The sequence below is a fragment of the Acomys russatus genome, chromosome 29 (assembly GCF_903995435.1).
Source record: "Acomys russatus chromosome 29, mAcoRus1.1, whole genome shotgun sequence".
NCBI classification, from domain to species: Eukaryota; Metazoa; Chordata; class Mammalia; order Rodentia; family Muridae; genus Acomys; species Acomys russatus.
The window spans coordinates 11,578,220-11,700,997 of record NC_067165.1 but is presented as its reverse complement, the minus strand read 5'-3'; the positions used below and the strand labels follow the sequence as shown (position 1 = coordinate 11,700,997).

At 43.6% G+C, this 122,778-nt stretch overlaps 4 protein-coding genes and 1 non-coding gene across 5 annotated transcripts; 1 reads left to right on the top strand and 4 right to left on the bottom strand.

Annotated features, from left to right (window-relative positions):
• Positions 1-16,811: 16,811 nt before the first annotated feature.
• Atpaf1 (ATP synthase mitochondrial F1 complex assembly factor 1) lies at positions 16,812-37,761 on the bottom strand. Its single transcript, XM_051171213.1, has 9 exons — positions 37,255-37,761; positions 34,716-34,824; positions 33,948-33,998; positions 33,261-33,323; positions 27,968-28,018; positions 26,613-26,660; positions 25,375-25,470; positions 23,434-23,541; positions 16,812-17,272 (listed from the first exon to the last, which is right to left on the bottom strand). The coding sequence occupies exons 1-9, from the start codon at positions 37,578-37,580 to the stop codon at positions 17,078-17,080; spliced, it is 1,047 nt and encodes a 348-aa protein (XP_051027170.1). The 5' UTR covers positions 37,581-37,761; the 3' UTR covers positions 16,812-17,077.
• Positions 37,762-41,854: 4,093 nt separating this feature from the next.
• Positions 41,855-43,566, top strand: Tex38 (testis expressed 38). Its single transcript, XM_051171954.1, has 2 exons — positions 41,855-42,352; positions 42,908-43,566. Coding segments are annotated over exons 1-2 (606 nt in total). The 5' UTR covers positions 41,855-42,351; the 3' UTR covers positions 43,513-43,566.
• Positions 43,567-48,453: 4,887 nt separating this feature from the next.
• Efcab14 (EF-hand calcium binding domain 14) lies at positions 48,454-89,853 on the bottom strand. Its single transcript, XM_051172221.1, has 12 exons — positions 89,164-89,853; positions 87,364-87,512; positions 81,972-82,117; positions 74,342-74,440; positions 70,231-70,341; positions 67,665-67,751; positions 65,806-65,997; positions 63,710-63,790; positions 61,377-61,488; positions 59,896-60,015; positions 50,037-50,204; positions 48,454-48,992 (listed from the first exon to the last, which is right to left on the bottom strand). Exons 1-12 carry the CDS (start codon positions 89,346-89,348, stop codon positions 48,883-48,885), a joined length of 1,560 nt encoding a protein of 519 aa, XP_051028178.1. The 5' UTR covers positions 89,349-89,853; the 3' UTR covers positions 48,454-48,882.
• LOC127212127 (U6 spliceosomal RNA) lies at positions 86,811-86,915 on the bottom strand. Its single transcript, XR_007833509.1, has one exon. It is a non-coding gene; the product is annotated as a U6 spliceosomal RNA (small nuclear RNA).
• A 25,773-nt stretch (positions 89,854-115,626) lies between the features above and the next one.
• Positions 115,627-116,044, bottom strand: LOC127211536 (40S ribosomal protein S15a-like). Its single transcript, XM_051171440.1, has one exon. The coding sequence runs from the start codon at positions 116,042-116,044 to the stop codon at positions 115,652-115,654; it is 393 nt and encodes a 130-aa protein (XP_051027397.1). The 3' UTR covers positions 115,627-115,651.
• Between the last annotated feature and the right edge of the window lie 6,734 nt (positions 116,045-122,778).

Here is a 122,778-nt window from a genome sequence, read left to right as displayed (position 1 = left end):
ATCTAGCTCAGTGCAATCAAGGGAAAGACTACCGGGCCAATAAGGGCCTCATTTCCTTCAGATTTTCTTTTCATCTTTGGCCAAGTTCCCCATGGCCGAGTCCCATTAAAAGCCAAGGACACGGGAACCTGTTGCCACAGCCCAGAGGTCAGGCCCCTGGACACAGAGCTGGAGGAACCGTGTTGGGTCAGGGGTGACTTCACCCAAGAAGTGACTTAGAAACTGTTTGTGCTTTTATCATTCTGTCCTAAATATTCTACCAATGCCCTTTATAATCCCTCTAACTCCTGGATGACTTGAAAGTAAGCCTTTTAGTTCCCCAACCCAGGAAGGCTTATGTATTTCTTGTTTACTTCTACTTACATTGCCTTGTGGTTGGAGATCTTGGTCTATGAGATTCTCTGGAATTGGATATGGCTTCCGCTGTGGCTTTGCACATGGTCATTTTCTGTGCCTCTGAGCTAGGTTTCATAGGGAAGGCAGGGGATTCAGTGGAAAACAGGAAACACAGACTCCTCACTCTGGGAAATGTAGGTGATCCATGCTGAAGAAATCTTAGAAACTCCAGGCTCATCTGCAGAGGCTTGGATGTCTGTAGGGCAGGAGGTAGGAAGAGTTGGGCTGGGGGCAACACAGAAGTGGTCCAGATTTCTTAGTGCCTGTACCCCTTCCTGCCACTCTCAGTCTGGACTAGAAAGACTGTGCTCTTTCAGGAGGCCCTTCTGGGCTGAGAAGACCCAGACCATGTGGACGAGTTCCAGCTTTACTGAGCATTTATTGTGTGACCATGGGTTGGTACCACCCTCTCTGGTGGTATACTACAACTGTCCAGCTCTCACTGTACACCTATACAGGTAAGTCACCGTTCTTCCTACTGTGTCTTAAATGTGGTGAGGGCCCATCTCTTCAGCTTGATGGGAGCCAGCGAGGATCTAGGAGAGTATGTGCCCTCTTCCATTACACAGCCCGGGCACCTACCTCCATGATGGCAGTTCCAAGTGACTGCACTGGTGTGTTCATGAGATCTGGACTCCTGTCCACTACACCCTCCTGACTCCCTCCATACACGCTGTGGTGCCCTGGGAAAGCCCTAGCCCCTCCTTGGGACCCCGTTTCCTCACTTATACCACCAAAGTAGCTACACCAAGTGCCTTATGAGAACTAGCTCTCAGCTGCATCCCTTCAGATAAAGAATAGCCACTTCCTGGGGACACGCAGCCACTCCCATGCTAGGAAAGGCCCCCATCTCCTTCCTGAGATGAGCTACCACATTCCCACTTCACTTTACCAAGCATTTGGCATCTATTAGAACCTTTTTAGGGTCAAGCCTCTCCCCATTCATTGTAGTGTCTAAATTAAATTCTGCCCTTCCCAGCAGGCAGGATCGCTCATCCTAGTCTATCGAGTGGAAGCCTGGCAACCAGAGGAATTGAGGTGAGGCTTCCTTTAGCTCAAAGAAGACAAAGTTCAGTGAAACATGACCAGAGACGACAGGATTGACAAGGATATATATTAACGTTTAGTGTGACCTTGAACAAGGCACACATTCTTGCTGAGCCTATTTCCCCTTCTCTAAAATAGAAACAACATCTGCTCCGCTGAGGAGCTGTTAGGATTAGATGCGACAGCTCCTGTAAACAGCAAAAGGCGGTGGCCAGTATGTTTCAGGCTTCTGTCTTCAAAGCATTTGCGTAGAAGAGCTGAATTGTTCTAGGGTAATGGGGGGGGGGGGGGGTCAGTAGCAAAGGCTTGGGACAATATGAGAAGACTCTGGCTCATTAGAGCTGCCCGGTCGCGACACCCCCTTGGTTGTGCTCCTTTTTCGAAGAGAGATGTGGCAGCAGAAGTGAACCAGCCCCCTGTGATATCATATTCAGGGTCTTACTTCCTCTCAGGACTTCAGCCTGCTGTGTTCTTTGCTCCAAAGTCCTCCTCCCTTCCAACTCCCCCTCATTGCACTGAGCTGCGTCCACAGAGCTGGGGAATCTCTGTAGTTTTTGATAGGAGCCCTGTTTTCATAAATGAGATAAATTCTTAGTCCCCTGGACATCAGCATGGCTCTGGTAGACACTGTTTCCTCCCATCCCTTGGGTTAGTCGGGAAGGAGTTTTCACCAGTGTCCCAGGTTCAGCTTTCCTTGGCACCTACAAGCTACACAAACTGTCCAATCCCATCTCCCCCTATGCTGCTGTGGCCCCCCAATTCCAGCCTCTAGGGCCACCTGCCTAAAGCACTGAGCTCAAAGCCCTTCTTCCCAAACCTCTTTAGATGTCCCCTGTCCCCACTATACATGCTGGGGGCCTTATGGTTACCACTGGTCCAGCTGTAGGAAATCAGTGCAGTTTTACAACATCTAGAGACAGTATGACGGAATGCAAGCTACAATCCACTTTTCACCCGTCACTCACTCATTTATTCATTCAGTAAGTGTTCACCAAGGGCCTATTAAAGGTCATAACTTGTAGTGGACTAGGAGCAGACTGGTCCTTACCTGGTGGGACTCAGTCTTCTGAGGAACTTATCATTGCTCTAGTCATCCCACTGCCTAGTTCAAAAGGCTGAGACCAGAGTGGAACATTAGGGACCATTCTTAGGGAAGTGAGTAGCTCTTACAGAAGGGCCCTTGGACATCACTTAGCCCCATATCCTTGGAGGAATTGAGGAAACTGAGGCACAGGGAAATATGGATTGTCCCAATGCTAAATCATAAAAAAAAAAAAAAAAACCTCCTTCAGTAAAACGTCTATATACTGAAGGATTGCCAGGAGCCACCCAAGGGATAGGAGGAGACAGTGTCTACCAGGGTTAAGTGAGCTCACTAGGCATGTGGGCTGTCTAGGAGGTGATCTGGTGTTTGCAAGTCTTGTACCATGATGCACCTCCAAACTGCTTCCAGCCTCAGACATGCTGTCAGGAGCCACTGATTTGGGGAAGTTCAGTAGGCATGAGAGATCTCTGGAGGTGATCTAGTATTTGCAAGGTCTGTATCGTGATGTACCCCAGAATTGCTTCCAACCTCTGACTATCCTGTCAATTGTGCTTTGCTGCATCGCTCTAAAATCTGGCATTAGAGCCAGGCATGGTGGCGCATGCCTTTAATCCCAGCACCCAGGGAGGCAGAAGCAGGTGGATCACTGTGAGTCTAAGGCCAGCTTCGTCTACAAAGCGAGTCCAGGACAGTCAAGATTATATAGAGAAACTTTGTCTCAAATAACCAAAAAGTAAAAACATCTGGCATTGGTGTGAACTGTTACTTTCTGGGTACTCACCAGCTCTGATTGAGCAAACTTCCTATAGGATTTTGTTGAAGATGCACTGTTTGTTATTCAGATGAATTAATCCCTGGTTATGGAATTCCTGATTTGATTCAAATAGTTTTAAAAGTTAAAGTTAGTTTATGGGAGCTGGAGAGATGGTTCCGCAGTTAGGAGCACTGGCTGCTCTTCCAGAGGTCCTGAGTTCAAGTCCCAGCAACCACATGGTGGCTCACAACCATCTATAATGTGATCTGATGCCCTCTTCTGGTGTGCAGGTGTATATGTAAGCCACTGTATAAATAATAAATAAGTCTTTTTTAAAAAGTTAGTTTATGGATGTAATAAATACCTTTGTGGACCTCCAGATGCCTCACTAAGGGTAGCCTTGTAGCAGATTTGTGGTTTCAGATATGCCTCCACTCCAGATGGCACCACGAATCCTGGTATTTCACCATAAATATAGGCAAGTTTGTTTAAACTTCCTATGACCCCTAAGTTGGAATGAAGTTACCTAGAGATGTCTGAATTTACTCTGTTTCTGAGAATGCAAGACAGATAAAATTATTGTCCTGAACTCATTATGGACTAAGAGATAGCTGGATAATGTATAGTTAGGTTAGTCCTAATTGTTAAGTTGTAAAATTCTTGTAACTTTTAGGCCTTGTCACTCTGAACTCACTGTGAACTTATGTAATGGATACTTAGATAAGAAATGTTTAGATTTAAAATATGTAACCTGTTGTATTTTAGAATTCATCTGTTTTCCTGATTAATTGCCTTTTTTCGAGTATGAGGTAAGACCCTTTTCTCGGAAGTATAAGTATGGTCATCTACAATAAACGGTGCTGAAGTTGGGAAGCTTAACTTCAGTTGAAGTTAAGATGACTGACTCATCCACCTTTTCTCTTGAATCTTTTCTCTTCGATGTACGTGTGGAGATTGGGAAACCTGACTTCAGTTGAAGTCGAGATGCCTAATTTCATCCACCTCTTCTCTTGAATGCATGTGTGTGAGTGGTTTATTTTCTATCTCTTCCTTATTTCTTATTTCCCTGTAGATTCACAAAACAAGTTAGCAGACTCAGGGCCATCAGCCTTCTATGGCTAATAAGCCTAAGTTTACATTGGCTTACTGGAGATCTCCACAAGGAGGCCTAGCTACAGATCAAAGAGCCTCCTTTTACGACAGCCTCAGCCATAGGAAACTTGTGGTCAGTTTAAGTTTTTCTCCTCAGCAGCAGTACAGCCAGTCCCTAGAGAAGAAACCCTGAGCTCCACTTTCCTCTTTCTTTTTTCAATCCTGATCAGTTGCCTGAGCCATCAGCTCTGGCGACCTAAGAGATGAAGTGAACTGGAAGGGCATCCGCATCCAGCCCCAGAGACCCCACCCTGGACCTCTTCAGAGCAGCAGCTGGGCATTAACAGAGATGCCTGAGATGCATTTTCTCATTTCTTCCTTTCAGCAACTTGGGGTTTGTCTTCGCTTTAGAGGGAGAGATGAAGGAATGAGAAAGATAAGTTTCCCCAGCAGAGGATGGACACTTGGATAAGGTCCCAAACTCTGTCCTGCAATTCCGTGTCCCCTCCTGCTGTCAATTTCCTGGAGATGGGAAAATTGGTTCTGCTGCAGCAATTCAGACAGTGGTGGGGTTCACTTCTTGGTGGAGATCCAACTGTATCCCATGAGATTTGGGTTCTATGCCAAGAGTAGCCTGTGACTTCCTGCGGGTGTTATCTGGCGTGTCACAGGGCTGCATGTAAGGCTCTGTGAGAAAGAGTTAGAGGAGTGGTCAAGTGTGTGTTCTCTTCCACGAATTTTCCTGAATAGCCTCCATTTCCTGAAACAGCCTCTTCTGCAGATATGTCCCCCATTGTTTGCCCTTTTGTTCTGTAAACCCTTAAAAGTGGGGTTTTCTTGTTTTGTTTTTCGAGACAGGGTTACTCTCTGTAGCCTTGAGTGTCCTGGACTCACTTTTGTAGACCAGGCTGGCCTCAAACTCACCTGCCTCTATCTCTGCCTCCTAGAGTGCTGGTGTTACAGGTGTACGCCACCACACCAGGCTAAAAGTGGGGTCTTATTTATTTAACTTCCCATGGAATCTTGTAGCAACATTAAGGGCTGTAAGGAACTTTCTGTCTTATGGAGTGCTTTTGAGGTTCTGGTCACTTCGGAATTTGTCTACAACCTAGAGAAGTGAACACTGTCTTCAAAAGAGGAAATGATTTGGCCAAGAAGCACAGCCCAAAAATGGCAGATCTGGGACTCAAGGTCAGGCCCAGTCACAGGGCCTGCATGTGTCCCTTCCCACCCAAGCACTGAGCAAATGCATTCATTGCCTAGGGAGCTATCTCACATGACACACCAGGAGGTTGGGAAGGGAGCTAGACACTCCAGATATGTTCTCCTGAAAAAGCAGATAACAGTCATTTGAGCCTAGGTCCATGTTAAAGCAATTAACAGAATTAAGTACGTCAATCATCTTCAGTAACTTTGACTCCACCGAGATTCCCTGTAAATGGAACTTATTTGCCTGTTGTAAGTTGATGTCTCGGAGGCTTATTGCCTCTGTCTGCTAACCTAGACCTAGTCCTCGAAGCTTCTAGCCTCCAAACAATCTAATCTAGGCCTAGAATGTTTTCAGCCTCTCAGGCTTACTGCTTAGGAACCTCACCTTTTCTTGTTCTTACTGAGCTCTGGGCTGGCTGGTTCAACTCAGCTGTTCTGGTTCAAATTCCTCTCCCAGCTGACTTATTCAGTCTGGCTTCTATCTTGGCCCCTGAATTGCTCTGCACAGCCTCAAACTAACTCCAGCAATCTGCTCTAATCTCCTGGCTCCTTTGGATTCTTTGGCTCATTCAGTTTTCTCCTGAGTCTAGTTTGTTTTTTCTCTGCAACTTGTCTTTCTACTACTGTCTAGGTAAAACTGTCTCCTTTCTCTCTGCATTGCACCATAAGTAGCTTCCCTTTCCTCTCGCTTGAGAGTTGGACATATCCTATCCTGTCAAATCTTCTCTGATTTGTCACTTTCTTTTCCTGTCACTCAATTAGACATCACTTTCAAACATGGGTGCTTCCTTCTGCAAACTAACTTTACTTTCATTTGGGATTAAAGGCATGTACCACCACGCCTGAACTTAAGCTTTCCTTTAACTGAAACTTGCTCTACACCAGGCTGGCCTTAAACTCAGATCTGCTTGCTTCTGTCTCCTGGATTAAAAGCATGTTTGTATTCCAGCCAGATCACATAGACCTAGAAGGTCTTTGGAGGTGATCTCTTGCCAAAGCAGCTGTGTTCTGATTTAAAATTCCTCTACAATTCCCTACTCTTTTGATATCATAAAATCTTCTGGGACAGATCATATTCACACAATGTACAAATAGCATTCATGAGAGAAAGCCATTTAGTGTGAGCTGAGGTAGAAATAAGATAGAAACAGGAAGGAGGACACATACAGAAAGAAGGAAAAGGAAAAGCCTATAGAAGGCTGCCTGAGGGTCACTTGTTTTCCAGAGGCAGGCTGCTCGCTTCTGGAAAGAAGGCCTCAAGTGAACCACCAAGATCTTCTCTGCCCCGGTGAGCAATTTCCTCCCTGTAGGAGCACCCAGAGAACACAGCAGGCTGCTGCTGAGACAAACTGAAAACAAGAGATTTCAGCCGACCAATCCAGCTCCAATAGGGTGTGAGCTTTCCCAGTGAGCTCTGAAGCTGAGTTCCCATCAATCCAGAGCTGCCTGCCTGGCTTTCCACATTTCATCACCCTCTGCTTGCTCACCACAGGCCAGGACAAATGCATACTGGATGGGTGGAGGGCAGCAGCCTTCACAGGCAATATCCAATTCACATTGCCACAGGGGTCAGGTCCGAATCATCAGGAGCTCCAGCTAACCCAGCATTTGCCTTCAGGGATCAGGAGCCAAGGGATGTCCCTGCTCTCAAAGTCAAACAAGGAAAACATTTGGGCCCCATGGGTCTGGAAAGGCCTCTGCTTTCCTCTCATGCCACATTGAGGTCCTCACCCAAGATATCCTGCCAACAGTGTTCTAATCGCTGGAAAACTTTCCTAAAAGCAGACAATGATCAAATCTTTGTTTTCTTTCTCTCTCTCTCTTTTTAAAATTTTTATTACTTCTCTGAAAAATCTGTACAAGATATTTTGATCAAGCTGGGTGTGGTGGTGCATGCCTGTTATCCCAGCACTCGGGGAGGACAGTCAAGGCTACTCGGAGAAACCCTGTCTTGAACCAACCAACCAAACCAACCAAAAAACCCAACCAATCAACCAAAAACATATTTTGATCATAGTCATCTCCTTCCCTCAATTCCTCCCAGATCTACCTCTCCTTTCCTACCTACTCAACATGGTGTCTTCCTGGTTTTTAACCTATCCACTCCAGTTTGTGTTGCCCATATACTCTTGGTTATGTAGCCTTCCACTGGAGAGTAGCTGACCTACCAGGAGCCACACCCTTAAAGAAAAGTGACTCCCCCTCTCCCAACAACTATCAACTGCCAAGAGTACCTGGGCCAGGCATGGGCCTTGTGTCCACTTCCTGACTCCATGTGCTGGTCTTGTCTGGTTTGAGTCTGGTCTTGTGCATGCTGTAACAGCTGCCGGGGAAGAATGATTGCTCCCCCCCGCCCCCAATACTATGCATTCACCTTCCAACATTGTGAAAGCTAGCCAACAAGGATAATGTTTCCAGGTGAATGCCAGCTTCATTTCTCCATATTCTATGACTCAAATCTGTGGTGTCTTCAGCAATAGAATCTTGATGTCAAGCCCTGGAAGGTAACCAAGAGCACTGGCTATAACTTGTAATTTTTGGGGGCTGTTTATGCCATTAGCCAACGACTCCAAAGGAAGCAATCTGTACCTGACACTGGGGTTTTTAAATGGGATTTCTAGACTTCTGATAGGGGCGTGGCCGTCATCCCATTATAGTGTTTCCACAGGAGGGAAATATATGTACAAGTATATATAAATAAATTATACAGTGAAATCATCGTATGTTAAATAGTTACAACACTTGTCTCACACCGAAGAGGCTGAGAACCTGGTTGTTGCTGGGTCCTATACAGCAGCTGGAGTAGTCCCATAGTGGCTTTTCTCACTGGGGAGACTGACAACTCAGTAGTTGCTCAGTCCACTAAGATGTGTGCCTCAGCAGTCCCAACACAGCACAGAAAATCTGGAAGGTCCCTGGAGAGCCATTGGCTCTCAGTTAATGGCAGAACCTGGAAATGGTGGTTCTTCATCACAGCAGCAAGAGAGTTAACCGACTTGACAGCAAGAGGGGAGGCCAAGCCAGCAAAAGGTGAACCATCTTCCTTCTGCCCATGCCCCCTTCTACAAATCTGCCTGCTACCAGAAGGAAGCCTACAGAGCTGGCGTGATCTTCTCATATCAACTGAGGCATTCAGCACAGCTCTGCAGGTGCAGCTACTCACGTGATTCTAATTTGCAGCAAGGTGACATTAAAAGCCATCCGTAACAAAGCAAGTGTGGTGGCACACATCTTTAATCCCAGCACTGAGGCAGAGGCAGAACGATCTCGGTAAGTTCAAAGGCAGCCTGGTATGCATGGTGAGTTCCAGAACAGCCAGGGCTACATAGATTCTGTCTCATAACAACAACAACAACAAAAACAACAACAACAACAACAATGACGAAGACAATGACGACAACAATGATGACGATGACAACGGGGACAACAACGATGACGATGACAATGACAACAACAACAAGAAGCAACTGCCACACTCTTTATGAATTTGACACACAAACAGCTTACTTTAAAACCCATAACTTTTTTGAGGGTGCACACACACATGCATATTTTTGTAAAAAAATAATTCTCAGATAAGCCATATATAAAGAATGATACATGCTTATATATACCTTGGCCTCAAATACCAGGTGTTAACTAGCTGTCCAGATGTTAGCTTGCTGGCTGTAGGGCTGCCTGCCTGTGTCTTACTCCCTACCTTCTTGTTGTCTTTGCCTGAGTGTGGGCACTGGGCCCAGCAGACTGGTGACTAATGAGTGCTAAAGCATTACCACAACCTGCATGATCTGGCCTGAGTGTAGCCTCTCTCTCTCTTCTTGTTCTTATCCTCCAGCTTCTGAATCCAGCCTCAAGACTCCCCAAAATTTTAACATCTGCTCCTTTATCTGATCAGGGCTCAAGCGTCTCAAAATTCCTGGCTGAGGTTTTCTGAAAACGGCACCGCTGTATGGGAAATGGCATAACAGAAATAGAAGATATACATTCTAAAAGAAAATTTACATTTCAGAAGTCCCACTCCTCCACAAAGACATGCACCTTGAGCAGGTCAGAGACTCAGTCTAGCAGCTACCATTCTGCACTTTCATTAGAGCATTAGGGATGATATATACGGACCCTATTGTTTTATTATCTTTAACTTTGGAGACAGGACTATTGTTTCACTTACAGATGAGAACTCAAAGGCTCAGAGTGCATGGTTAGACAACTAATAAGGGACAAAGCTGGGGTTTTAATTTAGATCTGACTCTAAATTTACAGTGTGGTCTTCCCAGTGTTCCCATCTGTAAAATGAGATTTTAATAGTATTCTTATTGTATTGCAGCAAAGAGCAAACGAAAGGAAACAAGTTGTGGAAGCAAACATATCCGGAGCCTGTTGAGACTTGTATATGAAGAGTCTCAGCAAACACCTACACTCTCCATGTAATACCAGGGCAAAAATTAAGACACATCTGCTAACCCCATCTAACCAAAGAAATGGTTGAGGAAATAAGAATGCAAGATGGTCATGATGTTACATTGTGAAAGATCTGGTACCACAGGGAACCACAAGAGTGACCAGGTAGTAATGTTTTTTTTTAAAGTTAACTAATTCTTTTTTTAAATTTTTATTTTTTACATCCACATTTATATTATTACACACATATACAATAGATTAACTATAACAAGAAGAACCATGACATAATAAACATTAATCCTCTGGGTGAGTTGCAGGTAAGGACCAGACTCTCAGGTTGTTTTCCTTTAAGGAGCTCTTGGAGTTTCATGAAGGACAACCTCTATGGACTCCTGTAATGCTGAAACGTAGTGAGCAAGCCAGGCTGCTACTCTAAAATCAGTCTTGTTGCAAAAGCTCAGTCATTATCTTCCCATTCTTTCTGCTTATTGGCTTTATCTAGACGTGGCTGCTTCTTAGGGCAACCCTTTGCCTTTCCCACCACCGTCCCCCAACATGAGCTTCTAGAAAGAGTAAGCAAAATAGCTACTGTCTGAGAGTGGGACACAATCACATTGTTTGTCAGGCCTGGGCCTCAGGGATGCTTATACTCAGGCCGTTTGAGTTTAATGGTCACCTAAGAAGAATTTACTCAGAGTCCTCAGGGTCTGTAGGATTTCATGCTGGAACACAGGAATGTAATTCTGTCTCTAAAGAGTGTTATCTTTGTAAAGGCTGAGGAAGAAATGTTGGGGAAACAGAGCACATGACCCAGGCAGAGCAACATGGGGACAGCAGGACTTGGGGAAATAGAGACGCTTTAGTGGCGGTTTGAAAGACAATTAGAAAATAATCTGATGAAGGGTATAGGCATTTCAATCAGACAAAAATAGTTAAAAAGACCAGGACAGATGTAGGAAGTCAGAGCATGGTAATCAGGATTGTCAGTAAGATGGCTGTAGCTAAGGGGCCCAGCAAGAGATGAAAGGCTGGAGAAGTCAGGGGGCACCAGATTCTGAAGCCTTTGTGAGTTGATACAAAGGCAGTTGGTCTTGAATGCTCTGAGGATCCTAGGAGACTTGTTTGTTTGGGAACCATTTTTTTTCTTTCTTTTTTTTTCTTTTTAATTTTTTATTTATTCTTGTTACATCTCAATGGTTATCCTATCCCTTGTATCCTCTCATTTTTCCCTCCCTCCCATTTCCCCCTTATTCCCCTCTCCTATGACTGTTCCTGAGGGGGATTACCTCCCCCTGTATATGCTCATAGGGTATTAAGTCTCTTCTTGGTATCCTTGCTATCCTTCCTCTGAGTGCCACCAGGTCTCCCCCTCCAGGAGACATGGTCAAATGTGAGGCACCAGAGTTCGTGTGAAAGTCATACCCCACTCTCCACTCAACTGTGGAGAATGTTCTGTCCATTGGCTACATCTGGGTAGGGGTTTAAAGTTTACCGCCTGTATTGACCTTGGCTGGTGCCTTAGTTTGAGTGGGACCCCTGGGCCCAAATCTGCCTATCAAAATGTTCTTCTTGTAGGCCATTTTTTTTCTTACAGATATCCCAAGGTTGCTTTTTTTTTTTTTTTAAACTACAAGAATACATGAGGCTCTATATCCCAGCTACATCCCTGTGTAAATAGATGTAAGAAATGAGTCTTCTCAGCACACGGCCAAGAAAAGCCTTAAGTCTGGAGCATGGGCAGCTGCTTCTTTTCTGGGTGTGGCTCTTGATGCAGGCAGGTGCTTTGAAGTCACCTCTCCCCAGTGCCCGAAGTCTCGGGTAGCAGGCAGGAATAAGAATGCTGCTGCCAAGCCCCGTGAGCACAAAGCTGAGCACCAGAAGGGTCTCTCTAGTTAGAGCAGGGTGTCTTCCAAATGCTCACATTGCTCTTTCATCAGCAGGAGAGCTGGCAGCCACGTTTCTGTGCACTGTAGCTGCTACTACCCATGTCTTTCTGGAGACCTGAGCTTACAAATGAGGCTGGAGTTTGAGGTTGCTCTCTTCTGAGCTGGAGGTGGGGAAGGGTAGGAGAGGATAAGGAGAGAGGGCAGTACAACTCCCCACTGAGCAGGGCCTGCTGGTCTCATAGGTGGGACTAAGATAACCCATGTAAAGGAAGTGCCTGGCATGTGATAAGGCCTCAGAAAATGTTAGCATCTATAGTTAATGTGTACACACTGTGAAGCAGCTGCCAGCTTTGGGCTCACAGGATCTTCTGTTTTCTGCATGAAAAGTTCCTCTCCCTCACTCTATTCCTTTGTATGTCCATACGCACATGTGGATACATGTAAAATACATCTTTTGAGGCTTTAACAATATTTACCTGTTATTTTCTATTTTGCCATTAACTACCACTTTCTCAGATACAAAGTTTGCTCTGCAAGGGCAGGGGCTAAACATATACCCAGAAACAGGCATGCATATGTTTCCAAATCTTCACACCTGCTTTACTTTCCCTGGTACTCTCTCCTCAACTATTGTATCAATGGTCACCTCTGCAGAGATGGTTTTCTTGGCCAGCCAGCCATTGCCTTCACTCAACAGTCCATCACCTTATGTTTCATAGCTGGTATTTTAGTTGACATAATTTTACTAGTTTACTTACTTGTGTTTTTTTTTCTTTTTTAAAACATTTGTTTATTATGTATACAGTACACATAAGATCACATTATAGATGGTTGTGAGCCACCATGTGGTTTCTGGGAGTTGAACTCAGGACCTCTGGAAGAGCAGCCAGTGCTCTTACCCGCTGAGCCATCTCTCCAGCCTTTTTTTTTTTTTTTTTTTTTAAAGATTTATTTATTTACTATTTATTGTATATGAGTGTTTTTATCTGCAGAAGAGGGCATCAGATCACACTATAGATGGTTGTGAACCACCATGGTTGCTGGGAATTGAACTCAGGACCTCCGGGAAGAGCAGACGGTGCTCTAAACCACTGAGCCATCTCTCCAGCCCCTTACTTGTCTTTGTTATGGGAATATAAGCTACTGAGAGCAGAGGCCCTGTTTGTCCTGTCCACTGCTATATTCTCACTTTAAATGCTCAGTATGTAAACATGCACTTGTTGAGCGTAACTGCTGAGACAAGGCTTTATCAAGTGCACGGGGGAGTGGGCACCTGTGCCTCTTCTCCCAGACTGAACAAAAGGCCACAATTGTAGAGAACGGCTCTACCTTCCAAGTGAGCTGGAGGAGAAACAAGTATGAATATTCTGAGAGCAAGGCAAAGCAAGACTAGGTTCTAGATATAAGGCTCAGATTCCGAGGCAAGAAACAGGCAGTGGATACACAGCCTGGGAGCATGGATCGCACCCTCATCCTCCCACAGGCAGCACGTAACACAGCAGTAGGTGCGGTGTGAGCAGCTGCTGAGCTGTAACAGCTGGGGGTATAGTTCACTGGTGGAGTGCTTTCCTGGCATGTGTCAAGTCCCTAGCACCAAAACACTACCTCAAGGGAGAGAAGCCAGGGATAGTGGTGCATGCCTGTAACTCGAACACTTAGTAGGTGGAGGCAGGCAGGAGATTAAGGCCAGCCTGGGCTACAAGAGACCCTGTCTCAAACATCTGAGAGGCACTGGGGTTGGGGAGATGGCTTGATCAGTAGTTAAAGAGCACTGGATGCTCTTCTAAAGGAACTGGGGGTTTGATTCCTAGCACCCACATGGTGGCTCACAGCCATCTGGAACTCTAGTTCCAGAGGATTGAACATCCTATCTGGCCTTCATAGGCACCAGGCATACATGTGGTGTGCAGCACACATAAAAACAAAAACAAAAAACAAAACAAAACAACAAAATAAAACAAAAATCTTGGTGGGAGGGGTGAGTGGGAGAATGAGATTAAGTGTGTGTGTGAGTGTGTGCGGGGGGGGGGGGGGGGGTGTGTGGGTGTGGTCTAAAATTCAAATGTCTCCCTAGTTACTTTTGTGTCACTGTGACCATACACCTGACAGAGAGCGGAAGCAAGGAAGGATTTATTTGGGTTTGTGCTTTCAGGTGTAGCCCATGATGGCTGGCAAGTTCATGGCAGTGGGAGGTGGTAGCCCAGGCTTGTTCACATTGAGGCCATGGGTCAGGAAGTAGTCATCTTGAGCCCTGACCTCCATTTGCTAGCGAGGGCCCACAACCTCCCCAAATAGTGCCCAGTGGTCTGTGTCAATGTGTTCAAACACAGGAGCCTGTGGGGAAATTTACACCCAAACCACAACACTATAGGATTTAAACAGAAATGCAGACGTCAATAAGAGCTTTTGGCTGAAATCTGTATCATTTATTTGTTCAGCAGTGGAGTTTCTTCTGTGGTTCAGGTCATGCCCCTGGCGCTGAGGTTAAAGGTCAATCCTGGCTCTCAAGGAGCTCACAGTCTAGTGGGGCAAACACACAAATATAAATATAGTGTGATGATACTAGAGTACACAAAGGAACTACCAGGGAGGCGAAGGCCAGAGGAGTTTAAGCCCTATGTGGATGTCTGCAGGTGAGAAAAGACGACATTTTCATAAGGAATAGATGAGGCATGGTTTGCACAGGCTCACTACTTACCCAGAATACATAGGGCATTGTAGGCTCCCAGTGCTTTGTGCAGACTTTGATTTAGCAGGTCAGGGTCCAGGAACTGCATTTTAAAGTGCTTGTATCTTAAGTTGAGAATCAGTGAGGTTTGTTGCTTAAACTAAAACGAAGAGCGATCTGTACATCTGAAATGCTGACTTAACTTTCTTTCTGTCTGGTGCTGGGAACTCAGGGCCTGACATGTGCTAGGCAAGTGCTCCACCACTAGGCTATATTCCTAGCCCCTGGGTTGGTCTTAAGAAATGGAAAGAAGAGGGAGGGCCCCAGCATGTACTAAATTCTACTGTAGTCTACATGTAAGCTAACTGAAGTCCCACAATAATCCTATGAGGTAGACAACATCCCTATGTTCAGAAGAAAGAGAAGAATTAAGAGGTTTAAGTAATTTACTATTGATAAGCAAGCCTATTAATACCATGCTGGAGTCAGCAAACAAGTTTACAGACTAACTGCTATGGTTTTAATTTATTATTTGCTAGATCTCTTTGGTAAAATAAATATTAACAACAGTCAGATGGTACTTTAATCACATCCAATATAGTTACCCATGGATGCATCATCCTTCTTTGGTAAGATGGGACTGAGGGTAAAGCTGGGAGGAACTATGAAATGGATGGCTTATTCTTTTTTTCCCCATTGTCTTTCTGCCCTCTAGTAGAGGTGCCATGAAAATGTTCTATGGCTAAGAACTGGGTCTATCTCGAGAGAAAAACAAACATAGCTGGATACCCACAAAAGCAACCACACCCAGTGGCTAAAGAGTCTTGGGACATATATTATCCAGAAGCTTGGAAGGCAGTTAAGGAAAACTGCAGGGTTGATAGGACTCAAGTTTCTCAAAATGTGTACTGCATTAGAAATCAACTCAACCTTTAGAGAAACCAAAAGCACAGCTTCTCCACTGGGGATAAACACTGTTTCTTTATCCTGAAAATAATGGGATGGCCAACCATTCTGACTTAGTCACTGTTCTATTGTGAAGAGACACTATGACAAAAGTCACTTATAAAAGAAAACATTTAATTGGGGGCTTGCATACAGTTTCAGAGGCTTAGTCCATTGTCATCATGGCGGAGAGCATGGCAGCTGGCAGGGATGACACTGGAGAAGTAGCTGAGACTACATTATGACCCACAAGCACCCCCTCTCCCCCGCTCCCCACTGGGCCTGGCATGGGCTTTTAAAACCTCAAGCCTACCCCCAGTGACATACTTCTTCCAACAAGCCACCTAATCTTTCTTATCTCTTTAAGTGGTTCAACTAAGCATTCAAATGTATGAGACTATGGGGGCCATTCTTATTCAAACCAACACACCCACTTAAAAAGCTTTGGGTGAGGCCTACCCTTAAAAAAAAAAACACAAACCTGTAATGAAGAACATCCTTGGCCTGGAAATACTCCTTAAATTTCTACTCACCGGATTTGGTGGCATCCAACAAGATTAGGCAGGGGTGGCAGATTAACGTGGGGCATGTCAGACCCTAATACTAGGGGACACCTGGGGTTTGAGGTCATGAGGTTGGTATGGACCCACCATTCTTTTCCATCAGTGAACTTGGAGCCACGTGCTTCTGGTGCTGGAGAATAACTTGCTTGTTTCTGGAGTTTCAAGAAATCACTGAGCCCCAAGATGAGCTCTGATAAGATCAGCCACAGCACTGATGCCGCTAACAGCACAAAGCTTAGTTTTCACTATTTGTGTAACAAAGACTGAAAACCAGACTTATTTTATTGCTACATTCCCCACACTCAATCTGGGAACATCTGCTTCCACCCACATTTTCATATCACGCTTTTTTTTTTTTTTTAAATCAAATCATGCGAATCTGGAAAGCTCTCCTTAGAAAAAGGTTTTATTTACACTGTGGTGAATCATGAGCTTCTCACTGGCAAAGGTCAGGGAACAGGGCCATAAGCAACAGCTTAATAGTATGCAGGCATTGTACCTGTTTATTTAACTATACCCAGAATTCATTGAGTTACACTGAAGGCAACTCTGGAGGGGCATCTAGAAGTCTTTATTCTGATGAGAATAGCTGGTTGTATTAGAGTCTGGCCAGGATTTTAGAGTTATGTTTTTAGCCAGCTCACTGGTGCATGGAAAGAGTACATAAAGCCAACATCTCTAAGAAGATCTTCAAGCTTATTGCTACAGTTTATGAAGACATAGAACTGGGAGCTATGAGGTCAAAATGCCCAGAACGCAACTGCACTGATACACTGAATAAAACCCAGAAAATATTGCAGGATTGCAGATCCTTGAATATTTCTTGTTCAAATGGCCAATAACACTTAAAAGGAACCCTTATGCTGAGAGGTAATTATCAGAATATTATATACCTTTGTTCCTGAATATCAAGTATTAGGGCTCATGTCCACAGTCACTTCTTGCAATAAGCAATCACGGTAACTCTTTACAGACTGACAGTTGCAGATGTTGAGCTCTGGAGTTCAAGGGTGTGGGTGAGCTTCAGGCTATCCAGGACTGAGCCAACTCTGTGACGGGCCAATTCAGATATCTCTAAGTCTTATCCTGGTTCTGGGCACATTTCAGTTCTGCTCCAAGTCCACTTTGCTCCAATTCAGCGATGACAGACATATATTTGAACTCATTTGGTCTGAAGTTAAAGGTCTCTACTAGCCCATAGATCTCCTTCCGATCAGTGGCGTAGAAGAGCTGAACCTGATTAGCGATGCACTGTGCCTCTGCAACATTCTGCAAGGCAATGAGAGTAGTGAGGCACCTTCTGCCCAGGGCTGGAGCTCTGTGCCTGGGTTCTATGGTTCACTGTCCCTGGAGAGCTTCTTTGACTCCCTGACCTCTCGCATCTTGGTTAGATGGTCCTTCTCCACATAACCAAGGCATCTTATTTACCACTCTTATCACTTTCTCTTATATTTGGGTTTGTTTGTTTGTTTTTTCGAGACAGGGTCTCTCTGTGTAGCCTTGGTTGTCTCGGACTCCCTTTGTAGACCAGGCTGGCTTTGAACTCACAGTGATCTGCCTGCTTCTGCTTCCCAAGTGCTGGGATTAAAGGCATGCGCCACCACACCTGGCCTTTCTCTTATATTTATTTGTTGCAGGATATTTGATCCCATTGTGAACCCCAAGACTGTAAACTGTAAAAACCTGTCTTTTGTTTGGTGTGGTCGAGCCTTTAATCCAAGAACTTTCTGTTTATTGTAAACAGGTTATTATGGTGTGCCAGCCCTAGCACACACCTTTAATCCAAGGGCTTTCTGTACATAGGATTTAATAAAGTTAACCCTAGGTCAAGAGGGGGAGCAAGCAACCAGCTGATAGGGATTAAGGAGTAGGAGGGGCTTTGAGCTGAAGGGTATTTAAGACAGCCTGGATAAGAAGGGGCTTTTGAGCTTTGAGTGAACAAGCTCTTTGGCTTTTAGTTTTTTGGCTTTTCCTCCTGGGTTGTCAGCTGAACTAGTGAGCTTTTGGGGCTTTTTCCTCTGAGATGCAAGCTGAGTAGGAAGGTCAGCTGGGTGCTTTCTTTGCCTCTCTGAGGCAAAGACTCTGGCTCCGGAGTCTTTATTGGTGAATCTGAATGGCTGGGCTTTCCATTTTTCATAACAACATACATTTGTCATTTTTTGGTCTCCATTCTCTAGTGTAACTTCCTCAAAGACACAGACGTCATGGATAGCCTGTATGTTCCTATACATAGCGGTATACTCCTTACTAAGTAAGTTCATATGTTCATAATTTCTCTCTTTAGTTCTTAGATAACCATGACATAAATCACAGGGAAAGGGGCAGGAGTTACCCAGCTCTAAGAATCAGTTCGCAAGCTCTAAGTTCTTGACTAACTAGACACTCGAATACAACCTGTTATTTTGTTATTGATAGCACCCCAGCCAGGAAAACAGTGGCAAAGCCAGTTGTGATGATTATAAAATGTCCACAGTTTTCATGGTCTTCCTTTCTTTGGTAGAGTCCAATCTCCATTGCTAATGTGAGGCTCTACTTAATGGGTTGCTTCTAGCAACCAGACTATGGTGACATGATTGGGAAGAACTTTTGCCACTGGGATATAAAAGAGTGTGTCTGGAGTCACTTGCTCTGGGGAAAGCTGTCATATTATAAAGACATCCAAGTAGCCTGAAAGAAGAGCCAATGTGTTCAGAAAACAAGTGGATCATTAAGTCCAGTCAATCTTCAGATGACTGCAGTCCTAGCAACATCGTGACAGTAACCTCATGAGGCTGAGCCAGGACCACCCAGCTGAGCTGCTTTTTGTCCTACAGAAATTGTGAGGTAATGTTTGTCATTTTAATCCACTACAATGTTATGCAGTCATTCATAACCAACTCTAAGGTACAGAAAATGCATTGTCAGGAAATGGTGAACTCATGACAGGACAGTATATAGGGGAATGCATGGGACACATCCTCAAAGCCTAATGGAAGAATTAACTGAGGCCGGTGATGGCTTAGTTGGTAAAGACACTTGCCTTAGACCTGAACTTGATCCCTGGAGCCCAAATAATGATGGGTAGAGAGAACTGACTGCACAAAGTTGTCCTCTGATCTCCACACATGTGTGCTGTGGTTACAACCCCTCCCCAGTATATACATATATATACATACAATAATAGTAAATTAAATGAAAGAAAAAACAACTGAAATAACTAGCTTTTCTATGTATTTTATAGTTCTAGCTGACCAGAAATATCTATCCATTATTCCCACGCTTATACAGACAAACCACCTCATTCAATTACGGATAAAAACCACTGCCAAAAGTGTGCAATGTGGGCCAGGACTTAACACAGTGGTAGAGCACTTGCCTTAACAAATGCAATGTCTAAGTTCAATTCTTAGCACTGGAATAAAAGAAGTATGCAATGTCTAGCTATAAAGTGATGAAGATAAGTTTATAAAAACCATGGGCTGTGCTTTTTATCTCTGTATGCTGTACTTCTTTGTAGAAAGCATTTATTTAAGTATTTTATTTTTTAAACTGGGGCTGGAGATGTTGCTCAGTGGTTAACAGCATGTGTTACTCTTGCAGAGGACTTGAGTTCAATTTCTAGCATCCATGTTAAAGTGGCTCAAAGCACCTCTAACCCCAGCTCTTGGGATATCCAATGCCTCTGATGTCTGAGGGCACTCACACTCACATGTACACACTCACACTCAGACCTACATATATACACAGGAATAAAAATAATAAAGTAAATCTTTAAAGTTATATTTTTATAATCATATTAATTTACTGTGTGTGCATGTAAGCAGGTGTGCCGTGGCTCACCCAATGAAGATCAGAGAACAAGTGCCAAGAGTCTGTTCTTTTCTTCTACCATTTGAGTCTGAACTCAGGTCATTGGGCTTGGTGATGAGTATGTTTATCTGCTGAGCCAAGTATAGTGGGTTCTCAGAGTCAACGTGGCTTATACAAGGTAAAGGAGTACTGTCTGATATGTATGTCATCAAATGTTATAAAGTCAAACAAAACAGCAAAAACAAAACCCCAAAACCAACCAACCAACCAAATCCTCCAAAACCTTAATGATGTTAAAAATGCATCAGTTTGAGACTTACCACAGTGAAGTGATAAAATAGAATAAACCAAGGAAAAGTTTCCTCTGACTTTTAGGACTCACTTAAGCATAGCCAGACACTGTGTTTTGTTGAAGACCGAAAAACATAGTACAGTTTCTATGTCGTATTTTCATGTGACATAGAGATCAGACTTTTGCCCTCAGTAACGATGTCCACTCCAAATCTCATCTGATACATCTGTACTGTATCCATTACTTTACCTTCCTACTTCACTCCATACTTTAACAATCTACAACAGAAGCCCACACCTCTATCTTTTCACTTCCCTTTCCACCCAGCTTTATTCTCTGGCCTGTAAGTGTAATCATCCCTTTGCATTCCCCTTGAGCTTCTTGGACCCCCAGTTATATCCTTATACCACATGGCTGAACTACAGTTAAATATGACACCCTCTCTGCGCTTGTGTCTACACAACATTTCTCTTTTCCATTCCCTAGACTGGGCTTTGCAAACACTTTAGGCTCTGGGGACCATAGAGCCTCAAACTAGTCAACTGTTACAGAACTAAAGCAGACATAAGCAATATGTAAATAAAACTTCATTTATAGACACTAAAATTTGAATTTAATACCTTTCACATCCCATGAAATATTATTTTTCTTGGTTCCTTTCCTCTTAATCATTTATAACTTATGGGTCTTAAAAAAACAAGAAGTGGGTTGGATTCAGCCCCCAGGATATGCTTCTAGACAACAATCTCACATTTTCTCTCTTTTCTGTGAAGTCCTTGGATGTCCTGGATCTTGCTATTTAGATCCACCTGCTTCTGCTTCCCAAGTGCTGGGATTAAAGGTGAGCATTATCATGCCTGGCAGACTATTTCCTTTTAACTCAAATATCTAACCCTATGCATTCATGTTTCCTCTAAGTTGATGACCTTTCTTTTCATTAAAAAACAAATAAAACCAAAACCATGGCAAGAACTTCTACAAGCTGCCACTAACTTTATTCATCTAACTATACGTTACCTATGCCCACATGTCTTGACTTTCCTCAGCTAATATACCCCTGGCAAACATCAAGCCCTCGGTTCCAGACTGACTGACCTGTCCTGCTTCTTTCCTCCATCTAACACTCTACTCTTTCTTTTCTTTCGAAGAGTTACTGTTTACCTGTCATAACTTCTTTCCTATCTTTCTTTCTTTTTGGTTTTTCAAGACAGGGTTTCTCTGGGTAGCCTTGGCTGTCCTAGGCTCACTCTGTAGACCAAGCTGGCCTCAAACTCACAGAGATCCACCTGTCTCTGCCTCCCGAGTGCTGGGATTAAAGGCGTGTGCCATCATGCCCACTCATCTTTCTTAAATTTAATCATGCTTATAATAATACTTTGAAACTGTTCTTATAAAAGTTCCCAAATGGTTCCATGTCTATAAAATCTAGTCAACCTTCAATCTTTATTTCATTTGCTCTATAAGCAAGTTAGAGTTGTCCAACCAAACACTCCCTATTGCTTAGAACATTTTATCTTTATTTCCTGGCATTCTACCATCTTAATCCACCCTGCCCCCTAATATCAAAATTATTTTTCTGTTCTTTCTTTTGGTTTTTTGAGACAAGGTTTCTCTGTATGGCCCTGACTGTCCTGGACTCACACTGTAAGCCAGGCTAGCCTTAACCTCAGAGACAACTATTTTTCTTAATTTTCTTTGCTGATGTTTCATCTCTCTAGGACTTAGTTCTTTTCTGCATCCTCATTTACTTTCTTGGTATTTCATTCAATCCATGGTTTTAAATACAATTCATATACTACACCTGGACCACTTTTCTGAACACCAGGTTTATATATCTAACTAACTACATAACATGGATAGCTAGTGGCATCTCAGATTTAGCAGTCCAAAAGTGAGGTCTTGATTTTCTTCCCAAAACTATTCTCTTTGCAGCCTTTAGCTCAATTAATTTATAAATAGGATTTGGATCATTGACTTGCGGCTGAGTGTCATACAGAAATAGTTTAGGAGGAAGGAAAAAACAGGAGAAACAAGACCAGGCAGTCAGAGAAGTAACATCCCTACTGTGTAGCAGGTCTGGAGTCTACTGTTACTCTGAGACAGTAGCTTTGTGAAATCACTTCTTCCTCTCTCTGCAGCTGGTAAATGATGAAGAGGAAACATAAGTGGGTGTTGTAATGGAGGAAGAGACTTTAAAGTGCCCAGTCTTCTGAGGGCATCCTAAACAATCTCTGTCAGACAAATGAAACCGAAATAAACAAGCATTAGACAGACATAAAGCTGTCTCTGGTACTTGGATGCACAGGAAAATGATGGGCATCATCAATTATGGGGATGTGGTTAATGTTTTATCCTGGTGAGTCAACTGGGAATGGAAAAGGAGGAAAGGAAACCCCATGGTGGCTGTTACACAGCCATGAACAGTGAGGAGGAAGATAAAGACACAACTATTAGTCTAGACTTTGAGCTCATCTCACACTTTATAAGTCGCCTATGTGTCCATAGTTTTACTTGAAATATCCAGGGCCAGATGCTTCTTGGTTCTAGTATTACTAGGTTAAAAAAAGGTATAGGTGAAGATAATATGTTATACCCCATAGTCAAATACATTAATACTTCTTAATAAAATGCATAGTATTTTGTATCAAGTGAGAATGACTATAAATGACTTCATATCAGCTTAAATGAAAAATTTAACTCCAAAAGAGTTTAAGAAAGGTAAAAATTTGTGATCAAATGAGAAATGAGAAAGAAACTATTCTCAGCATTAGGCATGGTGGTGTACTCCTTTAATCCTAGCACTTGGTAGGAAGAGGCAAGTAGTCTCTGTGAGTTTGAGGCCAGCCTAATCTACTTAGTGAGTTCAGGATACTTAGGGCTACATAGTGAGTCTCAGTCTCAAATGAAATAGAATAACCTGTCTTCAGGGCCAGTGAGATGGTGGGGTCAGGTGCTTGCTGCACGCCTGATTACCTGAGTTTGAGCCCTGTCAGCTAGATGGTGGAAGGTGAGAATGGACTTCCAGAAGTTGTCCTCTGACTTTTACACATGCATTTTGGCATGTGCCCCATTGTTTCCTCCCCCAAACATTTGTGCGTGCGCACACACACACACACACACACACACACACACACTATTAGAAAATAAAACGAAACAAACCACCACTACCAACAGAAACATCTATTTGTCTATGGATACTGTACTTCAACTTGAATGCATATGAACAAGACAAAATCATTTCAACCATGAGAAACAAAATACATACAGGTATCTTTCCCTAAAGGCACTGGCAAGAGTAATACCTGCAGGTCTACTAGGTAAAGCCAGAGAGACCAACATAGATTCTTACCAGGAATGTGGAATCCATTTCTGCTGTCATCAGCACTATGCCCTTTTCTTCCTTCAGTTCAGGGTAGTGATATAAAACCAGCTGGCTGGTTGCTGCATCCCCTCGGGTCTGCACAGAGGAACACTTATCAAAGCTCAATAAGGTACCACCACAACAAATTGCAATTTCAAAGCAACAGAGTCTGGAGGAAATTCTAGCTCTTAACAGCCCCTTGGGTGGCTAGTGAGTTAGAGGACTGGTGTGTAGGGGAAGGTCAGGGCTGCACAGGCACAGTGAACTGACAGTTTTCATGGTGTTATTTGTGTCTTCAATTGGAAAAGATTTGGCTTTTTTCCAGACAGTGTTTACAAAGGCAGTGAATCCTTCATTGTGGTCATACATTTAAAAACAAAATGGTACAGGCAGCTACCAAGCCAAGTTCTAAAGAGAGCCATGTGTCCATGTAATTGCCACTTCTATGGACTGTGGTAGTTCAGAGGACTGAGCTCTTTTAAGCTATAGCAAGCACTGGAGAGTTTGTGCAGGAGCCGGATTTCTAATGTGCTGCTTTAATATCTGGTTGGGGCAGGAAGGAGAGAAAAATGGGAATTCGGAATGCTTCATGAAAAATGATCAGTGAGGTCACTAGACCTCAAGTCTAGACTGGGAAGAGAAGTTGAATTTAAGAACAATGCCTTTACATAATATGGAAGAAAACAACTACAAAACAAAACAAACCCTAAAGCTTCAGCAGGCATCCTTGCTTTCATGCCTCCCCAGCCATTATTCGCGGCCCCCTGTGTGTGGCCTGTGAACTGTCAGTCCACACAAACTCTCCATAAGCTGCCCCTGGATGGTGTTGTATCATAGCAACAGAAAGCGAAGGACAGAGGTACAGTTTGAAGCTCCCCTTGTACCTCTTTCCAGTCGCATCTAGAGTTAACGTCTACTCTGAATTGGTATGTCACTTCCTTCTGTGCTGTAACACTTTTACTCTCCTCTTGTACTTGGCTATGAACCCCATCAGGGCAGTCCTTTTTTCATAGATCTGCAGGACCCAAGAGGGTTCTCAAGACAACGGTACAGTGTTTAAGGTCCACAGATAAGCTGGACTCAAGGTGGCTCATTACTTAGTAACACAAACAAACTTCCCTAAGCTCAGTTTCTTCTCTATAAACAGGTATCACAACAGTAACCACTTCATGGCATATTTGAGAAGATTAAATGACAAGTATAAAACACCCATTGCATAATATCTATCAAATTTTAATATAGCATATACTCAACAAATTATGAAACAATAATGCAAAAGCTTGCTCCTTTATTTTATTTTGTGCCATCTGCCTCAACTTTAAAGCCAAAAATTTACATGCCTTTTTTTGGGCTATTTTTGGTTTTTTAAAATCAGATGTGAGCTTCAAAAAATAGAATGTCAATCCTAGCTTTAATGAACTAAAATACTGACTTCTTTTCTCAAGAGCTTTAAATATATTTTGAGCTATATTTTTTACTCTAATATTTGAGAATAGAACAAAGAAAAAAGAAAACAAACTAATATTTATGAAATGAAAACTATTCATCTAGCACTTTGGAAAGGCAATCTTGGATAACAAAACGCAGGTAAGACAAGGGCCTCCCTTGGTGGGCTCATAATTTGGGATAAGAAGATAAATCTTGACTGATGCATTTGTGTTAAGTAGGTGCATACAATAGATGCCACAGAGGTTCAGGAGGAGACAAAAGAACGACAGTGAGTTAGAGAAAGGTATTCTGATTTTAAATTTCTAGTATTGAGGCCTAGAAAACTAACCTAATATTCAACATACGACAAGTCGTCAGTGCCATAGGAAGTACTGTTGGAGTCAGCAAATATTCTGTACCCCAACCCTAGGAAGGTTCTAGTCTTACCAAAGGATAGGCTTCTTTTCCTACCCTGTGTTTTGTAGGGCATATGTCACCTACCTGAATATTTATCAGTGCAGTGAAGTGGAGTTCTGTACCTGTCCATTGTCCTACAAAGAACTCATAACCATCCCTTCTTGGCAATGCACAAAGAAACTATGGGAAACAGAAAAACAAACAGACAGGTGAATAAATGAAGTCATGTTTTCAATGTCTAATCACTTGTACCACATTCTATTTCTTCAATGCTTGGATATTTAATTTTCCCTTCCTTCCTTCCTTCTTTCCTTCCTTCCTCTCCTTCCTTTTGTCTCTCTCTCTCTGTTTCTTTCTTTCTTTCTTTTTCTTTCTGTAAGACAATGCATCCCAGGTTGGCCTCAAACTTGTATGCAGAAAGCATGACCTAACTTCTGATTCTCCTGCCTCTACCTCTCAAGTACTTGGACTAAGCATATGCCAGCACACCTTGTCTATGAGACGCTGGGGACTGAACCTGGGGTTTTGTGCATGCTAGGTAGAGCAATCTACCAACTGAGTTATATCTCCATCACATAGTACATGACTTTAAAAATATTTTTTAATTATGAAATTAATTATATGATAGTTTAACAAACATATGTACATTTCTCAACCCATCTAAGAAGGAAAGCATCAGAGATGAAATTTGAGGAGAGCTGACATTTAAGCAATATTGCTAATCACCCCACAAACATGATTTATGTCTCCAATTTGCTATGGTATTCTTTATTTTCTGCAAGCAACGTTTGAAAAAAACCATTGCAGACAAGCTGGCTGTTGCACCAGCTCCATTCTCTTTTCTGGTGGGTCACTACTTCAGCAACAAAATACTGATTTATTTCTGGCACATATTATCAGAATAGCATGCACAAAACTGTGAAGAAAATTCTAATACAGGAACCTGAAGGAGGCTATGAAGATTAAGGTCTTCAGGTATCATTCATTCATTTATTATTTTGGCAGGGTCTCTCTATGTAGCCCTGTTGTCCTGAAACTTGCTACGTTTAACAGCTGAACAGGATTAAAGCCATGTATCACTACACCAGGTTCTTAGGTGCTTTTTCATATGTACATATACTGATAGATTGAGACCCATATTAGAAAGGCCCAATATGTGGTAGAGAGCCTACAGACATTTATAAGAATGAAAATATCACGCATCAGTATAATTAGCATGTGAGTCCCTTTGATAACAGAGCATTAAATTATGAGAAGAACTGGTTTGAAATCATCAGTTGGTAGCATTTATAAGCAATTCTACATGGTCATCACAGACTTACTGTTGGGCAGGACTGAGCCCGGCTCCAGATCAAATCAAACTTCTCTTTCTGTAAATTAGAAAAGAATAAAATAAACTCACAAATAGGAAAACATGAAAAGTCACAATCACAACTGGGTATCCCAAGATTGAATTCCAGAACTGTATTATGGCTGCAACATGCTTTTAAGTTCCATCTTTTACAAATCATTTTTATGATAAAAAGACAGGAAAACAGATGCATGCTTTGTTGCTCATTGCTACAAACTATGTGCGAAGATTAAGTGCTCCAATGCCTCAAAGTCTCTATGAACCAGATGAATCCAAGGGAGGCTTGGGAAGACATGTTCATGAGCTATATGACAGATCTAAAACACAGCAAGGACAGACTGCTAAGTGTGGAGCACATGAAGGTCAGAATATATGTGTAAGAAGTTAACAAATGCGGGGCGTGGTGGGGCGCGCCTTTAATCCCAGCACTTAGGAGGCAGAGTTGGTGGATCTCAGTGAGTTAGAGGCCAGCCTGGTCCACAAAGAGAGTCCCAGGACAGCCGGGGCTTTTACAGAGAAACCTGGCTTGGAAAACAAAACAAAACAAAAAAGAAGTTAACAAAGGATAGGGATTTCTTCATTACAAAGGCCTGGCTTTCCTTCTGTACGCATTTTTGTCTTTGATCTTAGATTTGTGTAAGCTGAGGCTATAACTGTGCTCTTCAGTGTACTCTAAGGTAAGGCATAATCTTTTTCTTTTCTTTTTCTTACTTGCTATCTAGACAAGGCTGGCCTCTAACTCACAGACCTGTCTGCCTCTGTTTCTACCTCTTGTGCACTGGGATTAGAGGTCTGAACCACCATGCCTGGTCTAGAGTGAGATGTAACCTGAACTAGAGAAGACAGCCACGCCTTTCTCAGTCACAGGCCTTAATGATATGGCTAGACATTACCTCTAAAACAAATTCAAGAAGGCAAAACCAAGAACACGCCACTTGCTAAGGCCAGGAGGGAGCTCCAGGTCAGCTCAGGCAGCTGCCATTTACAGACAAGAAGGGAAGACAGCTCTGCTGGGGCAGTGTCTTGAATCCCAACAGTTTGGTTGGAAAATGAAAAGGAAATAAAATGCACCTGGAAATCACTCAGAAACATGCACTTACATCAGCCTCTCTGGTTAGAGACTCAGAGACATTTCTAAACCAGAAAGAGGGAAAGCAAAAGTCATAAATATACCATATGGAGCTTCGAATCTCTGGTGCTTAGGGCATAATAAAACTCTTAGAGCTGTAAAGGGTGAGTTCTCAAGATGTCGTAAAGACACTGCCTGAGAGGGTTAGAGCGCTGACCTTCACGCTGCAATGCTTCACTTCCCCTCCAATTACTTACAGGAATCACTGCGTAGACTGTGTCTTTCGCTGAAAAATATTGCTGCCAAATCTGTAATAAATAAATAGGTAAATAAATCTGTAACAATGTGGGTAGTCTTTTTAATGTATACCAAGAAATATTGATAGCTTTCATTCTCAGAGTATTATTCTATCTGATAACAGAGAGGAAAATTGCACTGTAATGCTTTCACAACTAGTATATGACTTAAAATTTTCAAGACACATGCTTTCTGAATGATTAAACTATAACTTTAAATTTTCTAAGATTCTTTTTTTAAATGTATATGCCTTTGTATGTATAGATCACATAAGTCGATGCCCTTAGACGCCAGAATAGGTGTTGGGTCCCCTACAGCCAGAATTAAAGGCAATTGTGAGCCACCTAATATGGGTGCTGAAAACTGTACTCTTTACTCCTGAGTCATCTCTCCAAGCCCCAAACTATTTCTCTCCCTCTCTCTCCTTTTTTTTTTTTTTTTTTTTGAGACAGGGTTTCTCTGTGTAGCCTTGGCTATTCTGTACTCTCTTTGTAGAACAGGCTGGCCCCGAACTCACAAAGATCTGCCTGCCTCTGTCTCTCGAGTGCTGGGATTTAAGGCATGCGCCACCATGCCCAGCAACTGTTTATCTCTTAATAATAAACTCTGGGGGCTGGAGAGACAGCTCAGTGGTTAACAGTATTATTGCTCTTGAAGAGGACCTGAGTTTGGATCCTAGCATCCATGTCAGGTATCTCATGGCTGCCTATAACTCCAGTGCCAGGGGACCAATGGGATCTGACATCTCTGGCTTCTGTAGGCTCCTGTACTCATCTGTATATACCTCTATACAAACAGACAGTTGAAAATAATAAAGAGACTGGAGAGATGGCTTAGTAGTTAAGAGTATTGGCTGCTCTTGCAGAGGACCCAGGTTCAATTCCTACTGCCTACATAGCAGCTCACAACCACCTGTAACTTCAGTTCCAGGGGATCTAACATTCTTTCTTGGCTTCCACAGATGGTGCATAGACATATATGCAGGCAAAATACCTGTACACATAAAATAAAAATAATAACATTAAAAAACAAACTCTATCAAAGAAGTTGCTTCTATGACCTCTGAAATAACTGTTCTCAAGATTCATCTTGTTTGTTGTGATAGGCTTTTCATAGGTGCTCCCCCACCCCAGAACCCATACCTCCCCAGCCAACTATGGACCTTCTCAGAGAGCAAGAATACGAGCCAATCAGAGTTTGGAGTCATGGCCTGGGATGCAAATCCTAGCCCTGATCGTTTACTAGCTAGTCTACCTTGGGCAAATCACGGGAACTTCTTAAACAGAATCAATAAAGCAGCAGTAACGCCAACCCCATAGGACTGCTACGAAGACTAACTGAACTAATAGAACTCTGAGGCTGGCAGAGGAGACACTAAAAATGTTAGCTTTTAGTGCTATATTACAGGCAGCTCTTAAGGTCTGCTTCCAGAAAGCCCTACACAGAAGGGGCAGCTAGGGTCTGACTAGGATACAGAGCAGTCACAAGTCCTTTCTCTCTGTCTCGTATCAAAGAACGTAGAGGGTTTAGTTGACTTTCATGATGCAAATACCCCAAAAGTAGTGAATAGTTTACATAGTATGAAATTAGGAAACAGGGAAGAGAAAAACATCCATAATTGTATTACCCTAAAATAATTATTTTGGTGTCTTTCTAACCTTTCTTAGAAATGTTTTAAAAATGTGTTATATATAGTACATATGCATAGCACGTCTCCTAGCACATAATGTATGTTCTATATTCATATTTTCTACTCCTTTTTTCATTGTTCTCTGTGGCTTTTCACATTATTGGTTTTTACTGGAATTTTCTTTTTCCCATCTCTGACCTCTTTCCCCACCAATTCTTCCTCATTCAAGACTAAGTTTTCTCCTCCTAAGTGGTTTTCCCTTATCAATGCGGTCAGAGGTTTTCATAGGAACAGTCTTTGCACTTTGTCTCTTGCTAAAGATTGTGCTGGCTAGGTTTATGTCAACTCGACAGAATATAGAGTCATCTGGGAAGAGGAAGCCTCAGTTGAGAAACTGTTCCCACCAGATTGGCCTGTGGGCAAGAATATGGTACATTTTCTATTTAAAAGACACATTTAAATTTTTTTATTTTACTATGTGTATAACTGTAAGGCTTGCTTGTATATATGTGTCCCATGTTTGTGCCTACTTCTCGGGAGGTCAGAAGAGGTTTTGGATCCCTGAGACTGGATTTACAGATGGCTGTGAGCCATTATGTTGATGTTGGAAATCAAACCTGGAGTCTCTGCAAGAGCAGTAAGTGCTCTTAAAGTGCTGAACCAACCTTCCAGTATTTTCTTAATTAGTGATTGGTGTGGAAGGGCCCAGCCTACTGTGGATGATGCCACCCTCAGCAGGGGGTCCTAAGCCATATAAAAAAGCAGGCTGAGCAAGGCAGTAAGCAGCACTTCCCCATGGCCAATGCACCAGCTCCTGCCTCTATATTCCTGCTATTTTGAGTTCCCTCCCTCACCTCCCTGGATGACAGACTACAGACAGTAAGCTGAAATAAATACTTTACTCCTCAAGTTGCTTTCGGTCATGGTGTGTTACTGCAGTAATAGAAAACTAAGACAAATATGCTAATTTATAATATGGTTATTGACATATGAATACACCCCCTTCACTAGTTTGCAAGTCCTGTTACAGGGAGGATATCTGTCACCAATGTCCTGCAATCCAACAGTACCAGATGTCTGTGATGCTGGGGATACAGTCCAGTGGCAGAACATTGGTTTAGCATGCTTGAGGTCCTGGTTCAATTCCCAGCCCTGCTGGGGGGTGGGAGGCAAGCAAGGGGAGGGAATTTGGCTTATACTAGGGCTTTTTAAAGCTTTTCCACTTGTGACTTACCTTTTGCCCAAGAAAGTTGATTATGGTTATATGCAATATAGAATAGGCATACAAATCAAACATTTACTGATAGTAAGTCATAAAGAAATATTCTGAAAAGATTCTTTCACACACATATAATTTTATCATTTATTAAAGACAAAAATAAATTTGTATGCTATTGAGAGGGATGTGCTTATTTCTAAACAAAGAACTAAATCTTGGCTGAAATTTGGTATTGTAAGATGCAAATAATCTTCAATATATTTCAGAGGTGATTGATTTTTTTTTTAAAAAAAGTTATAATTGCCAATGTTTAGAACATTGTTTTGCACAAATATTTATAGTTTAAGGCATGCCTTTAAAGTGGGTATAACAGCATCTACTTCCAAGGGTGGACATTAGAAATTAATGAAGAAATACCTATGAAGCAGCAAGCATGATGCCTTCTTGTTTTTATTATTCCTTTTATTACTATGTTGTTAATTAGCACCTATGCCTAAAATGTAACTCCTGGAAATATAAAGGATGCCCAAGTAGTTTCATATAGGCTAGAGAGAAAAAAATTATAGTCATAAAAAAGTAATGAGCAATGCAAATCAAGGTCCATAGAATGACCAACAAGGCAGAACAGCTCATGAATGCTTTTAAGAGATGTTGAGGAAGTGCATACAGAAGGTCCTTAGGTCACAAGTGCCAAGGAAATGAATATGGGGGCTGGGGTAGGAGTTGTCACTGGATACCTGCAAACAAGTTCCTAACAGTATTTTATTTATTTATTTTAAAACATAGCTATAGCACTTACTCTGTGCCAGAATAAGTTTATTCTAAGTGTTTTACAAATGTTAACTCACTTAATTCTCAAGTAGCTTAAGAAGTAGGTGTACAGTTGTTATCACTTTATAGTGGGGAAACTGAAGCTCTGAGAAAGGAGCTTGTCAGGGCAAATAAGTGGCAGAGCTAGGACTTAAAATTGGCAGAGCTGGGCGTGGTGGTGCACCCTTTTAATCCCAGCACTGGGGAGGCAGGGCCAGGTGGATCTTTGTGAATTCAAGGCCAGCCTGGTCTACAAAGCAAGTCCAGGACACCCAAGGCTACACGGAGAAACTCTGTCTTGAAAAACGAAAACCAAACCAAAATAAAAAGTAGCTTGTGAGATTCACAGCCAAACATTGGGGGGAGTGCAGAGAATCTTGTGGAAGAATGGGATAGAAGGACCTGGGGGTGACAGGAGCTCCACAAGAAGACCAACAGAGCCAACTAACCTGGGCCCAGGAGGGGCTTGTGGAGACTGAAACACCAACCAAGGACCATGCATGGACTAGACCTAGGCCCCCTACACATATGTATTCTATGGGAAACTTGGTCTTCATGTGGGCCCTTTAGTAAGGGGAGCAGGGGCTGTCTCTGACAAGGACTTTCTTGCATGCTTTTTGATCACTTTGCCCTGGTGGGGATGTCTTGCCAGGCCACTGTGGTAGAGGATGCACTTAGTCCTGATGTGACTTCATGTGCTGAGATGGGTGGGGCGGGGGTGGGGCTCATCTTTTTTGAGGGGTAGGGGAGGAAGAATATGGGGAAAAGGGAGGGATGTGGGACAGGGAGGAGGGGAGGGAGGGGGCTACAATTGGGATGTAAAGTGAATAAATAAATACATTTTTTAAATGGCAGCTTGTTTCTAAATTCTCTGTCTCCTTTCTTTCTCTATCTTTTTTTTGGGGGGGGGGTGCTTTTTGAGACAGAGTTTCTCTGTGTATCCTTCGCTGACCTAGAACCTGCTCTATAGAGCAGGCTAGCCTTGAGCTCACAAAGATCCATCTGCTTCTGCCTCCCGAGTGCTAAGATTAAAGGTGTGACCCCACCGTGGGGCTTGTCCTAGACACATTTAACACAGAACAGTCTCAAAAGGGAAGGCTAGAGATACAGAGTGCTGGGATTAAAGGTGTATGCTGCTTTCAAGTCTCTGCTTTAACTAGCACACTCTTCTCCACAAGGCAAGCAGCACCTTAAGCACACTCAGCTAAGACAAAGTGAACTGGGAGCAGGAAGAGCTGCTTGGAGGGCAGCTGTGCTCACCACTTTCCCCACCAGCACCGCACCAGGACAGCCTATTTGGAAAGGTGGTATAGTGACCAGGTACAGAGTTCTGACAACTTAAAATAATATATGGGCAACAGGAATGAAAAAGAAAGGTGAACCCAAGTTCATTAGACATATAAAAGGAAGACAAAGCAAGACATGTTTCTCATGTCACTGTTATTTACATGGCTCATTTCTTTTGTACCTTATGACTACTTTTCATTTGAGAGAGAAAAAGGTGTAAGAAAAACATGTAACCTTTTCTGTTCTCATTTTTGGTTTACAGAGCAAATACTTTTAGAGAGTGTGCCTACTTGTTTTTACTCATTACCTGTCTTATTTCCTCTGCAGTTTTGTCTTTCACCATCTCAATGTTGAAGATTGAACTGAGAGTCTTAAAAGAAGAAATAGCAATTAACATCTACAATTAGCATCATCATCATCATCAACAACTTACTTCTGTCTAAAGCCTTGTGGAAAAGAATGTCGGCAGAGTGAAGCAGACCTTCAGTAAGTAGGTACAAAGTGAACATTAAACACTCACATGCTCAGAGACTGTGAGCCTCTGCTCCTACACAGACCTTCACAGTCTATTCCTGGGGAGTATCTATTAGGTCATCAAGCACTCCCCAAACGCTTCAGGCTTGCCAGTGAATCCTGCAGCATACTGCAGCTGGCAAAAAAGGAGAAACACTGGCGGCAGTTCTGACAGGGAGCTCCTTATTTGCACAATCAGGTATAGGCTACGTCTGGTGTTTTGATTTAGAAAATTATTCTATAGAAAGTAGTGTACTCCATTTTCTTCAAATTTCTTGTAGTATTCTTGGACCCATACTTAAGCTAGAGGTCATGTCAAGGACACAAAAATCCAGACAAATATTATTCATTTCTACTGTTGGAAAAAAAGATAACCTTATACCAAACCACTGTGCACAATAAATGTGTTCAAGTCTGTAGCCTCTTAGAGAGGTCCCCTGTGACTTCAGACCTGGGTTTCTATATTTAGTTAGATATCTACCTTGTCCTTAGTGAATCCTTTGCTCACAGGCTGTTTCCCCAAGGCATCAGTCTGAAATACATGATGAGACAGATTATTGAACTATACTTTCTTCATTAAAAAAGAAAAAACAAAACAAAACACCAAATCACTGATGTAGCCAATCTCATTAGTAATTCTGTGCCCGTGAACTCACTCCTATCCACTCTCTATAACACTGTGCATACTATTCTAAGAGTTACTGTTATGAGCAGTTTTCCTTCCCCTAAGATCCTGAGATGTGGAGATGAGCACTGACTCCCAGTATGAGAAGTTCATTCTACACCTGCCACTATGAAGGACTGTTAAAGTACATAAAGGATTCTTTCCAATTTGTTCTTTCTGTGCTTGGCCATTGTAGATATATTTTTAAAAACTGGTTATTTCTGATAGCATTTCTAGTGGGAGGTGTCCTCAGTGCTGAGTTTCTCTACTAATGAGATTTTTTTTTTTGTGAGAGTTAATAATCCATGTTATCCTGACTGGACTGAGAGGTACCTAGGGGATTTTTACTATACCTCTGGGTAAGTCTGTGATGGATGGCACTTCCAGAGATGACTAGGTCATGAGGGCTCTGATCTAATGAATGGATCTTGCCCAGAAAGAACAGGGTACACATTTATTGATGGAGAATGAGATGTTCAGGTCACCTATTAATCCATCAAGGAGACCACTTCAAGGGTAAGAGCTAGTGGAACTGCTAGTAAACTTATAACATACAACAAACAAACACACACCAGGTAGCCTTACCTTCTGCTCCATGCATTGGATAAAATCACTTTGTTTGGAGTGCCCCACTGGTTGCTTCCGAAACTCACTGCGCTTCTCCAGGCGGGACTCGAAGGCAGCTGGGTCAGACCTGATTAAAGGTAAATCAAAGGGTAAAGTGCTTAGGCCTTCCTGGATTTTGAAGTAATGAGGCATCATATTCCACCTCCATAGATAAGGGACATGGACACTTAAGGGTGAAGGGTTTGCTTTCAGTTAAGAACTGGGTCTGAAGTCAAGACTGTGGAAAGCAAAGCCAGGTATTAAGCCTTAAGTGATCAGCAGCACAACATTTTTTTCTCTTGTAGGCTATTTTCTCAGGTGATGCAGGGCTTTGCTTCTCTTTAAACATTATAGGTACTTAGGCTACTCAAGACAGAGAATGCTGGGTCACCTCTGCAGGCAGGAATCCTATAGCATGCCTACACACACACACACACACACGTTTTCAAGACAGGGTTTCTTTCTCTATGTGCAGCCCTGGCTGTCCTGGACTCACTTTGTAGACCAGGCTAGCCTCAAACTCAGAGATCCATCTGTCTGCCTTGCCTCTGGAGTGCTGGATTAAAGACATGCCCCCCCACCACCACAGATCTCCACTCCCTGCCCACATGGCAAAGTCTCGTATTTTCTGGCATGTAAGACGATCCCCCCCCCCCCCAACTTTAACTTTTCCAGTTAAAAGATAGAGTTTGCAGCCCGAGTCTGCTGCACAGGGTGTGTGTTGGGAGAGGGGTAGTCTAATATGGTGAGTATATTCCAAACTCTGTGTTTTAACTGGAAAAGTTAAAGTTAAAATAGGGGATCATCTTATATGCCAGAAAATATGGTATATCAAATTTTTGATGTCTCCCTCTATCCCCACCCTCAGCTCCTGTGCTTCCAAGCAGGTGTTTGGAAGACGAGTTGGTACCTGAGTGTCTCCCTGGCCTATCAGACAGAACATCAGCATTCATCTTTTACGTTAAAATGGGGGTGGTCTTCAGGCTTGGAGGCCAGCCGGGGCTGCCATCATTCCTAGGAATACTTTAGAATGTGTGGGATGTTTGGCTTTGTGATGGAAACACCATCCAAGCACTCTAGCTACTTGGTTAGGAGACACACAACAGCATGGGTGATCAGCCTAGGACATCGTGTTTAACCCTTTGGTAGACCTTCATAGTCAAAAGACATCATAGGATACCCCCCCTATTCCATAAAAACTTTTTTGGAGTGACACCAAATGTCACTGTTTTCATTACTATGAAGATGAGCTGATCTTTTTCTGTCCATCTGGAAGGGCTCAGTCAGCCTGGCTAGCATCACAAACATACCCAAGCTTGCCATGGTGAGCATACAGAGAATACAGGGGCATACTGGGGAGCAGAGCTTTTGAGGCATATAAAACAATTAGGACACTGTCCTTACTTGAAGAAAGTCACTATCTAGTTGGAGAAACAGATACCTAAATATGAATACAAGCGCCACTGATAATTATAACTGTGACAAAAAGTTTGCTCAAACGTCCCTAAATGACTGAGGTGGTTTCACGACTGTGCTTCTGACTGTGTTGTTCCATCATTGCTTCGAAAAGTATGAAAGATCAGCTGTGTTCATGGTAAAAGCAGACAGCAGCAAGGTTCCAAGACTAGAAGTGGTGCATGCTGCTGCCCATGTGAAGATAAAGAAATTAAGGGAGTGGAATTAAAATGATACAAAGTGCAGAGAATTTACAGCCCTTAACATCTGGCTTCCTCTTATAACTGCCTCCCTATACCACCAAACTCTCTCTCTCTCTCAAACCTCCTTTCCATTTTTGACCGTCAATTCTTCCACCTGGAACTAGGTACCCATTATACCTACATTGGCAGCCATAAACCTACCCCACTTTCCCTCCTCAGCGCTGGGCATGGAACTCAAGGTCCTATGCATACTAAGCAAGTGTGTTTCCACTAACCTACACCCCTTCCAGCTTTTACCTTTTGGAAGCTGAAGCATTAGGAAAGCCGGTTTTGGTCAGATAAACCTTAGCCAATTGTGTGACCTTTAGCAAGCTTCTACCTCTCTCCAGAGCCCTACATTACCTTAATGAAAGGGTTCAATGGATGATTACTCTTTGCAGCACTTTCGCATTCCCAGTCAGGGCCCTAAGAGGGGAGCCCGGGAACCCGATCTCTCGGTCAGGTATCCGATGATTCAACATGTGACCTTGAGCAAATCAAGGGCTTTCTCTGAAGGCTTCATTTTCACATTTCTACATAGGCAACAACTTTTCTCCGAGCTGTCTTCCTCACAGGGTTTTTTAAAAAAAAAAGAGTCCACCTGAGCGTTCTGGGAACCAAGCACAAGCACAATTGTGGAAAGATCCAAAGGCTCTGCAGAGACCAGAGATGTGACCTTAGGCAAGTGACCTGGCCTCTCTGAACTTGGAAACAAACTATTGCTTTAGTGGAGACTGAACCAACCCACCAAGCAGAATAGTAGTACATTCCGGAAGTTCTGCCCGCCCCACTCCCCAAGCCCCCGCCGGTCAGGACCGCACCTGCGCAGCTGCTGGATCTTGTCCCGGTAGCGGTCATAGAAGGGGTTAGCTTCCAGCTCGCTGACCCCGCTGCCGTCTGCTCCCCTAGAGGGCTGGTCCGAGCCCTGGCGCACCGGGAACACGCGCAACTGTGCTGGTGACACGAACCCAAGCCCTAGGGCACGGCTGCGCACTGCACACAGGCCCCGGTAGAGGCCGGCCACCTGCAGGACTGCGGGGCACGCCCCACCCGCGGCCGACACCACTGCAGCCATGGCCGCCTGTGACTCCCCCTCCTCCTCCTCAGGCGCGTCAGCCTCGGCCCCCGGCCCGCGCGCTTGCTCCATCGCCCTCAAGGTCCGCGACGCCGGTGTTCCGTCTCCGAGGTTCCGCGCGCTCAAGGTTCCGGGTGCTGGAGTGGGGAAGGGACAGCGACGTTTAGGTCTCTTGGGCTCTGCCCACCCACTCTGTGGGAGTAGTGGCGCGTCTCCTCCCGGGAGTCTGCCGGGATTCACGTCCCCCCTCCCGGACCAGCAGCCTCTGCGCGCCAAGCAGAAGCATCTGGAAAGCTGGCTTGGATCTTCGGGTTCTCGCTGGGCTTGCCCATCTTTTAAATTTACTTGGCACCAGCTGTAACAGTTCTTTAGCAGTAAAGGATGTTTTGAACATCACAGCTGAAGCTTCTCTTTATCAGTTTCTATTTGCAGAAGGTTCCATGGCCTTATACCCTATGAAATAGATGTTACCCTCATTTTAGAGATGGAAAGCTAAACTGGCTGCGAACCATTAAGGTACCAAGTTCTACCTAAGAGCTGAGCTTTTTAAAAGCGCAGTGCCTTTGAAGTCTGGGTTCTTTCTTGGCATTTAATTAAACTACACTCCCCAGAGACACAAGGAATTGTCCTTGACAAATCTTTATTCAGGCTATTAATTCATCCTTAGAATGTTCTCCCCACCCCCCACCCCCATCTCAACCAAAATGCCACCATCGTCTTCACCTGCTGAACCAGGTGTGTGCTTAGGCACAATGACGTCATCACTGTCCTGCTGCCAGCACGAGGGCAGTCACATGGAAGTCCTTGTCTGGTCCTTAGTAGATAGGAACCCCTCCTGAGGCAGGAACAGAGACTTGAAACTCTTCAACACAGCCTGTGCTCAGACACCAGCCTCCAGATGCTGGGACAAAGCAGTGGGAGATTATGGAAGTCTGCCTCTGCTGGCCTGTCCTCGGCTCAGGATTCTTGCATATGCTGTTTCCTCTCCTCAAACAGGCATACACTGCATCCTGTTCGTCTAGAACTCAGTTCACATATCAGCATCTCAAAGAGACCTCTCTTGATGAATTCCCCCATCGCGAAAAAACACTATCATAGTGTGTGTTGGGGTGGGGTGCGGTGGGGTGGGGCACACGAATGGAAGTCAGAAGACGATTTTGCGAAGTAGACTCCTTCCTTTCCAGGGTCCAGGAATGAACTCAGGTCACCAGGCTCACATGGCAAATGCTTTTAGCCTGCTGAGCCATCTCAGCCTCGTCTTTCTTTATAGTCTATTTTTACTCTATTTCACTGTGATCTCACTCTACTTTTTACAGAAGGTATCACTATCTAAAACTTTAGGACTGTGGTGGTTTGAGGGAGAAGTGTCTCCTGTATACTCAGGCATTTGAACACGTTAGGGGCGGCTGTGGCCCTTTAGGAGGTGGAGCCTTGCTGGAGAAAGTGTATCACAGGGGGTAGTAGGCTTTGGAGTTTGTAGGCTTGCCCCATTTCCAGTTACTGCTTTCTGCTTCTTGCATATGGACAAGAATGTGTTCTCCCAGCTTCTTGGCCTAGTCACCTGCTGCCATGCTTTCTGTACCATGGACCCCCTTTCTGGAACCGTCAGCCCCCCCCCCCAAAAAAAAAGGAAAAAGGAATCCACATTCGACAACAGAAAAGTAACTAAAGCAAGCAAGCACCATGTTTACATCAACCCATGGAGTTTCTGTTTTAGTGGAACCAGGTAAATGGCCATGCTTGTATATGGAAAAACAAGAGAAATACAGATAGGGGGATTGCCCAAGCAGAGATTTGAATGAAATGAGTGGTTTGTATGGATACTTGCAGGGAGAGCAACTAAGGGGAACAGCAAATGCAAAACATATTGTACTGTTGTGAAACAGCTAGCAAGAGGTTATCCCTTAGTATTATGCCCCATGGTAAGGGGACGGAGGTAGCGATGACACTGCTGGGTGGTTAATTGCTCAGGCTTTGGAGGCCATGGCTAAGAACTGGCTTTTGATGGAGTGAGGTGCAAAGTTGCCGTAGGCTTTGAGCAGAGGAGGGACACATCGTACTCTTGAGAGGATCATTCTTGTCACGACTCCTCCAGTAGAGTCTGTGTGATAAAATGTTATCACAGAACTGAGGGGACGACCCCTGCTCATTTGGAACGAGCCTCCTGGAAAGCAGGTCTGATGTTCTCCACAGGAGTAGGAATCGCAGCCCCCTCCTTCTCCTCTCATTTGTTTTGGGAACATTTTGCTTTTGTTTTCACTCGTCTATCCAAGAATTTTTCAGATGTAACTGTGTTGCTAGGCGACCCTTTACTTGAAACTTAAGCCAAGGGTCATTCAGTCAAGCTTACTACTAAGTTCTGTTCCACTTGTTAATGTAAACATGGCTAAGAATTAGTCACCAATGAATAGTTTATATTATGATTTATAAAAAAGTTTTGAGTATGACTCTAGATAGTGGCAGACGAGCTAAGAAAACAAACTGTCTTGACTCACAGATGTTTGGCATAATGGGAGAATATTGGCCTTTGATAAAGAGAGCATATGCACTGATAATCTAATGACTTATGAATGACCAAGATTGATGACAGCATCCTGTATTTTGATTTGTATGGAAAAATAATGTAACCACGTGTGAACGCCCCCATTTAAAAATGTGTATATAAACCTGGCTTGCTCGTCTCCAAAACACACTCAGAATCAAACTGCACCTCTGTTTCTGTTTGTCACTCGCCTATCTTTGTCCACCGACACTTCGAGAACTCCTGACCCAAGGACTGATACCCGACTGAGATGGTCCGTGGCAATTCTGACTGCTGGAACTTGGAGTATGTGGAACAAATATGGAAACTTCTGAGGGTAATTTGTCCTACTTTAAACCGCAAAGATTAAATATCACTTAATAGACAGGTGAGGAAGGAGGTCAGCCAGACTGTTGGTATGTGACTCTGAAGTTCTGAGGTATGTTCCAGGCGGGAGGAATAAAGTTGTGAGTTACCAATGTCTTTGTGTTCTTTACTGTTGTAAATGTAGATAGAATGCTAAAGACTGGACCCTGGAGCAATGCCAAGACTCTGAGACCAGAGGGCAACACCAGCAGAGGAGGAAGACAAGCATCATTGGGTGGTAAGGTAGAGCCAAGGTGAAAGGCATTCTGGGAAGAACTCTGTAAATAGTGCTCTCGTCTCACTCTGAAATGTCCTCAATTAAGCTCATGTTTTGAACACGTTGTCCCTAGATGGTGGCGCTATTTTGGGAGGTTGTGGAAACCGTGAAGAGGTTGGGTAGAAGGTCACACTGGGTAGGACTTTGAAAGTGATAGCCCAGACCTTGGCTCCAGCTTCCTGATCTCTGCTTCTGGTTTGCTGTGATGTGAATGGCTGTCTCCTACCACACGTTCCTCAGCAGCCATGATGTTCTGCACCCAGTCTGCCATGGGACCAAGCGACTAGCGACTGCACCCTCTGAACAAGAAGCTAAATTAAACCTTTCCTCTTTACATTGTCTTTATTGGGTATTTGGATCATAGAAACACAGAGGTAAGGAAGAGTGTCCCATGTCACAATGGGAGACTATAAAAAGGAGGAAAACTAAATGGTAAGATTTCAAGTTAGGACCGGTTGGCCCCTGGGAGTTGACTTAGGCTTAACAGGGAAAGGGCTTTCTAACTTAGCTACTCATTAAATGGATGAAGCTGCCTTAAGAAGTAATGAGCAAGGGCCTGGCTCCAATAAACCCCGGGGGATTGGTTGCCAGTGAGACCTGCCCCACAGGGCTCAGACTTCTGACGGAAGTTGGACTAGACTAAGTCTCTTCTGGGAAGAGAACTAAATGGACTATTTGTTACACAGCAGGGTTGATGTGTGTGTGTTTGTGTGTGTGTGTGTGTGCGCGCGCGCGTGTGCATGTGCGTGAGCGCATGTTCAGGGGTCAGGGGGAATAAGCAGTCCTCAATGGTAAAAGGAGAAAAGCACTCCTAAGGCAGGAAACCTCATGAGCAAAATTCCCCTGGTGTCTGGTGTGTGTGTGTGTGTGTGTGTGTGTGTGTGTAGGAAACCTCATGAGCAAAATTCCCCTGGTGTTTGGTGTGTGTGTGTGTGTGTGTGTGTGTGTGTGTGTGTGTGTGTGTGTGTGTGTGTGTGTGTGTGTGTGTGTGTAGGGGGATGTCTGCTGGCCTGCCCAGAAGGGAATGGAGTGTGAAGGGTAAGGAGTTAGGCCAGAAAGGGATGCAGGATCAGATAGAGGAGAGCTCCCATAGGGCCCAAGGACACTTGCCAGCACTTGTTGAAGGAAGGAAAAACAGGGTTAAGAGACTGTAGGAGCCAAAGGAGGCACTGACCACTTGGTTCCCTTGAGCCAGCTTGCTTCTGACAGCTTGGCCTAATTATTTGTCGAGGGCAGACATGCCCAATTCTGTGTGTGCTCTCTGTCCCAGGCAGCACTGGGGAGGATACCCAGTGGTGTTTCCTTGCTCCCCAATCACATGATTAGCCCCTTGAGAATGCAGAGGCCTTTCCAGGGGCTGCTCCATGGGTTCACTGTAAGGAGGAGGGCAGACAACTCTGGTGGCTCAGCCTTTGGTAGAGCAGAAGGTGACTGTTGCTTATGAGATGCCACAGGATGGGGTCATTGCTTCTGTTACCAGGACTACTCCACAAACACTGGGCCTGGAATGCCGGGCAGACAGAACCTGATGACCTTTCCTTTAGAGAACAATGAGACCTGGGTCTTCCGAGGGCTCCTATTGGTGGAGAGATGTGGATTTCCTCTCCCCAGAGTGATAGGCTGGGTGTCAAGGCTGAGCCCTTACGGAGTCCCAAAATGAGGACCTGAGTCTCCCTGGCAGTAAGTGTACCACCTCTAGTCCCTGCCCCCCCCAGCCCCTCCCACTTTGTGCCCTTGGGCAGGGGACAAATGGTTAGGGAAAACCTGTTTTCCTTTTTTGTTTTTTGTTTTTTTGGGACAGGGTTTCTCTGTGTAGCCTTGCCTGTCCTGGACTCGCTTTGTACACCAGGCTGGCCTCGAACTCACAGTGATACCCCTGCCTCTGCCCTCCCGAGTGCTGGGATAACAGATGTGTGCCACCATGCCCGGCTGGGAAAACCTTTTGCCATGAATGGGGGTGTGGTGGCTGCTTGGAGTGCTGAGCAATTAGGTGATAATCTTTTCTAGAATCATAAGAACCTAGTGTTTATCTCTAAATAGCTAAAAAAAAAAAAAAAAAGGATGCCTTAAGTAGTCTGGAAGTCTAGTGTTTGAGCAAGAGATGAGGGAGGGAGAGGAGTTGGGAGAGTAGGCAGAGTGACTGGTGCCGAGGTCAAGGGGGGCGTTGTGAGAAAGAGCTCAGGCCCTACATTTGGTGCATCAGCCAGCCAACCTCTCTCTTTCTCACTGCCTTAGTGTGGATCTCCTTGTGCGTTGGATTCCTGGGGCTGTGCTCCATGCTAATAGGCAGCTTCATTCTCTTTCTGCACTGGAGGAAGAACTTGCAGAGAGAAGAGCGTGCCCAGCAGTGGGTGGAAGCGATGAGAGCCTCTGCGTTCACCTACAGCCCACTGCTGTACTGGGTAAACAAGAGGAGGCACCTTGGCATGAATACAGCCATTAACACAGGCCCTCCCGCTGCTATAACCAGGACGGAGCCGGACATTCTGAATCCAGATTCTCTGTGGGAGCTGGGCATCTCTGAAGGCAGGAACTATGCTGTGCAAGACCGAAGCCCTGAGGGTGAAGCCTCTGGTCCTTTGCACAATGTTCCAGAGGTCCCAAAGCAGCCCCCGCCTTCAACAGTGCCACAGTCTCAGACTGATTCCCCACTCCCACTCCCCATCTTTCAGGAGGTGCCATTTACTCTGTCCCTCTGCCACCTCCCTCCCATGCTCAACCACTCTGTCTCCTACCCTTTGGCTGACGGCCCTGAAAGGAATGTTCATTTCTATTCCTTCCCAACACTGGCCCATGGAGCAAACTGCTTTAAGGCCAAGCCTTTTGCTTCAGAACTGTAGTTTCCTCTCAGTGAGGGTAGGAGCTGCAGGTGCAGAAGGTTCCCTTTGGTAGAAAATAGATAACCTGAAAGAGCTGATGCTGGCAAGGAGGTCATGGCCACCTGGACATCACATCATGGAAGAGTAAAAAAAAAAAAGTTCAACTTTCTCCTCTGTCTCATTTGCTCTGAGAAGGGCAATGTCTTTTGCGTTTGACTGTGGCGGTTTCTAAGTCAAGCTACTCATGAGGTTCATGTTGCACTGGAGGTTAGCATTTGGGAGACACTGAACCAATACGTGTGGCTGGACTCAATATCCCTCCATCCACTTTTTAAGTCCGAATGAGTGGCAGGCTAGGACCTAGGTCTCCGGGAACTGCTGATGGTAGGATAGGAAGCACAGTTGCCACAAGAGGACAGCTGTTGAGGGCTATGGTGGCCTATGTTGGCTATGTCATAGGCCAAACAAATGCCACTATGGTGTAGGGGTCTGTTATTTGCTACGTATTGATTCTTAGCTGGCTGTCTTTGTCCCTTAAATATTCCCAATGCCAAATGGCAGTTCTGATCCTCCTGTTAAGAGGCAGACTCAGGTTTTCAGGGCATATGCCTTCGTTCTTGCACAGCCAGCTCTCCGGTTCACGTTTTCCAGGTGTCTCACTTCTAGTATCGCTATCGCACTCCATGGTGTCTTTGCTTAATGTTGTCTTGTTACAACAGTTAAGCTAACTGCATTAGTGTGTGAGGGTTGGTCATAAACCTGACTGGCAGACTGGCCAGGGCATCTTCTAGAATCACACCTATACTTTGTATCTCACTCTTTCTTTCCTGCTTTTCTCCCATCTTCTCGATTTTGAGATGGGGGCTCACTGTGTATTGCAGGCTAGCATGGAACTTGTGCGTGTCAGGCTGCTCTTAAGCTCCTGATCACCCTGGCCCAGTCTTCTGAGTACTGACTGGGATTACAGGTTTGTGTCCCCATACTTTGCTTTATTGCTTAGCTCTTTCTTTAATAACACAGGGTTTCCTGTGTTATCTTGGCTATCCTGGACTTTGTAGACGCACAGTGATCCACCGGTCTCTGCCTCCTCAGTGCTGAGATTAAAGGCATGCTACCACACCTGGTTTAACATTTTTTTCTTTAATTTTATGTGTATGGATGTTTTGCCTTCATGTATGTCTGTGCTTGTGGAAGCCAGAAGAGGGCATCAGATCCTCTGGGGCTGAAGTCACAGACAATTGTGAGCCTCTTTATGAGTGCTGGGAAGTGAACCTGGGTCCTCTGGAAAAGCAACCAGCACTTTTAGCCATTAAGCCATCTCTCCAGCACTGTTTATATATTTCCTAAGATATACACGGCTCCTCAAAAATTAAGATCCAATACATAGGAATGTTACTATCTCCTGAAAAATGGTCAATAAAGTACGGACAAAGACCAACACTACCTATTTCATCACAGCTTTACGATGAAAAGGACTGGCTCTGCCACAGAATAGAAATTTTTCCTTTTCACCCCTTCCCCCGAGTGTTAGGGATTGAACACAGGGTTCTGCGCATGTTTGACAAGAGCTCTGCCACTGAACTATGCATTTCTAGACCTCCTTTAACTGGGGAAATGAGCCAAACCCATGTTTGTAAATGGTGCAAGTTTTATGTATAAACTCCCTGAGGGGAACGAGAAGAGGATTCCAAGGATTTGGTGAATGCAGTTAATTTTTCTGTATGTGGAAACACCCAGTTTATGCACTCTCTCTAGCAATGGTTTTAAGCCCTTCACCCCCCTCCCCCCGCAAGCCAACATAACGTTAAAAAAAAGCTCTTTAAATAGAATCTGGAAACAAAACATACCTAAATGGAGCTTGTGGTGGACATCAGAGCAGCCTCACTCCTCACTTAATCTTGCTCCCCCTCATCCTGAATATGCCCAAAGCCTGAGCCCTACAGCCTTTGTTTCAGGCCACACACTGAAATTCTTTCATGTCTTTTTTGAAAAACAAAGAAACCCCAAACAATGAATTTCATTAGGGTTGGTTACCAATGTCTGGCCACACTAATGAAAAGAATATCCCTCCCACAATAACCATTACCTTCATTTAAGTCCTAAGGAGGGGGTGGGGGCCATGAGCTCCTTCCTGATCCATGGCAGGATATTGGCAGGCTCAGTTCTGAGCAGGTAGTCCTGGGTAACATTGGGTTTGAGAATTCAAGAGCCATACCAAGTTCCAAGTCAGCATTCTATACAATTCCATACTTCCTCCAGCTCTTATACTCCATCTACCCTTCCTTCTGTGATGCTCCCTGAACCTGGAGGGCATCTATGGGTGCTTCACGTTGACTGGTTATGGGTCTCTGCAGTGTGGTCTGTGACCTTCCTAGCTACAGGCTTCTGCCTGGGGTTACGATATTAGTCATGGATCGCCTCTTGTGGGGTGGTGGGCCTCAAATCCAAACAGAAGCTGGCTGGGTACTCCTGTAAGAGTTCTAGTACTGCACTAGCAGGCACATCTGGCCCGGCTGGTTAGTAGTAGTGCACACAGAGTCCACAGCTGACTGTTGATGATTTTTCTCCCCCAATAGCCTGCAGAGTACCATCATGCACTATGAGGGCTATCCACCAGGAAGGAAACTTCCTGCCCAGTTCCAGCTTGATTTCCATCTGGCCAGCAGAGTATGTGGTATCTTCAGCAAAGGTCTTACAAAGGGGTCTGGTGGGTAACCACCTGCTGAGACAATTCTTGCTTTTGTTGTTGTTGTTTTTAATCCCAGGAGCCTCCTTGACAAAACACTGTAATCTAGGACAGATTCTTGAACACTGTTTTGTGCCACCAACTAATAGCCTTTGATTTCAAGAGAGGTAGCAAGGAGGCCACGAAAATAAGGATTAAAGTAGGTGTACCCCTTTAATTATCAGGGGAGTGGGCAAGATTTTACTCAGACACAGTGAGAGAAAGGAAATGTTTTATTTAGACAAATTAAAATGACTATATTGGTAAGAAATAAGTAAAGTTTAAATGGAGTCATGAAAACTTTGAACCTACTCCCTAACCAGAACCAAAATTGCTTATCTATTACCAAAATAGCTCCATTAATATAAAGTAGATTTACATTTCTTAATATGAGAAAACAACAAGCTAGGTTAGGTTTATATAACAAATAATACACTCTCTCTGAAGTCTCAGGAATACCAAATGTGTTCTGGCTTGGATATGAGAGGAGGACCACATCTAGATGGCTGGCAAGCAAGCCAACGAGGTGTGTAGCAAACAAAAGCTCTCACTAAAAACAACTCAATAGGCCATTTTGAGTGTGCGCCTATCACAGTCAGAGTCCTCAACTGTGACGCTGAGGGGTGTGTACGTGTGATGGGGGCTGTGTCCAGCAATGGCACAGAGGAAACGGCAATGGATGGGAAAGAGCCAGCAGAGAAACGAGACTGTCTACTCCCCAGCTCTTTTGCATTCGAGACATTCTTAAGCACCAAGCATCCATTGCTCGCCTCTTCCTTAAATGTCACTGCAGTCATATTTAAGCCAGGTACCTTTTGGAGACAAGCTCTCACTATGTAGCCCAGAGTGGACTAGAACTCATTACTTTCCTGCCTCAGGCTCCCAAGGGCTGGGGCTGCAGGCATGTATTACCATGACTAGCTCGAGGAAGGTCTTTCGGTAAATATTATGCTAGATGGTACACAGGCACACGGCAATAAAGCGAAGGACCAAGGAGCAAAGCACTCAGAGCTGTTGAGTGATAAGGCCAAAGGATTTAAACCCAAAGCCAAACTCACCACCACCGTCCCGTTCTTCTCTCAGAGGCGATCTGTGGCTGGTGACGCTTGACTAACACAAGGCACTGGATGCACAAGTTAAGACAATATTCAAATGACACCCCAGTCTGCACTGATTGATGGGCTCTGGGAGCTCCTAAGCCAGTGGATCTGTTTTTAGCCAAGGGGGATAAGATCTGCCTTTGCCCAGGAGATCTGGGAGTGCCTTAGGCTGGACGGGAAGGGTACCACATGGCAGAGGCAGAGGCTGCCTCAGGGTCAACTTGGAAGGGAAGGATAGAGGACAACACATGGCTCAGGTGATGCTGGCAGACAGGCTTCAAGTGGAAAAACCAGAAGACAGACCAAGAAACAAACCCTGCTTCCTCACTGAAAAGCATATACCACAAAGAGTTAAGGTGTCTTGAAAGCATCTGCCTACAAATAAGAACTTGAAACTAAAAAGGACAAGCTACATTACCCTCAGTATATTTCATATAAATCAGTTCTCAAAACAAAAAACAAAAACAACAAAAAAAACCAAACCAAACCAAACCAAAAACAACAACAACAAAAAAAACCAACCAAAAACCAAAACTAAAACAAAACAAAAAACTAACAACAAAAAAACTAAACAAACAAAACAAACAAACAAACAAACAAAAACCCTTCCAGGCACAGACATACTATTTATGGAACAATATATACAAATATAGCAGAATAATTCAATTTATTGCTAGAACTGTATTTGGTTGTTACAAAATCTGTAAGGGTGTATATATATTAAAAAGAGGGGGAGTATGGAAGGCAGCCAGAAGAAGAACAAGAGTTACCTTCAAGTTACCTAAAGTCCCAGGATAATGTTGAACTGCATCTTTAACCTTTCCAACAAGGTGACAGTATAGACGAGCAAGGCAAATGTTAAGGCAAAAAATTTAAAGAGGGAGAAATGGGCGATAAGAAGTCACATGCACAGGAAAATTTTATCTTGCCTTCACTGAGTTTTAATATAGGAAAAAAAAAAATGCCAACACCAAGCTGAATGTCATGTAAAGGAAACAAAATACAAAACCAAAACAAGCTGCTGGGTGTGGTGGCGCACACCTTTAATCCCAGCACTGGGGAGACAGAGGCAGATGGATCTCTGTGAGTTTGAGGCCAGCCTGGTCTACAAAGTGGTCCAGGACAGCCAAGGATACACAGAGAGACCCTGTCTGGAACCCCCATCCCCCAAAACAAAACAAAACAAAACAAAAAACAAGCCAAAAATCAAATGTCTTTAAAGGTTTAAGGATACTAGACTGTATCTATAGTTGACAGGGCAACTTGAACAAAATTAAACAGGAATAATTTGCACTAAAGAAACCTGCCATGCAACAGCTTCTCCAGTGTTTCCCTGACTGGCTACAGCAGAGTGAGGTTCTGTACGGACTTCTACTCATGTTGCCCAGAGACTCCTAAGAACAACATTGGTGTGTTCTCAACATGTTGGTGACATGTTGGTTTCCTTCTAGTCAGACCTTTCATAACTTGCCCACAAAGTGTCTAGAAGGGGAAGCAATACCCTTGCTTTTTAGACCTGGAAACCTGCCACCATCCCCAGGAGGCCTCTGCTCCACGCCTGCCTGCTCACTGTGGCATCCTCTGGACAGAAAACCTATAGCTACCTCTGAGTGGACAACTGTGAGAGAAGACTGTGATTTCATGTTTCATTTGACCACATTTTGACTTTAGGCATCCTGCCAAGAAATAGAGCAAGTTCTGGTAAAATCCCAAAGGAATTGTTTCCTGACTCAAAACTCTAATGCTCTGGGAACTAGTTTGACATAGTGACCAGGACATGAGCCTTCCCATTCCAGACTGGAGGTGGTACTGAGGCAGCAGGAAGTCACAACATTAAGGGAGTCTGGAGTGGGGCCTCGGAGAAGACAGCGTAGCTTGCTTGGGGGGGAAAACATAATTCCCTACTGAACAACTTCTGTGCTCATAAACCTTGAAAGTTAATTACAACTGAGGAAAATCCCAGTAAGACTTCTCTGGTTCTTAGATTAGAAATAGGAACAACAACTCAGAGTCTGACTTTCCTGAGCTTGGAACTGGCACCCTCTGCACAGCATCCATACCTGAACCGACGCCCTAGCTTCCAGGCCAGGCAGACCCTATGGTGGTATGAAGGCCTTTGGGGCTTCCTTAAGAGATGAGCAGACTCTCAGCCACCACCCAGAGCAGACTGCCAATTACTCATAACAAGTCATACGTCTATCCTGTTCAAAGCCATTCTTCTGACTTTCTATACAATATGCACACTCTTTCATCTTATATATTTACAAACAGAAAAGACATCTTTCAAAGAAAAGACATATCCCGAGGCTCTATAAAGTGCAGCTAATTTAAGGCAAATCCATATGAATTATAAACAATGACTTATTATCTCTATATACATACTTTCCAGCTTTAAAAGGTAAATTCTCTTCCCCTCAAAAACAGGAAAGAGAAAAGAGGGCTTTATTATTTTTCTCCTGGCAACTTTAAGTTACAAGGTCTCACTGGCTCCAGGAAATCACAGATCTCCAAACATCATAAGTAAATTTTTTTTTAAAAAAATAATTTTTTAAAATAGCATTTTCAAACAAGTTAAAAGGTGGCAATGTGTCTGCTACAGTAGTGTGAAGGGCTGGAGGGATGATGGGTTAGTCAAGAGGTTTTTTTTTTTTAAGGTAAGTAGATTTTAGGTAGTCCAGGGTACACATCCACTTCAAAATATACCTGATAAGACTAGATACCTAAAGCTGCTCTCAGCTCCAGGAAGGAGTATCTTCCATCTCCATTGGAATCAAATGCCTTCAGGCTCTCTGGTCTTGGCATGGCAGAACCTAGGGAATTCCAGATTTCCTGGTAGGTCAGCATTCCATCCACATCTTGACCACTCTTGTGGAATAAATCCTGAAGATCTGTTAAACAGGAGTTACAAAACAGACATGTAGTGTGTTTATGCATTCAGCTAAAGTAGCTTCAACTGACTTCAAAGCATTAAAAGAAAGGTTACTTTGCTTGGCGTGGTGTTGACGGCCTTTACTCTCAGCATTTGGGAGTGGCTGGGTAGAGGCAGGCAGGCCTCTGTGGATTTGAGAGGAGCCTCACCTACACAGTTAAGTTCCAGCAGGGCTACATGATAAGGTCTTATCTCAATCCCTTCCCTTACAAAACAGAGCAAGTCTCCCAACTCTGCTTCTTTGGGGCTGGAGACCGCTCAGTGGTGAAGAGGGCTTGCTGCTCTTCCAGAGAGTGTGGGTTTGCCTCCAGCCACTTGTAACTTCAGGTCCAGGGGATCAGATACCTTCTTTTAGCCTCCAAGGGCACACCCCAGCTCCTTTCCTCCCCATGCACACACACACACACCTAGCAGTCAGCTCCTTCCTCTTCAGATGGCTCAGTGGTTAAAGTGCTTGCTGTCATGCAAGAGTGAGGACCAGACTTGGATGTCAAGACGGCATGATGGCCTTTCTGTAGTCCAGCCTCAGAGACTGGTGACAAGATCTCCCGAACAAGCTGCCTACGACACTCGCCCTAGCAGCCAGCTCTGGGTTTGAGTGAAAGGCTCTGCCTCAGTGAGGCAGGAATAGCAGTGGGGATAGTTCCTGACATCAATGTGGAACTTCAAATATATGTGCACACACATACATGTGAATAAGCACACATGTATAAACATGCAGAAGCACAATACCCAGACCTATACATGTAAGATGATAATAATATATACAACACACACACACACACACACACACACACACACACACACAGAGAGAGAGAGAGAGAGAGAGAGAGAGAGAGAGAGAGAGAGAGAGAGAGAGAGAGAAATATACACACACACATGAAAAAAGGAAAAAAGTGAGAAAGACGAATTTTGATCCTTTAAGGTGAGGAACACTATCTGTATAGCATAGCTTCTTTACTGTGAGATGCAAACCCATATGGGAGCTATGGACCTGAATGTGGGGTCGTGAAAAGTTTGGCAACAGTAAAATATTTCTTTCTTTCTTTTTTTTCTTTTAGTAAAATGTTTCTTAACATTTAGTGACCAAAAGTTAGGTAAGAATCATATGCTTATCAAGTCTGAGGTGTTTCTGCAAGTGCCAACCTGTGCTGCACCACACGACTGTCTGACACACAATATGTACACTTAGCTTGAGCTGCACCACACGATTGTCTGACACACAGTATGTACACTTAACCTGTGCTGCACCACACAATTGTCTGACACACAATATGTACACTTAGCCTGTGCTGCACCACACAATTATCTGACACACAATATGTACACTTAGCCTGTGCTGCACCACACAATTATCTGACACACAATATGTACACTTAACCTGTGCTGCACCACACAATTATCTGACACACAATATGTACACTTAACCTGTGCTGCACCACACAATTGTCTGACACACAATATGTACACTTAACCTGTGCTGCACCACACAATTATATGACACACAATATGTACACTTAGCCTGTGCTGCACCACACAACTGTACTGACACACAACATGTGCACTCTGTAGTACATATGTCTTCATGCCACATGCCAACAATGCTGTCTGAAGCACTTTGCTTTGGATTTGAGGCTATTGCACGCTGTGAACTGGAGTGTTTTTATTGTATATGCCAAGTTTTCTCTTCGTATAGAAACCTAATGGTTTGTAGAAAACAAAGACTTTAAATAAATATTTTCTTGCCATTGTTCTTTAGCATGTATCAAATCAGTGCATCTTTTGATTGTATTGTGTTAGAATGTTTGATTTTTAAAATTGCTCTTTGAGTTGCTGACTTTAGTTTCCAATTTCTGAAGTGGTCCTTTAGCTTTGTGAAGTGGCATTCTCAGTGCTGACAATTATAAAATACAAAGATCAATCAACTTTGAAAAACACTGAAGTATATCAATCAAATATGGTTGGCTGCAAATTTTCATAGTACCTAGTATGGTGCTCTTTATACTGTGTAACATTGTCTTTCTAGACCCAGAAGTTAAGTAGCTCAAGAATCAGGGATTTGGGAGGGAAAAGGAGATAAACACAGAAGGAGGGAGGAAGGTAAAATAAGGATGTCTGAAATAGACATAGGAATCATATTATTAACTATTTACCTTTAAAAAAACAACAAAACCCCACCTATAATACAGATAAGTCCGTGTGTAAATATACATATATAGTTTAAATAAAATTTCCTCATGTTGGCTGACAATGCTCCCTCCAAGAGCCAAAGACCACCTAAGAAAAACCTCAACATTAGGCAGAAGAAGACCTCTTTCTGTTGTTAGTCAGGTTTGTTCAAAAGACTCCCCAAACCTATGGGCTATTGCATTGCCACTGGTCGCCCTCCAAAAGCGGAAGGTAAGTCTCTGTTGCTGAAGACACCATGCACTTCAGACACAGAGTCCAGAGGTCTCTGGGCTGGAACCTCCTGAGAGACTCTTCCCTAAGGACTAGCTTTCTGGGGTACCAGAGGTGCCAGTTAAACTTCCAAAGAGTGCTACCCAGGTATGGTGACTATGAAACATGATAATGACCAGCACAGCATGATAACCCTAAGCGTGCAGAAGTGGCATGCATATGTTGGCAGTAACCATCAGCTCTCTAATTGGACTGAAGACCTGCTTAAGGTAAGAGGGAAATTGCGTCTAGTACTGGAAACTTAGCAAGCTACCCAGGCCTAGTAAAGTCAATGATCTTACAGCCAACATAAATCCTAACAACATTCTAAATATTTGTCCTTATAGCCACAGATAAGTGCAACAGACAGAAACCATTACAGAGAACCACCACCAAACAAAATGCAGAGCTGTGGAGTCTAGTCCCAGTGGGTATATTTACAGAACAACTCCTACACAGGGAACACTGCAGAAGAAAGACTGTAAGGATTGGGGAGCCAGAGGATTGGGGCTTTGCCCTGAGACTTTGTCTCTTAGGAATGAGGGAGGAATGGGAGGATACAAGGGATGGGATAACCACTGAGATGTAATAAGAATAAATTAATAAAATAAAAATTTAAAAAAAGGAATGTCAGAAGAAACACCCATAAAGTCTCACCAACACAACTGCCTAAATATGAACTGACCAAGAACACTAGGCATGCCAAAGTGGATGGAGTAAACCTCATGAGGTGTCAACTGGACCTAGGCCCCTACACATATGTAACCGATAGGCTGTTTGATCTATGTGTGGATCCCTTAGTAAGTTGAGTGGGTGCTGTCTATGACATGGACTCTATTGCCTGTTTTCAATCACTTCGTCCTAATGGGGCTGCCTGGCCTGGCCTCAGTGGCTGAGGATGAGCTCAGTCCTAATGCAACTTGATGTGTTGGGGTGGGTAGGGAGTGCTCCCCTTTTCCGAGGACAAGGGGAAGGGGTGGTGGAAGACGGTGGAAGGGAGAACTGGGAGGAGAGGGGGCTGTGATAGGGACGTAAAGTGAATATGTAAATTAAAAATAAATTTTAAAAAAAAAAAAAAAAAAAAAAAAAACCATAGGCATCTAAGAGATGCTGAAAGTAGGAGAAGCAGTTTCTCCAGGGAAGAGCACACTGATTGTTGGTTACTTAACATCAAATGTCAACCCTGAAAACACATGTGAGTAATATTATGCAGACTGAACAGGTTATATTTAGGAGTATATCTAATCTATATCCATGTCTGTCTGCCTGTCTGCCTGTCTGCCTGTCTGTCTATCTGTCTACCTACCTACCTACCTACCTACCAATACCTATTCATGCAACAACAATGAATGAAAACGAGTCTATGGAGTTGAAAGAGAGAAAGGAGATGCGTATGGGAAGGTTTAAAGGGAAAGAAGGAAAAGGAAGGGAGAGTTGACGTAATTATAGTATAATCTCAAAAGTAAAAGAAGCAAAAAAGGGAGTTAAGATTACAAACTACTTTATGATCACTTGGATGGCCACCATTTTAAGAAGCACTGGTGAAGATATGGGGGAAACGGATTGAAAACCTTTTTTTTTTTTTAAGTGTTTCTTTTTCAGTTTTTCGAGATAGGGTTTCTCTGTGTAGCCTTGGCTATCCTGGACTCATTTTGTAGACCAGGCTGGCCTCGAACTCACAGAGATTCCACTGCCTCTGCCTCCCGAGTGCTGGGATTAAAGGCGTGGTTGAAACTTTATACAGGGATAATGAGGACGTAAACTGGTAGACACATTCTGAACAATGGTTTGCCAGTTCAGGAATTGTTATGACCTAGCAATTTTAATACACTACTGTGGACTACTACTCAGCCATGAAAAGGAGGCACTGCTTCCCGCCACGATAGGAAAAGGGTACCATGATAAAAGAAGCATATACAAAGGCCATAGACTGCATGATTCCATTTCTATAAATGAAACATCCTGGATACACAGGTTCATAGAGACAATGATTGTCAGGAATCAGAATGAAATAACTGGGGAGCAATTTAAATTTCTCCCCTATTTATTTACTGTGCATATGTGGCATGTGTACATGTATACATGGCAAAGTGCATGTGGAGATCAGAGGACAGTTTGTGGGAGTGGGCTTTCTTCTGTCATGTGGATCCTACTCAGGCTGTCAGGCTTGACAGCCACACTGAGGCATGTGGCAAGCCTCAGGAGGAGCTGTTGAGTACAAAGCTTCATTTTGGGGTGTGAAAATGCTATGGAATTAGACCGTGGTGATGGCTGCACAGCCTTGAGGATATACTAAGGCCCACACAATTACACAGCTTAAAAGGGTGACAGGGAATATGCATTATATCTCAATTAAAAATGAACCCTCTTGAAAAACCAAAAAAAAACCAAAGAAGGGGGAAAAAAAAAGAACCCTCAATTAAAAAAGGACTCTGTTTGCCTCTGTGTGTTTATTTTTTGGTGGCTAATGCTACCAGTTACTCTGCATTAAAAAGAATAATTAAGATACTATTTCAGCCAATGGGATTAGAAAGTTTCCAATAAAAGCCTTTAACAGACACTGAGACTCACACCCAAACATCAGGCAAATAGAGTCATGTGGAAAAGTTGGGGAAAGGAGAAAAGAACCTGGAGGTGACAGGAGTTCTACAAGATCAACAGATCCAATTAGCCAGGGCCAGGGTGGCCTGTGGAGTCTGAAGCACCAACCAATGACCATGCATGGCCTGGATCTAGGCCCCCTACACAGATGTAGCCAATGGGCAGCTCAGGCTTCATGTGAGTCCTCTAGTAAGGGGAGCAGAGTTGTTTCTGACATGGACTCTGTTGTCTGCTTTTTGATCACTTCCCCCTGGAGGGACAGCCTTGCCAGGCCATAGGGGAAGAGGACAGACTCAGTCCTGATGTGACTCGATGAGCTGGGCTGGGGGCTCCCCTTTTCTGAGGAACAGAGGAGGAGGAATGGGGGGAGAGGGAGAGAAGGTGGGGCTGGGAAGAGATGAGGGAGAGGACTACAACCAGGATGCAAAGTGAGAAAATAAAGAAATGAAAAAAAAAAAAAAAAAAAAAAAAGACTTACGTTCAAAAAAAGATTTGAGCCAGGGGTGGTGGTGTATGTCTGGAATCCAGAGTTCAAGACCAGCTTGAGGTATACAAAGTATTGAAACAACCTGGCTAAATCAGGTTATCTCAAAACAAACAATTACCCTCCTCCCTAATTTAAACAAACAGAAACTAACCAACAAACAAAAAGTCCAAAAGGGGCTTTAGAGAAATGGCTCAGTGGTTAGGAGTCTGTACTCGTCTTCCGGAGGGCCAGAGTTCTGTTCCCAGCATCCTTGTCAGGTGGCTCACACTGAGCAGCTCCCGGAGGACCTGACGCCTCTGGCCTTTGAGAGAGCACACACAAGGAAGAGCTATGCAAAATAAATAATGGAAACATTTAGCAGAAATAAAAATTAAGAAGGACTTGTTTGAGTTCTTATGTTCACTGATGAGATTTTTAATACTGAAGAAACAAAGGTCAATGGGCTATGCTTCTTTTAAAGCCTTTATTGTTGTTGTTGTTATTTTGTTTTCATTTATTCAAGGTCATGCTTTGACTCCACAAGCCTCTTGTCATTTGGTACTTGGGAAGAATGAATGTGCTGAAAAGAGTAAAAATAGTTTCTGTACAGGATCCACTCCATTGAGGAATTCTTATAAACCCCTGCCAGGCCCCCCTCACTCCTGCTCCGGGCCTGGCAGTGCAGCTGGTGAGACCTCAGCAGTGCCCTGAGCGAGAAAAGCAGCTGGGTTACTTCTTCCCAACACCTAATGGCTGGGTGGAAGATGCTTTTAGCAGAGAGTAAATACAATGACTCTCTCTTCTTTCCAGAAAACAAAGGAAACCCACCACAGGCAGCAGGAAAGGTAGTGGTATTCGAGCGTTATTTGCAGCATGACTAAGCAACTCACTCATTCAGTTACATACTCATGTCTACCAGGCTCTGTGCTGCAGGTCAGGGAGTAAACAGGACAGACTTTACTCGTGGAAGATAATGCTGTTTCTTCCCAGGGAATTCCAACAGAGTAGCACATGCTAACTAGGAGCAAAGAAAGTATGTCATAATGTACAGGAAGTGCCTACTCCAGACCTGAGAGATAATGTACTATGGTAACTAAACCAAAGTGAAGAACCAGTGGAGGATATGTGGTCAGAACTGGGTGGCTTTCCAGACAGCAAGAGAAGACAAGGAAGCCTCAGCAGCACAATGATGAGCAGAAGATGCCGCTGGGAACAAGGCAGGCACCATTCTATGTCTGGATAGACATAGATATTTATTCTGGTCATTGTCAGGATCCCAGAGGGCCCTGGAAACAGTCAACTTTGACTCAGTTTGCTAATCTAACAGAATTATGCCTGCTTTTTCTGTCCTCTGCATTAGACAACACAGCTTTGTGGAAAAAAAAAGGGACTTTTTTTATTTTTCTTTTTTGGGAGACACGATCTCATTATATATAGCACAGGCTGGCCTCAATTTCTTTATTAAACTTTGTGCCTCTGCTGGGACTAAGCATATGCTGCATCTTATATAGTGTATTCCATTCTCTGACATGGGCTCTAGTGAGCACTTAGTGAATGACTGAGGGCCTTCAACGACATTGAGAGACAGCATGGAAGCGTTGGAGCCATCCTCAGCTTGAATTCTGTCTCAATTATCTGCTGTTCAGACTTAGGTAGCATTCTGTATCTGGCCCAACAATTTTAGATCTAAAGTGTGTTCGTGCACGTGTGTATGTGTGTATGTGTTCCTGTGTGTTTGCAGGTATGTGGAAGACCAGAGGACAACTTCAGGTGTTACATCTCTGGTGTTGCTCACCTTTTAAAGTTATTATTATTATGCAAGTCTATGATGCGTGTGTGGGTACATGTCACATGTGAAGGTCAGAGGATAACTTCACACAGTCAGGCTGTAAGTGCCATTATGCATAGAGCCATCTCTCTGGCCCCTGTTCATCTTTTTGTTTTTGAGAAAGTATTTCTCACTAGCATGAACTCAACAAGTGGATTAGGCTGGAGGACACTGAGCCCCAGGAATCCACCTGTCTCCATACTCCCAGTGCTGGAATTATAGAACTGTATGCCACCAAACCTGGCTTTTTTTTTGGGGGGGGGGGTACTGGCACAGCAATAGGCTAGTGGATCAATGGAATCGAACTGAAGACCCAGAGATGAATCCACACACATTTGGTCACTTGATTTTTGACAAAGAAGCCAAATCCATTCAATGGAAAAACGACAGCATCTTCAACAAATGGTGCTGGTCTAACTGGATGTCTACATGTAGAAAAATGCAATTAGACCCCTATTTGTCACCATGCACAAAACTCAAGTCCAAATGGATTAAAGACCTCAACCTAAAACCAGAGACATTATTCCAGTTAGAGGAAAAAGTGGGGAAGAGTCTGGAACACATAGGCACAGGAGACAACTTCCTGATCAGAACACCAACAGCCCAGGCCTTAACGTCAACAATTAATAAATGGGACCTCATGAGGCTGAGAAGCTTCTGTAAGGCAGGTGACACTGTCAAGAGAACAAAGCGACAGCCTACAGACTGGGAAAAGATCTTCACCAACCCTACATCTGACAAAGGTCTAATATCCAATATATATATAAATAACTCAAGAAATTAAACACCACCAAACCAAATAACCCAGTAGAGAAATGGGGCCCAGAACTAAACAGAGAATTCTCAACAGAGGAATATCAAATGGCTGAGAAACACTTAAAGAAATGCTCGACCTCCCTAGTCATCAGAGAAATGCAAATCAAAACAACACTGAGATTCCATCTTATACCCACCAGAATGGCAAAGATCAATAACTCAACTGACACCACATGCTGGCGAGGATGTGGAGAGAGAGGAACACTCCTTCATTGCTGGTGGGAATGCAAACTAGTACAACCACTTTGGAAATCTATCTGGTGTTTTCTTAGAAAAATGGGAATAGGGCTTCCTCAAGACCCAGCTATTCCACTCCTTGGAATATACCCAGAACATGCACTACCACACAACAGGGACATATGCTCAACCATGTTCATAGCTGCCTTATTCATAATAGCCAGAACATGGAAACAGCCTACGTGTCCCTCAGTAGAAGAATGGATAAAGAAACTGTGATCATTTATACTATGGAATACTACTCAGCTATTAAAAACAAGAATTCCTGAAATTTGTGGACAAATGGATTGAACTAGAAATTATCATAATGAGTGAGTTCACCCAGAAGCAAAAAGAGTTAAATGGTATATATTCACTTATATCGAGACACTAGTCCAAGGGGTACGTCCCCATGAAAACTTTACCTACCAGGAAAGTGGGTCAGAGGGGAGGACATCCTATTGAGACTTTAGGTGTGAGAAGCCTGGGAGAATGAGGAAATAGAAGGATCCAGAGGGTCCTGGAAAACTACAGGTGGGTCTGGGCCCTGGGGTCCTCCCCAAACTATGGCACCAACCAAGGAAAATATAGGTAGTAAACTTCGAACCCCTACCCAGACTAGCCTATGGACAGGACATTCTCCACCGGTAAGTGGAGAAGGCGATCTGACTTTCACACAAACTCTGGTGCCCCATATTTGACTATGTCCCTTGGATGGGGACGCCTGGTGGCACTCAGAGGAAGGATAATAGGTCACCAAGAAGAGACTAGATACCCTATGAGCATATACAGGGGAGAAGGTCCCCCTCAGTCACAGACATAGGGGAGGGGAATGGGGGGGAAGCGGGAGGGAGGGAGGAATGGGAGGATACAAGGGATGGGCTAACAACTGAGATGTAATATGAATAAATTAATAATAAAAAAAGGAAAAAAAAAACCCAGCATGGCTGACTTTTTTTTATTTTTTTAAAGATTTATTTATTAAGTATACAGTGTTGTCTGCTTGTAGGCCAGAAGAGGGCATCATGTTACATTATAGATGGTTGTGAGCCACCATGTGGTTGCTGGGAATTGAACTCAGGGTCTTCGGAAGAGCAGGCGGTGCTCTTAACCACTGAGCCATCTCTCCAGCCCAAACCTGGCTTTTTTTACATGGGTTCTGGGGACTGAACTCAAGTCTTTACCACCCGAGCCATCTCTCCAGTTCATTAGATATGCTTTTACTTTTAAACTAGAAAAACATTAAAAAGTTACAACGTTGAACATTTCCACCATTAACATTACCTTTGATGCTAGAAATCCCCGGTAGGGAGACAGGTTTTAGTTGGGTCTTAATTTGGTCTCCAAGAAGCTTTGAAACTTTTGGCAATGCTGACGGATCTGATGTGAAGTTCTGTACTTGCTCTGTAGCAAACACATATAACTTTATTACAATCAATCTTAACACCAAATTAAATTAATAGCAAAGGTCACCTTTTAGGATGATAACATATATATTCACTTTAGGAGGTAGTGAGTTAAAGTAGCACAGTAACTAGGACGCTAAAGGTACGGACTAAGGGATGTTCGTGGACAAGCGACGGGGAATCAGTATTACATTTAAGGTCTGAAACAGAAACGGGGCACAGGTTAAGGAACTCTAGTCTGAAAATCTGAAATGCTGTCAAATTTAAAGCACTCAGAATACAGACTCAGGTGGAAAATCCCACAAATGTGTGCGTCACAGTCCAGTAAAGGTGACCTAAAAATACTGAATAAAATGAACATCAGGCCATACGTATATGGACAATATATATATATGGAACATGAGTGAATTTTGTATTCAGACTTGAATACCAACTCAAAATAACCTGCAAATATTAAAAAACCAAAAAACAAACAAACAAACAAACAAAAACAAAAAACCAAAACAAAAAAAACCAAAAAAACAAGAGACAAAGCAAAAATGGAAAGAACCCCAAACTGACAACACTTTAGGCCCCACCCATTTCGGATAAGGAATACTCAAGCTATAGAACAGTTCCCATCATTTACGCTTAAATGCTAAGGTTTGAGTTGGCTAAGTCTTTTGACTTGGAAAATAGGATATTAAGTCTGGTGTGGGGGCCTGGGCCACCAGCCATGCTGCCGGGACAATGCTGTATTGTCAGAGCACCTTCAGCACAGTTCTAGTTCTCACAGGAGAGAATCTGGGGGAAGCTATTCTTCATCTCCAAAGCTGAGGAATGCTTGAGCCAGGAAGGTCAAGCCAATACTGTCTAGTATCTTGTTATATCCTCACAGGTCCTAAATCAGTAGATGTTAATTAATGCATCTGATAACATTGATTAAATGTGTCCTTACCTATAGCCACGTGGCCTACAAAGTGAATAATTCCATCATTTACATGTTAATGACTTTAAGGAGGACTAATATTTATTTTTAAGTAAATCTTATACACTGACAATAACAGAAACATAACATTTAGGACTGGTTTAATATAAGCTATGACAGTAACATTTTTGCCTATAATTGGATGCAGGCAGCATGGAGAAGTCTATTTCCAGCTAAACATTACCCGTTCTCCCCTTAATAGACTAGAGTACAAATCAAGTACAAAATGGGCTTTTGCTAAATGAAAGCGAGGTGCATCAGCCTCATCTCGGTGCGCTCAGGCATCACTCACTCGGTTCCATCAGTGCTTGCGGACACTGTCCCTATTCCCTGTGTGGGAGGCAGGCTGTTCAAGCCTGCGTGAAATATTCAGAAGCCAGTTAGCTGCTTACCTTCCTCTGCGGTCTTTGGAGGCCTGTTGCTTTCAGGTTTGTTTGTGAGAGCACTGATCAGCTGCAGTTTCTCTCGCAGCTTGGATACCTGAGAATTTGAATTATCTTCTTTCTGCCCAAAATGAAGATCAGATAAGGTTTAAGGTAGGGGTAATAGCTCACTGGAGCCTCTGTTGTATCCCCAGAACACATTTCGCATGTAGGGTTTGACCTCTACCTGGTCCCCTCTCAAGTCCATGACGGGGTAAACAAATACTACGGCTGTCTTTGGGGCCCAGTGCTGATGAGCGTATAGCTGGATTTAAGGCTAGACCATTAAGGGAACATTACAGTCTTCATGATCTGTTTCACTGCGAACGGTCCATTGATAGAGAAAGGTATGCATGTGTCAGCAGTAAAGAAAGCGTGCCCTTCCTCAGGGGCCCGTGTAGCATCTGCCTCCTAAACGAGGAGGGACACTATTTTCTGGAGCTATTTTACACTAAAAAACTGCCTTGGACGGCTCATCACCTGTGAGCACATCATCTTAAAAACAAACTCCAGCAGAAACCAATCAAACCACTATGACTCAACTGGCAGCAGGACCTGTCAGAGAAACAAAGTACAAGTTGCAATATTTCTAATTCAAACAGTTACCGGAGTCTAACACCTTCACTATCCCCGCACTGCCTTCTTTCCAGCTCAATCTAGGATGGGACATAAAGAACAGATTTAGTTGTAAAGAGAGAAGCCTGGTTTTCCTGTAGTTCGCATGTGTTTACTGCATGAAAAGGCCTGGTCCTATGTTTAAGAGTACCTGTGCATCTCATTTCTTCTTTTTTTAAATTTAAATTTATGTGCATTGGTGTGAGGGTATCAGATCTTGGAGTTACAGACAGCTGTGAGCTGCCATGTGGGTGCTGGGAATTGAACCTGGGTCCTTTGGAAGAGCAGGCAGTGCTCTTAACCACTGAGCCATCTCTCCAGCCCCTGCATCTCATTTCTCACTTGGTGAATTCACACGTCCCTTTCTATCTTTATTTCTGTCCTACCAGCTACTGTATGGTGGCTACTTGACTTATTTAGGGAGCTCCAATTTGGACATCTGAACAAAACTAGATGCTAAGTGCTTACTGCCAGGAGAAACTGAATCTGCTTGGGATGCTTTGATGCAGTAACTGAAGAGACTGATCAGCTGGCAGGAGAGTTATAAAACAAAGCAAAACCAAGAGTTAGGTGGCCCTGTGGTACTGATCTGACTGGTATGCTGTGAATTACTACTGAAATTACTATTTTTTTTCTAATAGTAACCATCTCTTACTTTTTTGTGTTCAACATTTATACATGACTTTATCCAGACAATACAAATTGGTTAAGGATGAAAAAGTAAAGGTAGAAATCTTTATGTAAAAAACTTCTGGTTTCAGCTAAGTTCATCGCTTATGAACTTCCTATCCTCTGAACTCAAACACTATGTGCATCTCAGACGACACTGTAGGCACAGGCACAATCTTCCTGGCTTTCCCTTTATCTCAGCAGGACTTAAAGGACTATGAAAGTGTTGAAAATACAATTTAAACATGAAATGATTTTTAAGCTGGATGCCATTTTTAGATTCTCTATGCTTCTGTTGCCCTATCATTAGTTTAGATAACTGCACTAATTCACGTTTGTCAGCTTGACACAAACCAGAGTCACCGGGAAGAGGGAACCTCAGCTGAGGAATGCCTCCCTCAGACCTGCCTGTGGACTGTACATGGGGCATCCTCTCAACTGATAACTGATGTCGGAGAGCCCAGCGCACTGAGGGCGGTGACACAGCCAGGCAGGCAGGCCTGAGGTGTGTTAAAATGAGCTGAACACGCCAGAGAAAACAAGCCAGTGTGGTACTCCTCCATAGCTTCTGCTTCAAGCTCCGGCCCGGGCTTCCCAGGTAACAGACCGTAACCTGCATGATGTAATAAACTTTCCTCCCCATGTTGCTCCTGCCCATGGTGTTTATCACGGCAGCAAAAGCAAACTAGGACAATAACTGTCTTAAGAGTCGTTTCCTCAGGAAAGCCAACGTGATCCCTCTGAACACCTCATTGTCCCCTGTGCTTTTCCACTGTAGCACTTATCAGACTTGTGACTGTCCAGTTTTGTGAGCTGTGCCACAGTAGGGGTCACGTATCTGTCTCATTTACTGTGGTCATCCCAGCACAAGGCAGGTGCCTGATGCGATATTCATTCATTCACTAATACCTGAGCTTACTAACTGCTCTGTCTTGGAGTTTATCACAAGAGATCAAGTGTCGCAGCATGGAGATGCTGATGTGTTTGCCTTTACTTTACAGAAGCTTCCTGTTAGTTACTTTTACACTTTGGGCCTTTACAGTCTCAGTTCTGTTGGTCACCAAAGACTCTCTTTTCAGAGTGGCAGCCCTATCAGCCATCTTTGAGGGCAAAGAATACAGAAGAGGTTAAGGAGAGACATTAAAACTTAAACGACACCAAATCCATTTTGTGTATTTGTGTGGTATGCTTATGTATCTGTGTGTGGGCGCACATGCATACATGCAGATGGTGACAAGCATCAATTGCTCTTCACCTTCTTTTTGAGACAGGTCTCTCTGTGAGCCTGGAGCTTGCCATTTTGGTTAGGCTGGCTGGCCAGTAAGCTCTGGAATCAGTGTGTGTCTGCTCTATCCCTGAACTATGGTTCGGATCCACACCACTGTGCCTGGTTTTACGCGGTGCTGGGGTCTGAGCTTGGGTCCTCATGCTTGTGTGGCAGTCACCTTACCAACGGAGTCATCTCTCCAGCCCTGACAGAACTTCTTAAACAAACTGCTCAAATGCAGTTAAAGGATGTGGACTACTTTAAACACACAGGGCAAAGGAGTGGAGAACAGAAGAGAATGGGAGGGGTGTAAGGAGACAAAGTGGAAATAGAGGCTTCTAAATGCTTTATCCAAGACTTTAAAACTCAAGTATAAGAAGTGACATAACATCTACCCAGATCCAGGCGTGGTCTGTTGCTGCTGGAAGAAAGAGCAGGGCAGATGGACACTACTACTGACTTTCTTTGCTGGATAAAAATAAAAAGGGAGGGCAGAGACAGCAAGGGGTATGGGGTGGTAAGTTTTCACAATAAGCCTTGAAAAATCTTCAAGGCACACTATTCATCAAATCGTCCAAAGTTCTCAGGCCCTACTTAGCTTAGCTGAGTTCAAAAGGGCTTTAAAAACTAGGGCTCCTTTAATCTTCACAGCTTTGTAGTAAATTACACACTCTTATAAAGTAGGAGGGTTAGGCAGAAGGGGACAGGTCTTTCTACCCTACCCTTCAAAGCCATTTTCAGGCAGCTTGCCAAGGTTCACTGTGGCAGGGCCAGCTCAAGCATTTCTTCCCTGTGCCAGGGCTTGATTTTACATGTGGGGTAGCTTCCAGCTTTGGCGGTTACCTGAGTTTACAGTATAGTTTCTTGTATTTGGTTTCCATAAAAAAAAAAAAAAAAAAAGTACCTCTATGAAACCCTTAAAAGTGAGACTTATCACTGTTAATGAAATGATCCCCATGCATCCCAGCATAATGCACAGATGAAACGTGACTACAAACAAACACTCCATTCATGAGATCACGAAAACCAGTGGCCCCCAGAGCCAGCAAGCTTCAGTGATTTAGTGTGCCACTCAGTTTTCCTAGATGTAAAATAACTCTTTGACCTTGTAAGTTGAACTGCTTTGACCTCATCTTTTAAAAATGTTTTTATTAGGATATATTAATTGTACATAATAATGGGTTTCATTGTATTTTCATCCATGTACATAATTTATCATAATCATCTCAATCCCTGCCCCCCCATTAACTCTTCTGTGTTCCTTGCATTCCTGCTAATCTCCTCCTTTCCGACTAATTCCCTTTTATCTTTTCATATTTTTTTCTGTGTGACCTGATTGGTTGGGTTTGTTTATAGAAGCGACTTCACTTGTTTAAGCGGTTTTCGTAACATTATATGCAAAAGAGTTCCTCTAATATGCGGACAGAAGCAGGATGAATTTGAAAGCCAAGTTCAGGGTTAAAAAAATGGCACAAGACTTTTGTATTTGTCGATCTCACCACTTGTAACACCTTAAGAGAGAAGAAAAGAGGTGACAATGACCTCCTTTGGCAATGCATGTCCAAGTTTCCCTGCCTGATGGGCCACTGCAAGAGACTTGTCATTTCTGCCAACAAGTTGATGTATTTAAACTGACCCTTGATACCATCCCTTTGAAACCCAGCTGTAAATCCTGTACTGTTCATTTTGGACAGCTGTTACATGGATTAAAGCAGACATAAGTGCAAAACAACCTTGTAGCCTCTTAAGTATGTCAGCCTACTGTTCACAGGCAGAGGGCAAGCTCACCTGCGCACAGACAACACACACCATCACAGAGTGCGTCACAGTGGATCTGAAAAGGCTTACCATGCTGGAGGCCGGGCTTGCTCTCTTCTCTGCCTTGCTCAGTGCAGCCACATCCCTTTCCATCAGGCTGAGCCTCTGTGTCAGGTTACTGAGTGTCTCACTCATCCCCTCGAGTTTAAGGTCATTCTGTCTCTGGTATCCCACTACAGTACTGTTGACCTCCTCTAAGGAATTGTGAAAGTACAGGATATCCTAGATTGGAAATAAACCAAGCTGTAGGATCCACCTAAACACGCAACTAGACAAGAGGACAGGAGCAATGCAGCAATCATTACTGTGTCAACTTACTAAGGTAAGGCACTTTTCCTGGCTGTGACCACCAATTATGTAGATCTATTCTGTTTTTCCTACTCTAAACTGTTCCCTGAAGCTTGTTTTCTTACTCCTTTATGGCTTCTTCCTTCCACTCTTCTCTACCCTTTCAACCCCATAATGCTAGATATGAGAGGAAAAGATGGACAGAGTGGAAAGGGGTGACGTTATCGTTAAGACTACTTCCTGCTGATTTGGGCTGTTAGGATCCCTGGGGCAGGTTTGATCTTCATGGTCAAGATATCTAATTTCTTCTCCTTGTTACTTCTTTGTGTATAACTACTTCATAAACTATAATCAATAGCAACCAACAACCAAGCAACAACCCATCTGTCAGGGCTCTAGCATTTATATACCCTCTTAAAAAATTCCCAGAATTCCAAATGTCACATACTTGCAGAAACTCTCTGCAGCTGGCAAAATCATGCCTCTGCTAGAGCTCGAGGCTAATCATAGTCAGCTGCTGGAAAATAGCCCCATAGCCCCACCTGGGATTAAAATGAAAGCACATTCTTAAAATATTTCTGTGCTTTTTAAAGAAACCAAATTTCTCAAATTCCCAATACGACTTCTCTTGGATTGTCTGGCTTCAGCTGGACAATAAGGGGAAGAAGAGACCCCTCTGCAAGCTCTCACTCCCATCCCTCAGACCCCTCTGCAAGCTCTCACTCCCGTCCCTCAGACCCCTCTGCAAGCTCTCACTCCCATCCCTCAGACCCCTCTGCAAGCTCTCACTCCCATCCCTCAGACCCCTCTGCAAGCTCTCACTCCCATCCCTTAAAGTGATGAATTTGGGAATTAATTTCCCAATATTTACCTCGCTTGCTGGCAGGAGAGCCTACTAGGTTATTAACTTAAGTCTCATTAACCTAATTGGTCAGAACAAAACTACCTTAGGAACAATACCAATTACTGAATTGGCTCATGAAACAAAAGCACAGCAAGTAGTGCATTATTTAGTACAAGATTCAATTATTTTTATTGACATCTTCTAGTACTGATTGCTACTTAAAAAGGAATGATGACTCTTGGTTTTAAAGGGCATTAAACTCAGGACAGAAATTCTTCTTAAGATTTCCTTTATTCTCTTTAATGAGATTCTGATCCCAGTATTGCTCTCCTCCTCCTCCTCCTCTCCTGCCTTTTGTCTTTAGACTTTAGAAAACACCAAGTTTCAAGGCTATGTTTCTCAATATTCTTAGAGTTTTCTGTGGTTCAAAATAGCCATCACTTTGGATTTTGTATCCATCTTTCACTTGCCCAGATTGCTATTCGTCATAGAGTTTCAGGATAATCTGATAATTCTGTCTTTCAAGACATTAAAAGGAATTTACTCCACTGGTTGACATACAAAGGAGAAAGCAGAGTATCACAGAAGAGAAAGGACTCCCAAGTACCAACATATATCTTTTTCTGCTCAGCTCTCAGGCAGGAGGGTGATGATGAGGCACCTGCTGAGGTACATACTGGCGCTTTTTGTGCTAAGCCCACATTCCCTCCATAGCTCACTACCTCCAGAGCCCACCAGAGTCCCAAGCAAACAGTACCTGTTTTGAACTTTCACTGTGGGTTTTATTGTCAATTTCTGATGTAGCTGAAGGTGATGGCATGATTTGGTTGCTCCCATTGGTCTCCTTTAAGAAATGTTAACACACATACACACACACACACACACGAAAAGAAAAAGAAAAGAGAAAGAAAGAAATGTTAACACAAATGGAAGTTAGTATATAGGCAACAATTAACTACTGTAGAGGAATGTTAATTCAGAACATGGCTGCTCTGGCAAGAGATCACATCCAAAGACCTTCTAGGTCTGTGTGATCTGGTTGGAATACAAATACACCTTTAATGCCAGGAGAAAGAAGCATGCAGATCTCTGTGTTCTTCTTGGTGATGTTCAGGCAGTTTGGTTGAGACAGTGAGTTAAGAGGCAGTGCAGTGGAGCTGAGTTCATGACAGTTCAGTTTGTGGAATTCAGAGGTACTTTTTACCAGGAGAATTTTACAGAGATGTTGAAGAGAGAACAGGCTAGACACAGGTGAAGACAGAATGAGCCAGAGAATGAGAAGGAGCCAGAAGATTAGAACAGATTACTAGAGTTGGTTTGAGGCCAAGCAGAACAATTCAGTGAGAAACTGAGAAAAGCCAGATTGAAACAGTCAGCTTGGAGAGTAGTTTGACCCAGACAGCTGAGTTGAACCAGCCAGCAAGAGCTCAGAAAGAACAAGAAAGGGTGAGCTTATTCACCTGTAAGTCTCAGAGGCTGAAAACATTCTAGGCCTAGATTAGGTTGTACAGAGGCAGTAAAGTAAGCCTTAGAGATGACAGTTTCATTAGGCAAATAAAAGTTACTTTTACAAACTACTAGGTTACTTAATTATCTGGATGATCCTGGAACACTCTTGCCTCCCTAGGATGTACAGTGTACAGTAGGCCCCGAGACTTATAGTATGACCCACCTGAAAGGTGTCAAGGGTATCACGGACTTTTGAGGGCACCCAGCGTGAAGCAGAGGCTGGATAGCAGTGCCCCGATTACCCCAGGAACCTGAGCTTCTCCTGTCCTAGTATGCTTTTCAGTTTCTTAATGGAATGAATTCCTTAGCGACATCTCTCTCCTCCTTCAGTACCTGTATTGCAGGGAAACTGCATAATCAGGGGCACAGCTGGTGAGTACACAGCTGGCTTTCCCTTACAGATATGCTGATATCCACATGGGAAGGTGACTCTGCTCTTCCCTTTCCTCTCCACTGCTGTGGTGTCTCTCTGCAGAGAACTAAGTTTAACATGCTTAGATACATTTTCACGCTTTACTGGGGGAAAGCTGCAAAGTTGCTTCCTTTGCAGCCCACAGCCATAGTTTAATACAGCGTGCTAGTAGGAAGATTACTTACTGGTAGTCGTGGAAGGTTAAAAGATGTCCATTCAGTTACAACAGTATAGTTGACAAAACAGTTCTCCTTAAAATCTGAATGCCTAGATACTTATCAGACTCGCTTTCATACAAATTGAAGCTAAAATTAAAATGAGAAGGATGTAACACCCATGGGTCTAGGAAACAGAAAATATTTAGGAAATGGCCCACTCCTTGAGAGCATGAGCACAACAAAGGAAAAGTGAGTTGTTATCATGGGTCACGGAAGTCCTCAGTGGCACGTGGAATTAGAAGTGAGGTGTCTGGACACCTAACTGAAACTTTCCTTTTGCGTTAGCCCTACTAAGTAGCAAACAGCGACTCATTAAATAACAGTGAGTATTGGTTCTGAAGAAATGAAAACCGTCCTTTCTGGAACTCTCTGATGCAGCTAAGGTTTCTTGGTACAAACTGCCAAGTCTGAGGTCAACTTGCTTCTCCATCAGGACAGGAAGACTGTGAGCCCGTTTCTTTACCTTCACAAGTCCGTCAGGGAGCTCTTACAAAGTGGTTACTGCCTGTGGAGAGCTTTAGCGCAGCCATAGTGGGACAGTGAGATGACTGAAAACGGCAAGGCCACCTCAGCTATCTGTTGTTCCACAACAAATCAACCTCAACTTTTGGGGTTGAAACAACAAAAATGTTTTAGTTCTCACTATTTTGTGGGTTCCCTGACCTCATCTTGGGGGCTGGTGCAGCATGGATTCCATGTGGTCTACTCAGATCATACATACGGCTGCGTTCCACGTTCCACCGACCCCTGGCGGGAGCTGGAACATCTCTAGGTCACCTCTTCCCCTGGTCTCTCAGCACCAGGGGTGTACAACCCTGCTCAAATCCCTGATACTCAGAAGAGTGAGAAACTGTAACTTGCTGGAGTGGTTTGCTTTGCAATGATCAGTGAGACCATTTTCCACCTCTCTCTCTCCTTTTCCTACTTGTTCCATCTGTGGAAAATGTGTTGTGAGCATCTCTAATTCCATGTTTGCAAAAGACCTAGCTTTCAATCCATCTACCTTAACTGTCTGACTTACAGACTGCAGACCAATGAGTCCACGTTGCTTGTTAGAGGTCTTATTTTTAAAGAAGGCACAGAGTAGGGTCTGCTCATCTCAGGAGGAAATTAATGTCATGACTCTGACACAGAAAATGGTGAGCAGGTGCATGCTGCCTTTCTGCAGTGTTTTCAGATCTTACCATACTGCTCTGTAGTAATTCCAAGGTTTTCTTGTGTTCATCCACAGTTTTCTGTATCTCCTCCACAACAAGATGGACACTGTTTAAAGTATTGCCAATGGAAGCTACGCTCTGCATAGAAACAAGGTAGAAATGTCAGCCTTTTAAAGAGCGTAATTAAGCATATCCGACATGTAATACATGCCCATATTCACAATATACAATAAGCCTGTGAAACTATTCCCATAATAGAAGCATAAACACTATCCTTCCACCCCAATTTCTTCATCTCTCTCTGTAGTTTCCACTTTCCTGTCCCAAGGTAACCACTGATTCATTTTCTGCCACTACATATCAGTTTATGTTTTCTAGAGCTTTACATAAAAGGCAGCAATGAGTACATACTTTTCTGAAGCTTCTTTCAGGATGTCTTCTTCTCTGAGTACAGGTGAGATGCATGTATGTCTAAGCTGACCAGCCTGTTACATGCCATTGCTGTGGCTTTATCAACCTGTTCAGTCACCGGTTAGCAGACACTTAGGTTATTGTCAGTATGTGGCTATTACAAATAAAGCTGCTATAAACATCCATGTAGAGGTATTTATGTGGACCTGTGCCCTCATCTCCCTTCATACTTTCTCGTTATCACCATATATAGATGCATGGCTGATCATATGGCAGATCTATGTTTAACTTATTAGAAAAGTCTTACAAACGGTCTTCTAAAATGGCTGTGCTATTTTACAATCTGATTAGCAGTGTTTAAGAGAGTTCCTACTACTCCACACAGTCACAAAGAGAGGCGCTGCTAATTTTAAAATGCTGCCCATCCTAATGGCAGTATAGTGGCATGTTGTGAGTTTAATTTACATGAAAGCACTAGCTGAATAGAGAGGAATATTTTAATTATTTTAACCATATTCAAATTATGAATTCCACGTAACTTATACTGAAACAACAAAACACAAACATTTATATTCTATAGAAATAGTTTCCCATATATACATAGATATACACATACATATACATTTATTTATTTATTTAATTTATACAAGTTATTATACATTTTATTTATTTTATTTATTTTCCCAATTAAGGAAAACAACAAACTTTCCTAAGTAAAAAAATATATTCATAAAAAATTATTTATAACAGTTGTTATGGAAGTTTTGGTTTCTCAGGTGTGTTATGTAAACATGTTTTTGTTTTTACCCCAGGTGTGGGATATGGGATTGTCCACAGCAGCAGACTATTGGCCCAGTGTGGCTCTGAGAAGGGCGTGGTCTTTGCCAGCTGCAGTTAGTTTAATTCTGAACTGGGATGGGGGAATGCTTAGAGAAGGAAGAAGAACGCTGCTGCTTCCTCCTGCTGCTCCTGGTTCCCTGGTTGCTGTTGATGTAATTTGACGAGAAGAAGTCAAAGGTATCTTGAAATGAGGATTAGAATTGCCCCAAGGAACCTGACAACCCTAAACAGCAGGAAGTAGCCAAAGAAAATTATACCTCCTTTTCCCGCTAACCTTCTTTCTCTCCTACCTGGTGTTGGGTGTGTTGGAAGGGACTGGGATGGAGAAGGAAGAGATATAAGAAACCAAAATAAAAACAGATTTAAAAAATATGCCAAAAAACAGTCAAATACTAAAACAAATAAATAAACACAAACAAACAAAGATAATAAAATCTGGGACATACGGATAATATGCCCACCCTATAGGCAAGCAGATGGCCAGAGCCAATGCTGTTGACTACCAACAGTCAGGAGTATTAAGTGATGACGTTTGAGCAAAATTGAGTGGGTCTGAGCTTTGGTTCTAGGAAACCCAGTTTACAGTAGAATTCTGTCAGCAACAAGTAGTTAGGTAAGGGCAACTACTAATTTTGCTTTTACTAGTCCCAAAGATCCCAAGTATACAGAAGAGGGCACATGACTCAGAAGTCATCTTTTAAAACTTAAGAAATTATGCATATTCATGAGTGTGTGGGTGGGTATGTGCATGTGCCTGTGGAGGCCAGAGACACTGTATCTCCTGGACCTAGAGTTGCAGGAACCAAACCCCAGTCCTTGGCAAGAGCAGTATGTGCTTCCATTAGTTACTTAAAAAAAAAAAAAAATCCTAAAGAAAGTTATTATTTGGTGGGTTTTATCCCTTTATTAAGACATACTGTCAATTACAGTGTGACATTAATATTTTTAACCAAAGTTATTTTATTGTTTTGAAGTGGACTTATGTAGCCCAGGCTTGCCATACAGCCAAGGATGACTTTGAATTTAGGCTCTTTCTGCCTCTACCGTCCATGTGCTGGGATTATAGGCCTGCATCACCACAGCTGGTTTTATGTGGTCCTGGTGAGCCGCATGCCCAGCTTCCAAGGCAACTTTTACAAATTACAGTGACACAAGAACTCAAGAGAACAGAAAATGATAACATTTTCAATATTAAAAAAATTACATGACATAAATGAAAGCCAGCTGGCTTATCACTTCAAAGGTCCACCAACGTTTGCAATAAAAAGCCGTGCCCAGTAGGATTGCAAAGTGATAACATTTGGGGTAGTCTTTAAGATCCTAGGCTATGTAAGCACTGTTGTTGCAAAAAATCACAGACATTCAAAGACTCCTCACTGGCTGCCTGGCTGAGCCCATCAGGGCACAGAAGATAGGGAGCCCTTGTTTAGGGGTTGTTTTTTAGGAAAGCAGCTGACAGCTTGTGTAAATCCTAGGATGACACTCTGCAACTAGCATTTCTACCAACCACAAAGTGCCTGGTACACACTGGAGGAAGCTCCACAGTGTTCATTGAATTAACGGGAGGAAAGAACAGGCCAGCTTCCTTTTCTAATGCAAGACTGCCAAGATTGCTTCTGTAAGGCCACAGAGGCCTGACTTTTCCTGCTCGATCCTTTGGAATCAGGGCAAGAATCTGCCTCATTAATGTTGCCTCAACATTTTTAATTTAAATGTTGGGAGCAGATGACTATCCTGGACAAGCGGCAAATTACAGGGACTAAGCACACAATGCTGTGGTTGTAAAACATCCAGTTTTATTTTTTGTTTGTGGTTTAGCAATTTCTCACTTTGTGTACCAATTTTGATATTTATGGACAGAGACCAGCATATAATTGAACCAAACATCACAGGCTAACTTTTAAAAACCACAAATCCTGGATTTAAAACTCACTGTACCAGGGGTTTATTCCTAAAACCTTACTTTGATTTCTTGTTGTGAGGACAACGCTCCCTGCTTCAATCAGAAACCTTGTTTCCCTCTAACCTCTCCTCACTCTCCCCATCTAGCTCTAGGAGTTCCCATCCTTCAGGCTTGTATTTGTCTGCTATTAAGTCTACACACTAGGGGGCAAATAAACAGATTATGAACCACTGTTTGCATAGACCCTGAGGTCTAAGGTGTATACACAAACAATTGTTTAGGATTTATACAGACATCTTTAGAAAATAATACCAAGTTGTTTCCAAAGTAAGTTTTTTCCACTTATATCCTAAAGTGCTTAAAAGTACCTTTTTTATTTTTTGGTTTTTCGAGACTGGGTATCTCTGTGTTATCTTGGCTGTCCTGGACTCACTTTGTAGACCAGGTTGGTCTTGAACTCACAGTGATCTGCCTGCCTCTGCCTCCTGAGTGCTGGGATTAAAGGCATAAGCCACCACGCCCGGCTTAAAAGTACCCTTTGTCATACTCCTGCTCCCTAATTTTTAATTTCAGCATTTCATCTTTGATAACTTTTAAACAACAAAACAAATCAAACAAGTCAATTCCTTTCGAGTCATGGAAAAGTAGAGGCTGAGAGCAACTCTCACCCAGAACTGGTCTGGGCTCATGAAGACAGGATAACAACAAACTGAAAAGTAAACCATTACCTGCTAACACAGTGGTCCCAGCAGAGCAATGCTGGAACCCAGGCAGACAAATGGCACCGTACAACCATAAAGTAACCTCATGAAAATTAAAGGCCCAGCTTTCAAAGCTGTTTTAAACTCCAAAGAGCACACTGGCATACTACACTGCTCTTTTGGAGCAGCTTGTTTCAAATGCCAGGTTTTCAAAGTGCCAGTTTCCTCAAGGTGGCAGAACTCTAGCATCAGGGTGACCACCGTGCCCAGACACAGCACTTACCTTCTGAAGTCCCTCGACAGTGCTTGGCAGGCTCAGTAAGTCTGCAGCAGACTTGACATTGCCTTTCAGGTGGCTAACTGCAGAACTCAACAGAGAAATCTGAAAAAGATTACCAACAGTGAAAGCAGGCTCTGTAGGTTCTGTATGCTCCCTGCACAAACGCTACGGCTCCCAACACCAGCTCACAGGAGTGGAGGAACTGTGGACTGTGGAAGAGCTCAGGCTCAGGAAGCAGCAACAACCCCCTCCTTCCCTGGCCAGCTGAGCTGGTGCCAAAGTGGCAGAGCCAAGTGTCATTCTTTACCTTAGTCTAGCTGTGGCATGGTGCAAAACTCCTGAATTACTCAGAAGGTACGGTGCCTCCACACCATCCTTCAACAGTTAGCTGAGCAGGAGAAGACTGATGATCAAGGACCACTTCAGAACTTCACTTTGGTAAAATAGAACACCTCAGTTATTTAACTGAACTTTGTTCCTGTCCAAGTGGGGACGTATATTATAGAGTAAAAGCCCATCATCACAAAATATAGTCCACGGGAACGGTGTCCTGACAACGTGAACAGTGCTTTCAGCTACTTGGGGACTTGGTTTTGGTTTAATAATGTGATTAATATTTCAGACTCAATAGCTCAACCAAAGCATTACTTTGTACCCTGAAGGAGCTCAATAAATACCCACTGACTCACTGAAGGATGCAATGAATGTATTAAAACAGAAATGAATAAAAATAAAATGTGCCTTCCTTTCTGCTACTTAAGGGTAGGGTCCTGAGTAGGTGGATTCCTATCTTGAATGCGGACTGGGGGAACCTGCCTAACATGCAATTTCAGGCTCCAAGTTCACATTCTAACAAACGCAGTGTGACTCAAAACATTCTTCAAAGAGTCTTGGTACCAGACTGCTCTCTTATTCTGAATTTTAGGGTGAGAATAAAGGCCTATCACAGCTGTAACGAGTGGCCTCACAAACACCCGACTGTCTGGGCATTTGCCAAGCTGTGGCAGACCCCAGAGGACGGGAGACACGGCAGAACCCTGGCACTTGGCATTTCCTCTGTGCACCTTAGTCGCAACCCTAGGGATTTAGCCAGAACATTCTGTTAAGCTGCTTCACAATTCCTGGCATACAGACAGTATGAGATAATGAAGGATTGTTGTATTAAGCTACTAAGTTTGGAAATTAAATGTAACCCAGCAACAGATGATTAACATAGGTTACAAGAATTAAAGGACACATGTGACTATAGTTCTTAGCACATTACTGAGTAAAAAATCTTTTTTAAAGGATTTATTTATTTATTATTATGTATACAGTGTTCTGCCTACATGTACACCTATAGGCCTGAAGAGGGCATCAGATCACAGATGGTTGTGAGCCACCATGTGGTTGCTGGAAATTGAACTCAGGACCTCTGGAAAAGCAGTCGGTGCTCTTAACTGCTGAGCCACCTCCCAGCCCCCAGTGGCAGATCCTTGGAAGTAAAATGTAGGGCTGGAGAGATGGCTCAGAGGTTAAGAACACTGACTGCTCTCCCAGAGGTCCTGAGTTCAACTCCCAGCACCCACATGGTGGCTCACAAGCATCTATAATGTAATCTCATGCCCTCTTCTGGACTGCAGCTGTACAAGCAGGCAGATCGTTGTATACATAATAAATAAATTAATCTTAAAAAAAAAAAAAAGTAAAATGTAAGGAGTACTTACACACGCCACATTCTCTCAGTGTTCTCAAATACGCAGACCACTCACCAATGCTCTAACTCTGTCCATTTGAAAAGAAAAAGGTGAGACGCCTCAGCCCACTCTGAAAAAATACTTTAAGAAAGCTATAAACCTCTTATGGTAGCAATCATATCAGGGAGGTTTTTGTGTTTTTGCCATCCCTTTAAGAAGCTATGGATGACACTGAGGCTTCAGAGAGCATAAGGAAGCAGGCGTTCTCACGCAGTGTCCATGGGGACGTGAACTGGAAAAGGACTGTTTTGCAAGCATAGCCCTCAGATGTTTATATCCTTGTTTAGCGGCCTCATTTATAGAAACCTATCTTGACGATTACTTGTTCAAAGGCACAAGGAAATATGCACAACAGGGCTTTCTTATTTGTACCAGCAAAAACCTAGCATTATCTAAATGCCTATCACGAGCTATGTAGATACATTCGGCGAACAAAGGACACAGGACGCTGCAGCACACCACATACTGAATGTCTCCATTTATTTACACACACACTTAGTGTGACCTCTCGGCTGATAACATATGACAAGCTGTTATAGCTTTGCAATGCACAGAGGTGCGGGCTGTAGTGCTACCATGGACAGCTATGTGCGAAGGGAAGGGAGGGGACGCCTCTCCCAGGCAGGTTTTCCAACTAGTCTACATGTTCTATTACGTGGTAATCATTCAGACACCAGTGGATAAACTACTTTCACTGACAACTGCTAGGTCCTCAAGGAATAAGAGCACACTGTGCTCTGCGGATCTGGGTAGAAACTATCCTATCAGGTACTCCAGTATCTTAAGGCTATGGCAGAGCTCGTCAGGAGTATCTTAGGAACACTATGGTCTCAGAGAAGGCCAATGTGGCTGCTGGAGCTGCCATTTCACGTCAAGACAGAGAAGCACTAAAAGCCAACGCAGGAGGACCTGGCTAGGCCTTTTCTCTGTGTCGCGGCACTGTGAGTCTAGACTGCAGAGCGTGAGCTGCATCCCTAGGACTATGCTCTGCAGAGCTGACACTGCAGTTACTGAGCACACAATCGGTGTCTTTCTCACTTACAAGACCTGGATAGCAGACTGGTCGCCGGCTCAGTGGCGCACCGCTACAGCACAAAGCTAGAGTCTACCTTCCAGACCTCCCCTCTTCAGTCGAGCCAAAGGACGAGTTATGACTTTTATGCATATTATATGATTTTTTTCAGCAAAAGTAAAAATAACCATTGCAGACTATTTACTTACTATAAATCTTATACTTCAAAAGCAAAAATGCCACTTTTTTCTTTAGAGTTGAACTCCATGTTATTTAAATAGCAAGAAAAAAAGTACGAAAACAGATAATCACAAATGATGAGTGATTAGGAGTGGGGACTCTCTACTTAGACCTGGCTGTCCTGGAACTCGCTATGTAGACTAGGCTGGCCTTAAACTCCAGAGATTCTGCAGCTATCGTCACAGTGCTGGAATTAAAGGTGCACCTGGTCCTACTTAATCCTGTAAAAATGGAAGGAAAACAGGCTAGATTACTGCACAATGCTGTGACCTTGGGTAACCTCTGAGTCTCAATTTCCCCTTTTTTTTTCCCCCTTCCTGTTTTGTTTTTCAAGACAGGGTTTCTCTGTGAAACCCTGGCTATCCTGAAACTTGCTCTGTAGACCAGGCTGGCCTTGAACTCACAGAGGCCTGCCTGTGCCTCCCAAGTGCTAGGACTAGCACCGCCAGACAAGGCTCAATTTTCTTACCCGAACACTGGGGATACCACTTTCTACTTCATGTGACTAAAGACACAGAGAACGGGGATCATACATGCAGTACAGCTAACAGAGTGGCCTGCGCAAAGGAAATATTTAATGTGTAGCAGTTATCACCGCTGCCCGGATTTTCACCACCAGCTTGAGGCTGACTACAATCTCTGGATACAATTAGAAGCTTTTGCAAATGGCCATCATACAAGTGCTTAAAGAGAGCAGAAGGGAAAGACAGAGGGGCACCTGAGGTCCCTGATAACTATGCTTGTTGATTTACTTTATCTCTGGCTTCTTTCTGTGCCCAGCTAGGGCTATAAGGAAGAACTAAAACTTCCTCAATATACAGTCTTTACACTTAGGTATTCTTTTACAAAGGTAGTCCATTCTTGTTATTAGGTAGGTTTAGCGTCTGAAAAGCTACAGCAAATGTTGAATTAGTGAATGCTAAACCACTGATCCTGGGGGGTGGGGGGTGGGGGGGATGGGGGCAGTGGGGGCTAGGTTCCTGTAAACCCTTTGGTCACATTTTCAGTTAACTTATCAATATGATATATAACCTTGTGTTCCTGTTTAAACATCTCACTTAGTGACGCTGCTGACTTATTAACCCTGACCTCACAGCCAGGAGCACTAAAGTGATGCCTGGAGGTAGGCCACCTGACAGTGAAATTGCCAACGAAGAGCACAAAAATGTGAAAAACGACACAAAATGTACCATAAACCCCACTTGTTTACAGTGTGAGAAGAGAACAAGAAACCAGGAGCTCCAGCCTTCGGTGTCTGCTGGGTGACCCCAAGTTATTGCTGCTCTGCAAACGTCAGCGAATGACTGAAAAAGCCTCATCCTTAGAGATTCTGAGTAGATAAAATTAAGATCAACTGTACTGTCCTACTGAGAGTAACCTCCTCTCTTTCTCCAGGGCCCACCCGGTCCATTTCCCCTTCAGGACTTAGCCCGACACTTCTGGGAAAGCTGACTGCAGTCTGGGTTGGTGTTCATTTAATCATGCCCTCAGAATCCGAGCCATGTGGACCTACTTCATGTGAAGCTGCTCACTGTCCTGTATTCTGTTCGCCGTAAGATCACCGGGGTAAGGAACTGCATCTTTTTGGTTCTAAATCTATTTTAGTCTGAATAGTGGTGCTCCCTTAAAAGATTCATGTTCAAAATCTCCAATGTGGTGGCAGTAAGAGGAGGGGCCCTTCAGGCAGGACAGGAGAGGGCTCTACTTTCATGAACAGCCCAGAAGCCACTTCGCTCCTTCTGCTAATGAAGATGTAAAGAAGGCACCACACATGAAGCAGACAGTGAGCCCTCACCACAGACCAAATGTGCCAGGACCCTGAGCCTGGACTCCTGGACCTCCAGGGCCGTGAGTAATAAACTCCTATTGTTCATAAGTTGCCTAGCCTAAGGGGTTCTGTTAGCGAAGTTGGAATGGACTAAGGCAGAATCAAAGGGTTTAGCTCCACACAAGCAGCTCTGTAAACATCTGCCTCCAGAGAGGGAGTCCTCCTCTAGCTGTCAAGAGGGAGCCAGCAGGTACCAGAGGTTTCATGAATAAAACAGAGTGTAAATCAAGTTTCCAGGACTAGCTTAAAGTGTGCCAGCATGAGTTTCTCTTTCTTTTCTAGTACCATGTTGGGATAAATGCTAACTACCCATGAAAAGCTGCATTTCCACATACACTTGGCACGTGAAGTGGGGGACACATTCAAACTACAGCATACTGTCATGCATGTTTACTGGGCAATGTTGACATTTTTACTGTGGTTCCAGGCAGAAGCCATTTTCCTGCATTACCTTCAGCTGACTCGGTAGTAGGACTAATTCTTGTTAAATGACAGCATACATTTTCTTGTTGTTGGTATATTTCAATTTCTTAAAAATGCTACTAGAAGCACCTGAATTGACAATTACCATTAGATATAGAAACATAATTAAATACTATTTTCATCTTTATTCCTGTTTTGGCTCAGGACAAATGCTGCTTACTTGAATAGAGATGTGCAGCATTAGCTTTAGGAAACCACCCAGCCCGCCAAACTCCCTTTGGAAACAACGGGCAGCTCCACCTCATCACCATTCATCGCTCTGGGTTTATGCTAGCAGAGAACACCTCTGTATTAGGTTAGCCTTAAACATCAATCTAGCGTCTGCTAATGCACAGTGCTACCAGTCTGCAAAGAGCTTCAGGAACTTTCTCCAGGTTCATACACGAAGTCCTAGGGTTTCCTACAGCACACAAAGCGCGGGTTTCCCCTGGAGCAGTCCTAGAATGCCGATGTGCAACGAGGAGGTGGGAAGCAGGCAGCTGATGTTTGTCTTTCCATGCAGAGAAATCTTATCCTTGTCTGAGAATGGCTGACTATTCTGCCAACTGGAGGCCACAGACTGCGCAGGAGAAACGTCTGTCCTCTTAGAGCTGTGCCATTCACACCTGATGTCACCTCTGTCCATGCTGCTCATTTGCTGTGCGAATGAATGCAGGGCCACAGTTGATTCTATTCTTTGTGCACAAAAGGAATGAATATCTGCTTTTCTTCAATTACTAAGACCCTAACAGATGGTAACTAGTAAACCCTAGTTGCTATCATCCATCACTTATTTCCTCTGTGATAAAATAAGTTAGAGCCAGGTGGCTCATATCATCTCAGCATGCAGCCAGTATGGACTAAATAATCAAACTCTGTCTCAAAGCCAAAAGCCAAAATAAAACAAAACCCCCACATAGGAATGACTAGGAATGTCAAAAGGCACTGAACATTTTCTGGGTGAACCACTGCTCTCAGAACATTCCATTTTACCTACTTATGGTGTCTTAGTCTCCTTCCTGTAGCCACAGCTAAATACCATAGAGTGGGTGACTTATAAACAGGCTTGTTCAGCTCACTTAACAACATGTGACTGCATCTAATGAAGACTGTTTTGCTTCATCATAATACAGTGGAGGGCATTACACACACGTGATAAAAGCAAACACGTGTGCCAGCATGGGTTTCTCTTTCTTTTCTAGTACCATGTTGGGGTAAATGCTAACTACCCATGAAAGGCTGCACTTCCACATACACTTGACATGTGAACGGTGGGACATATTCAAACCACAGCATACTGTCATGCATGTTTACTGGGCAACGTAGACCTTTCTACTGAGGGTTCCAGGCAGAAGCCACTTCCTTAGAGCGCTGGATTTCAGCCTTCACCCTGAACTATCTCACTCCCAAAACGGAGGTGAAAGGTGTAACTTTATATATATTTACAAGCCCTTTCTTCTAACAGTGCTCCTTCTAGTAATCCGTGGACTCCACCCTTAAGAGAATGTTCTCTTAATCCCAACACACATGACATACCTAACTTTTAAGTATTCTGTATGTGTATTATTCATTTGGTTCTTGAGTTTTCTTTTCAAAGACCAACTAAACTGAAAATAAAAAGCCAAACTAAATCAGCAACAAGAACAAGAACAAAAAACAACCCAAAACCCAAATATTAGAACAGGTCTATGGATCCCAATATAATTCTTTACATGTGTAAGACTGTTGGTCAAAATCCTTAGACTAAACACCATTTCTCTGGTAGGTTCCTTCTTCTGGAAGCAATGCCTACTGAGCTCTGCACAACTTTGGGGCTGAAGAAGCTTGCTTAGACTTGTCTGGACACAGCACTTACCTGACTCTACCGCCTGCTGCTAAACTATTCCAGCTGACTGTTAGCGGTGTGGCATTTCGAGATCTGACTTGCCACCTATACCACTACTCCAGTGCTGACCCTCTAGGTTGGTAAACCCTCTTAAATGAACCGTCCACTGACAACAGGCTCCTCCTCCCCCTTCTTACTCGACACCTGTACTACTCTGTGGGAAAAGCTGACTCAACTGTTTACAACTCCCTCTATAAAGCTCTGCCTCTGTGGATGTGCAGAAAGGGTTAACACTTTAAATACCTGGTGAATGCTCTTTCAATTCTGGCAAATAGTATTTGCTGTTGTTGGGTTTTTAAAACAAACAAACAAACCCCCAAATCCTACCATTTTAACATGTTGGGATCACAGCAGTCAAACTCCAATTTAAAAAGACAAAACCCGAACTTATAAATTCATACCAAATGCTCACTGACCAATGTAAATTCATCTCTACAGCCTACATGGGAAGAAAGGCACACTCCTGCTACCTGCTTATTCATTTCTGTGATGTTGATCCAGACTCTGCTCAAGCCCAGCTCCCCGGACTCAATCTTCTCGAGTTGTTTTTGCTTGCTGAGAAGTTCCTCATTAAGTTTGGGGATTTCCTGGAATGAGCTTTTCTGATTAGACTCCACTGAAAGCAAAATAAGAACAACTGTAAATAAGTACCACACTCCCTCTGGTTCCAGAACTTAAAAAAAAAAAAAAAAAAGCAATCTCAAGGTAGGACAGAGAAGAAAGATTAGTGAATAATTAATGAGTTAATTTTGGGATGATGATGACTTTAAAAAAAGTGAAGGCCAGGCAGCGCTATTATTCATGTAAATGTGCATCGTTAGCCATTTTACCCTTTCATCACAAAGCCGTAAGTGAGGTGACTGAGCTCAATGACAGCTTTAGCTTGGCATGTGCAAGGCACTGGGTTCTGTCCCCAGGACCACAAAACAACGGGACAGTGAAGGCAGGTGACTGAAAACCATAACAAAAGCCATGAGCATTAGGGGTTAGATGATTTCAACTCTTAACTTATTTTGAGTAAATTACTCAATTTTCTTGGAGCGCAGTTTCTTTATCTGGAATGGTGTGGTGAGATTCATTTCTCAAGAGTGTTAGAAAGAAGGGACTGAATGGTTGTAAAGCATTAACACAACTGGCCAGGCATACAGTAGGTGATAAATATGTGTCTGACCAACTTTCAGATTAGTCAGCTAAGACTTACAATTCCTACTCCATGGATGCTCAAGGTGCCATAACAACCTACCTCTAATTGCTTATTTTACGGTACTTTTAAGTTGGCTGACTGTGAGGTGGTGTGCAAACACTGAGAGGAGGCCTAAGATCACTTCATAAATAGCAGTGTTTTCTTAAGCCAACCCACAAGCTCAAGATGAACCAGAAGAGAAGCACACTGGGTGAAGCGCAGGGAGGCATTTGGACTCTGAAATAACAGTTCCTGCGTGGGTAAGGGATCTAAAGCCCGAGGCAGAGGCTGAGAGTGTGCCCTCTTCTTTCTTTAAAAAGCATTTTTTCCTCTTAATGGAAAATAAAATATTGATAATGGCTGTTCCCCTAGAATAAAACCTACATTTTTCTTCAGGTCACAGACTTCCTGATTAGTTAATATATATATATTTTAAAGCCCAAAGCTGGCATACAGGACAAATATAAAATAATTTACTAAAATGTGGATGAACCCCATGACTTGGTTTTGCCCATTTCTGTACAGTCTGCTTTTAGAATATCATTTTAGGCACTCGGTAAATACTTGTTACCTAAATAAACCTGATCTTTGCTGACCTCCCCAAGCTCATCTCAGCACATCACCTTCCTCTTCAATCCAGCAAAGAAAACTCAGAAAGTGAACACCCCAGACAAGCAAGCACACTTAACAGTAACAAAGCCCCATGAAAGGAGGGTGGTGGTGATATCCCTTTAAGCAAGCCCACTACGGAGCAATTCACAATAATGAAATGAGGTATTTTCATTTATTTTTCAAAAGTAGCTGCCACAGAACTGCATTCTAAGTAACAGACTTCCCTGAGTGCTTTTACTGTAGCATTTGATTTACACATGAGTCACAGAACACATTCCATCTCAGACAGTAAGAGCATTTCATTACTCATTCTAATGAATGCAGCTCTGTGTCACTGGATTGCTTAGTTTCAACTAGGTTGTAAAGAAACGACCATGCCACAAATGCCTTCCGAGCAGAGATGGTCAAACACCCTTGGTGGGGGGCGGGTCGCTCTTTCCTGACGTCTATGCGCAGTAAGTAGGACTTAAAGTGCAAACAAGTAAGACAAAGACATAAATGACCCGAGCTACATCTGTTAACTAACAAATACAGAAAGCTGACAAGCCCTGAGGACACTCTGGATCCCGGGGAGTCTATGAGCCAAGAGGGGATCATAATCATTATCTGATGTGGGCGTTTTAGGAGAGACAAGCCAAGTTGAGGCAAGGCACTTTTGTTACATAAATGGAAGTATGGCAAACAAACAACTTACGATTACTTATTCATGCTCTTTCACCAAGGAAAGCAACTCATTTAAAATTTAATATGTTGACTCTCAAAAGAATTTACCTAGTTCTCATTTTTTCATCTTTATGATTAGGAAATGGAAATTTCTACATACAACCTTCAGACACAACACACAAAATGCCAATGCCCTCACAATTGACAGTAAATTTTGATATGATTATCACCAAATGACATGCTACTACTGAGCCTCCACTTGTGCCAGCCCTGTACTTGACACCACTGTAGTTCTTAGTGTTGAGGTGAAGGGAGGGTTACTACAGATGCTGACAGTTGTCATAACAGAGTAATGACCAAAGTGCTGTCGAGGCAAAATACATCTTCATGTGTCATGCATGGCTAAGAAAATACAGGTTCAGGAAGAAAATGTGATTGTTCTAATTTCATAGTGAGTAACGAGAAGCAAACAGCCAAACTGTATGCTCTTCAGGTTCTCAAGATGTCAGGGACACATCTTTGTACCTGTATTCACAGAAGAACAGTGAACATTTCGTACAAAATATCAGACCACTACTTTCCCTGGATGAGCAGGAAAGGAGATGCTTGACTGACTAGTGCTTTCCTTCACTACCAAATTCTTTTCTCTTCTGCTAATATCTCATCATTGACAGGAAATATTAGAGATAAAATTTGGTTTGGAATGACTGTGGAAGTCTTTTGAAATTCCTGATTTGGGATAAAGAATACTGAATTAAATTCCAATGCCAGAGGCTGGGGAGATGGCTCAGTGGCCAAGAGCACTGGCAGCTCTTCCAGAAGACCTGAGTTCAATAGCTAGCACCTACATGCTGGCTCACAACAGTCTGTAATTCCAGCTCCAGGCGATCTGACACCCTCTTCTGGCCTCCACAGGTACTGCACATACATGGTGTGCAGACACATGCATGCTGAACAAATATTTATCAACTGACTGTCAGGCCTACTGAATGTCTTACATTTTTTAAACAGATCCATGGCAAGCCTAGGTAAGGCACACACTGCCTTGGTATTCTGTAAGTACAGGCACAGCACAGTGGCAGAAAGCAGTCTCTAGAGGGCTGGCCTGAACAAGGTATGACATGTGTAAACATATAATTGCTGTATGTGATCAAAACAAGGTGTGTCGCAAACCTAGGAAGCTCAACTAATTATTGAGAGTTGACAGGACAGAAAGCTGTGGTCAGTGGTCACATATAGTTCAACACTTCTCCCAAGTTATGACTATTATTTACGTTCAAACACAATATAGGCTTAAGAATATTTACAATATTGCAAAATCCAGAATTACACAGGAGGAAACCCTACAGGACAGACACTGGTTTTTTTTTTTTTTGTGCTGTTCTTTGATTCAACCATATACATGAGAATGATTCTGACAAAGAATTGTGGGCTTACCCAATCTCGTCCCTGAGCCAGAAATTCAGAAGAAAACCAAAGTGAACATTAAGAAGTTTTAAAAACATCATCGCTAGAGACACCAGTAACTCTGAGGAGGCGCTGTCTCATGCCAAGGTCAAAGCTTGAGTGAGTGTAGGTCAAGAGAGGCTGAGTGAAGGGAGGCGGGAGTTTGTGATTTTTCTAGGCTTAAGAGGAAAAGCAAAAGCTCAAATTCCACTTTTGGGGCCAGAATCCTTTGAGGAGCCTGTGCTGAGTTTCCTGGTATGCTATGACAATTGAGGTCTGTGATTAAGCTGAAACTGGCACCTTAGCTCAGAACATTAACTCTTAAAATCTAGAACCAAAAGTTATACTTTGTTTAAGAAAGGAGAAAATTACTCATCTAAACCTGGTTGAAACCACAGTATAAACACATCTTTCAGAAAAGAAGTAGTGTGGACGTATGAAACTGAACGCTGCATTTACAACATATGCTGTTTTGTAACGTGAGACGCCTCACTCATGAGACAGGGATCTCCATCAGCTGGACTGTGCTTGCGGCAAGAGCTGTTATGGTTAGCGCACCTCTTCATGAGTGGGTATTGTACTTCAAAGATCAAAAGGATTTCTACAGCTTTAAGGTGGTGATGTTCTCGGTATTTGACGTTTTCCCCCTTGAAACCGATGTTGCAAACAAGCATCCTATGGAAAGAAGGCTGTTAGTTACTTACCAGTTCCTGCTCTGTGCTTGACCACCAAAACCACACGCATACATACGAAATCAGCTCTTTCAACGTCTACTAAACTCTTCAAAGACTACTGGTCCAAATTGATACAGAAATAACTTGTGGTCACTTTCAGATATTCACAGAGCTTTTACAGGCGCTGGGACAGTAATGAGTACAGCAGAGGCTATAAATAGAAACTTAGGGACAAAGAGCAAGAGGACCAGGTACAGCTCTCAGCTCTATCACACTGAATTGTTAGACAAGCTTAATTTTTCTAGGCTTGTTTTTTTTTAAAACCTTTAGTTACATATATTTTTTTATTTATTAATATGTGTGGGTGCACACACGCCACAGCATGCCTGTGGAAGTCAGAGGACAAGAGTTAGTGCTCTCCTTCCAGCACGGAGGGATCTTTGAGACTGAACTCAGTTGATTAGGTTTGGCAGCAAGTGCCTATACCTGCTGAGCCACCTTGCTTACCCAGGTGCTGCTGCTTCTTGTTTTTTTAGAACACAAATAGTAATACTCATCGGTTTTTGTTTTTGGTTTTTTTGGTTTTGTTTTCTTGAGACAAGGTTTCTCTATGTAGCTCAGGCTGTCCTGGACTCACTTTGTAGACCAACACCCGGCGATCCGCCTGCCTCTGCCTCCCAAGCGCTGGGATTAAAGGCGTGTGCCACCACACCTGCCCTCGTTGTTTAAAAAAAAATATGGACGGCTTCATGAATTTGCATGTCATCCTTGTGCAGGGGCCAGGCTAATCTTCTTTGTACCATTCCAATTTGAGTCTACGTGCTGTGGCTTGGCACCAGCAGACAGTGTGTAAATGGTGGCTCTTACAATGACTGTTGCCCATTCCTATGTTCTTATAGTGTGTTGAAAGAGGAAGTCATCAGACACATGCTTCCACATTTCAGTCGCTGGCCCTGTGAGGTAGGAGGAAGCAGTGTGGTGTCAACAGCCACTTTGTAACTGGAGCTCAGGCTGTACGTGCAGTTTAATTGGGGCTCTGGGATTCTGGCCTACAGTTCTCCCCCTTTGCACTGAGCTGACTACAATGTCATAATTTCAGATGCTACTTGTCCTGATGGAACATATACACTGAACTTATTTATGGGTTGGAAAAAAAAAAAAAAAAAGAAAAACAAGGGTTACTACAGTCAACAAAATGTGTGGTTGCTTACCAGAATGGGCAAATTCCTAATTCAGCATGGGCCAGCTTTTCTGAAAACTCGAAAAAAAGACTTGACCACTTACTTGTCGTAAATTTTTCCTTGAGGGCATCCAGATCCTCCTTGAGCGCCACTTGCATCCACACCAAGCCAACGCAGGCCGCCACACAGGCGGCGAGGATGACAAAGGCACAGAGGGGATAACAGATCTTGCAGCATCGTAAGTAGTCGCCCCTGTCGTAGGAAGACATTCAGCCATGAGTGAGGAGGTGGTGGTGAGGAAGCCTATCAGCAACAGTAGTCTGTGCTGTCATGTGCTGTCTTCTCCAATGGATAACCGGTGAATTTACCAAGGAACACAGGATAGTACACTTACATCCAATTGCAGGATATTGAAAACGACTGAACAATATGACCTATGAAAAACTCTATTGGGTACAAAGGTTTCAAACTGCACAGGAAACAGGGAGTGCCTGTGGGTCGTGGCAAGCACGCGTAGGCTCCAGCTCACTGCTGTCAATTCAGGAAGGAGGCTGTTGGGGCTGAACTCAGTCCGAGGACCGTCAAAGACAAGACAGGCAGAGCGGCACAGGTCTGTAATCCAAGTCCCTGGGAGGCTGAGAAAGGGGGATTCTAAGTTCTACGCCAGCTTGAGCAAGGGACTAAAATCCTGTTTTACAGAACAGTGTTGGATGTTTGGTTGGTGGCGGAGAGGGTGCTGGCCTACCACGCATGGGAACCTAGCTCTATCCTTAGTTGTGCTAAGAAGAAAAGAGCAATGGAAAGAAGAGTAAAAACGGGTGGCTCTATGCAAATTCCATCCCCGAACCATAATTTCCCCATCTCTTTCTCTTGAGAATACATGCCCGGGAGACCTTTGCCCCACTTACTGGAACTTCACAAACTTCTGACCAGGTTTTACTGCAAATGGAATGAAAGAAATGAGATCTTCTGGTTTAAGTGATACTAGATGTTTTCTTTAACTTACTGCCCCAGGAGGACAGAAATAGAAACACACTAGATTTCACACCAAACTTCGCCTAGCCGTCGGGTACTAAAGTTCCAAGACTGACATTTCATCGGATGACCTTCACAACACAAACTCGGAATGGTTTCTAACTAGACCTTCTGACTAAGTCAGATACAGAAATCAAAGTCTTAGGCAAAAGTCAGAGTCTGAACACACTGAAAGATCAGACTCTTTCAGCACCCAGCCCTCTGCCCAATACTTGTTTCTCCACGCCTGCACAATTCCCTTTGCTTTTAGTTTGGTCCCCGATAGGTCCAAATGTCTGCGGTTTCCTTCAGCTGGTCCACAAACTGACCTCTCTCTTAACCCCCAATCCTCAAAGCTCATTAATTTAGTGCTTGCTCTACCTGAAACTAGCTTGGGAAAAGACTGCGGTTTTTGTCGTCGTCGTTGTTCTTGTACCCTTCCTTACCCTCCACCTATCTGCAAAGTTCATACTTTCTACAGTGTGCCTGGGACCATATTCTCCCATCCCCAATATCCAAGCTCATTAAGAAAACATGAGACAAGGGTCTTAGGTCCCTTGACCTACTTTTAAAAAATGCCTCGCCCCCAAAGCCTCTCTGTTCCTCTGTCTCCATTAGTAACCTTTTAATTCCTTCTTGGGCTACGGGCCCATTCCCCAAGTTCACATTCCCACAGTGGATCTGGAGCTCCTGCTAGACATCAGAGTGACAGAGTGGCCTCTTACTTTTCATTCAGGGTTTGAACTTACCTTCTCCAACATCCTTTCCCCCTCTTTGCTTTCCAAGGCCTACTTAATATTTTCTTACTCCCCTCTCCCCGTCCATGTGCCCTGCTCGAGGTGCAAGATGCCTTTTCCCCCACTTCAGCTCACACCACTGAGTCACTCACTTGACAAAACGAGAGCGATTTCCAATGGCTCCGAACTCCTCTTCTTCCTCTGAGCTGGACTCCGAGTCTGAGTCAGGAGGCTCAGTGCGAAGCAGGCGGTGGCTGCTTGGGCCTTTCTTGGGCTTCTTTCGCCGACCGTCACCAGCCAGGCCGATCAACGCATTGAGTTCTTTGCGCTTTTTCATCTTTTTGTGGGGGGTGAGTGGAGCACCCACTCCTGAGCTGCCAGGTTCGTACCCGACGCCCAGCTCTCTCAGTGCTTTGGAGCTGCCTTCCAGGGTTGGAAATCCTGGGCCAGAGCCCCCTTGATCACTCCCACCTAGAGGTGGGACTGACCAGATCTACTGGAGGCTGGAGAATGGGGCCCAGAGGAAACTGGACTCGGATGGATGGGGAGAAGTTACATAGAGATGACCAAGGAACTGGTGATCCAAATGGATAAATTCTGGAACAAATATTACTTGTCAAAAGGAAAACAAAACAAAACAGCCCGCTATGCCAAGAACGATTTTCTTAAGTCGTGTGGGCAGCCAATATTTCTAGGAGTGCTCCAGAAGCTGGTAAAAGCTACACAAAACTCTGGGATCTCTGGGACAAGATTCCTAATGCACTGGGAAAATAAACTTGTTTTCGAATGGGACAAGAGAACACTTTGCAGAGCAGGCAGTGGGAACTCGCTAGAGAGGTGCCGACAACCGGCACTGCCGGGGAGCCTAGAAAACGCCCAGGCCAGGAAACCGGCTAGGATTCGGGGTGATCACCTTCCTGTGGCTTCTGTCCTGAGTTTGACGAGATCCAGAGAGAAGCCGGAGCCTGGGGCAACTCCAGCCCTTGCTGCCAGGGCCTGGGAGTGGGGCGCGGAGATGAGGGGTGACCACCGCTCGGCCAGCCTGAAGTGCTTTGAGTGTGAAGTATTCCGCCACCGAAGACTTCCGCAACTCACACGCGCCGCGGCCAGTCCAGCCGCGCCTCCTGCCCCTGCTCCGGCCGCGGCTGCCCTGAGCGCGCTGCTGGCGGCGGCGGCCGCAGGTTCCAAACCTGGGCCATCGCTCCAGCCCTAGCCCACTTCCCCTTTGGCAGAGGCCCCGGGCGCCGCCTGCCAGTAAACCGCGCCCCCATTGGGCGCTCGTGGTGACGTCACGAAGGAGGGCGAGCTAGAGAGGTGGAAAGTTAAAGGGGCCGCGGATTTGGGTCGGGCGTTTGCTTTAGGTAGGCTCCACCCCCTTGCTGGACCCCGGGAGACTGCAGCTTTCTAGAGTAGAGGCAGGCTGAGTTTTGCCTGCAGAGAATTGCCTGCAGAGAAGCAGGGGCACCGAGGCTCCACCCGTCATACCCTTAACTTGTTTTGGCTCCTTGTTGAATAATCCATTCGTCTATCCATCCATCCATCCATCCATCCATCCATCCATCCATCCATCCATCCATCCAATAAATGTTTATTGAGGGCAATATTTCAAGACTGTTTTAGGTCTAGGGATGCTTCAATAAACACAATAACTAATATCTTTGCCTTCCTGTATAAAGTTGCCAGATTTAGCAAATTAAAATACAGAACACTAGGGTTTTTTGTTTGTTTGTTTTTTATTTGCTTTTGTTGTTGTTGTTGTTTTGGCAGATGCTTTCCATGTAGTCCTGGCTGTCCTAGAACTAGGTATGTAGACAAGGCTGGTCTTGAACTCTCAGAGATCTGCCTGTCTCGGGAATCTTGCGTTCTGGAATTAAAGGCATGCATTGCCACACCTGGCTTAGCTATTTTTTAACCTAGAAGAGCCCTCCAGTATCTATGACTACCTCGTATGGAAAATAATTCCTTGTGTATCTGAAATTAAAAACCAACTGTTTTAATCTGCCCATGCACTCCAGTTTGTATTCTAGCATGAAAGCAGCAATAGTCACATGTATTGCGTGTTAGAAGTCGATGAGTGTGCTAGGAGGGAAGCTGAAACAAGATAGAGTGAGAAGTGTGTGTGTGTGTGTGTGTGTGTGTGTGTGTGTGTGTAGGGGGTCTTTGAACAGGAAGCCAGGGAGTTAGCAAAACAGTGGTATCAGGAAGGAGTGATCAGAAAGACTTGGTTTGGCAAAAAAAGAGTGATAGGAAAGGAAGTTAAAGCGATGTCAGGAGCTAGGCATTGCAGGGTCTCAGAGAAGGAGTTGGAGGAACAACTCTGGCTACTGTGTGGAAACATAAACAAGAAGAGAGGGACCCAAGAATTCCTTCAGCCTGGCTAAGGAAGAGGAGCATAGAGGAGAGTGGCCGCAGCGGGGTGGCCAGGAGTCTGTGTGCTTCTTGAAGACACAGCTAGTGCTGTTCGCTGGAGGATTAGATTAAAAGAATTTTAAAAAGAAAAAGGAGCCATGGGTGAGCCAGGAGCTTGGGACGGTGCAATGGAAAAGGCCATTTGCTGAGAGGGGGAGGTTTTGGGGAACAAGCTCTAGAAGCCAATTTGATATCCAAATTTGGACTCCAGTAGGCTGCTTGGTATTTCCATAGGGAATTCTGGGCAGGAACTGTGGCCTGAAATATAAACTGGAATCTCACCGAGCGTCAGTGATATTTATAACAGGGCTCTGAACTACCTGGAAGGAAATCAAAGTGATTTAAATCCCTATATTCTCACAACATTTGCTTGAGGATTCCCACCTAACACCTAGGCGAGTGTCTTGATTTGTCTCTCAGTGTTTAGCACAGCAGTATGCACCTAATTACGTGATAATTATGTGATGACTCGTTCACGTATGTGAACAATGTTGCACAGAGGGAGAGACTGAAGCTCTGGAGTCATGAGACCTGGGATTTAATCCTGCCTGCAATGCCAGCTGTGTCCAGAGGGCAGCTCTTTGATGTTCCTGGGGTTGTTTTCCCCACTCTGTACCTGAACAAGCAAGCAAACAAACAAACAAACAAGCAAACATCTATGTCTCAGGAGACTGTGGTGATGCTTTTTTGAAGCCTGGAATCATGGTATAAATGCTTCATTTTTATTGTTCCTTTTTTTTTTTCTTCATTGATTTCTTTATTCAATTTACAGACTGATAGCAGCCCCTTCCCTCCACTCCTCCCAGTCCCACCCTCACACCCACTCCCCCATTCCCCTTCCCCCCTTCTCTGAGAAAGAGAAGCCCCCAAGGGATACCAATACACACCGGGCACCTCAAATCACAGCAGGACTAAGCACATCGTCTCCCACTGAGGCCAGACAAGGCAGCCCAGCTGGGCGATTGGGATCCAAAGGCAGGCAGCAGTCAGAGACAGCCCCTACTACCATTGTTAGAGGCCCCACATGATGACCAAGCTGCACATCTGTGTAGGGGGTCTAGGTCCAGCCCATGCATGCTCTTTGGTTGGTGGTCCAGTCTCTGTGAACTCCCATGGGCCCAGCTTAGTTTATTCTGTAGGTCTTCTTGTGATGCCCTTGACCCCTCCGGCTCCCTCAATCCTTCCTCTCACTCTTGCACAAAACTCCCTGAGCTCTGATTATTGCTTGGCTGTGAGTTTCTGCATCTGTTTCCATCAGCCGCTGGACGAAGCCTCTCAGAAGACAGTTATGCTAGGCTCCTGTCTGCAAGCAGAGCAGAGTATCATTAATAGTGTCAGGGGTTGGGTCTCAAGTTGGATCAGTCATTGGTTGGCCTTTCCATCAATCTCTGCTCCATCTTCATCCCTACAGGACAACTTTTGGGTTGAAGGTTTTATGGGTGCATTGGTGTCCCCCTCCGTCCATTGGAAGTTCCACCTGGCTACAGGTATTTCCCCTTCTTGTTTCTAGAGCTGCGCTGACCAAGCATCATGGCTATGAGCCATATGCCAAATGAACAGGTAAATGTCCTGGTTGGCTTTGTAAAAACAGAATGAAAATGTTCCATTTAGTCCCTTATCATCACTGGCTCCTTGCCCAGTAGCCATATGTGGCTATCGAGAAGCACAGTTTTGTATCATTATACCGCCATAAACAGTTTTATTGGTCAGTTTTGCCATGGTGCTTCCTTGATGGACTGGAAGTGGATAGAAGAGGTTACTGAATTCACGAACCGTTTCATAGGCACATCCTATCTATGGTCACTATCCTCCACAGGCAAGATCCTTATTCACGTGGGGAAGGTCTTTCTATTGTAGATGCTGCATCCTTATCCAGGGAACTCTGGCTGAGAATCTCAGGGCAATGGCATAGGGTCAAGAATGCACCGCCCTCCACCCTCACTGCCGGTGGAGCTGGTCCTTCTGCTGAGTCTGCTTTTGGTTTCTCTGCCTGTTTGGTCTTCTGTCTATCTCTGTTCTGGAGACCACACCTCTGTGTTGGGCAAACATCCCCCAGGATGCTGAGTCACCCTCTAAATGCTGCATACGTGGCAGTTCTTTTTCTTAGGAGCACTTGGCTTCTTCTCTGGTCTCTTTCCTCAGAAATGGGACCCTCAAGTCCAAGGATCAAACCAACACCCTCAGAGCCAGGGCTCCTGTCCTAAGGGGCCTATGCTGCTCTGCTTCACTAGGATGTTTCAGATGATGGCTGCTTCTCCTTTGGGGATGCTCATATAATCACCTTGATCCTCTGGATCCCCGTTGACCTATTTAAAACTTGCTTGAGAAGCCGTGTGAGTGAGCAGTGGAGGTGGTCGTGGAGGTGGAGGTGTAGGTGGTGGTGTAGGTGTAGGTGGTGTTGGTGTTGGTGTTGTTGTTGTTGTTGGTGGTGGTGGTGGTAGTGGTGCTGGTGGTGGTGATGGTGGTGATGGTGGTGGTGGTGGTGGAGGTGGTGGTGGAGGTGGTGGTGGAGGTGGTGGTGATGGTGGTGGTGATGGTGGAGGTGGTGGTGATGGTGGTGGTGATGGTGGAGGTGGTGGTGGTGGAGGTGGTGGAGGTGGTGGAGGTGGTAGAGGTGGTAGAGGTGGAGGTGGTGGACGTGGTGGTGGTGGAGGTGGACGTGGTGGTGGTGGAGGTGGTGGTGGTGGTGGAGGTGGAGGTGGAGGTAGAGGTGGTGGTGGAGGTGGTGGTGGTGGTGGTGGAGGTGGACATGGTGGTGGTGGACGTGGTGGTGGTGGAGGTGGTGGTGCCACTTCAGTTCTGATGCTTCAGCCTCTCTGCAGAACGGGAATGTTAGTATTTCCTGCTCTGCCTTTAGCGCCTGTATTGTGTTGATGAGAGAGTGGCATGACAACGCTCTATATGCCATGATGTGTCATGTAGGGTGGGTGACTGTTGTCTGCTACAAGATTCTGGGAGTTCTCAGGGGTGGGGGAGAAAGAGGAGAAAGATCACTGTGGTTAAAGTCATGGCCTGTGTGAGTGCTGAAGTCACACCTGAGAACTGTGCGGCCTTGAAAGACTCCCCAGAGACCTCTCATTCGGGAAAGAAGAGACTGGGCGGTGTGCTCAGGCCTCTGCTCACAGGTGGACGCAGGGCTCCTAATCCCTGGGCGGAAGCTCTTCAAGACCTTATAATGCTCTGCCCAGAGTCAACTACGTCTTTGTCTGAATACTGCCACTTGGCAGCTGTGTAATCTCAGACAAATCCCGGAGCCTCTCTGAACTTCAGCATCTGTTCCTGCCGAGTGGTTTTAGTTAACAGCACTCGGGATTAGCTATATACTTTGTGAGGAATAAAGCATTTTTCACTTCAGGAAGGCCTTAGTTTAAAAAAAAAAAAAAAAACAGTGGGGGCCAAGCTTTCTTCGGGCTGTGATTTTTTCTCAGGCTGTCAAACTGTTTATTGTTCTTTGTTTAATGTTGTGCTGCTGATGTGAAATGCACACAGAATAGAGGTAGCTATAGGACACTGCCCTATGACTGGGCAGACACACCTTCCTTTTTCTCTCCCTGGTCATGTATTGAGGGCCTCACAGGATCAGGAAGGTGGGAGTGGCTGGGGAGCAGGGGAACAGGCAGGCACCTGCCAATGGATCTCAGAGAGGTGGAAATTTAGATGTGATAAGTGGCAGGTCTTTGTGCAAAGTGAGGCTTTGAGTCACCCTGTGTGTGCTCCGTTTGTTTTCACACACAAAACACACTCAGAGATACCATTATTCTGAGATGGCCACCACAGGACAAAAAGCCCCAAGTGGAAGGTCCTCTGTGGACCTGTGCTGCTCCACACGCTCATCTAGCTGGTCTTGGCTGTACCTAGCCCATGGTAGCTGTGCCAATGTCATGTGCCTAATACATTATAAATGCCCACAAACATCAGCTGCTCCATTAATATGATTATAAATTATTAAGTATAGTGTCCATTCATCAAACATGATTTTGATGACACTTCCAATGTGGGGATACATCTCTGTTTACCTAACAGAAAGAGCCGCTTTCATCTGTTGGAAACTCTCTGTTTGGCACCGTCTTTCTTGACTCTCTGCTCTGGCTGAAGTAGGAGGAAGCAAGAGTGATGCAGGTGTTTAAACACTGAGGCATTAAGACCTTCTCGTGTCAGTCTTCACTGCAGTAATGATCCTTCATCAGTTAAGCATCTTATCTTTGACCTAATTATGACACAAGGTGATGCCCAGAGATGAAAAAAGACTTGTCTAGGGACACACAACAGATCAGTGGCTGCCTGTCTCCGAAGCCTACTTTTTGCACCTGTACAAGGTGCCTGGCACCTTTGTCTGCAGCTCATCTGGAAAGATACCAGCAGCCAAAGCCTCTTGCCTTTCCTAGGATTGCCTTTTGGCTTCCACCAGCCCCTTCCCAACTTTCTGCTGCTGCGCTGCCCACAGCTGCATCCTCCCCTCTAAGGTAGGAAAGTGACTAAACAAGCTAAACAATGGCTTCTCTCCCATGAACCCCAAGTGGCCAGAAGCAGCAGCTGGCCTCCAGCATTATTGTGGGCAGGCATGAGAACTGGCCAGCCAGCCAGGATCTCCTGTTCTGGGCACAGTCTTCTCTGAATTGCGGTAAGCTTCTGTGCCTCTCCTAGCCTTAGCTGCAGTTTCCCCATCTGTTAGCTGTGTCTTTGGCATCCAGAGCAGAGTCCAGGGGTGGCAGCTCAGGGCCTGCTTGCTGAAGTGAGTCGTTGGGGTTGAGGAGACTAAAGAGTGTCCAGGGGTCCTTGATCCTAAGACGCCACCTACCTGCGCACCCACACGTCTTGTTCTAGTTGAGCTGCTCCTTGTTTGTAAGGTCCCGTGTGCTGCACTGAGTACTCTGGTGCCTGCGCTTGCTCTCAGGAAGCAGGGAAAGGCCAGACTCACAACCTGACTCTGTATCAAGGCTCCCAACCCACCTGGCTGGCCTTCCCACCTGGCTTGTCCCCTGGGACTTGGTGAGCTGCACCGGGTGTTGTCTCAGTGACCTTAGGCACGGTGTTCGTCTCAGTGACCTTAGGTATACTCTCCTTTCCTCTTGGAGCCTGTTTCCTCCTCCTTGATTTGGAACGAGCAGTGCTTAGTGCCTGTGGCAAGAATTTAACTGAAGTGGTAGGCATGAAAGGGCCCTGAGGGGTTTGCTAGCTACAGTTAGTGAGCTGGGAAAGAAGGAAACAGACTTCTGGAGACTCTCATTTGAACCAGGGAACTCCACACAAGCTAGAGAAAAGGGGAATAGGTTAGAAGGGGGGTGGGGAGGGCAGCTCTTTTAACTGAGGAAGGGCCTGGCACACCAGCGTGTGTGTGTGTGTGTGTGTGTGTGTGTGTGTGTGTGTGTGTGTGTGTGTGTGTGTCTGTGTGTAGCTTGAATGTTTGTGGGTTACAGTGAGTAGTGGTAGATACTGAATTAGTAAGGTAATGTGGGAGACCATTTAGGCTCCCTGAGTTCTGGGGGAACTACCATACTGGCTTTGAGGTCTAAGCTCCGCCCCCAAGTAATAAATAACTTCCTGACCTTAGAAGCCTGGAGGCAGGGAGGCAGGAATGGTAGCCCTCTGCTGCCCTCTGCTGTTTCTCTGGGAAACTGCAGTTCTCTGATTGGAAAACCAATTGCCATTCATATACAATGAAAACTTTCCCAGTAGGTCCACCCACCACAAGGGACTCTGTGTGTGTGTGTGTGTGTGTGTGTGTATGTGTGTGTATGTGTGTGTGTGTGTGAGAGAGAGAGAGACGCAGAGAGAGACAGAGACACAGAGAGAGACAGAGAGGCAGAGAGAGACACAGACACAGACACAGACACACACACACAGAGAGAGAGAGAGAGAGAGAGAGAGAGAGAGAGAGAGAGAGAGAGAGAGAGAGAGAGAGACAGAGAGAGACAGAGAGAGAGAGAGACAGAGAGAGACAGAGGGAGATGGAGGGGGAGAGGGAGAAGGAAATGGAGGGAGAGGGAGGGGGAGAGGGAGAGGGAGAGGGAGAGGGAAGAGCAGCAGGAGGAGGAAAGGATGGATATGTACCAACAGAAACATTGATCAGCACTATGATACGATATACAGGAGAGATAGGGATGTCATCCAGAAAGTTTTCAAATGGTAACATTTATTCTTAACTCATTCATCACTTAGTGTAGTATTGGCTTTAATCTTTGTTCTGGATCTACAAAACCGAAAAACCACACAAGATCCTTGCCTTTGAGGTGCATACATTCCAACGAATAGAACTAGTTACTAAATAAGATGGATAAACACATGAGTGATAGATGATGAGAATTAGAAAAATGAGGCAGAAAAGGAGGATAGTGATATTGCCAGGAAGACTGCAAATCTTGAGGTAACATTTGAATATGGCTCTAATCTAGTGGGCTGGAGAGATGGCTCAGAGATTAAGAGCACTGTCCGCTCTTCCAGAGGTCCTGAGTTCAATTCCCAGCAACCACTTGGTGGCTCACAACCATCTATATATAATGTGATCTGGTGCCTCTTCTGGTGTGCAGTGTTCTGGTTCTGGCAGAACACTGTATACATAATGAATAAATAAATCTTAAAAAGAAAATCTGATCTGGATAAGACACTGAAGAAGAGATCAGGGAGCTCGAAGTCACAGCAATTAAAAAAACACCTAATCTGTAATACGGACACAGTGGTATCATCGACCACAGCAGGATAGGGGTTCAGAACCTGTAGGTCAGTAAAAATGTTCTAATATATTTATAATTGAGGCTTCAGAATAGCAAATGGCAGAAAAATATTTTGGAAAACTTAATGCTAGTAAATCTGACATCTTAGAGGTGAAATGTGCAAATTCTTTGAACAACACAGACTACTAAAGCTTCCTGGATGGAATGAGTGCCCTCAGTAGCCCTCTATTATTAAAACTCTCAGCAAAACTCTCACATCCCCAAGTGATAATGGAAAATAAAAGCCAGAGAGGTGAAAAGAACTCTTTTTATTGCCCAGTGAGCTGCTCTTTTTGGTGTATTCAATAGACCCATTTTTCTCCCAACCCTCAAAGTCTCCAACCCCCCTAAACAAACAACCAAACAAGAAACAAAAACATGAAAGAAAACTTCCAAGGGGAGTGTGTGTGTGTGTGTGTGTGTGTGTGTGTGTGTGTGTGTGTGTAATTATACTTAGGACCTCACACAATTCATACATTCTAGGCAAACAGTCACTGGGCTATACTCCTAGCCCCAAAATTTTGAGACCAGTATTAACTTGGTATTAAAATTATAGAAAAACATTTCAAGAGAAGAAAACTAGAGGCCATGTTTTCTTATGAAAAAGAGTCAAAACAATACATAAGAGGGCATATCAGAACTAAATGAGGTCAAGATGAACAGGGAAGTGGCTGCGCACTCCTTTAATCCCAGCACTCAGGAGGCAGAGGCAGGCAGAGCTCTGTGAGTTCAAGGCCAGCCTGGTCTACAGAATGAGTTTTAGGACAGCCAGCGCTACACAGAGAAACCCTGTCTCAAAAAACAGAACACAACACAACAACAACAACAAAGGAGAGATGAACTTAAGATTTGAAAATCAAAAGAACTCATTATTTTGTATGTAAGAAAACAATATAACCATTCCACTCCATCTTAAAAAAAATTAAGAAAAAAGAAAAGAAAAAACACCAGTTGATAACCTTGAAGAAGAGAAATTCTACAGTGTGATAAATGACGTATACCTAATGCCTACAGCTAAATACCATATTGAATGCTGTTCTTCTTTTAGATTAGGAAGAAGCCAAGGACGTCTGTTCCCCTGGTTCCCATTCAAAACTGTACAAAATGCCTAATCACTACCATAAGACAAAACCAAACCAAACCAAACCCCAAACCAAAAACCAAAAAACCCCAAGCCAGTTTGCTACTGATGTGTTAACTCTGAGGTGACTATTGAGCCTCCAAGTGGATCTATCAAGTGGGTAGAGGTAAAAGTCTGACGAGTAGGGTAAGGTTAAGGTTGAAGACAAATTTAAATCCACAGGAACAGATGGTGGGATGAGCGGAAATAGAAGGACACCAATCCTCAGCTTGGGAACTGGGGTGGGGTGGGGGAGAGGGGAGATAGGTGAGGACAGTCATCAGAGAGGTAGAGTGCAAAGCTCTGCCCTGAACGAAACGATGTGGGCACACAGGTCGTCTATAATGCTGGGAATAAGGGAGGCGATGTCTTAATGGACCTTGGCTGCCAAGCTGGGGAACCATGGAAGTTTCTAATGATGGAACTGTGGTCAGATGGACAATTTAGAAAGGTTGCTCTGGCAGGACGGGGTGTGGTGGAGATTAGAGTCGGGGGTGGGGTGGGGACGGGTAGTCATAAAATGCAGCATAAAGAGACTTTTCAGGAAAAGCTAACATACGATGACAAGATGATAGCCTGAGCCTAGGGGTGGCTGAGGATAGCAGTGGAATGGAATGGAATGGAAGCTAAGCATTATGAGAAACAGATGTCTGAGTCCTCCAGTTCCCTTCCTCAGTCTGTCTGACTAGCTGGACTCCAGCAAACCAACTACAACATGGGGAATGGGCCAGGAAGTGAGGATACTACGAATCCCCCAAGTCTCTACATTTTTTTTGGGCCAGGTTCTAAAGTCCCTGAGCAAGGGGTCACAAGTAGGTAATACTGGATTTGTTGACTCCTTGTCAGTCCTGAGAGGACTCAAGAGGTAAAGGTGAGATTTACACATCAGCACCACGGACAGATCCCTCCGGGTTCAGAAACCCTTTTACCCTTCCCAGCATATGCTTCCTCTTGCTTCTTCCTTGACCTTTCTGCCTGTCCCATCCTCTACCATCCACCTGCCTCTCAACTTCATGACTTCTTTAAAAAAATGTAAAAATTGTCCTGCTCCCTGTATATGGGTGTGGCGCCACCCACTGGAACATGTTCCACCAGGGACTATTTCCATGAAAAGAAAGGAAAAAAAAAAAAAAAAAAAAAAAAAAAAAAAAAAAGACAGACGTCTGTCCCCTAGAAACCATCAACTCCCAACAGTTCCTTAGTAGGACTCAGGGCTGATGAGCCCTCTGGCCTCCATGCTAGCACGGTGACTGGTCTCATCTTATAGAGGCCTTACACAGGCAGCTTCAACCACTGTGAGTTCAGGAGGGAATCGGTCCTGTCAAGTCTCTAAATGTCGTTTCATCCTAGTTATTCTTAACCTCTGGATTTCGTAATGTTTTCTCCTCCTTTTCTATGATGCTGCTTCCTGAGACTTAGCGATGGAAAGTGCGATGTAGCCGCCCTGCTTGTGGCTGAGCGTGTCATAGGCACTTACTTCTGTCCTTTTTTGTTTCATTCCTACATTAGCCAGAATCCGCTACAGAAGCTTCTCTGATGATGCCTGAGAATCGCACTACAAGTTAGAGCACACTTTGAAACCGCATTTACTTAGCAAATTACCAGTAGCAGTTCATCCCTGAGGCCTGTGGTCATGGTGTTCTTGGTCATATTTACAGAACAAGGAGTTCATTTTCTCTTATGGAGAGGGCCTTAAATCCAAACAGAAATTATTTGATGGGGGCGGATCTGGGCCCAGGGGTTCTGCTCGATCTAAGGCACCAACCAAGGACAATAGTGCAGTCATCATCAAACCCCTTCCCAGACCTAGCCAAGGGACAGAACATTTTCCACAGTTAAGTGAAGGCTAGGAACTGACTTTCACGTGAACTCTGGTGCCCCATATTTGGCCATATCCTCTTGATGGGGAGGCCCGATGGCACTTGGAGGAAGGATAGCAGACTACCAAGAAGAGACTTGATACCCTAGCATCATATTCAGGGGGAAGGAGGTCCCCCTCAGTCACAGTCATAGGGAAGAGGAATGGAGTGAAAGCGGGAGGAAGGGAGGAATGGGAGGAGGCATGGGATGGGATAGCAAATGAGATGTAATATGAATTATTTTATTTTTCAATAAAAATGTGTTTAAATTAAAAAAAAGGAAAGTAGTTGGTTACTCCTATAACATTCATGCTACTACTGTACGCTGGGCATATACTGTCAGGCCAATTGTTATTGTAGCTCACAGGGTTTACAGGGTGACTCTTCTCTCACAGCGGCCTACATAGCACCTTCCAGTACCATGAAAGCTAGCCAGCAGCGAGAAAACTTCCTGATCAGTGCCGGTTTAATTTCTCCATGTTCTGTGATCAAAGTATGTTGTGTCTCCAGGAATAGGTTTTTTATTATCTAATTCTGGTGGACAATGTAGAGCAATGGCAATAGCCTAGGTTGTTTTGCGGGGGGCGGGGGGGTTTCTCAGACATCCCTGACCAATAACTCAAGTAGACTTATCCAATACTTGGCATTGGGCTTCTTAATTCCTCAATCTATGGCTTCTGGGGAGACTATTATCCCTATATGTAGGGTAACTCCAACTAAACTCTTAAATAAGCAAGTAAGAAAGCAAGCAAGCAAGCAAGCAAACAAACAAACACATGTCTCTGTTTATAAAATATCAAGTTTCCATTAGGAATTTTCAAGTATCACTAATTTTAATGATCTTTTCCTTACCCCAGTCTATTTTCTACTCTCCCATCTCTCTTTTCACTTAAACCTTCCTCATTTCTTCTCCCTTAAGTTACCCTCCCAATTGATCCTTTCTAGTTAAACACACACCCACACCTACACCCACCCACACCCCTCCCGACACACACGTGCACGCACTCATGCTCCTAAAAATTCTACTCTAGGATCTACATGTGAGTGAGAACGTGGGGTGTTTGTCTTTCTGCATCTAGATTGCCTTACTAAGTATAATTTTTCCAGTTCCATCTATTTACCTCAACATTTTGTTTTTCTTTACTGCTGAATAAAGTTCTGTTCCGGATAGGCAGTATATCCGCATTGTCTATCCATCAGTTGATGGAGATCTAGGGGATTTCCACTTGCTAGCTGTTGTGGACAGAGCAGTGATGAGCATGGATGAGCACCACTATGGTAGAACAGAGTCTTTTGGGTACGTTCCTAGGAACGGCAAAGCTGAGTCATTATGATTAATGGCGTTTTGAAGGACCTCCACACTGATTTTCACAGTGTCTGCGGTATTTAGCTAGTGTTAGTTCAACTTTATAAGAACACCACACTGTATCAATATTCAACACAGTGTACAGTGGAGCACAATGGTTAATTAAGTGTCTCTACCACTTAGCTTTGTCAGTCTTCACAATCTTTACAAGTTGAATAGAAGCAACTAGAAGCGGTTTTTTTTTTTTGAGTCCTTGATTTTCATTTCTTTACTGTTGAGACTGAGTCAGTTTTTAGCTATATTAAGTACATATGTTCATGAACCTGAGGAAAATGCTGTCTTTATTTGACTAATAATTCCTTAATATCTGTCAGTATAGTCCTCCCTCCAAATTTATGGGAAAATACTAAGGCCATAGCCTACCTATAAGAGTAAAAATCAACACACACACACACACACACACACACACACACACACACACACACACACTCTCTCTCTCTCGCAACGTTTTATTTCATTCTCTATTTGTATATAAATATCTTATTTTATTCTGAGTTATTTGAGACTAACTCTCGAATTATGAAATTTCTACTAAGTAGAATGACATTCTTCTGAATGACTATAACATAATTATTACACTCAGGAAATTTAACCCTGATTTGTTACCACCCTTTAATATGCCCGCCAAGACCCATTAATGTCCAATCAAAGATCTCACATTATAATCAGTTGCTTTGATTATTTTTCTCTTTAATCTGGAACAGTTCCACAGCTTGTTATTGATCTACATAGGGTTTGACTTTCATGATATATTGTTTTTATAAAAAATTATTTTATGTGCATTAGTGCTTTGCCTGGATGTATGTTTGTGTGAGAGTGTCAGATCTTCAGAAACTGGAATCACAGACTCCAGTTACAGATATGAGCTGTCATACCTGTATGCCATGGATGCTGGGAATTGAACCCGGGTCCTCTGAAGAGCAGCTAGTGCTCCTCATAACATATTCTTATTTTTTTTGTTTTTATTTTACTTTATGTGTGTGGATGTTTTGCCTGCATACAGTGTCTGCACACTGCTTTTGTGCCTGGCACCTGCAGAGGCCAGAAGAGGGAATGGGATTCCTCAGAACTGGGTTAACAGATGGTTTTGAGTAACAGTGTATTCTGGGAATCAATTCTGAGTCCTCTGAAAGAGAAGCCAGTGCTCTTAACCACTGGGCAACCTCTCTAGCCTCTAATGATATTGTTGAAAGCACAGACTAGCTATTTTTAAAACAAGTCTTTCAACTTGGATTTAAAATTTTTTAGGCCATTTACTATCCTGTCAACAATTATTTATATCCTCCTGACAGATTTAGGTCAAACTTTTTAGGCATGAATGTTTTATCAGTGACATGTTATCTAAGCGTAAACATAGTTTCTCTAACTATGGGTGACGCTAGCCTTGATGACTTGGCTAACTAAGGACGATTTCCCTCAGTACTGCATTGTAGTTACTTGTATATAGATCTTTCACAAGCTTGTTTTATATTTATGCCTATTTATTTATTTTTATAAGGAAAGGTGCCAGATTGGGATGGTTAGTTGGGGATTTTTGCATTTTCAGTTGTTGGAGAGTGATGTGCATTGTATCGGAGATTGTATTGTGTGGTTTGATATTCTGTTTTGATAACTGGTAGTGACAATAAGCTTCAGCTCTTGTCAGCTATAGGATGACAAGTGTTAAGTATAATTTAGTGTACTTTATTGCTAAATCAGGATACTCAGTAGATTAATTGTATCGCGCATTTTAAGTTTCTAGCATTTTTAACCTGTGATGTTTTATTGATTGAATGTGAGCACATTGTGAGTTGGGGAGTGACAGTAATTGTCTTGTTGTTAAAGATGGCATATTTTAATTATTGTTCCCTGCTTCTCTCCCTACTTTTCTTTTAATGTAAATATTTTATGAGTATATTTTTATTGTACCTAGTGTTGAGTTTCATATAGACAATTTCTTCCAAATATATAATGTACTTTGACTACGTTCATCCCTCTCCCGTTCTTCCCTTTTAATCTCACCATTCTATTTTTGATAATCTCCTCCCTTCTTCTATTACACACACACACACACACACACACACACAGAGTTTTATGTGTCTATAGGAGCTGCAAATGAGAAAGACACATCTATCTTCTTGTGTTGGACTTAATTGATTAATATGATGATATCCAGCTGTATCCATGTTTCAACAGATGATATATTTCATTCTTCTTCATGGATGAATAAAATGCCATTATATATTTATAAAATATCAATTCATTCATCTGCTGATGCACACCTAGGCATCTTAGCTATTGTAAACAGTGCTGCAATCAACACAGATATGTGGGTGTCTGTAGCATGCTGCCTTATAGTCCTTTGGGAATACACCCAGAAGTGGTATAGCTGGGTCATATGGTAGTTCTGTTTTCAGTCTTTGATTTTCACTGTGAATGGGGCATTTACATTCCTATTATCAGTGTAGGAGGGTTGCCTTTCCCCCATATTCTTGCCAGTGTGTGTTTTCTTAATGATTCTGACTGAGATGAGAAGAAGCTTCCATGCAACTTTCCCTGATTGCTAAGGATTTTGAACACTATTTTTTTTTTTCATGTTGATTGGCCATAGGTACATCATCTTTTGAGAATTGTCTGTTCGTTTCATTAACCTATTTATTGACTGGTTCGTTTGAGATTTGATGTTTAAAGAAAAGAGTTCTTTACATATTCTATATACTAATCTTTAATCCTTATCAAAGTTCCAATGAAATTCTTTACCAAATAGAAAAAAATTCTAGAACTAATACAGAATTACAAAATATTCTGAATAGCCCAAGAAAATTTGAACAAAAACAAAAACAACCAAACCAAACCAAAAAACCCCAACCAAACAACAATGCTGGCTGGAGTCATCACAATAACTGATTTCAAACTAAATTATGCAGAGCTATAGTTATAAAACCAGCATGGTAGTGATTAAAAAAACAGGCTTGTAGATCAATGAGATAGAATAGAAGACCCAAAATTTAAAATTAAATTCACACAGCTATAGACACATAATTTAAAAAATATTACTTTTTCCTTATTTTTAAGAAGTTTTACACACACACACACACACACACACACACACACACACACACACACACACACGCACACACACACACCTCATGATAACCTCCACTTCCTACTTTACCCATCCAACTTCCCTCAAATTCTCTAACACATTTTCCTCCAAACTTTTTTTTTCTTTAAATAATGCACTAAACTTAGTTAGTGCTGTGCATATGTGTTGGGTGTCAGGGTGTGGAACCATCCATTGGAGCATGGGAAATCTGCTAGTGGCACATGCTTTAAAAAAAAAAGGGGGTGGTGGTGGTTAAGAGCACTGATTGCACTTCTAAAGGTCCTGAGTTCAATTCTCAGCAACTACACGGCGACTTGCAACCATCTATAATGAGGTCTTGTACCTTCTTCTGGTGTGCAGGTGTACATGCAGGCAGAACACTGTATACATAATAAATAAATCTTTAAAAAAAGGAAAAGAAGAAAGAGTGATTCTCTCTCCCCAGAAGGTAGCAGGTCCTCCTTAAGGGATGTGGCCTGGAGATTTACCCCCTCCTCCATCTATTCTAGATTTTTTTATGCCATATAATTTTTGACAAAGATATTAAAAGCATACATTGAAGAAAAGATGATGTCTTCAATGTATTCTAAGTGCTGGGGAAATGGGATATCCAAAGTGTATTAGTTAATTTTTGTTGCTGTGATAAATAAAACATTTATGGCCAAAACTGTGTTATGGGAGGAAGAATTAAATTTGACCTTTGGTTCCAGAGGGAAGGCCCATAATGTCAGGGGAGGCATGACAGCACACGGCCAGAGCAGGAAGCTGAGAGGTCACATCTTCATCTACACACAGGAAGCTGAGAATACACTGAAGTAAGCTGAGGACATAAACTCTGAAAAGCCTACCCAATGACATACTTCCTGCAGCAGGATGCTATAACCTCCTGAAATAGCACTATCCACAGGGGACGGAGTGTTTAAATATGTGAGCCTCTGACTGAAATTTCACTCCAACCATCACTTATTCATAGAAAAACAAAGTATCTCTACCTTGCGCCTTGCACCCAAATCAATTCAAAATGGCCAATTGTCAGCTCCCAAACTTTGAAACAGTTAAAGGAAAAATGTAGGCTCAATTTCTTAACCAATATATTTTCTTAACAACTTAGTGACTGAGCACACATCACTTATAACCAGACTAACCAAAACAGTAGGAAATGAGGATTAATGGACACAATAACAAAACCTTAAGGATATCAGTTCCGAGGAACAATTCTCCGGGTGTGAGCCGTGAGCCGCAGGATTTCTTCTGCTGGAACCTGGGGTAACCAGAACTCAGAACCTCAGCAGGAGCCGGAGCCCCCGAAGCCTTCCCTCGAGCAGGTCTCTCTAGGAGCTTGATGAACAGCCAAATCTATCCCAAGTCTCCAAAAAGCCCCGCCTCCGGCTCTGGGCTCATTTATATATCTCCTCCCAGTGTCTGTTCACAGGATCTTTTCAGCTGGCAACAATTAAACTCCTGCACAAGGTGGTTGTTCTTCTAGTGAATTAACATCACCTGTTCTGATCCCACACTTGGAATCCTAAAAAACAGGTTTATCTCTCCTTCAGGAAAATATAGGGGAAACACTCCAAGTTATAAGCATAGGCGAAGACTTTTGAATAAGGTTTCCAACAGCTCTGGAAATAACATCGACATTTGATGAGTGGCATGCATGAAATTAAAAAGGTTTTGTATGGCAAAGAAAACAACCGAGTGAAGAGACAGCACACAGAATGCAAGGAAATATGTCTCCTTCCCTCCCTCCCTCCCTCCCTCCCTCCCTCCCTCCCTCCCTCTCTTCCTCCACCCCTCCTTCCTTCCCTCCCTCCTTGTCCCCTCCCTTCATTTTGACAGGGTCTCACTATATAGCCTAGTCTGGCCTGGAGCTCATATTCTTCTGCCTTCCCCTCCCTATCTCTGGGGTTGTGGGCTTTGCCACCGTCCCTGGCTTACGTATTGTTTTCTTTCTTTCTTTCTTTTTTTTTTTTTTACGTATTGTTTTCAATAGTAAGATCTTGTTGCTGATCTAGAAACACAATGAAACTTGTCTATTATCCTTATGTCTAGTTACCTTGCTAAACTCTACTAATAATTCTAACAATCTATATGTAGGTTTTTTGTTTTATTTCACCTTATGTAGACAGACATGTGCACAAGCTTATAGCTTCCTTATTCCCATTTCAATAATTTATCTCTGAATATTTTTTTTTTTACTTATCAAGGCTAGCATTTCTCTTTTGTGCTTTTAAGCCCTGACAGTTTCCTCATAACACTGCTGATACTGATCGTTTTTGTCTGACTACTTGTCAGTCTTCTTTAGTAGCCCACAAATTCTTTGAGAACACAGACTGACTGCCTCTAAGTCTATGGTATTCAGTAAATCTTGGCCTGGAACAAACGTTTGAGAAAAATAGTAAGTTCCTATTGGGTACTGAGCTGTGCATTTTACATAGGTTATTTCATTTCTCTTCCCAACACAAGATAGATACAACCACTGCGTCCCTTTTTATTTTTTTTATTTCATTTTTATTTTTATTTTTTGAAGTCAATTTATAATATATTTTTTATTAATTTATTCTTGTTACATCTCAATGGTTATCCCATCCCTTGTATCCTCCCATTCTTCCCTCCCTCCCATTTTCCCCTTATTCCCCTCCCCTATGACTGTGCCTGAGGGGGATTTCCTCCCCCTGTATATGCTCATAGGGTATCAAGTCTTTTCTTGGTAACCTGCTGTCCTTCCTCTGAGTGCCGCCAGGTCTCCCCCTCCAGGGGACATGGTCAAATGTGAGGCACCAGAGTACGTGAGAAAGTCATATCCCACTCTCCACTCAACTGTGGAGAATGTTCTGACCATTGGCTAGATCTGGGTAGGGTGCGTCCCTTTTTAAATGAGCAAACGAAGACTCAAGAGCAACTTACCAAACAACTTAACAAAGGCTACATAGCTAGGAAGAAACAGGGCTCAGATTTGAGCTCAGACTTTTCTTTAATAGTTCTCTGTATTCATGGCTTTTCTCTTGCTGTGATGAATTACAGTGTCCAAAGAGAATTTACAGCAGAAACAGGTTGTTTTGTCTTAAGTTTCCAGAGGGAGAGTTCAAGTGCGAGGGTTGTCATGGTGGCAGTCAGCCAGAGCAGGAAACTGAGAGAGCACATCTTCAACTGCAGAAAGGAAGCAGAGACAGCCAGCAGGAAATGGGGTGAGGCTATAAAGCCTCAAAGCCAACCTCAGTGATGTACTCCCTCCAGGAAGACTGTACATCCTTAAGGTTTCATTTCCCTTCAAACAGCGTCACGAAGTGGGGGACAAAGTACTCAAACACAGGAGCCTCTAGTGGACATTTCTCATTTAAACAAATGCACTCACTATTATTCTCTGTGAGTTAATGAGTGAATAGATGAGAGGAGGCATTGGGTGCTTCCTTCTGTCTCTAGGGCTTTAGGAAGATCTCTTGGGGGTCTCTCATTTCCAGAGAGACTTGATTTCAAGACTACCAGTTCTGGGGATCTCAGGCTGCCCTCCTAGTCTCCATGCCAACATGATGGGTCCCTTTTTGCATTCCATATTTGAAAGCAGTACTATATTCTAGGGATTCATAGTCTAGCTGATGACCACAGGGAGTGCAGGTCCTGGGAAGGCATTACCATTTCAGGCAACTTGAGATATGAGCTGAGATTTTTCCTGGACCCAGGAGTGACAGGCAGCTCTGGTTCTCTAGGGATCCTACCATCACCACAGACCCCAGCTACAGATTGGGATTTGAATTCAGATTTAACGGAGAACTTTTTGGAAGTGATGGGCTTGAAGCGCAGAAAGATTATGACAAGAGGTGCACTGATGGTGAATCTGCAGGTCTTCCTGGATGTGACCTTTGCCTGTAAGTGGCTGACAAACTGGGATCCCTGAGACAGATTGGTATACACAAGTGCTTTCCTTGGTTCCTCTGGGTATACACAGTCTCCATTCTGCCCCAGTACCACCCTAAAGTAGGACTGTCATCTTCCACTGGAGTGACACTACTCAAGTGCAGGGCCAACTGCTCTCAGATCCTCCTTGAGTTTTTCGGTGCCCAGAATGGTGGGAGAAGGAGCATAAAAAACACCTGATCACAAGCACTTGAGGTTAACTTGGGTTTTCCGAAGTGTCCCAGAGGCATCGTCGTTTGGGATTTGCAGCAACTCTGAAATATTATAGGGATTGTCACTCCATTCGTACAGCTAAGCAGATGCCGTCAGAGAGGCAGAGGCTGCCCGTACCTTCACACTGCTTCTGGGTAGCTGGGACAATCTGAGCTACACCACACCTGCCTTCTCCATGGGGCATTTGAGTAGCTAGCAGAGAGGTGATGCTTGGTATCTTTGACTCTATCCCCGGAGGAGCTACTTACTCCCTTTGGCCAGCAGAGGGAAGTGCTGAGACGCAGAAACATATAGCTTGGCTTGGTTTAGGTTCCTCTTTAACGGATGTGATCAGAACTTCAGCAGAGTTTTAGGAAGATAGTGTGTCCAAGTCATAACTACTGTATTACTTTAACCTTAAATGACTTTGCCCGACAGGGAAACCCATCTCCCTTTTCCAGATGGAAATGGTTTCAGAGACTGTCAGTTGCCTGCGGCCTTGGGGTTGGTACGTGATTTGTCCGGAATTTGAATCAGGTTTTTTGGTTCTCAAGGCTTATTGCTTCTTCATAGTAGGCCCAGAACACATGTTGGTGACTTAGTGGCACAGAATACGTCTGAAACCTGAGACATGAAGCCTCCTCTTCTTTAGATCAAAAACTGTAATTCTTCCATATCTTTACTTTTTAAAAATTTCATGACACATTGATTTTCCTGAGTGTTGAATATAGGGTTATGGCTAAAGGACTGCTTACAGGAGGGATCATGGATACTTTATCAGTGGCCAAAGAAAAAAAAATTTGCCTCTCAGGGAGGAATAGTGCCCTGTGAGCTCTTCTCCCTTGATGGCAAGGTGTTGACAGGCCTAATCTTATGCAGATGCTATGCAGGCAATCACAGCTGCTGTGACGTCATGACCAGAACTCAGCATTCCACATGGGTCCTTTACTTACTACATTTTTTTTCTTCTGTGTTGTTCCCTGATCCTTGGATATGTGGGTGGGTGATATAGATGTCTCATTCATGGTATTCATTTAGTAGTAATTTGTTATCTGCACTTGGACCAGTTATGAGTCTCTGCAGTCACTACCGATGACTACAAAAGAAGCTGACCAAAGTTGACGGGAGCAGCTGACAGCACAGACATAAACATAGTTCTGTGGAAATGATTTTGATGACCACATCCTGCCCATCAGTTACTTCCTACTAGTTCATATGACTTCCCAGCTTTCAACCAGATTCGGAGGATCATAGTTCATGAATTTTGTTTTGTTTTTGTCTTTGCTTTTAGATCTGATCATTTATTTGTTACTTTAAAACACTTATTATTTTTATTGAAAAAAATTTTTTAAAGATTTATTTATTTATTATGTATACAAATCTCATTATAGATGGTTGTGAGCCACCATGTGGTTGCCGGGAATTGAACTCATGACCTTTGGAAGAGCAGCCAGTGCTCTTAACCTCTGAGCTACCTCTTCAGTCCTGAAAAAAATTTTCTACAACATATTTTGATCATGCTTTTTCCCACCCCCAACTCTCCCCAGATCCTTCCCATCTCCTTACCTAACCCCATGGCACCCATCTTTCTCCTTAAAAACAAACAAACAAGACCAACACAAAAAGAAAAATAAGAAACACAACACACTCCTTCACAACAAAACACAGAAATAGAAACCAAAATACAGAAGCCAAAGACTAGTAAGATTAAAAAAAAAAAAAAAAATCCCAAAGAAAGAAGAATGAGAGAGAAAGTCTAAAAAGATCCTGTTGAGTTTGTTTTGTGTTGGCCATCTACTAGTGGGTATGAGACCTACCCTGAAGTGTGGTTAATATAACCAGTGAGACTCCACTGGAGAAAACTGATTTTTTTTCTTTTGCCGTCAAGCTGGAGTTCAAGTTTCTGCCAAGGATCATCAACCCGTACACAGCTCTATTGCATCCTTAGCTGTCAGTTCATGGAGGTGGTTGTTGTTTCGCCTCTCAGTTCCAAGCATGAGAACTCTCCAGGTCTGATCCTCTCCTAGCTACCCCAGAATCCATGTGGGAGCACAGAGCACCCAGTGACCTCTCTACTGTGAGGCTGCTAAGACCCAGGAGTCTATAGGTCCCATACAGCTCCATGACACTTTCCCACAGCAAAGAGCACGTATGTACGACAGTCGGCTTTTTGTTGCTGGAACAGAATACCTGAGGACACAGCCTAAAAGGAGGGGCTTATGTTGGCTCACAGTTTCAGAGGTTTTCGTCTGTGGTGAGCGGGCTCCTTTGCTTTTAGTGCTGTGGTAATGCAAAAACATCAGGGTAGAAAAATGTATCAGAGGAAAATGCCTTACCTCATGGCAGGGAGCATAGAGAGGAGCAGAATTAAGAGACAGGGACATGACATATACCTGTCAACAGCATGCTCCCAGTGGCTTCCTTTTCGTACCTAGGTTCTCCCTCTAAATAGCCCATTTGCCTGTGTATTCATCATCCATTGGTGACATCACTCAAACCCGGTCCCCCGTCCCCCTCTGAGTTCCGTGAAGGGGTGATGCACTGGTTTCCATCTCCTCCTCCCTCCTCCTCTCCTCTGCTGGGCAGTAAGTTCTAGTCTGGTTTTAAGCATGGGAAAGTAGCTCCGCCATACCATGGACTTCTCCAATCTGGCATTTTGGTTTATGCGCCAGATCTTCAGGATTAGGCTTTTGAATCCTCAAATCATGAACTTCACTTTGATTGACAAGACCTGCAGGACTAGCCGCTGCGGAGGGGCTGTGTTGAGGAAGAGGAAGTAAACATCACGGTCTATTGTTTGCTCAGTTCACAGCTAATCTATGGGCAGGGTAACTGCATCTCAAAGTTCTTTTATTTCTTCTCCAACTGAAAGACTGTTCTCATCTTAGGAACAAGTCTGTCATCTCTCCAGGCCAATTGGACAAGGCTATCAGATTAAAATACCATTCTTTCCCCCTTCTGTTTTATGTACTTACAAAGCTGTGTAATCGGAACTGTGGTGCACACTAGCCCTTAGGAATGTTAGAACGGGGCTTAGAGAGGAACTGTTTACAAGAACGGGCTGCAGAAGACCTCTCCATGGGGAGAGCGGTCCAGTTACAGGCTGTCCTGGGCCTTCTCCAGATGAGAAGAATTTATAGGTTGCGAGAGAAGAGGGCACCAAGTTGTCCCTCAAGAATCAGCTTGTGGCAGGCCTGAGAAACAAAGGGCTTGGCTCCTATCCCAAGGGGAAGAGGTATGAACCCATCAGAAAATTCTAGACTGGGTAGTTTACCTGCTTCCCTCTCCAGGTATTTGCTCACTCCACTCCCCCCACTTGAAGTGCCTACTTTTGTTTGTAGTGTGGGAAGGATTCTGCTTTGTTCAGTTAGCACTCCGTGTGCTCTCCCTGTACCCCTCTATTGTCTGTGCTTCCCCTACAACCACCCCAAACTTACAGACTTCTGAGTGCTTTCTTCTCTTTGCCACCTCTGGGCCTTTATTCTTGCTGCTCCCTTTCTTGGGAGGGGACATCTTCCTCTTTCCTGTCCTCCCCTCCCCCCACTCAGGCTGTCTTGCACTATCTTGCAGGTCTTGGCTCTGTTGCTATCTCCCCAAATCAAATCCACAGCCTGAGCCACAGCAGCCTTTCTTTTCCTGCCTTGCTTGCGTGCTTGTTTCTTGTTTGTGTGCTCTCCAGTGTCCCCAGGCTGACCTTTGAATTGCAGGCTTGGAATTGCAAACCAGAACTACCAGGGCTCCTGGCTGAGTAGCAACTTCACTTTGTTTGCTGTGAACGGGTAGGTGGAGTGGGCAGTCCCTGGGCGCTGATGTGGATTTCCAACTCAAGGCTCAGGATGTGTAGAATGTAATATAATTAGACAGTTACAAGTGAAGGGGCGGACTCTGGGAGGGACATACGCTTCATTTGCTTCTAAAGGCCTAGGTTCTGTCTCAGAGTCAGATGACCTAGCACCAATCCTGATTTGCTGTGTGCCTTGGCCTTGATTTCCATGGGTGCCAAGCTAGCTCTGCCTTGGGTGGCATGTAAATGAGGCTGATGTGAGTACAAAGCAGAGGGTCCAGAGGGGACGCATACATGCTAGGATGGTTCACTCATTCATACACAGATGGTCGATGTGCACACAGATGGTTCTAACACAGAGGCAAAGGGGAAAGGACAGGCTTTGTGTTCATGCTCACCCGGGGAAGTCCTAGCTGAGTCACCTTGGGCATCTGTCTATCATTCTTGGAGCTTCAGTTTCCCCTTTGGCAAAATGAGGATGGTAATTCTTGACTATGGAAGGTGTTTATAAAGGTTTAGTGAAGACCACACAGCTAAAGAACCCCACAAGTGACTGTATGGATTGCAGTTAGAAAGAGATACTTTACAGGTGCTAAGCTTAAGTGTTGCTCATTCACCCAGCAGTCAGAGTGCAGGGCCAGAACCCACAGCTGCTGTGTGATGGCAAACACAGCAGCTTAGCTGCTTGGTAGGTCCTGTGCGATGTACTGCGGGGGGGGGGGGGGGGGGGGGGGGGTGGGGAAAGGAGTGTACTCCAAATTCATTTGCTAATCTTGGGAAACACCTGAGAGCACAAAAGAAGAGACAAATGACAGATGACAACAGACAAGAAACTATTCTGTCTCCCACTGAATCTCTTTTCTTCCTCTTTTGAGATCTAGAGTGGGCAACTTATCCCTTCACAAAGTGCTGGCTGTGAGAGCTGTGCCTTCATCAAGCTGATGTGCTCTCTTCCCTCAAGTGTGAAGTAGGACTAAGCAATGTGGCTTTAAATGGTCTGAAGATGGGATGCAGGGGTGTGTAGGTAGAGCGGGGAGTGGAATGGAGTGCCTAAGGGGAACCTGGGTCTCCTGGGATGCTCATTAGTTGATAGAAATTGGAAGGAGCCAGGCTTTTTGGAAAATGGACAAAATCATGTCCCTGGGCTGGAGAGGAACTCCACAGAAGAACATCTTGTGTTGCAAAGTGATGGATGAAAATGAGATTTTCATGAGGAAGAAGCCCCGCTGTGCATCTCAGTGTTCTCCTTGGCTGTGGAAGAGAAACTGACCACTGAATCCCCCAAGACACTGAGTCAGAGCAACTGAGAGAATTCTGTCTACAAGTGATTGCAGGTGTAGAGAGTGCCACAGGGGGAAATCCTCTTTCTTCTCCCCTGCCTCTCTTTTTATGCCACTAGTAGTCCCTGGGGTCCCCTCCATTTCCATGACTTTAGTCCTACGCAGACTGATGACCTTTGAGAGAGACATCCCTGTTTCTTGCTGAGACATTTCCCTTCCTTGCTCCCGGCTTTCTGTGTGTGTAAGTGATGTGCTCACCTTTCCCAGATGAAGGGATGGTATGTGACTGCAGTTCCACCAGTTGTGTGCATGTTTTGGAACCTGAATTTTGGGGTAATTTACCTGGCAATGTGTTGTAAAGAGGATGACTAATACTCCCTGGGTTTCCAGCGCTAACTTGAAGCTTCTCATTTTTGGTAGATGGCAACTGCTCTAGGCTCTCTTCTATGTTTAAGAATTGAGCAACACGCATCTCTACTTGGATGGCTGCTGGGCACCTATTACTCTTTGTAGATAGGCTGATCTTAAGTTCTTGCATCCTTTGTCCTCTTCCCCAGACTTGAGTCACTTCTGTTTTTTCTTTCTCTCTCAGAGAACATCACAATCTCAGGTGCTCTAGTTAACACTTTCATTTTGAGGCGGGGTCTACCTTGGTAGCCCTGGATAGCTCACACTAGTCTGAAACTCACAGAGACCCACTTCTTCTTCCTCCTGAGTTCTGGGATTAAAGGTGTGGACCGCCTTGCCCAAGCATCAAATTAATACTTTTGAAAATAGCCCTATTTTTTCCCCTTTCTTGTATTTTGCCCTAGTTTATTATTAAAACTTTTTCCCCTAGCATTTATTATGGACCCTTCTCAAAATCCTTTATTCTTTCTCCCCCCCCCACAATGGAGGCTTTTTATTTATGTGTTACATCTCTAGAAAAAGAATCCCAGGATTTTCCCTCCTGTGTGTTTTCGTCTTGCTTCTTCATGGTCCATGATGCCGGCTGAGGTTGTCAGTACAATGAAGCCAAACTGACGGGACGGGAGCAGATTGTTCTGCCATTTTTCTAGGTCCTTAAGTTGCACATCAAATCTAGGGCTGATCACTCCACACTTGTTCAGCCTGCCTGTGAGGTTCACAACAATTTTCCGAGCTCTGTGGTCATCAATGATCTCAAAGTCACCGATGTAGCCTTGCTTCATCATCACAGTCAGGAAGCGGACGATGACTTTGGAGCAAGGCCTGATGAGCACCTGCCGTTTGCCTCTCTTCTCGGCATTATTGATGCTCTTGAGAGCATCTGCCAGGACGTTCATGCGCACCATAGTGACGGCGCGGAAAGATGGCGGAAAGAGCAAAATCCTTTATTCTTATCACAAAACTGTGAGTGTCTATACCTGATCTAAGTAATTAATATGTCCCCACTCCTATATGGGCATGTACTATAGATTCCACCTTCTCTTCATTTCTTAAGCTTGCATTGTAAGTTGTCCATTCTATCCTCCATTAAAAAAAATGTCCTCTTCAGCCTATACCCTTGTCTCCCAAGTCCCCAAACACCCTCACCTGACACCACATTCCTTCTGTCCTACATCTCTGCATTTCACCTCTTATCTACAGGTGTCGAAGGTGTTTTCTATAATCTGATTTATCTTTTATATCAATATCCTCTACTTAGATCCAGTATTCCACTGACATGATGTTCTTTCTCCAAGATTGATGATTTTTTAAAACTCTTTTAAGATTGTAATACAATTGCATCATTTCCCCCTCTTTCTTCCCTTTAAACACTCTCATCTGCTCCCCTTTGCTCTTCTTCTTCTTCTTTTTTTTCTTTTTTTTTTTTTTTGGTTTTTCGAGACAGGGTTTCTCTGTGTAGCCTTGGCCATCCTGGATTCACTTTGTAGACCAGGCTGGCCTCGAACTCACAGCGATCCGCCTGCCTCTGCCTCCCGAGTGCTGGGATTAAAGGCGTGCGCCACCACGCCCGGCTCCCCCTTGCTCTTCTTTACATTCACGGCTTCTTCTTCTTCTTCTTTTTTTTTTAAATCAGTTGTTGTCACATATGTATATGCATATGTTTCTAAATACATAAATATACCCTGTTCCCCCGCCCCCCCATGATGATATCTGTATGTGCATGCTTACAGGGCGGGCTACTTGCTGTGGTGTGCTCTCCAGCATGGCATGATAACTCTAAAGACGTAGTAGTGGCATGCATACCTTTGCCAAAGCTCTCTAAACGGACCTAAGCCCCACTCAACAGGAGGGAAATCACGCCTGGTACCGAAAACATAGATAACTACTCAGGGATAATGAAGCCATGATCTTGAAGGAGAGCCCACAACCACCATTTTAATGAACCAGCACAATGCTTAACTGCGTTCTCAACATTTGCTTTTATTTTTTTTTTTACACACAGATAAATTGTAGTCCTCCACCGGAATCGAGGAAACATTTCTCTGTGCCCAATGAGGATCATTACAACTGGTCAAAATGCAAGGTGCCAAAGCAAGATGGACGCATCTACAAAAGAACTCCCCCACCTAAGGCTAGACAGGGCAGAAAGATTTTAAAAGCCAGAGCATCAGGGAGTTTGCTGTGCGACTGTGTCTCTTAGGAGTGTCGGGGGGGGGGGCACACACAAAGTCTCACCAACATGACTTCTTGAACGAGCCCTACACCAACGCCAAAGTGGATTGGGAACACCCATGAGGCCTCAACCCAACACAAGAACTACAGGCAACTAAGTGATGCTGAGAGGGGAGTGGGAAGCGGGAGTTCTTATTCTAGGAAGCCTAATGATAGTTTTCATCCTTGTACACTGCTTGGTGGCCCCGGACGGACCCAGGCGTCTCCTTTCACTTAACTAGCATTTGTTACATGCTGGGGACATTGTTGGCAGCTGGAGAAGGGAGTCGTGCTCTCACCTCTCACGGACTTTAAATTCTTGTCAGGGACACAGAAATAGAGCAGGCCAGTAAAATAGACTAATTCTGCAAAATGTGAGAAGCCTTGTGCAAGTCTTTAAAGCAACTAAATTCACTCACGTTTAGGAACTCATAGACGTAGCACAGAAAGTGCTGTTTACAATGTGAGATTTCTAGGATTTAGCAGAGGGGGAGCAAGGGCTTACTCTGGGTGTGTTAGTGAGCGTGTTTCTACACGAGATTAGCATTTGGTCTTGAGCTACTGGATGAGGGACTGGAATTACATCATTCCCTTTTTTGTTTCCTGGACTATTGCTTGTCAAGGATATTGAGTCACCATCTGAACCCCAAGCAAACAAAAAGTGTGGGAAAGATCTTTACCAGCAATTTATCTGAAATCAGCATATTTTTGATTGTAGAGGTTTTAAATTTTTTAAAATTTATTTATTTGTTCACTTTACATTCTGGTCATAGCCTCATGCATTTTTTTTTTTTTTTTTTTTTTTAAAGACAGGGTTTTACTATGTCCTGGAACTCACTATGTAGATCAGGCTGGCCTTGAACTCACAGACACGTACCTTCCTTTGCCTCTTAAATCCTGGCATTAAAGGTCTGTGCCACTATGCCCAGCTAAGCAATTTCTTTCTTTCTTTCTTTCTTTCTTTCTTTCTTTCTTTTCTTTCTTTCTTTTTACTTTTTTGAGACAGGGGTTCTCTGTGTAGCCTTGGGTGTCCTGGACTTGCTTTGTAGATGAAGCTGGTCTCCAACTCACAGAGATCTGCCTGCCTCTGCCTCCCAGAGTGCTGGGATCACAGGTGTGTGCCACTGCACCTGGCTTAAGCAATTATTATGATAAAATATGTCTACCTTTCCCTTTATGGTTTCAAATCTTTCTACAAAATTTAAAGATTTAAAAGTCCATTTGCATTTTATATATCATATGAGACAAAGATCTAGCTTTCCCTATTTTTATGTGGACAATGAATAGATATTGAGTTATATGTAGCTATTGGAAATGCTATTTTTGCTACATATGAAGCTTTAATGTAATCAGTGATCTTTCTGTAATTTTATGTCACTTCCTAGGTTTTAATATATTATTGTAGCTTTAAAATAAATGTTGACATCTCTATGGGTACCAGTCCATTCTTATTCTTAAACAAAGCAAAGCTCTTCTGGCTACACTTAGCCCTTGATTCTTCTATAATGATTGGAGATTGACTCATTGGATGCCATTCCTGTTGGGATTTAGCTGGGATGGAGTTGAACTTATACATTATTTAGGGAGAAGTCCTGTTTTTGTGACACCAAGTCATCTCCTCATGGACTTGTCACATTTCTCCATTTACTAGCGTCTCTGAACCCCAGTGTCAGCAGAGATGGTGATTAGGTTTCCTTCTTTAAGGAGCAAATAGGGTTTTCTGAGAATCCACAGGGCATATGCTGAGGAAACACTTTCCAAAGTTTAAAATTTTGTGCAGATGTGTTACAATATTGACATGTTAAGACCATCTAGCTTTTTAGCTTTTATCCCTGAGATGAAAATTCATTAGAAGTGGCCTACCCCTTTTGCTAACATATTTCCTATTTTTTCCTTGATTTTATATAATGCTGCATGTAGAAGAATCCAAATAGATTCATACTTATCACCCTGCACAAAACTCAACTCCAAATGGATAGAAAATGTCAACATAAAACCAGATACACTGTCGTGTGGTGGTGCCGCACACCTTTAATCCCAGCCTTGGGGAGGCAGAGGCAGGTGGATCTCTGTGAGTTCCAGGACAGCCTGGTCTACAGAAGAGATTTTCAGGACAGCCAGGACCACACAAAGAAACTCTGTCTTGAACAACCAAAAACCAAACCAAACCAAACCAAACCAGATACACTGAACCTGATAGAAGAGAAAGTGAGAAATAGCTTTGAACTCTTTGACATAGGAGAAGACTTTCTGAACAGAATACCATTAGCACAGGCATTAGGATAAACAATTAATAAACTGAGAACACACACACACACACACACACACACACACACACACACACACTACATAGCAAGAAAACAAACAATTCAATGTAAAAGTGGGGTAAAATCTAAACAGAATTTTCAATAGAGGAAACTCAAATGGCTAAGAAACACTTTAAGAACTGTTCGACATCCTTAGTCATCAGGGAAATGCAAATCAAAACTTGTTGGAGGCCGAGCACGTGGAACAACAGAACAGCTCTAGAACTCATGGAATGCAGCCCACCGGTTAGCAAACCCATGATGAATGTGTCTGGGCGAGGCATAAACCCGAGAACTACGTGTCCTGAGGACTTCATGCTGTTATGGCGCATAGCTCTGCTTGTTATCCTTGTGGTCCTCATAATCTCCCTAAAATATGAATTGTGTGAGTCCTATAGAGGGGACTTCTAGCCCCTCCCTGGGCAACACCATTGGCTTAGGCAGTAACAATGCTTGATTTATTTCAAGCATTGCTGAAACCCTTAGAAATAATTTGGAAAAAAACAGATTGCTCAACAAGCTTAGGTAAAGATGTTTTTGGTAGTGGCTCTGACACGGAAAATCTTAGGGAAGATAGATTGTTTAGCAAAGTTAGGCAAAGATGTTTTTGCTAGTGGCTCTGACATAGAAAATCTTAGGGAAAATATATTGCTTAGCAAAAGTTAGGTAAAGATGTTTTTGCTAATGGCTCTAATGCAGAAAATCTTAGGGAACAATTTGAAGTTAAGAAAAAGTACACTCTTTTTTATCCACAATTATTTAAATAATTTATTCAGATTATATTCCCACTCCCTCTTCCCTCCCTCTATCACCCTATTCCCCTCCCCTAGGCCTGTGACAGAAGGGGACCTACTCCTCCACCATATGGTCACAGTCTATCAGGTCTCATCCTGGTAGCCTGCTTCCCCTTCCTCTGAGTGTCACCAGGCCTCTTCACCAAGGGAAAGTGGTCAAATAGGGAGCACCAGAGTTCATGTCAGAGTCAGTCCCTGACACAACTGTGGAGAATGTGCTGTCCATTGGCTAGATCTGAATAAGGGGTCAAGGTTTACTGCATGCATTGTCCTTGGTTGGTACAGTAGTTTGTGCAGGCCCTGCCACCCCTGTCCAGATCCACCAGCCTTGGTGGTCTTATTGTAGGGCTCTAGGTCCCTCTGGGTCCTTCTATCACTCCATTGTCACATACCTCTCTCACCTGGAGTCCCAGTAGCAAGCCCCAGCATCTGTCCAATACCCTGCGGAGTGAAGACTCTCAGAGGACATCCATGTTGGGAGAGTATCAAATTATAAGTGAGTATATATCATGTGTATCTTTTGGGGTCTGGGTTGACTCACTCAGCATGATCCATCCATTTGCCTGAAAATTTCAAGATTTCCTTGTTTTTAATAGCTGAATAGTATTTTATAGTGCAAATGTACCACAGTTTCTTTATCCATTCTTTGACTGAGGGACATCTAGGCTGTTTCCAGGTTCTGGCTATTATGAATAAGGCTGCTATGAACATAGTTGAGCAAATGTCCTTATTGTGTGCTGGAGCATCTCTCAGGCATATTCCAAGAAGTGGAACAGCTGGGTCTTGAGGTAGCTCTGTTCCCAACTTTCTGAGAAAGCGACAGATTGATTTCCAAAGTGGTTGTACAAGTTTGCACTCCCACCAGCAATGAAAGAGTGTTCCCCTCTCCCCACATCCTCGCCATCATGTGCTGCCATATGAGTCAACAATTAATAAATGGGACCTCATGAGGCTGAGAAACTTCTGTAAGGCAGGTGACACTGTCAACAGAACAAAGCCTACAGACTGGAAAAAGATCTTCACCAACCCTTCATCTGAAAAAAGGCTAATATCCAAAATATATAAAGGAACCAAGAAATTAAACACCACCAAACCAAATAACCCAATTAAGAAATGGGGTTCACAGCTAAACAGAGAATTTTCAACAAAGGAATATTGAATAGCTGAGAAACACGTAATGAAATGCTCAGCATTCTGAGTCATCAGAGAAATGCAATTAAAACAACTCTGAGATTCCATCTTACACTGATCAGAATAGCTAAGATCAAAGTATACTCTAAATAGTAAAGCTAGGGACTTTTTGAGGTTGATGAGCAAAGTAAATTCCCCAATTAGCACTAGCTGATGTGACTGTCACTGAAGCTGGACTTCAAGGTGACTAATCTCTTATACTTATTTTTGCCCTCAGCTTCCTGATATGATTTAATAGAAATTATTGGGGAGTAGATGGACAACTTTAGGTTTTAAGGTAGAAATAACTGTTTTTTTTTATATAGAAGTTTAGATTTTTGATTCTTTTTAAAATTATTTTTCATTTTTTACATATACATTTATATTATTATACATATATAAAATAAACTACATACAGCAAGAGGAACTATGAAATAATTAGGAATTATATTAATGTTACATTCAGAGTGTTTTGGCTATTTGTATTTGGCAACCTTGAAGAAAACATATTTCCTATCTTGGTGAGTCTAAAATTCTGAACATAAATCAATATCTATCATATATCATTTCTTTTTTTAAAGATTTATTTATTAATGCATTCTATGTATGAGTGCTCTGTCTTCATGCACACCAGAAGAGGCAATCAGATCCCATTGCAGTGGCTGTGAGCCACCATGTGGTTGCTGGGAATTGAACTCAGGACCTCTGGAAGAGCAGACAGTGCTCTTAACTACTGAGCCATCTCTCCAGCCCCTCATGTATCATTTCTATCAACCTAAAAACATCTTAACCCCTAAGCAACTAAGCTTAATTGTAAAACTAAACTATCTGGCCTTCAATCCTATAAAAGACTTGAGAGGAATAAAATCAATTACCTGAGTAAACAGGAAGTGTATGTTAGCAGCTTCCAAAGTGAAGATTTTTGATTCTTTCAAGATTTTTATAAGATTACTTTTTAAGATAATTGATTCTTTCTTTGTGGCTACAAATTGCAGCCTGCCAGTAAAGAAAAACTGGCTGAGAAATTACCTTGTGTGCTTATTATCTGTTAATAAATATATAAAAAGTTGCTTAGTTACAAATATATATGGGTTCTTGGATATAACTTGTTTTTCATGTTTGGTTCTCACTCATAGTACGTAAAACATTTGATCACGT

Coding starts and splice junctions, on each gene's coding strand:
- Atpaf1 (XM_051171213.1), bottom strand. CDS start 37,580: ATGGAGCAAGCGCGCGGGCCGGGGGCCGAGGCTGACGCGCCTGAGGAG. Junction 34,825..37,254: donor AAGATCCAGCAGCTGCGCAG/GTGCGGTCCTGA, acceptor ACCTTTAATCAG/GTCTGACCCAGCTGCCTTCG. Junction 33,999..34,715: donor TCCAATGCATGGAGCAGAAG/GTAAGGCTACCT, acceptor CATGTATTTCAG/ACTGATGCCTTGGGGAAACA.
- Efcab14 (XM_051172221.1), bottom strand. CDS start 89,348: ATGAAAAAGCGCAAAGAACTCAATGCGTTGATCGGCCTGGCTGGTGAC. Junction 63,791..65,805: donor CAAGCCCGGCCTCCAGCATG/GTAAGCCTTTTC, acceptor TTGCCCTCAAAG/ATGGCTGATAGGGCTGCCAC. Junction 48,993..50,036: donor GGAGCTGAGAGCAGCTTTAG/GTATCTAGTCTT, acceptor ATTTCTTGGCAG/GATGCCTAAAGTCAAAATGT.
- LOC127211536 (XM_051171440.1), bottom strand. CDS start 116,044: ATGGTGCGCATGAACGTCCTGGCAGATGCTCTCAAGAGCATCAATAAT.